At 34.8% G+C, this 144,179-nt stretch overlaps 1 protein-coding gene across 2 annotated transcripts; it reads left to right on the forward strand.

Moving 5' to 3' along the window:
* Nucleotides 1-3,564: 3,564 nt before the first annotated feature.
* LOC148943217 (UBX domain-containing protein 6-like) lies at nucleotides 3,565-75,028 on the forward strand. Of its 2 annotated transcripts, none has more exons than XM_089101479.1 (9): nucleotides 3,565-3,649; nucleotides 30,367-30,611; nucleotides 34,642-34,942; nucleotides 36,895-37,061; nucleotides 42,431-42,561; nucleotides 46,369-46,617; nucleotides 59,813-59,970; nucleotides 65,761-65,890; nucleotides 74,121-75,028. In XM_089101479.1, exons 3-9 carry the CDS (start codon nucleotides 34,725-34,727, stop codon nucleotides 74,364-74,366), a joined length of 1,299 nt encoding a protein of 432 aa, XP_088957605.1. In that variant the 5' UTR covers nucleotides 3,565-3,649; nucleotides 30,367-30,611; nucleotides 34,642-34,724; the 3' UTR covers nucleotides 74,367-75,028. The 2 variants fall into 2 exon arrangements, with proteins under 2 accessions (XP_088957605.1, XP_088957606.1); XM_089101480.1 differs by lacking the exon at nucleotides 3,565-3,649 and adding an exon at nucleotides 28,813-28,888.
* Nucleotides 75,029-144,179: the final 69,151 nt, after the last annotated feature.

Here is a 144,179-nt window from a genome sequence, read left to right on the forward strand (position 1 = left end):
CAGTATTTATTGAAGGTTGGTTAAGGATGCTTGGAAAAAAATTTTCTGGGGTATATATTTTTAAATTTTTGGGATATTTCGGATTTTTGTATGACTATTCCATAGGTGTCACTATGTAGGGGTATGCCAGATTATGGCATGACGCGCTCATTTTGCCTGGGTAATGAAATTTAAACGCCGAAACCCATTTAGGCAACGAGTTTTCATCTGATGAGCCCCGATATGTGGTGATCATCTGGGAAATATAAAGTTTTTGTAGATTTAAGGTGTTATAACTTGGTTTCGGAACATAGACATATACTTATTGATGTTGATTTTGCTCTAATTTGGACTTGATTTTCAGATTATCGGATTGGATATACTGTTTTGTCCTAGGGAACTGGATGGATGAGTGGGGTCTAGACCTTGTTCAAGTGCTCATTTATATGAGTTACTAAAGTAGGAAGACAGTTTTTTTTTTTTTTTTTTTGTTTTTTTTTTTTTTTTTTTTCGGCAAGTAATTACCGTAATACATTATAGTACAGTATCAATTTTCTGTTGCATTTCGCTTGCTTGTTTGCAGTTTTACAACATAATTTCTTCATTATGTTTGCTGGACTGCAGTTAAAAGTTTCTTTTATAGACAGGCATCCCACTTTGGATTAAATGCTTAGGACAAGCTTGTGACACCAATCCGGGCATGATATAGCCCTTTATTTGACCTGCTAATGTGCCTGCCTCCACAAAACTTGGCTGCTACTGACATATAGCTTTCGGTTAGACTTGTTGTTTCAGAGGCAACACTATAGCGTTGCCTATACTAAAGGACATACGGCTCCAATGTTTTATTAAATTTTTTTTTCTTTTCCCAAAGGCACTTCATATGGAAGGGGTCATCGTAGAATTTTCAAAGGGGGCTTATTCGATTGGAAATCGAGAGTTCTAGTGCCCTTATTAATAGTCGAAAATTACTTGTTGTATGTTTTTGCTATGATTGTTTATTTAATTTCTGTTCGCTTTGGGTTTCATTTACTCTTTAATAGTAATTTCTGGTCGTTTTGAGTTTGAATTTCAAAAGGTATTTGTATCTGCTGAGCTCAAGTTTAAAATGACCTTTACTTTTCTTTGAAAAACTTAATTTTCGGCAAGTTTTTTTTAATTAATTACATAACAAAGGAGCAAATCTGCTCTCTTTGGCACATTCTCCACCCCATCTCTCAGATCCTGAAGAAGCTCTACTGGCAAGTTGTACTAAGGATTCTCTATAAAACTATTGGATAGCTGATTTTTTTTTGGGGGGAGGGAGGCAAGTATTATTACACTTTACATGATTTCCAAGGACATGATCTGGATCATGCAGAGCAAACTTTTGAAATTATTGGCCGTACACCCCTCTTGTGTTTTTTTTATCCCTCCTTGAAGGTATTTTGTAAGTTCTTGTATAATCTCTCTTTTTAAAAAGTTTTTATGTGCACCTTTGTACATTTTCATACGATTATATAGATACAATGGGTACTTTTTAGTTACATGGTTTGCATACTGTACAATCAACAATTATTCTTCAAAGATAACTCTTTTAGGTGTTTTTAAAGGAACCAAAGGTATGAGAAACCCAAACCCCAACAGGAATAGAGGCCCAGGCATGCTCAGGCATGGCACGACCAAAGTCTGAACGCACTTAGGGGGTGGAAGGAACTAGCAGGGGCGTCGCGGAGGGCTGTGGCGTCTCGAGGGGGAGACGGGGGAGGGGCGTGCCCCCCCCCCACTTTTTTGGCATTAGGTCAAAATTTTGCCGAAGGCGAAAATTTGGGTAGAAATTTTGCAAAATCGGCCGAAATTTGGCAAAATTCTTGATTTCTGCGGAAAATTTTGCATAAACCAGGTAGCGATTCAGTAAAATTTACAAAGATCACCCCGCGAATAAAACGAGCCTCGGGATGCCCCTGGGAACGAGTATATCATCCTGATTTCAAACTGCATATGGGTTGACTTCACTTACTCGTTGGAACATGCCCGGAAAAAATGCTGGAAGATCTCTGCGGAAATACAGGAATGCCATTGAACCCAGCACAAGTATATAAATATCCTTCAGTTTTAAGAGCTAGAAAGGAGTATAAGTGGTGGACTGGAGAACTTTTACTGCTTTCAGCTAGAGATTACGGATGGGCGAAAGTAGAGATGGAAAAAAGTAGACATCCAAGCGCGTGAGGAGTAATATTGATAAGGATAAATAAGAGAGAAGTATAAAAGACATAGAATAGAAAAGGAAAAATTTGTTTAAGTTTTCTTATTATCGACAGTCCTCTTGAATCCTTGACTCTTATCATTTGAATATGCTACTTGAATGTTAGATTTTCACCCAAAAGAAGTACAAGGAATCTCATGTATCGTTCAAGTGGGCGGCATCTATAGGACTTCTTGAAACAGTAAGCTCTATTGCTATAGGACAATTCGTACCTTTACGGGAACAAATAAATAGGCATGACTTTTTTACATTCATAGCTAAAAGATTACTATTAAACCAATGATTAATTTTCTCGGTCATCGTTTGTAACTTTAATATAAAGGAAAATTTATCTGTGGCTGACGCACCTAACGTACTTTTGTCAGTGAATGCACTTAATTCTTCAGGCTTATTGGATACAGCTATTGGTCCGATTTGTGAGTCATATATCTGACATAATCTGTAGCAGAGGTTTGGTCTCGTCGTAGTAAAAAGTCTATAGAGGTCATTGACGAATGAGGAGTTGTAAAGGCCAAGGAATTAAGCCCTTAAGCACTCCATAAGGAACTGAAATTTGGGCATCCGAAGCATCAGTAGCGATAGAACGACTAGTGAAGTAGGAAGAAAACCATGACAGTTATTCACCACCAGCTCTGTGATGAGACAGCTTATCGATAAGGATCTTGTGAGTCAGACTATCTAAAGCTTTAATTACATCAATGAAAATGGCTGCCAGTACGAGACCAGAGTCCAATGACTGTCGTAGGCATTTTCTGTTAAATGTTTTGCACGAAATCCAAATTGATGTTTATAGAAAACTGTTTAGCAGCGAGATAACTCATTAGCCGATTTAGTATTGGTTTTTCAAATATTAAAAAGAAACAGATAGGAGAGAGATTGGCCTGTAATTCTCTGGATCCTCATTGTCACCTTCTTTGAAAAGAGATATCACTCGTACCAACTTGAGGCACTAGGAGAATACTCCTAATTGGAATGACTTATTAAACAAATAAAATAGTGGGTTATAATTGATGGAATAATGAGCTTAATAACTAGCAGGAATTTGGTCGAAACTGGCCGAAGAATTCTTGAGGGATAAAATTATTTTATCTGATTCCTAATCTGTGACTGGCAACCATTGGATTTTTCCCATTTGTATGAAGCAGGCATAAGTGCTGACTCTGCTCAGTGACAGTAGCCATGAAAGTTCAATTAGGCTTTGGGGAAGACACTTGAAGTTATCAGCAGTTCAACTTGTTTCCAAGGTCCGACAGCTCTTTGGTGCTCGTCACCAAATCTTATTATTGCCATCTCTTTTCTAAAAACATAAGATTATAGATGACAATACCAAGAACTGTTTAAAATTATCAATTTTCTATGTGTGTTAGAGTTGAAATTACAACAAATTAAGGATTGTAGCCTAGGTTATGGTCACACATTGAATCAGTAAGTGCTAACTGATTAAGTAAAATATCTAAGTTTTCTGGTTTGTATTAAATTCATCTGTTAAGATCTAGCTAGGAAAATTTTGTTTTGTGCCTAGGCAAGGAAGCTGTTGAGGCAGGTCAATTAAACTGGTCTGGACTCCTCATTATGTATTAAGGCTACATAGCCTGAATCAGAATAAATTAGGCTAAAATTCTACTTAAGATACTTTTGGTGGTCAATATCTACGAAATCATATTATTGAGTTAGGACAAAAGTGAATACACCATTTGATGCCTTTTTTATGCTGATTACGAATATAATAAGTATTTCTATTGGAAATGAGGGTCAATATATACCAAATCATATTATTGAGTTAGGACTAAAGTGAATACACCATTTGATGCCTTTTTATGCTGATTACAAATATAATAAGCATTTTTATCGGAAATGAATTTCAGCCCCTCCCCTAAATATGCCAATTCAGGGTTAGGTTAGGTATAGCCTATATAGGCGGGGGGGATGAAATTCATTTCCGATAGAAATGCTTATTATATTTGTAATCAGCATAAAAAAAGGCATCGAATGGTATATTCACTTTATTTGAAACTCAATAATATGATTTGGTATATATTGACTGAAATGAGTTTCAGCCCCCCCCCTATATAGGCTAATTCAGGGTTAGGGTCGGTATGGCCTATATAGGGGGGGGGGGCTGAAATTCAATTCCGATGGAAATGCTTATCATATTTGTAGTCATCATAAAAAAAATGCATCAATTAGTGTATTCACTTTAGTCCTAACTCAATAATATGATTTGTTTTATATTGACCATTTTGGCTATCTTGGAAAGGGGTTAGGTTAGTAAAATGAAACTTTCAGGGATGGGTCTACAGGCTATATTATGTTCTGGGAAGGTATATTGAAGTACCTACCTCTAGAGGTAGGTACCTCTAGACCTCTACCTACCTCCACTCTTTTTCCCTCTAGAGGGTCCTGAAATTTGCCTATATGACAGGTACTTATTGAAATTTTGACCAAGCAACATTTTAACTTAATTTCCAGTTATCAGTTTCTTTTTTTCAGGCTTTAGTTCTGAAAATGTAGTTCAAGCTATTTGAGTAAATTTTTAAGCCATATAAATGTTTTTTTTTCAAAATCTAGGAAATGTATTTGCATATCTTGAAAACCATATAAATTTGGATTAAGCAAAGTTGTGAAGCTGAAAACAATTGTGGTGTACTTCATTTGGTAAATTTTTACCAAATCATATTATTGACTTACAAATAAAGTGAATATACCACTTGATGCCTTTTTATATGATCTTTCCAAATATAATAATCATTTTTGTTGGAAATGAATTTTACCCCCACCCCTATATATACCAATTCAGGGTATATATTTGCACATTAGGTTGGCAAATTTTATTTCTGGTGCAAATGGGAGGTAAATTTAAAATTTAACCCCATCCTCTTAATGTGCAAATATGTAACATGAATTGGTATATAGGGGGGGGGTTAAAATTCATTTCCGACCAAAATGATTATTATATTTAGAAAGAGCATAAAAAAGGCATTGAGTGGTATATTCACTTTATTTGTAAGTCAATAATATGATTTGGTAAAAAGTTACCCTTCATTTAAGCAGAAGATCTATTTTGCAAGGTTTCACTTTTATAAAACACAGATTTTTAAAGGTCATCAAAGGCCAAGGCCCTCTTTGAGAGAGAAGAAGTAGAGGTAGGTACTTCAAAATACGTTTCTGGGACATACTTTAGCTAGTAGACTCATCCCTGAAAGTTACATTATCCTAACCTAACCCCTTTCCAAGATAGCCAAAAGTAGCTAAAGTAGAATTATGCCTAAATTATATATGATGGTAAAAGTTAGTAATTTTCAGATTAAGGTAAATTTTCAAATTAATGTACTAGGCCTAGGCTTCTGATATAGCTAGGTCTAAGAAATAGACATAGCTGGTAAAGTTGAAACTTACCTCTCATTTACATCAGAAATAAATTTTACCCCTGGAAGGAAGGGATTGTGGAATGGGGTTGTCAAATAAACTTTGGAGGAGGCTCAGCCGATTGGAAATTAAAAGTTTCAGTGCCCTTTTCTAAGATTTAGCCTTCTTTTCAACCAATTGCTACCAAATGTGTTGTTACTGACTACTGTGTCTTTAAGAAATTCTTATTCTAGTTTAATGCCTTTTGTGTTTCAGCAGTTGTTTTGAAAAAATCTTAAGATAAATACAAAATTAGTTCTAAGGGAGGGATGAGAAGAGGTTGGAGGTATAAATTGATATATAATCTTCAGGGTTGTATCCAGGACTTTTTTTGGGGGGAGGGAGCTCCAGAACAGGCACAGTCACCTGAATCAGAATCTGAGTCTGAAGGAGAGGAGCTAGATCTGCCAACAGATCCTATTGAAGACAGTCTTAATGACTGAATGTTCTACTATTATGATCCAGTGCTTATTTAATCAAAGTGTTACAAACCACTTATTTTTACTTGTGTTTTATGCTTTTATAAATAAATGAATAATAACATGTATAGAATATGAGAAATGTGGCTGAATGCAGCTACTTAAATATGCAAGGCTGTTGAGGTAATATTTCTTAGGTATGGATATAGAAAAAAAAAATTACTAATATGATTTTACTCCCAAATAATAGTAAATTTGATTTTTCTTTTTTCTGTTTTTTTTTCTTTTTGCAAAATGAATGTCAAAATCATAAATAGCAACAAAGTCCACACTGCCTTTCCATCATAAACAATAAGTAGCACAACAGGGAAATTTTTATGCAAGACAGTGGAACACAACTTTTAAATGAATATTTCAACCCTATATCCATGGGCCATGCTCAGCAAAACAAACAAAGGAAATAAAAAACAATATAAAGGAAACTTACATTAAAATTCAGTCATTAAAACTGAAAAAAGTTTTTCTTTTTTTATAATTTTCAAAACAGCCCTAATATCATTATTTCAAGGAAGTTCAACCAGGACTTGGACCTAATGATTGAATTTTAATGTAAGTTTCTTTCATATCGTTTTTTATTTTCTTTGTTTGTTTTGCTGAGGATGGCCCTTGGATATAGGGGCAAAATATTCATTTAAAAGTTGTGTTCCACTGTCTTGTATAAAAAATTTCCTTATTTTGCTACTTATTGTTTATGTCAAAATCAGGCACTATCTAAGTGCTGAGGTATTATGCTAGGCACAAGAATACCAAAGTGATAAACTAGACTGTTAATTAAATTGATGAAACTCTAGATTAAGGGGAATTACCTTTTTTAAGGCCAGGAAAATCAGAATCATTAAAAAATCATAGGCAGAGCAATAGTGCTGCCTAAGTAAAGAAAAATGTGGGCACAATGTATTATTTTTTTTTGTGGTCTTAGACCAGGGCACTTCATATCAAAGAAGTTGTCATAGAAACTTTGAAAAGGGCCCATTCGATTGGAAATTGGAATGGTTAGTGTCCTTTTTGATAGTCAAAAGTGATTAGAGGGCAACTAAGCCCCCATGCCCATCATTCCCCCAAACACATCTAATCAAAATTTTGAGACAGCCATTTTGTTCAGGGTAGCTGATTTCCATAAAGAAAATATGTTTTTGAGGAGGATACTCCCCCACAGCCCTCAAGGCAAGGGTTTTAAGTTATGCCCTGGGGGCATATAAGAACCATGTTGGCACAATGTATTATTTTTTTTTTCCTTTAGAGCAGGGCACTTTGTATGAAAGAAGTTGTTGTAGAAACTTTGAAAAGGGCTCATTCAATTGGAAATTGGAGTGGCTTGGGCCCTTTTTAATAGTCAAAAGTAATTGCAAGGCAACAAACACCCCTTCCACGCCCACCATTTCCAAAAACACATCCAATCAAAATTTTGAGATAGCCATTTTGTTCAGCATAATTGATTTCCAGATAAAAATTATGTTTTTGAGTAGGACACACCCCACAGCCTTCAGGGCAGGGGCTGTGTTATGCCCTGGGTGCATATAAGGTTTTTATAGAAGGCACTGTTGTAGAGATTTCAAAAAAGGCTCATTCAATTGGAAATTCAAAGGGCTAGTGCCCTTTTTAATAGTCAAAATTGATTGGAGGGCAAGTAACCCCTCTCTCACCCCCACATTTTCCCCAAACACATCCAATCAAAATTCTGAGATTGCCATATTATTCAACATAGTTTTAAGTTGTGGAAATTAGGTCTTTGAGGATGACAGCCCTCAGGGCAAGGGTTTTAAGTTATGCCCTGGGGACATATAAGGTTTTTGTAGAATGCATTGTCATAGAAACTTCAAAAAGGGCTCATTTGATTAGAAATTGAAATGGCTAGTTCCCTTTTGAATAGTCGAAAGTGATTGGAGAGCACCTACCCCCCTTTTACGCCCACCATATCAACACAAACACATCCAATCAAAATTTTGAGATAGTCATTTTGTTCCAGGCAGTTTAAAATTAAGGAAATTATACCTTTGAGCATGATACTCCCCCACACAGTCTTCAGGGCAAGGGTTGTAAGTTATGCCCTGGAGGCATGTAAGGTTTTTATTGAAATCTTTGTCATAGAAACTTGAAAAACGGCTCATTTGATTGGAAATTCAAAGGGCTAGTGCCCTGTTCAATAGTCAACAGTGATTTGAGGGCAACTAACCCCCATCTCCTGTCCACCTTTTCCCCAAACACTTCCACTCAAAATTTTTAGATAGCCATTTTGTTCAGCATAGTTGATTTCCAGATAAAAAATATGTTTTTGAGGAGGACACACCCCACAGCCTTCAGGGTAAGGGTTGTAAGTTATGCCCTGGGGGAACATAAGGTTTTTATAGAAGGCGCTGTTGTAGAAACTTCAAAAAAGGCTCATTCAATTGGAAATTCAAAGGGCTAGTGCCCTTTTTAATAGTCAAAAGTGATTAGAGGGCAAGTAACCCCCCTCTCACACCCACCTTTTCCCCAAACACATCCAATCAAAATTCTGAGATAGCCATATTATTCAACATAGTTTTAAGTAGGTCTTTGAGGATGACAACCCCCCACAGCCCTCAGGGCAAGGGTTGTAAGTTATGCCCTGGGGACATATAAGGTTTTTGTAGAGTGCATTGTCATAGAAACTTCAAAAAGGGCTCATTTGATTGGAAATTGAAATGGCTAGTTCCCTTTTTAATAGTCAAAAGTGATTGGAAGGCAAGTAACAACCCTTCCGCGCCCACCATTTCAACACAAACACATCCAATCAAAACTTTTACATATCCATTTTGTTCCAGGCAGTTTAAAGTTCAGGAAATTACAGCTTTGAGCATGATACTCCCCCACACAGTCTTCAGGGCAAGGATTGTAAGTTATGCCCTGGAGGCATGTAAGGTTTTTATTGAAATCTTTGTCATAGAAACTTGAAAAACGGCTCATTCGATTGGAAATTCAAAGGGCTAGTGCCATGTTCAATAGTCAAAAGTGATTTGAGGGCAACTAACCCCCATCTCCTGTCCACCTTTCCCCCAAACACATCCACTCAAAATTTTGAGATAGCCATTTTGTTAAGTGTAGTTTATTTCCAGATAGAAATTATGTTTTTGAGGAGGACAATCCCCCACAGCTCTTAGGGCAAGGGTTGTAAGTTATGCCCTGGGGGCATATAAGGTTTTTTTTATAGAAAGTGTTGTCATAGAAACTTCGGAAAAGGCTCATTTGATTGGAAATTCAAAGGGCTAGTGCCGTTTTTAATAGTTGAAAAGTGATTGGAGGGTAACTAACCCCCCTCTCACGCCCACCTTTTCCCCAAACACATCCAATCAAATTTTTAAGATAGCCATTTTGTTAAACATAGTTGAAAGTTCTGGAGATTAGGTCTCTGAGTATGACAACCCCCCCCCCATAGCCCTTAGGGCAGGGGTTGTAAGTTATGCCCTGGAGGCATATAAGGCTTTTATTGAATGTGTTGTTCTAGAAACTTGAAAAAGGGCTCATTCAATTGAAAATTGAAATGGCTAGTTCCCTTTTTAATAGTCAAAAGTGATTTGAGGGAAACTAACCCCCCTCTCATGCCCACCTTTTCCACAAACACATCCAATCAAAATTTTTAGATAGTCATTTTATTCAACGTAGTTGAAAGTTTTGGAAATTAGGTCTTTAAGGATGACAACTCCTCCCCCCACAGCCCTCAGGGCAAGGGTTGTAAGTTATGCCCTGGGGGCATGCAAGGTTTTTATAGAAAGCAATGTTGTAAAAACATCAAAAGGGCTCATTCAATTGGAAATTGGAAGGGCTAGTGCCCTTTTAATAGTAAAATAGTTGTAATAGTAATAGAAACTCAAAAAGGGCTGATTTGATTGGAAATCGAAAGGCCTCCTGCCCTTTTTAATAGTTGAAAGGGATTGGAAGGCTTGAAATTTTTATAATAAAGATCAATGTGGGTATAATGTATTATTTTTTGTTGTTATTGTTGTTTAGACCAGGGCACTTTGTATTGAAGGAGTAATTGTAGGGACTTCTAGGAACTTCTATGTAGTTGTAGGGCTCATTCAATTGAAAACAGAAAGGGCTGATGCCCTTTTTAATAGTCAAAAGTGATTGGAGGGGAACTAATCCTGCTCCCATGCCCACCCTCCCTCCCATTTGTCTTTATGTTTAAAAACTAAATGTTACCTTAAGATTAAATCAAAATGCACTGTGTTAATGCTAATTCTCAATAAGGCATCTCAGCAGTATCCCAAGGACAACTGAGTCTGAGGGTATTATGTTCAAACTTTCAGGGCTACTTCTGCTCTTAAAATATAACCAAGTCAAAAAAGCGTTAGTGTATCCAAGCTATCAAAGAAAGTAAGCAGATTTTTTTGCAAATGGTATCAAGTTTTCCATTTCAGGTCAACTAGAGGAGGTATGAAACAAAATAAAACACTACTATTTGTGTCCAGATTTTTAAAAGGGTGTATGCTGTTAAAAATTGCTGAAAGTTTTTTCCAGCATACAAATAGCAGGCCAAACTATAAGTCTTAAAAAAACGAAAAGAGTTAAAGTATTATTTTCTTTTTCCTAAAAAGACTGTGTCAATATAGAGCAAACAGAAATTAATTAAACAAACTTTTCCCACAAAATACGTTTTTCAAAGAAAAGTAAAGAACTCCATTAAACAAAAATGAGCAAAAATAAAATCGAATTCCTTCAAATAACAAGTGTGAAACTACCACAAATCAGCATCGATAAATAAATGAAACCTAAAACGAACTGAAATTACAATAAATAACCGAGTCAAACTCAAAACAAGCAGAAATTAATATAAGTTGGGCTCAAAACCCCTATGCCTTCCCAAGGCCAGAACATAATTTACACACTACTTAAAATAATACAAATGAATGTGCATTGTCAGTTTAATATACATATATCGATATTTAGTAATCAAGATGTTAATATTATTTGATTTATTAAAGTTATAACATTTATATATTTTCTGTAAAGTGCAAATTATGTTCTGGCCTTGGGCAGGCATAGGGGTTTTGAGCCCAACTTATGTTAATTTCTGCTCGTTTTGAATTTGACTTGGTTATTTATTGTAATTTTTGTTCGTTTTGGGTTCCATTTATTTTTCGATGTTGATTTGTGGTAGTTTCATGCTTGGTAGATTCTTTGATTTTATTTTTGCTCATTTTTTGTTTAATGGAGCTCTTTACTTTTCTTTGGAAAACTTATTTTGTAGAAAAAGTTTTTTTAATTAATTTCATTAAAACTTTAAAGTGATGCTTAAAAAGAAACGCTAAACTGGTCTTGTAGTTACAGGGCAACTCTAAAACACCAATTTTATCCTATATTTCCTAGGGAGTACCATATTTTTACCAATTTTAGCTTATTTTACTAATTTTATCTTATTTTACCAATTTTACTTATCAGGTTTTTATTTTACAGTAATGTTTACAACACTATTACTGTTATAATCTAATTATTGGTAATTAATCAGCTTTAAAAGATAATTACAAACCCATAAAATCAGTAAACTTTTGTATAATGCCCAGGATATGCCCGGTTAAGTAGATGGTAAATGATAATATGCATAAGGCTGTCTATATTAACTTTTACTTTAACAATGGCTTTGCCACTTAAAATTGGCTGCAAGTAAATTGTCTAATGTGATCTTCTTTAATAGTTATTGCATTAGCAGTGTCTAATTTTGTAATGCAATGTTTCCTCCCCCAAAAATTGTATATGTGGGAACCCAGGGTAATGTGATACCTTTTTCCTCTAGTTATGGCTATAGAGCCTAGAAAAGGGTAACATATTGGTTTAAATCTTATTAATTGATTATATATTCATTTTATTAAAGTTATTTAATCTACTGGATAAGCAATTTTGAAATTAACTTTGCCATCTTTACACTGTTTTGTTCTTTATTAGGACAAATTGCCTAACAGAAGAAGAAGAAGACTCACAGTAAACATGGTAAAATTAATGAACAACTGAACTGAAATTAAACTGAACAACAACAGCAACCTTATAAGAAAATTAAAATATATTTTCTTGGGAATTATTATCGCTTCTAATCAGTACTTGTACCAAACCAATCCTGCTCAACGCATCCTCAGGGCTATACTGTGGTGTTTCTCCTCCCCATAGTGTAGTGCAGACGGTTTGATATCATTCTATTTTCCCTTCTTGTTTTAGTTTTTTGTTTTTTTTTATGTTTAAAGCTTTTTCCAATAGGCAATGTTTAGAAGTCCTCCAAAAAAAAAGTCCCACCAGATCCCAAATCCAGTTCCAGTGAAAGTGCCATAGTGAAAGATACCCATGTTGGCAGGTCAAGCACACTATCTCGAAGTTCAAATGATAGCTCCACTTTAGAGAATAGGACACTGATAAGTGTAGGGGCTAATGTAACCCTAAATGATGATAATGGGTTTCAAGAGGTCCTCTCTAGAAGCTCTAAAAAAAGGAAAAAAATCTCCCCAATCAAAGGCATTTTGCCTCTCCCTGCCCAAGATCCTCCCTCTAAAAACTTAGGAATTTACCTTAAAATTACTCCTACTACCCCCTTTGAAATAAAAGTGATCACTGCAATAAGAGTTGCACTTTTTAAATTGCTAAAATCAATGTTCTCTCTTAATATTAACCGTGATGGATCTCTGCTAATAGCTTTAGAAGATCAGAAATCAGCAGATACAATAATTAACCTAAAATCCCTTCTGAATACCCCAATTATTGCATCTAATTGGAACCCAAAACAATCACCAACAAAAATAGTAGTTTATAATGTTCCCCCAGAGATATCCACTCAGGAGTTAAAAGAAGGGCTCTCAGATAGGGCTGGAAACACAATCCCAGTTGAAGATGTTACCCAACTTGGCAAACTTAACTCTAATGGCCTAAAAACTAGTAGATCCTTCTTATTCACACTGAAGGAAAAAATTAATATCCCAGAAAAATTATTCCTATTTCGGCAAATTAAACCACACAAGGAATACAAACCTAAGCCTATCCAATGTCAGAAATGTCTCAAACTTGGACACACGACAAACAAATGCAATGAAATTCTCCGAGAGTGTAGTAATTGTAAAGCTTTCCATCCAAAAGAGCTGACAACTTGCAACAACACTCAGCCTACATGCATCAATTGCAAAGGCCTACATGAATCTACAAATAAATCATTATGCCCTGTATACAAGAAAAGAGCTCTAACCCTCCAAATAGCAACAGAAAATGCCATCCCATACCCCTTTTCAGCAATGAAAGCAAATACTGTCCAACAATACCAAATCAAGCCTGTAATGAAACCAACCATACCCCCCCAGTCAAATGCCCCCCCTGCAGCAAACACCCCAGAGCAAACCCCATCTTCCAAGCCCCCTCGCTCACATCTCGCTCCGAAGGAATCACCAAGTCACCAAGCCTCCTTGTCTGGTGAGAGGAGGTCATCCTGCCCCCCCCCTCCCATGAAGAAACAAACCAGAAACACTACCAGGAATAATTCCCTTAACCGACAAAAAGTATGCACAACCAAACATGCAATCCCCAAATAAATGAATATTCATTCCAAACTGTAATGAAGTTCCAGCAATGAACTAACATTAATTACCGAACACAAAAATCTTTGCAAAATTAGCAAAAATCTCCATCCCTTATGAGAAGCTCATTCAAGCAAAAAAAGATCTTGCTTTACTTTTAACAAAGCTGAACATTGATACAGAGCCATATGAAGAATAAATCAACAACACAACATATGTCAATACTCCAATGGAATGTAAGATCACTCACATAAAATAAGCTAAATGAACTAATATCTTTTATGAATAATAATTCCATTAATATTGCTTGCCTCCAGGAAACTCATTTAACCCAAATCAACAAATTAAGTCTCTGGGATATACTATCCTCAGAAAGGTTAGATCTTCAGAGAGGAAAGGAGGCGGGGTAGCTTTATTAGTTAAAAATAATATAAAATTTTGTGGCATCAATTTTCCAGATTTTGTAAATGACGTTGATGTAATTGGTATCAGTGTTTGGCTGAATAATTTAAAAACCTACATAATAAGCTTTTATAACCCTAATGGCCAAACTACAGATGGCATGGATTTCTTTAATTATGTAAATAATCCTAGTATGTTAAAAAATATCATTATTTGTGGAGATTTCAATGCCCACAGCCTTTTGTGGGGGAATAAACCAGCAAATAAAACTGGTAAATTCATTGAGCATATGACTTCAAATAATAATGAATTAGCTGTTGCTACCCCTCCAAACCTCAATACATATTTCAACCCCAAAAGTGGCAGATTCTCCACAATTGACCTACAAATTGTGTCATTAAATTTTTTGAACAAAATTTACATAAATAAAATTGATAGTCTATGTACTGACCACTTTGCTATAGTTTGTTCCCTAAATGAGCCTGCTGAAACTTTATCTCATACCTCCAAATATATCAACACTAAAGCAAATTAGTCTATGTTCCAAAATAAGCTAAATGATGAAATTACAAGCTTCACCCAAAGTTCATGCATTTCTAACACAGCAGTTGACACACATGCTGAAGCCTTGACATCTTTACTGATAAATACAGCTAATCATGCTATCCCTAGGACAACACCTAAGAAAACATTCCCAAAACAAATTCCTAAAGCATGGTGGACAAATGAGTGCCTAAATAAATGGAGGATAAAAAAGGCAGCTAGGACAGAATTCATAAAAAAAACCATCACCTACTACATATTTAAAAAAATTACAAGCAGAATCTAATCTAAAAAGGACTATATATAGATGCTAAATATAAATAGTGGAATAATTTTGCAAATAATTTCTCCAGAGAAACGCATGAGCCAATTATACATAAAGTCATAAGCCACATCTGTGGGAAAAAGACTTCCCCCAACCCACTTCTGTATGAGCTTATACACAATAATACCCATTATGACAATGATAATGAAAAAGCTAACCTATTTGCAACTCTTTTTGTTAATAAGCTAACATCAAATAATCAAAGCAAACTGTCCACAATTCCTATGAACCCAAGTTACCAACCACGCCCAGGATCCGAGTACATAACAAATCCAATTTCAATCCAGGAATTGAATAATGCAATACATCATATTAGGACCAAAACTAGTGGCAGCTATGACAATATACACCGTACATGGATAAAGAATCTCACACCTCCATACAAACAAGAACTGCTTAATTGTTATAATTACGCTCGGGGATCTTCTAGGTTCCCCAATATATGGAAATGTTCATCGCTCATACCAATCCAAAAGAAAAATAAACCCAATCAAAAATCAGAGTACGATAGTACCATAAAGATAACTCCTGTGATGGAAAAAGTAATGGAGAAATCGACCTATGCCAGACTATTCTGGGTTGTTGAAAAGAATAATATGATCCCTCAAACTGGATTCAGTAAACACCATTCCTCAACAGATGCTTTCATTTTGCTAACAAATGCAATAAATGAATCTTTCTCAAAAAATAATGTCCTAGTTGCAGCTTACCTAGATTTTGAAGGGGCATATGACAATGTGAACCACCAAATCCTTTTAAACAAACTTGCAAACCTTGGAGTACCCTCTAAGCTAGTATCTTTTATTAAATCCTTCATACAAGTGCGAAGTTTCATCGTTTGTGTTGGTTCAGCCTCTTCACCCCAAAAGACAATAACCAAAGGTCTACCTCAGGGAGCAGTCCTCAGTTGCTCCTATTTGCCCTATATCTCTGGGACATGAACCTACCCCACACGAATCTACAATATGCTGATGATCTGGTGCTATGGTCATCTGGCAACACCTTTCAGATAGCACAGTCAAATCTGCAAAAGTCACTTTTCCAGTTTGAAAAATTCAGATTTATCTCAACATTCAGATTTACCCATTGCACCCACCAAGTCAAAAATAATCCAATTTCACCGGAAGCAAAACCATGTTAATGCAAAACTAACTCTAAATATAACAACTATTCCAGAAGATAATCATATTAATTACCTAGGTCTCATGCTCGACCAAAAACTCAATTTTCACCTCCACATTTCAAACACAATAAGAAAATGCTATAGAAAAACAAATATACTAAAAAAACTTTTTTCCATACACTTGGTCTCAAAGGAGAAAAACTTACTCCAGACTTACAAGTCACATATAAGACCCCATTTTGACTATGGGCTCATTGTTTATGGTGCATGTGCAAAGACCGAGATGCAAAAAATTGAAACAACACAAAATGATATAGTACCTCTCAAATTTGGTCTTAGGAAACCCACAAGCACCAAGTTTCTGCTTATGGAGAGTGGATTAACAACAATAAGGGAGAGAAGTAGGTTTCTCTTGACAAAACATCATACAAAAATTGAATCAAATAGCTCACACACATTACATAATTGGTTAAGAAATCCGGCCATGTATAGAGGCATTGCAGATGAGTATGCCAATATTCAGAAGAAGTTCCCCATACCAGCAAAGTCTATTGCACCCACTTTCCCTGAATCCCCTCCATGGAATTGGTCAAGTCCCATAATAAATAATGAATTCTCAAAGTGGAATGAAGATTTAACCCCCATTGCTTTTGTTCAGAAAAAATTTGCAGAACTTAATACAATTACCTATAAAAATCACTTCCAAATATTTGTTGAAGGATCAAAAATGAATGAGAAGGTTGTAAGTGGTGTTTTCCTTCCTCACCTGAAAATTGCAATGGGTGAGAGATTATATAATAATTTATCTATAATGTCTGCTGAGATAAATGCCATAATCAAGGCATTAGAACATCTTAAGGAAAACCAACCTTTGAATGTAAAATATAAAATATTATCATATATTACGACCCTCTATCAAGCCATGAGGTGATAACGTCAGTTCCTCAGTATAAGTTGGACATTGACACTTATCATTGTCTCAGTATTATTGATAATCTTACTTCAAGTGGCATAAAGACTTATTTTCAGTACATTCTTAGCCACTCTGGCATAAGTGGTAATCATCAGGTTGATGAAATAGCAAACAATGCTATAAACATTGACCAGCCAAGTTGGAGACCAATCCCAATTAGAGATATTTACCGATGGAGGCTATCAGAAATTAATTTTAATAATATTAATCCTAACCTTTCCCCCTTTCTCAATAAGTATCTTTCTAAAATTTATCATAGAATTCGTTCAGGAACAAATGGACTAAATTTCCTTGCATTCTCATATAAGTTTTCTAATTCAAGTGGTTCAATTCCCCTGTCCCCTCTTTGCAGGCATTGTAATATGAATAATGAAACAATTGACCATTGCCAATTCGAATGTAATATGCTGACGTCTGCACAACATGCCTTGCTTTGTAAACTGTTAAAATGCTTCAAACACCACAAAATCTCACTATCAGCCAAGAGCCTAGCCAACTATACCTGCACACAGAGCACAGAAATTGATATCTATCATCTTATATTTGAACTCCTTGAGTCAAAAGATCTACTGAAAGATATCTGAGAATATCTAATAAATAAGAGACAACCAAGACAGTAGCTCTTTAGCCCACAGAGTGAAGCAAAAAGAAGAGGGCTAAATAGTACCAACTGAATAGCCCGCTTGCTGTGAATTAGAAGAAGAAGAAAGATTAATTTAAAAATTATTTGTCCAATCGGATCATGAAAAATCAATGGCTTTGCGTTATACATTTCTAACAAAATGGATTTATAGAAAGTTTTAAACCAATATTTGAACCCTTTTCTATAGCCAAAAATTAGAGAACAATGTATATGGTAATCTTTAAAAGTCTATAAAGGGCTTAAATTGAATTCCCAAGTAAAAGTTATTATTCTATTCAGAAAGAACATATAGAAAGGCATCAAGTGATATGTTCACCTAATTCATAACTCAGTATTGGAAAGGTCCCCATATTTACTGGAAACACTATAAAATTAGGAAAACAACCTTTAACAAATCCAAGAATACTCACTTGTATCATTCCTAAAAGCCCATCAATTTAACCCCCCCATAATAAGCAAAGAAACAGCCAAAGTTATATATTTCTTGGGCATTTTACCATACATCACTCTTGTTTCAACTTAATACCGATAAATTGAATCAACATTGATTAAATCAAGAATTGGAAAAATGTATGGTAAATATATAATTTAGGCTGTATATTTGCACTTTTGAGAGGTTAGGGGTAAAATAAAGGGAAGTACTTTTAGGAATGATATAAGTAATTATCTTAGAATTTTTAGTGATTTCCTCTCAATATTGAAATTTTTAAAGCTTCCCTCCTTATAATTTTATAATGCATCCCTCTCAATAGCCCCAATTGTGCATTGATACCCCAAAGAGGTTCATCCTGAATCCAAATATAGCATTCATTTGTGCCTGAATTACATATGCAATCAACTTTCCAATATTTTGAAAAACAGTTGAACCAGTTATGGTATATATTTACTTGTTAGGGTGCGGGAGTAAAGTTATTTTCCAATGCAAATTAATGTTATATATGGACTCAACAACCCTAACTAGTGAGTATCAGACCTTGATATCACAGTCTACCACATAGATTTAATGGAAAGTAAAACAAAGATCTCCAGACAAAACAATATATAAAGAATGAAACAAAAAGGTAGGAAAAGTAAATCAAAGAAATCTATTTGCCAACTCAGTTTGTCAAAAACAAAGTGTACCACAACATAACAATTGCATTAAAAAGTTTTTCTTCAGGAATGTTAAAGGTCTGAGAGAAGGTTTGTCTTCTGATATATGGATTTTTATTATTTTAATTTTTTTGCATTCTATTTATATTGATATTTTTCTATATATTTTTGATGTTCTTCGTTTTTTCTATTTATTGTTTCTTTATTATTTTTGCTGTTAGCCCCTTGTCTTTTTTTTGAATTGGTAAAATGAATTGCATTGGATGATATCTAGCCAGTCATGATTTTGAGCATTTAAGTGTTTTCTTTCGGTTTTTCTCAACTTAATATCAGAATGTGTTTCTTTTTGTTATGGTAATAAAATTGTCTGAATGAAATAAAATTTAATTGATGAAAGTGAAGGAATTAGAGAATGGTTCACACATGCAACATCCAGCAGTAACAGCACATAGTTGCACATTACCCAGGTAGTGTGGTAAGATGGATACAGTTTCCTTTTGGCAGGGAGTACAACTTTGGCAGCTCTGTTTACTGTGTATCTAAGCTGGAATATGCTTCTGGTGGTTGAGTTTGATGAGTGGCAACTGTTCTTATTAATTAGGACAGAGTTTTGTTAAGTTGTCTGACCTCTCTTAGGTGTTGCTGTAGATGTACCATCCATTTTGAACTGCAACTTGCTAATAGGTTTTGTCCAGTAGGAAGACACTTGTGAAACAGGATCCACCCATTCACAATGGAAAGGTCAAATAAGAAAAAAAAATTCTCATGGACCACTCTTTCTGAGTATATAAGTCAATCCTCTTTCAGCATATTGGCAAGATTAACATAGCTTATAAAGTGATTGTATTCCTTTACTAAGTGTGGTCTCTTTGCTTATGCTCTTTTTGCTTTCCATTCAACCTCTCATGGCATGGGTGTTTTTTTTTTTGGGGGGGGGAGGAGGTATCTGGTCTAATCGGCACTTCCAATGCGGTATAATAGAAATCTCAAAACAAAATATAAAAATATGAGGCAGTGCCATTCAGCCAGAGGGGCTGCTGTCCCCCCCTTATGGGTGCCCATGTCTCACAGGTGTTGTCTGAATCCATAGCTGCATAGATTTATATCAAGTGAGTTATTTTGTTATTATACCACTGCAACAGTCGACTGTGTTTCCACCTTTGACTTATGCAAGCCTCTCTCTTGTGCCTTCATTTTCTATCTGGTTTCAAAGCCTTTAAACTGTGTAGCCTACCTAGCCAGTGTAAGCATACCCTGGTTATTTAAAGTCTTGGCCAGTGATGAGAATTAGCTAATGTAAAAGAGCTTGCAGTTGATACGTTTTGGAATTCTCCTTGCAAGCTGATGGACAAAATCAGCATCAACCCCTAAATTACTTGTCAACTGTTCCCTTGCCAGTGCTCATTTCTAAGTCATTTAAAAGACTAATTTTTCCAGTGCTGGAGACAAACTTGTATCCCCACTTATGTTTTATTGGATTGTATTGTTTGAGTGACATTTTCTACTTTGTTGGACTTATTTGCCCATCAATTTTCAGTTTCTATCAATTTCAGTCTTCAGTCAGGCATTGACCAGTTCAGAGCTAGATAATCTGGATTTGTTTTACCATTATCTCAAAACCAACGAAATTCATATATCCAGAGTGCAGACTTGGTGCCAGTAGTGGCACTGTTCAGTGCAGATGGTGTCACCAATGGTTTTAATCCTAAGTGTGATGGCACACCAATTGAGAAGAAAAAACAAGGTGGTGATTGAGTATGTTTAAACCGCCAATCTTCCCTTCCTCTGAATGATGGTTCCAAACCACCTATAACATCACATTTTCAACCCCCTGGCTGTGAAAACCTGCATTGTACACCCAAGTGTGCTGCATAATCAACTACCCATAAATCACTTTTGAAAGCCAAGCTTCCCAATTCCCCACTTGTGCTGACTATAATAAATATATTAAACAATTTACAGATATCCAAGGAAAGTACAATATACGGTTAAAAAAGAATTCAGCTCAAGAAGCAGCTATAGCGGATTTAAAAAAAAAAAAAAAAAAAAACAAGTTGACGTGTTGCTAAATGATCTATAAAAGGCAAATGACACACTCCATGAACAAGACTGGGAAATAAAAAAAAAACTGAGTGAAGATAATAACTCCCATAATTCCCATGGCCTTGCTATTGATGATAAACCTCTAATTACAAAATGATCAAGTGACCCTTAAGTAAAAAATAACCAAATTACAAGAGGATTTAAAAGCAATGAAGCAATTGTTCTTACACTAGGGGGATCACATATCAGAGTTGAATAACTGTAGTAATAACTGTACCAAATCCCAAGAGAATATAGAAATACCTACTGTTTCTATGGCAATGGATAAAACTCTTAAATACCAAAAGTGCACAATGACTTCATTTTATACATGAATTATATCAGCAAATAATGACACAAATGTTATAAGGACTAACAAAGCAATTACCTTAAATTATCTTAAATCACATCGTCCAGCGTTTAAGGTATTATCCTGTAGGTGCTGGTTAGTATAAGATGTTGAGCCAACGCGTCGACTTCATCCCATTCTTGAAGCCATGGCCTGGATGACCAATCTTTGTCCACAGCTCCCTTGAAGGCCTCCACACTAGGGGCTGATACTGCTTCTTCCCTCAGGGATTTCCGGGGCCCCACAACCCTGTTTGGGAAGAAGTTGTTCTCTAGTCTGGTGTTGGCTAGTTTGCAGTAGAGGCTTCATGGTGTGTCCTCTAGTTCTTGTTGACTAGTCAGGTTCAAGCATATTTTGTTGCAAGAACTGAGTGTGCAGTATTTTGTACGCCATGATGACATCCCCACGCTTCTGTCGATAGAAGAGGGTAGGAAGCAGTAACTTCTCAAGGTGGGATTAGTGCCTGGATTCCTAGGGTCTGGAACACTTTGGAGGCAACTGACTGAGCATGTTGGTCATACTTCAATTCTTCATCCATCCACAAGTATCCCCAGATCTCTTTCGGCGTGGGAGGAATCAATCATCTGCCCAACACCATCTATTCCGCACATGTGATACTGACTTCTCACATTCTTTCTGCCAAAATGAATTGTCCTGTATTTCTTAATGTTCAATTCTAATCTTCAGAGTTTTGCCCAATCTGAGAGTTGGTCTGGGCCAGTTTGTAATAAGGCATGCTCTTTGGCTGTTTTTTATTTATTGCTGATGATTTTCGAATCATTGGCATACAGGCTCATTTTATTTTTGACAAATTGTGTGGCATTGTTGATACAGATGTTAAATAATATTGGAGCAAGGATCGTTCCCTGTTGGACTCCACTTTCCACTTCAATACTATCTGACTAAAATGCCTGACCGTTTTCTCCATGCACCCTTACGCTCTGCTTTCTATCTTTCAGGAATGCCATCACCCACTTAACAACCTCCTGGCTTACCCCAATTGCAATTAATTTTGCCTGTAGTCGATGATGACAGACTTTGTCGAATGCTTTTACAAAATCTAGGAGAATGAGATCTACTGGGATTCCTCTATCTAGGAGCTCAGTGACAAAATCGTAAGCATTTATCAGATTTGTATCAATTGACCGTCCTGATCCAAATCCATGCTGACTCTACATAATAAGATTGTTGGAGGTGAGGTGTCTGACAATGGCAGTATTTGCTATTCCTCCCAGAATTTGCTCAACAACAGATGTAATGCTAATAGAGCAGTAATTTGCTGGTTCTAATCGGCTGCCACCTATATAGATAGGGGTGATATTAGCATTCTGCCAGTCCTGAGGTACTATCTTTGTATCTAGGGACTTCTGGAAAAGTGCTACGAGAGGCAAGGCCAATCCTGCATGAGCTTTATGTAATGTCCAAGGGTGTCCTCCGTCAGGCCCCACAAATTTGTTCTGGTTCAGATTTCTCAGTCTAGCCTCAACATCATCTTTACTGACAATAATTGGTAACATTGGTTCATCAAGTGTATACTTGCGTTGATTGGGAAGTAGACCTCTATTGGTTGGGGTAGTGAAGACTTTTCGGAACTGATTGTTCAGTGTCTCAGCTGTGTCTTTAGGGCTGGTAATAGATGTTCCATCAACAGAAAGCTTAGTTACTGAGTGTCTTCCAGTTTTTTGCAGGGAAGTATACCTCCAAAATTTCTTCGAATTTGATTTGAAGGCATCTACAATTGCTTCTTCATACTGTCTTGTAAGTTTTATTGAAAGCTGTTGAGCCTTATTATGGAGTTACTTAAATTTATCATAATTTAACTGTGCTGGCATATTTTTATATTTCCTCCATTTCTTTTTCTGGATTGCCAGTTCATTATCATGGGTGAGAAAAGAAAGAGTTCTTGGTTTTGCATATCCACGTAGCTGTAGTATGCTTGTCCCAAGGTGATACAAGAATCTCTTTCACTTTACTCCATGATTCAGGAGCACCTGTATTCTCAATGAATGACCAATCTTGTCTTGATAATTCTTGCCTAACTTGGTTGTAATTTGTATACACATGTCTTACATGCTGATTTTTCTTAGGAAACAACCTAAGCCGGCAAGCAAGTGCAGTATGATCACTTGCTCCAAATGGCGGCTCAGGCTTCATACTAACAATCGTTTCTGGGTCTCTTACTAATGTAAGGGCAAGAACTGCCTGGTACAATGATTGATCTTGTAAGCATGCGAGAAATGGGTTAATATGACCAGCTTCTTCTTCTAAAGCATAACCCTCTGTCCATTGCACCTGGGGTAGATTAAAGTCTCCTGTTATGATTACGTTTTCATTAGTAATCCTTATAACCTGGTCAACAGAGCTGGTTAGTGCTTTTATTGATCTCACTTGGCAGGGGGCTCTATGGCTCCTATACAGACATCCTATTACAAGTTTGCTGTAATGCAACTTAATTGTTAGCCATACATGTTCTACCCAGGGTTCATACTCACTGCTTATCAAAGGTACCTACCTGAAAGGATGTTCTTGCATAAAAGGCAACGCCTCTACCTTCCTGTTTTGCAACGTTTGGGAAAAGTTTGCAACCGGGTACCTGTATTTGCGTATCTGTCAGAGGAGTTGATGTCTGCTTGGGCTCTACTTCAGTAAAGGAAAATACACACACTTCAGGTTTTAGGACCATCACTGCCTTAATTTCATCAATCTTGTTAGTTACACAATCCACATTGCTGTACATAACTTCTAATCCACCGATGGTGTTGGCAATATCGCATGACTGATAGGTGGCAGTGTCTGTACTAGTCCGACTGGAATTAGAATGTGAATCAGCACTGAAGAAGGAATTGTCCATACTTCACTTTATTTAACTGTTCACGTTCACTTTATTTATATTTTGCTGACTAACATTGGTACTGTTTGCAAAACTATTACATACACTACTATATACACGTGTGTTTTCGTAACTGTCGCTTGCTGAATGTTCATGCCTTGCGGTGGCATCACAGCCGGATTCTGCAGGTTTTTTTGCACGATCTTGTTGCCTCGGATGACTGTTTCATTCTCTCCATTGTCGCATCTCCTCTGCAGCTCAGTATATAACTTTCGCCTCACTTCCCAATCAGCTTTTGAGACATCATTTCTGAATTGCACTGTACCGTTTCTTTCAAAAGACTTTTGAAGGATGGCCTTTTTAGTTTGAAAATTCAGGACTGAAAACATGATCAGGGTGGGTGTTGAGAGTTAAACGAATGGGCTGATGTAGGGTTAGTGAGACGGTGGACATTCAAGACACTGATGTTCCCTATTCCATATTTGACAGCCAGAATGCATATTATTTATAAATCATATGCAGATGATGACATAGTTGTTATTTTTGAGAAACGTGTGAACGATGAAATGAAAGAAAACGTAAGAATAAGCAGAAAAGTAAATGTGATTTGTAACCACTTTAATCATGGTTTTTGCATGTTTTGTAAACAGTGCAAGTTTTTACATATTTGTCATAATTTTATTTAAGGGTATTTGCACATCTGATAAGTGCAGTTTTGATCATTTTGACCTTTGTTCTGTCTTATCATTGTATTAAAACCAGGTAATTTTGCTAATCTATCACCAGTGGCAGAGAGTCAGTTTGAAACCTGACTTTTTTTTAGGGCAATGCAAAAAGAGCCCGAGACCTCTTCCTCCTCTGGGTCGTGTTTCATTCCTCCATCCGTGTATCCCTCAATACCTTATACTGGGCTCTATGCCCCAGGAATTTTCCCCTCAAAACATCCTGCCTCCCCAGGAATCTTCCCCTTGAAGCTTCCCCCTACCCAGGAATTTGCGCTTGTCCAGCCAACGCACCCTCGCAGATCAATTTACTCCTCTGATACCCTTCGCCAGCCCCCTCTCAATTACATTCCCTCCAAACATGCACTCTCTTTAAACTCTTTTGATCCTCTCCGGTGTCCAAGAAGGTGATAGCTGATTTGGGCCTCCATTCTTCATTTGCCAAAATAAACCCTGCCCCTCTCCCAAAAACTCCCCATCCTATTTCTGTTTTCCAGCACCATCTTGCCCCCTCTTATCATCTCCTGTGGCTACCTTATCAATGTGACTAGGGTTTTAGAGTTCTTTCATGGGAAATTTTCCTGTAATAAATTGTAATTGTACTCCCTTGCTGTCTCCTGGTCGCATTTCATCTATATCCTTGTCCCTTTCCCCACCTCTCAATTCCCAAGATAATTCTACCCCTTACCCTGCTTCTCTGAGGTCCCATAGTACAAAATTAAAACCCCATCCAAGAATTACTCAAACTCATTGACTTTTGCGTTTCCCAAATCGTTTAACATTTCTTAAATTTTAATCAGTAATTTACAAAGTCTTAATTTTGACAAGCTCGATGTGCTGAACTCGATGTGCTTTCATAATTAAATCTTATTGATGTTACAGCTGTTTCAAAAGTACAGTCCTATGACCTGGTATCCCTTTGTCTATCAAATTATTCAGAGCTGGTTAAACTCTGTCCTTTAAATCACCCACTCGGAAAAAAGGGAGGCGGTGTCTTATTTTTTTTTACTAATAGCAACTTTTACTCCAAAATCATTCCAGTTCGTAGTTTATCTGAGTATGATGAAATCCTTTGGCTAAATATGATGCCAAAAGTACTCTCCCTTCCCTTTAATATTATTGCAAAAGCGGTCTTCTGTTATTTTCCAAACCAAAATATTGACGGGAAGCGCAACTTTATCCAGCAGCTTCAGACTAGTGTTGATTTTGTTATTGCTTAGTGTCCAAATGCAGTACTTTTTTTTAGCAGGTGACGCTAATGACCTTAATATGGATTAAATTTGCTCCTTTTTTAAAGTGAAGCAACTAGTTAAAATACCAACTACTAGGAGAAATACCTCTCTTGATCCTATTCTTACTAATACGAAGAACTGTCACAGTCCCCCCTCAGCTTTGCCTACCATTGGATGGGAGTTACCATATTTCCCTCAATAACTTATAAGCAATAACTTCTGGCTCTAACCACCCTCGTCAAAATTCTGGCCTTCTTTCTTTTGGTATGTAGCTGGATACTGAAGATTGGTCTAATATATAAAGAATTTACGAAATCTCAATGAAGAAATTGCTACTTTCCACTAAAAGCCAAATGATAAATGTCTAATTTATTCCCCCCCCCCCCCGAAAAAAAGATTTAAAAAGTGCTACAGTGATAAAACATTTGTTAATCAACCCATTAAAACACTAACTAGAAGCAAATTGAATCTTTTCAGGCATTGTAAACTGGATGAAGCTAAAAAATAAGGTCGAAGAACTTTACTAATCAACAAAAATTAGCATTCTGAGGTTAAAAAGTTGTATGGAGTCTGGACCAGCTTAACTTCAACCTACCTGAACCCTCTGAAATTACCGCCAATAATCTTGACAGATTCCTTGCTTCCATTATCCAAAGCCTTCCAGCATTATCTTATCAATTACCAACAGATGATCTTTCCCTTTCTCTTCCCTCTATTTCTCCATCTGAGATTGAAAAGAGAATTGGGAAACTAAGAAAAAATCGTTTGCATTTTGAAATCCCATTTCCTCTTATTAGATATTTCAGTGACTTCCTTTCAAAGATCTTATCTTTCCTTTTCAAAAAGATTGGTGAGTCTGAACCCTTTCCATAAATATGGAAACAGGGTTTCTTAGCCCACTTAGAAAGACAGACAGAAAGCATGGTTTTGAAGGCGTTTGTCCTATTCCTCTCACTCCTATATTCTCGAAACTAAAAAAAGGATTCCTTGCAGATTGACTAAAAGAAAAAAAATCTGCCTCCCACTACCTTGTTTTTCTTATAAACTTCATCGGGTTAATCTTCGAAAAGCTGAATTCCTGGTATTTATTCCTTAAAGTCTTAATAACTTCTGATTTATTAAAAGTAAAAACATTTAAAATGTTTTTTTTTTCAGTAAAGTGCAAATTATGTTCTGGTCTTGAGAAGGTATGAGGTTGTCAGCCCTACTCATGTTAATTGCTGACTCTTTTGACTTCACCTTCAGAAAGTATTTGTCATTGAACTCTATATTAATCCTTTCCTGGCAAAATTGGTTGCCTCCTTCTTATCAAATAGTTCACGGGCAGTCAATATCAGAACAATTATTCCAATCTCTTCCCTGTCCACAGTGGACTAGTCTAATGTACTCGCCTATATCCCCTTCTTTTTTCAGTTATGATTAATAATAGCCTTCCTAAGGAATTTTTGACAGAGGAAAATTTTTCAATGACCTAACGATGGTTGAGACTTGCTATAGAAATTATAATAAGTAACCCTATGAGTATCCTCAATGACTCCGAAATTGGGGCTTGGCCATTCGGGGCTTGTAATAGTAATTTTTTGAAATTAATATCCTATCTTGTCTTAATAACCTGACATTTCTCTAGGTGTACCTTCATAAAGTTGTCTCGAACTTTCTATTTCAAGGGACGAATTTTATCGATATTGACGTAACCAGGGTCTTGCTGAGGTTTCTGTAATACATTATCATTGAAAGGCGAAAAATTTCTTATCAGTTCAAATCTGTCACGTGACACAACATCAAATATCACAGGGTAACGAGTTTCACTTGATTAGTAGCTATGACAGGAGAACATTTTCACTATTTTTGTGAACAAACGGACTCAAATAGCAACAAAGAACACACTGCCTTTCCATCGTAAGCAACAGGTTGAACAATAGGGATTTTTTTATATTTTTTTATAAAACAGTGGAATGCAACCTCAAATGAATATTTCGACCCTACATCCAATGGCCGTCCCCAGCAAAACAAATGAAAAAATAATATAAAAGAACTCAACTTAAAATACAATCTTTAACACTAAAATCTTTTCAAAACAGTCCTAGCATCATTACTTCAAGGAAGTTCAACCAGGACTGGTACATCAAGTGAAGTGTAAAAAGGGAATCCATTCAAGTGGAATAATAACATTTAAAAACAAGCTCTCAAAGCTAATCTTGCCTTTTTGGCAGCCAGTCTAGAAGGTCTATTCATAACAGGTTGAGTTGTATTGTTTACTGTTTATTAATATAATTTGTTAAATCATTTTTAATTAAATTTGTGCTTAAGGCATTAAGTGAGTATTCGCCCAAATCCCTATTTAAAGAAATAATTCTATTTAGTTTGATTCTAATTTCAGCTGCCTCTCAAACAACCTGTTTTATGGCTAAATCATTGCTAATAAGGAAGTTTCTTCAAAAAGAATTTTATGGCAAGGGTTATCAAAAATATGGTTGCTTAAAGCAGAGTCAAAAAAATATTTGTACTTTTAGAATTTAAAGCTTTAGTTAAATCATCTTTGTGCTGTTGTAGGCGTTTTTCTAAATTTTGATGGGCTCTACCAATATTGTATTTGCCACAGTCACATGGTATTTAATAAACCCCTGTTTGCGACTAACTGGGGTTTTATTGGGTTTAATTGGGGTATGTATATGACAGGAAAAGATTTGACTCTGATGTGCCAGTTAATGATTGGAATCAACTGTCCAGAAATACTATCAATGCAAAGTCATATGACCTATTTAAGAGTCATTTCAGCAAAAGATGGAAAGATAAGACAAGGAAATTCCTGTAGGACGCTCTGATAACATTATATTTATATCTGACATTATGTCTGATAACTCTGATTAGTTGTGAACAGGGCGTGTCTGCAAAATCTTAGTAACGGCTAAGGGATACACACTGTGTTCATTAATTTTTTGAAAAGGACGTATCTAAGGTACGTATACTTCAGGAATAGCTAAAGATATTGAGTTGAAACTTTCAGGATATACTGAGATGGTCAGTTTTATAGAGGGTGTACCTTCTTCCTCCCCATTTTGTGCAGGTAAGAATTTTTGCTTAAAATATTTTTGCAGTAAAAAAGAAGCTGTAATCCTTCAGCTGGGTTAGTCTAAAATATTTTCCAGAATAAAGTAAGGTTAGGGGCTAAATTACCCCCTAAATTTTTATGTAAATTTTTATCAATATGAAGCAAAATAGTTCCACTGAGAAAAAATCTCCTTTGCGTACTGATTAAGGCAATTAATTATTGTTGACTAAAAGTACAAGTTGTAATACAAGCCTCTCTAAATGCTCTAGCCCTTTTTATTGCTTTCTATTGACCCATTGAAAAAGAATCTGAGCTCCTTTCCAGAACCATATTTAGCCTGTCTGCTTGTAAGGTGCAAGCTAACCTTTTCACTCTCTCGGTTCCAATTTTTTGGTTCTGGAATTGTTCAATATGTAAATAGCTATATGTAATTTATTTTTGTGGGCTATATGGGCTAATGTAATTTATAAATTAACGTCTATAGTAGGCATAAAGCCTGCAAAGATGTTATCAACTGCTGTAAGTCATCTTCAATACCTGCACATTAGTGCAGGTATTGTATATTTTAAAGGCAATGGGGCTTTACGTGGATAGGTGTGCAACTTGTTCAGTCCATTATTTTAAGGAACATTATGTTTGGTAATAGTTGCTTACACCCAGTATTGATGGGAACTAGGTTATATGCATTGATTTGAAAATAAGTGCTTAGTTTTACCTTCACTGGGGCTTAGCTAGTGCTAATGTGAGCCAATTAGATTTAATTTGAGCCAACGAGATCATGAAATTATCTCATTGGCTGAAAAAATCTATGAAAATTTTCATTGGCTAAAATTAGTGGCAGATAAATCTCATTATTAGTCAAATTTCATGGTTTAAGGGTTTTTGTTCAAAATTCTTTTATACTTTTACTCCTTCCTAAATAAGTTTTGAGGGGGGGGGGCTTAGGGAAATTTAAAGGAATAATTATCAAAGTCTCTGGGCTTTCAATTGGAGTCCTTGCATACTTGCACTCCTTCCTAATTGGAATTTTAGGAGCTATGAATATGCAAATTTAACTAAGGCTCATGGAAAAATGTTTAGTTTGGGCTCGAAAATGGACAGTGTTTGAATTAAAAGTCTATAAGTAAGTTTTATGAAACTAGTTTAGTTGTGACTACTAGTAGGAGCTGTATTTTGAATTTTCATATAGTTTGTAATTAAAACATTGTGGTCAAATTGTTTGTGATGAAATTTACTGAATCTTTGGGATGATTGCGGGGGAGTGGCTAGAATTTCAACTTAAAAGTCCGTTAAACCGTAAATGTTCTGAATTTAGTGTATAGTAATTTTTGTAGCTCTCCCCTCTCTGAATCCATCCTTGCTTTAAACATCTATGTTTATTTTAGGATCAAAGTTATGATCAACCTTCTCCTGGAGCTTGCCAATTCAAGTTACCTGCATATCACTGAATATATATCAGTTGAGTTCCAAGATCTGGTTGACCTTGTAGACACCTATATTTCATTGACTAGTGTTCAAAAGAAGCTTGTATATTCATTTATTGGAATATCTGCTACCAACATATTTTTGACTTGTTTGGCTTGGCAATACTACGGTAGTCGAATTCACGAAAAGTTTTTGAATAAGGGAGGTGAGTGGATTTTTGCAACGATAAATAACAGTTCAAATAGGGATAAATCTTTCTAATTTACAGTGAAAAAAAATGTCAAAAAATATGTTGGATATTTCAGTCAAATGTACAATAATCGTCATCAGCAGAAATACTAAAATAAAATGATTAAAACCAATGATATATATACAAAATAAAATAATTACATATTATTTATTGCTCTTAGTTTTTCAATGCAATGCCGGAAGCAACTCTTCTTGACCTCCCAGGCTCTAGTTCATTAGCTTTATTTGAACTAGCAGGTGGGCAGAGGTCAAACGCATTGGGAGAAATGAACCTTACTTTATCTTACTTCTGTAAATAATCATAAATAGAATTTAAGCCAATTTCACCTGCGATTCTATTCAAAACTAGGTTCTTGAATCAAATTTTCTTAATTTCAATCCTTTCCCTGAAAGTTTACTTTAAACTCAGGTCCCTAGAAATCAAAGAGATACTATCAAACAAGATGTTCTGGAAAATCAAAATGTGTTCCAATAGAGATGACGTGGAATCCTCACGTTTTGAATTTTGCTTTAAGGCCGACGAAATAAGGCTATTCAAACTGTTATTTATCTTCATGGAAATGCAGTGTAGTCTTCGAAATTGCCTAGATTTTGGCAAATTTCTTTTTTCGTTTCGTTTGATGTGGAATTATTTATTCATATTTACAAATAGGGTGGAGCATCAGTGTCTGTTGCTCAGAAAAGTAAAAACATTTGAGATAACATGTCAAGAGCAAATAAAGCACCAAATTAAGTTAAAGAAAAAAAAGCAATGAGAAAAATTACACACAGATTTTACAGAGGTTTGACTGATTTTTAGAGAAGTTTGATTTTTATATTTTTTTAACAATTAACATATTGACTATGTTATGATTGAATTAGTAAAATCCATCAATTCAACTACTGCTGCTGGCTGACTATTCTACTGTTTAAGTACCCTATAATTAAATCAATCCTGGCCAATTTTTATTTTATTTTTTAAGTAATTTTTTTTTAATGTTCCTATGTTGCAAGGTATTGGCTAAATTATTTGCATTAATTTTTACATTTTTGATTAAATATTTTCAGGTGTTTATGCAGGACAGAGACTTTTAGCTTCCGAGAAGTAAAAATTTAGTTTCCAAGCAGGGGAGTATTTAGGATCTCGGGGTGGAGGGGGTCCACCACCTAAAATCCACCACAAATTCAAAAAGTTTATTACTGAGCTTATTTATTTCTATGCTATAAAAGAGCCCTAATTGCTCTTTATATAGTCCCTGATTTGCTAAACTTTGGATCAGATTCTACGTTACAGGAACACTGTTTATTTTTCTTATGTTCTGATATGTTTTTATTTAATTTCGAAGTTGCTTATAATATCATCAGCATCCACCATAAAATTCCAAATTTTAGAGACATATTCAAGCCTGTTTCAACTGGACTCTCCTGTCTAATTCTTGAGGTATGATTTTAGCATCTTTAAGGTGGTTAAAAATCCTGCTCCAAACGTCTTATGATCATGCTGACAAGCACACCAACCTTTGAGAAGCTCTTGCTAACAAGATCATTATCTAAAACACTCATTAAGTATCCTAGGCATCTGGGTGATTTTGGATCGCTTAAGTGGAATTTTGCTGTGTTGCCAGACTCTTTATGTATGCTTTTTATTGCCACATTTGGCCCATTTTGGCAAGTTTGTCATTTTCTTTCGGTCTGCCTTTCACTTACTTACTAATTAAAAATTTTTTTAGGAAGAAAAATTAAGCAGGACTTTTTTCACTTATAACTAAATTGAAATTTTAACTAAAAAAACAAAAAAACTATTTGCAAGATCAAGGACTAATGGGTATAATTTTGAACGACTAATTGGAGAGTAAAAAGTATGATTTCTATTTATAATCAGGTGGATGATACAAATTTATTTTTTGTATGAATATTTGGTAAATGCTACTCATACGGATTAGGTTGGGAAGGAAAGAGTATTGAGCCAAGGAAAATACTTTCTCGAAATGTCAAAGTTCTTACAAACATTATTTTTTGTCCAAGATATGTTTTAAATGGTAACCTTTCATCTTGAAGTATATAAAAAAACATATAATATTATGATCTCTTGGTTGACTGATAGAACCACTTGGAAAATGAATTTCTGAAAACTGTGAATAAGCCTGAGACATGACTTGAAAACTTCAGTTCAAGATACTTCAGAAACTTCGGAAACTTCAAAAATATCAGACCATGATAGTGCCCTTTCATACATGTCTAAGAGAATTGAACGAGCCTGAACCTCTGTTCTTCCAGAAATTCTGAGGATGCTTTCATCAGAAAAAGCTGTTGTCGACTTAATCGTCTCTTATCAACCTCCTTTGGAGGATTGGTGACATAAATTTTATTTTTCTTGAATTATGTAGAAATGAATAGCTCCGAAGGTTCATCTGGATTAACCCTGTTAGCAGAGGAACAGTAAAAATAAACAGTCCTAGATTCTGGCAACTAGTCCTACGATTGTTGGAAATCTTCTACTTAGGGTTTTGTTGTTCTTGTGTTTTATTTATTTTAATAAAACCCTTTTTTCTCTTAAAAAAAAAACTCACTGCAGCACCAAGATGCCTAAGGCAAACACAGCTACGTATGCTCCTCCTCCATCCCAACCTATTCAAAGTCTCTCAGTTTACACCCTCCAAAGAAGTTCCAATTACCCTTAAATCTTTCCCTGCGACATCCTTCCACCCCATTTGGAGGCGACCTGCTTATTGTTAAGCCCTAGCTGCTGGGACTTGTAGTCCCAGTAATTGAAGGAGTAATTGATTGATTACTCCAGTTAGCGTCTCTACTTGGTAGCGGTAAGCTGTTTTGCGTACACATGATAATCTTTTTAATTATATTTTTCAACCAGTGTTATGATTGAGCTCACACTTCAAATGTGAGGTCATTGCAAGTTGTGTTTTTTTCTTTTCATTCTATTTGTATTTGTATAGAGCCGTTCTGGCTAAGTGGACGCGCGCTGGGCTGAGAATTCGGGTTCGATCCCTGGTGTGGTCAGTTTCTTAGTTTGGGACGCGGGTCAGTGGTGTGACCCTGTAAGCTTAGCCAGAGTCAACCCAGCTCTAAATGGGTACCTGAAGAAATATGGGGAAGATAAACAGGAAGGGTGTGCGAAAGCAAGGATGACTGGCCCCCAACCCCCCATTGCACTTCCTGGCTGAAGGGCCACGAAACGGAGATCAGCACCGCCGGTTTGGACCTTAAGGGTCTAGTGCCGCATCCTTTACCTTTTTTTTACCTTTATTTGTATTTTAAAGTTATTGTGTGTATTTTTAAGTTAGTATTAATGCACGAGTCTCTCGGAAACCTATCTCACCAAGTCTGTTATTTAGTTTTTTTTTTTTTTTATAAATAAGTATGAAAGAACTTTACTGATAATGTCGCTGTTTACTCTTATCCGAATTTAGGATTATCCTTATCTAAGATATTAAAAAAAAAGGATTAAGAAAGAAACAAAACAAATTTGCTATCAGATGCTAAATAATTTCTTTTTAGAAGCCAACTTTCACTTACGTCACTATAATATGCTTGAAGAATTTCTTCAGATTCAATCACATAAGCAAATACAAAATGATCCTGGACTTTATTTGTCAGTATTCATTTAATGAATTTGCAAAATTTAAAAGAGAAAAAAATGCTATGGTTTAAATAAAACAGTGGAGAAAAAAAACAAAACAAAAAAAAAACAAACCTTAAATAGTAAAAATCCGAATACTTCGATCCCACGTCCAGGAGCCTTTATCAAGGGGAAGAAAAGTCAAAGCTAAAATAAACGCAATATATAATGAAAATGACAAAACAAAAAAACACACACACACACAAACTTACGTATTAATAATCAATCATTCATTCATTTAATCAATCAATCAATCATTTATTAATGCTATCCTGGACATGTTATTTCCACTAAATGATTAGTGCATCAAAATTCGAAAGCAGCTGTTCCTTTTTTTAAGTATTATGTCAGTAAAAATACTTTTTTTCAGTGGCCTCTGCTGTGCGGGAAGAGCTCCAGAGTGGGATATCCGATCTGAAGTTGCCACAAGAACACACTCCAAGAATTTGAAATATGCCTTCAATCAAAGAATTTTTCAAGAAGAAAGCTGCAGATATCAGATTTAAATCTGCTGGTGCAGCTCATAAGCTCACTGAAGCTAGGTCGAGGCCTGTTCCAGCTAGGACAGAACCAGTTAAGCGTGAAGCAAGTGGGCCATCAGATGCTCAGATAGCAGCTGGCAGTGCTGCACTTGCTAGACTTGAAAAGCTGAACAAACAGGACTATAATAGGTGGGTATTATATTATAATTATTTGTTGTTTTTTTAGTGTTAACCCCGTTCTTTAAGTTATATTTGTGTACTTTATAAACATTCGAGGGTGATTTTACATGCCATGGCTGCCTTATGCTTTCATTTTCAAGTCTTAAAGTTTCTAATTTTTCCAGGTGGCAGGGATTTCATTAAATTTTGTACTTTTTAATACATTTAGTGCGCTGATAAAAAATCACATTGCTTTGATTTTTAAGCACTGCATTTTTTAGTTAAAAATTTCATTTCCGTAACAAAAGGGTAGCTGTCACCCCATTGACACCCATGTTGAACACTTAAATCGAACAAACTCATCCAAACGAAGGGAGACTAGGGGTATTAAATTGTACTTGAAAGCTGAATGAACAAATAAGTTCGGCTACTTTGGTCTTAAAATTATTTGTATGTTAATTGAAGTAAGTCCATGAACAACAAAAGTTGAACAGTCCAGATATAACTTTTGTCAAATATTTGTTGAGAAATTTTGTTGTAGGACATATTCTGCGGATGAAAGACGACAGATGGCCAAACATCGTCCTTTTCGGCCAACCTTCTTGGGCCAAACGGCAGGCAGGTCGTCCCAAAATCGGGTAGGAGGAGGCAGTAAGGAAGGATTTAATTGAAGTCGGAGCTCCTTGAGAGGTTACAAAGAGGGATACTTTAAATAGATTGGAATGGATTAGGAGGGTGCGTAACTGGTTTGGCCGCCTGAGGCTAACACACCTACATAAAATGTGGAAATTTAAAAATGTGCCGTGAAATGTAGAAAAAAAGCTCATTTTGAGTTTGAAAAATTTGCTATAAAATGTTTCTTCTTTCTAGTCTTCTTAGTAGCACAAAGAAGAAAAATAGTAAGTATATATATATATATATATATATATATATATATATATATATATATATATATATATATATATATATATATATATATATATATATATATATATATATATATATATATATACATATATATATATATATATATATATATATATATATATATATATATATATATATATATATATATATATATATATATATATATATATATATATATATATATATATATATATATATATATATATATATATATATATATATATATATATATATATATATATATATATATATATATAGATTTGTTGCCCATCATAATATGAAAACACAACACTAATGGAATAATCAATTGAAAAAAAAGGAGAAATATGAAACAATTACAATCAATCTTACGAATATATATAAAAAACCAATACAACTAGTAAAGAACTGCTTCAAGGGGCTTTCACCATTAAAGTGCTTCCGGCACCTTTTATTACTTCTTTGCACCAGGATCACAGGATTAGCAAATCGAAATAGTTTTGACAAATAATTATTACTTTTCCAAGGAGGCAACCGATGCAAATATTCCGCATACTTATTCCACAAATATTCCGCTATTCCGCATATAGAAGCAACTTCGAATGTCTTTAATAGCAGTAGGTGAAAAAAGGCACCAAAATGACGCAAGAGCGAGGAAATGTGGACCAAGTGCGTTATACACCCTAGCTATGATAAGAGGATTACAGTTTAGCTTTAGTGCAACTAATAGACCATACGCTTTTTAGATTTACGAAAAAATGAATGCTTTAAAATTAGCCACGGAGAACGAAGACTTAATTAAAAAGAAGCAAAAATGAAAACAAATCAAAAATCCAAACTTAATTTCCCAGAGATTGCATATGTCAGAATAAAAAATAAAATTTTAATTTTCAATTTTATTGAATAAACAATAAAGTTAGAAATTCAATTTCAGGAATTTCAATTTTATTGAATTCTAAATAAAATTACAATTCAATAAAATTAGAACCGTATTTACAGCTTTATTGTTTGTTATGCAGTTGTATCAAAACTATTCATTGTCTTTTTATGAGATATTATTCTAATTTGCTTTTTAGATCACTGAATGCTATTCGAGCTCAAGCAAGAAAAGAAATCGAAGAAGAACAGAAACAATTGAATGAGCCTTCTAGTGAAGGCGCTGTAGGCAACCTGCAATCTGTTAAGGCTGCTCTTCCATCCCAGCTTGCAACATCTGGAGTTTTTTACACATGCCCTATGATTGGTAAGGCACTGATTGTTTTCAAATTTAAAAGGGTGTGGTTGAGGTCTATATTTTTCTGAATTATTGTATTGTGGGTTCTTTTTTGTTTCCTATTTTAGTTTTAGCACCCATTTTAGTTTACTGTAAGAAATTGGTAATGTTCTCATCCATTAGTTCCCAAACTTACTTTGTCTACTGCCCCATTTCAAGAAAAGGTATTACTCTGTGCCCCATGAAAATTGTTTCTTTTAAAATATTAATAACAATTCTGTAAGTCCTGAGGTTTTTCGTGACTATTTTAGTGACAAATATGTACTATGTACTAACATGTACTAACATAACTATGTAGTGGCCACTACATAGTTATGGAACTCCTCATGCTGATAAATGTGTTGTGCCATATATAAGTGGAACCAGGGCTGGTTTTCCTACTGGATTTTCAGGGCTCCGTTTGTGGAACTCCATTCCGGAGAGCATTCGGGCGGCTGAGCACCTCGGATTATTTAAAAGTAATTTTATTATTATTGTTGTTTATTTTTCCCAATTATTATTGTTATTATGCTAGGATTGTTGATGAGAGATTGGTTATAGTTTATACCTTGGCCATGTAATTTATTTATTCTTTATTTATTTTATTTAATTTTTTGTTATTTTACTTTAGTTATGTTATTTTTATTCTTTACATCTTTTTTTAGTTTGATTAATTATTTATTTAAAAAAAATGCAAGTAGCGCCGCCCCTTTTCAATTACTTTTTTGTATTTGTTTTCTTGGGGCGGTTATTATTAATTTAATTGTTATGTTTTTGTTTATAAGTAAAAAAATCGAAAATTGAGATTAAATAGAAAGAATATCTACTAATGTTTCTACATTTTTCGTAAAGAAAGATACAAATTAGAAGCATTGTTGTTTAAAATTGTTAAACTACCAGAATAGAAAGGTTCATAAAGTTCAACAAAAAAAAATTCTTATTGAGAATGATGAACTTGCGGTGCTATTGACAATTTAGGGGCCTTACATTTGACCCTCCATGGTCTTATTTTTGTCAGCATAATCTAAATTACCGCAATTCATTTTTTGCTATGCATGTATAATGTGCTGTTTCCAATCACAATAATAATCTTGTTGCCATAATCGCCCTCCTGAGTCGCACCAGCGCCTACTAGGCGGTGGTACTGCCCCCTTTGGGAATCACTGATATCACCTTTACGGTTTTACGGAAAGTATGGACTTCATGCCCGATTAATGAATATGATGCTGTATTTTCAAAAGTTACGTCTAATCGCTATAATGATAATAAATATTTTTTTTTTTACTCTCTTTATAATCATTAAAATGCTGATAGAGGAGTAAATAAAAAAAAGAAAAAGAAAATACACACCAAAATACAAGATAAGAAGTAAAAAACAACGAAGAATGAGTTTACTTATCAGTCAAACAAAACTACACCATAGGAAATTAAAAAAGGAGACACCTCTGATGAATACCAACACAATTAAAACAGGATGTAATTCAAAGCAAAATCAACGATATATTTTTTCTACACTTTTAGAATCTTAACGAAACTTCCTCGATTTTCACAAAAGTATCAAAAACTCTGTATTTCTTTGTGATATAAGTGTTACTGATTCATAGGGGAAGGCCAAGAAAAAACTTACAATATCTGAAGAACTGTCTGAGGCGGAAAAGGATTGTTTTCATCTGTCTTAAAGCCAGTGCCCATAGTATGTGAGCTGAATTGGAGTAATATATTCTATGTCAAAGATGACAGACTGAGGTTGTACTGGCAATCTTTTGGCTGTTCGGTCCATGTTTCTAGCTTTCTAGTATAGATAAGATAAGATTTTTTGCAAAAAGCCTGCGGGCCATAGTAACACAGAATACAATCTTCAAACAAAGATCAGGAACAAAATGTAACTTTAGATAATATAAATAAAACAAAATCCATTGCAGGAGGAAGGCATCAGTCTCAATTTGAAGCTGGAATTAAGTTCGAAAGTAATTAATATTCCGGATCAATCTCTGGCTCCATCGTTATTTCTAAGTATATTCGTTATTTCTCGTTATTTCTATCGTTATTTCTAAGTTATTTCTAAGTATATTCTAATTAGAATATCTAATTAGAAGCATTTAGAGAGCTAATAATGGATCATTTCTGAATGGAGCACCATCTACTCTTATTATCCCTTCTGCTTGGGATTTTAATTGAGTTTGTTATTTTGTTTTCTTTGTTTGGGACTAAGGCAGAGGAATATCCTAGAATTTAAGAGTTCTCTCAGTGTTAAAGAAATTCGGACTTGCCCTTTGCTCCTTCTTAGTGACATTAGAAAGCTGATGCAAGACAACAAAATGAACTTTCGAACCAGAACAAGTGCTTTTTTCAACACTGATTAATAATCTTTGATCAGCTTTCCGAGTATATAATTAAGTTTTTTTCGTGCTCAAATTTGTCCTTAAAATGACAATTTTCTCCCTTGTCTCAAAATTCATATACAATTCATAGCTAAATATGTAACCCAACACTTGAATTTGTCAACCCGTCAAAATTTTCACAGCGTTGCATCTTTTGAAGGAATTTCTGAACAAGAAAACTCATACTATTGACTTCGAACAGCTCATCAAGGAATAAAGTCCGGTTTTGGAAATTTTGTTTATCAGTCTTGGTTCAAAAGTTAATTTGGGAATGACAATTCTAGTGTCGCTGATCGCTATCGCTGGTCTTCTTTGTTTGGGATTGAGACTGGAAATTGAAATTACACGCAGTGTTTCCTTGTTAAAATTATGATTTGTACGTAACAACACTTGCCCGGGGCTGTCGTAACGTAGGTTCGAATCTTCTCTAAGACAAATATTTTTCTTAGAGAAGACTAAAGACTTTTTAGTCTTAGAGAAGAGACTAAGTAGTTGAAAATAGTAAATATAAAATATTAAAAAAAAAAAAAATGGATTAGGCTTTACATAACTTGATCCTTTTAACTCGTTTTCATCAGCTCACTGACTTTTTACATTGATGCAGTCATTTATAGTATCCCAAATTTAAAAGAATTCAACTTGGTAAGACTAGGTAAGGCAAGATTGGTAAGAGTACCTTATGAAAGGCTCATATCTGAGGGGACAAGAGTTAAGTTTTTCTCCTAGATCAAAGAGTATTTTATTTTCAATTTTATTTGCATGCGGAGTAGCAGGGGCAAATTGCTGTAATTATGGCAAAGGGAGTAAGCAAAAATATTTACAAGATTAAGAAAAATTGTCTTATATTGGTAAGCTGTAAGACCTTCCGATGCAAATAATCAGTAAAGTATGATATGATTTTAGTCTTTTGGCTAACAAGATTATTAATGGATTTTTTTAGGTGTAAAAACAAGCAAAAAATATTTGATTTTACGGTGCCTCGGCAATATCAAGCATTGGTCGGTTTTGCCAAGTGTAGCAGGAGCAACACTTTGATTTTGTTTCTGTTTTATCACTTAAACTGTATATTGTGTATCCCATGAAACTTTTAAAATCGACGGATAGTCTATTAAAACAAAATGATGGCACCTTACTTCAAAGTGATTTTACCAATAATACGTACTTAGCAAAAGTATCCAACCACTCTCCTCTGTTTTGGAAGAATGTTGAATAATTCTTGCTTACCATTCAATGTTTGTGATAGAGACAAAAATGAATATTTATTAGCTTTAAATGCAAGCAGAAACGAACAATAGATACAGTGACCAGAAAAGGTGGCAACCCTTCATCGCTAGACATGACCGATTGATGCTTACATGTCTCTCCAATGTCTGAAGTTTTGTAGAATTTTTTTTTTTTTTGAAGTTGTCAGCCCCTTGAAATTTTTTAAATGGTTTATCTCATGAATCAATTTGTTTGCACAATTAGCAGTATATGTTCTACCCCTCTTGATAACCATTGTCTAACAATCGATTCATACCTTATTCTCCAGGTAAAATTCTCCAAATTCTTTTGATCAAATAAAACCTGTACTAAATTCAACAAGTTTTAACCCCTTGCCTCAGAATTTACCCGTGCTCAATCAATATATTCTTGGATGAGCGCTCATGACGGATAATGACCCAAAGTTTTCTTACCCTCAAACGTGTTGGACAAAATTATATGCAAATTCGCTAGTTTAAGAAGTCAATTCCTCATGAATATGACAGCTTATTGCTAATTACAATTCCCTCCCTTGTCTGAAAATCGTAGATAATTCTTTGTTGAATATTTACTCCAACACTGAAATTGTCAACACCTCAAAATATTGACAGCTGTGCATATCTTGAAAGAATTTTTGTACAAGATACCTTATTTTATTTATTTTGGATCTCATCAAGGACTAAAGCCCGGTGTTGAAAATTTTGTTTATCTGTTTTGGTTCAAAAGCTGATTTTTTAGCAGCAAGTTAACTTTTTAATATCACTGCCCATGGGGAAGCTAACGATAAGCTGAATTTTTTTTAGCTGGGAGAGAACGTTTAATATTAAAGAGATACATTTGATACGTGTTGGGATGGGGCGCCAAATTTAAAAGAAAGAAACGTGGGTAAGGATTTGGCAAAAAAATTTAACGCACCGAATATCTTAAGGAGGTGTAACTTTACTTTGAAAATGTAGTTGTCTTTGAGAATCAACAGAACGTTCTAGTTGGAGTTTTTCGGACAGAAAGCGTTTTCAAATTTAACTAACTAACCATGTGTGTCTCAAAAACGTAGGATAAACCTAAAAACCAAAAAATTTAGGATAGTGTGCTGTCATGCAGTTTTTGGTAGTAGAGGGTGCCAAATTAAAAGAAAGAAACGTAGGTGAGGAATCAGCAAAAATATATGGCACCAAATAGCTTAAGAACGCTTAACTTTAATAGCTTAAGAATAGCTTAACTTTACTTAAAAAAAAAACATTATAAAACGCATTAGAAATTTGTTTATATACATTTTTCTTGCGTTTTTACGAGTCGGATAAAAATTTCGGGGGAGGGGTTCAAACCACCTAGCTCCCCACCTGGACACCACCTAGTCGTAGATCTCCAAAATTTTGGCCATTACGGAATAGAATAATTTTGTTCGCCAGTTCTTAATGTCGTATGAGCTGAAAACGAAAGAAAACCTGTTTTGCAATCTTTACACTTGAAAACCTTTTGAAATTTGAAAATCTTTACACCGTTTTGTACAATTTTTTTGGACGCTTCATGCTCGCATCTACTCGGTGAATATAAATTTATCCAATAGTAAATCTACACTGCGAATATTTAAGACTTCAAGCACTGTCAGGGAAAGAAATTGATCAACTTATTAGAGATTAGCTCATTGTTTACTACCCATGCATTTGAACCGGGTAGCAAATTTACTCGATGAATTTGAACCCATTCGGTAGTAAACCCGTGCTCTGAATCTTTTAGGACCTCAAGTGCTGCCCAGAAAAGAAATTGATCAACTCATCAGAGACTATCTTCGTGAGCAACTGCAGGGTGAAGATGCTGGACTTACCGCTTGTGTGGTTATTCAGACTTTAAACAAAAACAGAGAAAAGGTATTAACTCTGTTTGTTTTCCTCCTGAGTATCGATTGATTTGTAGCCGAGACAGGTGCTACTGATCTCCTCTCACAGGGTTTATCAAAAACAATTGTATTAATGAGTCAGTGATGATAGCTCTAATACATCTGGTATGTTCAGTAATCTATTTTAGTATATTTCTATAATCTGGATCTTGTAAGCCTTTTAGAAATCTGTTCGTGTTCTATTCTTTTTAGGGGAGGGGTATACTATTGCAGGGTTTACATATATCTGACGTATATACGTATATATATAAATATATATATATATATATATATATATATATATATATATATATATATATATATATATATATATATATATATTTTTTTTTTTTTTTTTTTTTCACATAATATTTTTCTAGGGTGTTGTAAAATTTTTAAAGATAGTTAGCAAAATAGAAGGTTGTAAATTACCTTCAAAACTGGATAAGGAAGTCAACCACGTAGCAAACAATATCACATGGATCAGGCAATTTGTTTCCACCTGAATAGATGGCAGTTAAGATCAATGGCTCACTATGCAGTACGGAACTGTGCAGAAGTGTTACAAATACGATCATCTAGATCTTTCCGCTTAAAGTTTGAAACTAGAGAACACCTACAAAAAGTGATAGACAGTACTCCTAAGATTGGCTATGAGCGGCTTCCTGTTGCAGAATACAAGTTCCTGCTCCCTCAGTGCTATAGATGCCAAGCATTTGGTAACACTTCCGCTAACTGTCTCAAGTAAGGTTAGCGGATTAAAAAAGATAAACAAAGGAAATTACTGTAGGACGCTCTGATAACAATATATTTATATCTGACATTATATCTGATAACTCTGATTAGTTGTGAACAGGCCGTGTCTGCAAAATCTTAGTAACGTGCTTAGGGATACACACTGTGTTCATTAATTTTTTGAAAAGGTCGTATCTAAGGTACGTATACTTCAGGAATAGCTAAAGATATTGAGTTGAAACTTTCAGTGACACACTGAGATGGTCAGGTTTTTTTATAGAGGGTGTACCTTCTTCCTCCCCGTTTTGTGCAGGTAAGAATTTTTGCTTGAAATATTTTTGCAGTAAAAAAAAGAAGCTGTAATCAGCTTCAGCTGGGTTGGTCTAATCTCTTTTCCAGGGCAAAGTAAGGTTAGGGGCTAAATTACCCCCTAAATTTTCATGTAAATTTTTATCAATATGAAGCAAAATAGTTCCACTGAGAAAAAAAATCTCCTTTGCGTACTGATTAAGGCAATTAATCATTGTTGACTAAAAGTACAAGTTGTAATACAAGCCTCCTCTAAATACTCTAGCCCTTTTTATTGACTCTATTGATCCATTGAAAATATATATATATTGATCCATTGTATATATATATATACATATATATATATATATATACACACACACACACACACACACACACACACACACACACACACACACACACACACACACACACACACACACACACACACACACACACACACACACACACACACACACACACACACACACACACACACACACACACACACACACACACACACACACACACACACACACACACACACACACACACACACACACACACACACACACACACACACACACACACACACACACACACACACACACACACACACACACACACACACACACACACACACACACACACACACACACACACACACACACACACACACACACACACACACACACACACACACACACACACACACACACACACACACACACACACACACACACACACACACACACACACACACACACACACACACACACACACACACACACTATATATATATATATATATATATATATATATATATATATATATATATATATATATATATATATATATATATATATATATATATATATATATATATATATATATATATATATATATATATATATATATATATATATATATATATATATATATATATATATATATATATATATATATATATATATATATATATATATATATATATATATATATATATATATATATATATATATATATATATATATATATATATATATATATATATATATATATATATATATATATATATATATATATATATATATATATATATATATATATATATATATATATATATATATATATATATATATATATATATATATATATATATATATATATATATATATATATATATATATATATATATATATATATATATGTATGTGTATGTATATATATATATCCAGAACATGTATCTGATAAAATGAAGGCTAGGGGCCCAACACGGTGTAAATAAGATCTCTTGTGTTTCAACAATTGAGCGCCTTAATTTACTGTGAGAAAGACCTTTATAGACATTATCCATAACAAATTTTCATTATATTAGAATATGAGCTATCTTGTATTCATTTGTTTTAGCACAATATTTCTTGTAAGCGTAAATGAACATAAGGAGTCAAATGTTTCAATTCATTTGTACAATTCTGCGTTAAGGTGGCCCAAAAATACTTTTAGAAGTTTTAGGTTATTTTGATAGAACACAGAATATGAAATACATCTTGTAGAGTATTCAGATAATGTCTAGCTGGGCTTGAATAGCCATTTCCCAATGACAAATGTTGCAAAATGAAAGGATAATAAATTAATTCGTAATCACAATAAAGTTACTGCCCTAGCCAGCGAAGCGCAGAGCTCGATGTGTCAGCTTAATACACATGGAATCAATGGAAAGCTAGGCCAAGTAAGACAAAGATCTTGAAAATCAAACAAAGAAACAAAAGGAAAAAAGGAGAGGAACAAAAAAAGAAAAAGACGTAATTTTCATTCTATCCAAAATTAAAGCTAAATCGAACCTACACAAGTCCCCACATCATGTTTGCAGCGGTAGCCGCAAACTAGTAAGGTAGCCTACTGATAAAGGACAATCTTCAAGATACATCTTTTGATTGAAGACCAGTTCTTTAAATCAAGGGTTATTTGAGCCAAATCGATTTATTTGCAACCTGAGTTCGCTTTATGAGATGAAGATAGATATTTTTGGAACACAGAAAACGGGATTCCCAGCAATAGCCATATCAGGGAAATAATTCACTGGAGACTGATATTGATGCTACCATATTGCTGTAGTTCAAGTGAGCTGTTTGACATCAAGTTTTTCAAGAAATAGAATTTTGCTCCTTCATTTTTATCGTCAGTTTTATCTATACATAAATTATCTTTCAATTGCAGGCCCAAAGCTGTTTTAAGAGGGTTAATTTTGAAGAAAAAATCTTAGCAATGTTTTATGTGTAATAAAACCTCATTTTCAGGTCCAACACTGTATTAATACCATAAACCTCATTTTAGAAAGTGTAATTCAACATTCAACTTGGGTGTGGAGAAAATACAGCAACAAAGATATGTCCCTCATTTTCTTTTATATACTATTGACATCTGTATTCCATGTATATTATCATAAAATGGAAATAACTTGGGAATAATTTATTAGATTTGAGGTGTTTCTACTTTTTGTAAAAAAGAAAACACCTTTTTGGTTGATTGTGTTTTGCTCTACTGTTTGTCCCAGGCGAAAGAAGGGATGAGTAAGGTGAGGGTCTCCTTCAAGTGCTTATCTGTTCAAAATATTGAAGCAGGCAGACAATTTTTTCCACCAAATAATCACCTCTAATACATTATTTATTATTATTCTAACAGCTGCTGTCCCAAATTTGGATTCAGGGGGACCAAAATATGCATTTGTATGACATTATTAATAGAATTTTGTACATAAAACCTTCTATTGCAGGTTCAAAACTGTGTTGACACAATAAATCGCATTTTAGAAAATGTCATTCAACATCCAACTGAAGAAAAATACCGCAAAATTCGTGTTATGAATAAAACATTTCATGAGAAGGTGTACTACATGGAAGGGAGCAAAGAGTTCCTCATGGCTGCCGGATTTCAGTTAGTCCAACTTCCTGGACCGGACGGAAATGAAGAAGATTATTATGTTCTGATGGACTTTGACGAAGGGAAACAAGAAAATATTAAGGTAATCATATAGCAAAATCCAGGACATCATTCAAAATATAAATGCTACTAGCGATTACATTACTTCTTTTTGTCTTTTTCTTCCTTTTTTCATGTGACAGTGGCATCAAGAGTGGAGACATAGACATATTTACTGACACACTCGACATAGCACTAAGAAGTACTAAAACCCAGCTGTTTCCAAGGTGCATAAAACAAACTACAATTGCTTTGTGCTGTTAGACAGACCAATGAAAAGGGTAACAAAAGAATGCTGATACTGCCACAGTTTTACTGCCACACGTTGTGTGGCAGTAAACTGGTTCAACTTGTTCTGTCTTCTGGTGAGTGTGTTCGGGGGTGCGTTCGGGGAGAGGCTATACCTGTGTTTTGAGCTTCTTAGAATTTTCTTGTCCAAATTTGATTATAAGCTTTTGGCGGCGGTTGTGGAGTGACTCAAGGGCCTTTTCGTAGGAAGTCTAATACTACAAAAAAAATAACCCTGCTTGTTTTTAAGTTAGCTAAAGAAAAAATAACGAAAAGGAAAATTACGCTTAATACTCAGTAGGTGTTTGTGGATGGATTTTGACGAAGGAGAATATTTTTTCCACTCCTTCTCTAGACAGAGTGGTCTTATGAATGGAGGAGGATTATTAAAAGAATGCTGTTTGTTAATTCACACAAAGTAAGAGTAAATGAATATAGCGCTGTGTATTGCAATTTTTTAAAATTGATTTTAACAAAGGAAAACAATCTGTTCTTATTTGTATGCTATCTTTGAAAATATCCTGAAGTTCACTCAATACCATCCATTACTACATTTTATGTTGGGTATTTTACTTGTAATATGCTACTGAAAATGATAGTTCTACCAGCAATTAATGTTTTCAGTGTCACAAAGACGGTAATTTACAAGAAACAAAAAATATATGGAAAAAAAAATGGCGCTTACTTAATTCCAGATCTTGAACTTATTTAATAACTTATTTAGTTTGAACGTATTTAATATAAACTTCTTAGTCTATATTTCTCCTAACTTTGATGACCTGTGATCTACTGTTGCGTTTATATCACTTGTAAAAAGGTTTAAATAGGAGTCGTCTTTACTGAAGTTGACTCCTAGATTTACTCTTCTCACTGTAATTAATACGCGGTATAAGTAGTTAGCTGTATAGTAGCTAGCTCTAGCAGTATAAGTATAAGTAGCTGCATAAGCTGTGTAAGTATAAGTTGTATAAGCTGTAGAGCTGTATAGTAGTTGGCTGTATAAGTAGCTGTGTAGTAGTTGGCTGGTATAATAGACAAGAATCCTCGAGAGACATCGTTGCTTTATAAGATGTTCATGTGTATATGTTTCTGAATGTCACTTTTTTTACTTTTTTTTTTTTTTAATGGCAAGAATAATGGACAAATGAGCTTGTTGGCACAATTTCTTCTTTTTTTTCAGAATGGAATTTTTTGAATATTTTGCCGTTAATAAAGACCGATGGGCTTACCTAACATTTTCTGAACATTAGTTTTTATTCTTCTGAAAATTGTTTTTGGTCCATGGAGCACATTTACTTAGTTCTTTTTGTATAATCGAACTGATGTATAACACCAAGGTTTGATTTTCTATTTGTTACTAGAATTTGATTCCTGTGTGATATAAGCTCTGAATTCAGGTTTCTGTTATAACACTGACCACTGTTAAAGTACTTACAATTTTTCGTTTATTAAGTAGGTTTCGTGGTAGTATAATGGGTTGTTAAACCTTGGCCTTGGAGGGGGTATGGGTACGGCCCTAAGGTGATTAGAACTCGGGTTGCGTTCCCTTAGGTTTGGCCTGACTATTTATGTTGGCGTCCTACTGGTATAGTTGAGAAGGTTAAATAACGTTGTAAAGAGGTTGGGTATGATACGGATTACTTTTTTTTAACTTCACAACGATACAGAGTCTGGCTATATATATGCCACTGGGACTAGTTGTCCCACAAAATGAACAAATACAGTACTACAATTATCAACTATAAGACAGAGGTCAGACCGACAATAGATCAGTAAAAAGATACCCGATCCCAATCGATCCCATTAAATGTAGTTTTTTACCATAAGTTAATCACATCAATCCGGCCAACTGACGTACATAGCAAGGAAAGCGGTAATTTCTCAGTTTTCTTTCTAAGCCTCACATACAAGGATGTTTGCTTTTATCTTAATAAAAAGTGGTATTTCAAAACTTTGCCTTTTGTATTTTGCGTCTTAATATTTTTACTAAAATCAAAATCTGACTTAATTAGTCAGCTTCACTACATTCGGAAGAAACACTCAAATAATATAAAATGAGTTCTTCTTACTTTTAATTATACTTTTTAATAGCAAAGCAGATGTTATTGGGCGGGAGGGGGTTGCAGTGTCTATTGGGGTAATATTTAGGTATATTTAGTGAAACATAGGTCCAATTACATGATTAGGCCCAGCAAGTATGGAGTCACGGGAAGGACAACGTGATTGTTATTGTTAAGAAATTGTTAAGGCTCCTTTCTAAATTATAATATCAAGTGCTATGATTTATTTTCGAGAAATAAGAACTAAAATATCCACCAACAAATTTCATCACACACTATAAAATTATTCATGCACAGTCAGTGTTACGAATGCAAGACTGGAACGTTTCTGTGGAGTGAGAAAAACCCAGTGGAGGGTAAACAATGTGCAAGGAGGTTGGACAGTGACGGTGACAGCGTTGTGGCCAGAGTTGCCACTCCTAGTGATTTATCACTATTTCTAGTGATTTTTTATATTGCCTAAACATAAAATTTACTGAATCAGCACAAAAAATCACTGGGTTATTAAAGGAAATTACTAAATCAACCAACAAATCACTAAAATCAGGTGTTTTTTTCCTTACCGGGGGGGGGGCAAACCTGGTTGTGGCTCATTATGAGAATGCAAATGTTGGTATCACTTGCGATTTTGGGTTTAGCCTTAAGCAAGTAAACACTCATATCTCCAAACATAGTAAGTGTGAGGCTGCGTGGAATCGGGTTGCGGTCATCACTAAAACATCTGGATGGAAGGCCTTTGCTATCAGCTCCATCCTTTGCTCAACACCAAATCGATGTTGTTCATCAATGATGACATAACCTAAATTTTTAAACTCAACTGATTCTTGAAACAAAGCATGAGTACCAATCAAAACATCAACACTTCCATTTTCTAATAACGCGCTAATGTCTAGAAATCTTACCATGTTAAGTTACATTATATGTATAGTTATAAAGAATGAAGCGTAGTTATCTATATATTTTCTACTTGATTCAGAAGAAGGAATAGCAGAGAGGACGAATGATGCTGGTTTCACATTAGCTAAATAGGTCTTTCCCACTTTCTAACTTGAAGTTCACAAGCCCCATATGGTCCGTAGCGTAACCTACTTAAGCTCCATAACGTAAGCCAATTACAAATTTGAAAAATTTCAACTTAGCATGCGTAACGTAACCAACTTAGTGGAAAAGTGGTTTGAATTGGCCATGGATGAATTAGACTATTGGATAATAGACTTTGTTTAGGCACTGCCCTTTTTTGTACCATCTAAGGGACACAAATTATATTCGTTTCCTCAGTACCTTCCATGTCTTTAGATCTAAATATTGACTATCATTAAATTATAATTTATAAATTATGATATTATAATTTATGCCATGGTTTATAATCAGAAAAAACTAAGATAACATTTTGTCAATGTTGTATTGCTCAATAAACAGAAAAAGGCTGGAAGGTAAATCGGCCGAGATCAAAAGGTGATCAAAGACTTACCCGGCTAAACTTACCCGGGTTTTACCTGACCACTAAGTTGTGTACGCTAAGTGGCTTACGCTGCGGAGCTTAAGTAAATTAGTTTCACAATCAAATTTTACCTGTGACACTTTCACTTCCATAAGCTCCCTAACGTAAGCTTCTCTACATTATTTAACTTTCAAAATGGAGATGAAGAAACGGTTGCTCTTACAAGGACCTCTTACTCTTGTAGAAACCTTAGAAGGTTTCTAAAGCTTCGGGGTCCTTCTTCTTATCTATAAACTATTTGTTGCGAATTGGGAGAGACGAAACTGAAAAAAAAAAAAAAATCATTTTCAGCTTTATCAACAGGAGAACCTATGTTTCAAGTAATAATATTGAATTCAGCCATTTAATTGGAGTAAATAAGGAGCCGGAGTAGGAAAAAATATTGTTTTAAGGAAGGAGCATATTTTAAAAGCAACATGGCTAACTTAAGCTGCCGGGGCCCAGGCCGGCCAACTTGACGCATCTCGACTTGTGCCTACCATTATCTCTTCCTCTTTCTCCTTTATTTTGCTAATTGTTTTAAATAACAGTTGTTAGCATCATTTACCTGATTCTTGCTGTAAAAAATAGTTGTAAAAAATAGGTTCAAATATAAATTGTACGCGTTATTTAACTGGTTCATGTTGACATAAACAAGTTTCATCCACTTTTGCTAATAAATAACGAAGTTGAGATATTTTTTCTCCTTTAATCCCATAGCTCAAAACATAAATTTTGGCCTAATAAAAAAAAATTCTTTCTCTCGTCAACCCCAGTGTTTTCCACTCCTGGCTTTAAAAATGGTTCTGTAAAAAAATTGTTCAAACATAAGTTTTAGATGTTTTAATAAATGTTTTAATAGGTTTTTTTTAAAAAAAAAAAAAGCCCTATTAAAACCTTTTTGGTCCATGGCCCTATTAAGGGCTTTTCTTAAATGTTTTAATAAATTTAAATGGATGGTGTATCCCTTGTATTAGGGAGCAATAGCGGATTTTCTGCTTCTGAAAAAGCCCTTCCTATTTTTACCACCTTAGTCCGATTTTAGTCATTAACGAACTCGATAAAGATTATTTTCCTTCAGATTTCTAGGCATTTTAGCAAAATCCACACGAAATAACACCACTATCGTGTTCAAAAGATGTTGGAATCTATTTATGCAATATATTGTATTATGTAAGCTTTGCAATTTATGAAGGGCTTTTAGATGCAGGGACAAAGGGTGAAGAGACTCCAGGCATTTTTTTTTCTAAAGTTGCACCATAATATATAATTATTTCTGTATATACTATCTCTTTAAGTTATCTGAAAATAAACACTAAAACCGTTTCTTCTGATAAGGTGTTTTGTAACTATGGTGTATACAGATCGAAAACATGGTGTTACACCTTTTTAACTTAGAAGCTTTCCTGAGTACCTACTGAGTTATCTTCTCATCAGGGGTTTCCCCCAGGCCAGTCAGCGCATCCCCAGGTGGCAGATAGGGGAATGTTCTACATATATGTAGGATGTCTCCAGGGAGAGAGGAGGCGCGGGCCCCGGGGGGACCCAGTTTCTGGAAGCCTTGAAATATAACTGGAACACCCTTATCTGGGGGACATAAATTCAGGTGGAGAAGAAGGATGACCCCTCTGATGTGCATGGGACTGGGCCCACCGGCAAGTGGAAAAGTCCCGCTAGTAACAATACACTTTCCAATCACTGGGTAAATTGTTGGTGATGCAGGATGCCATAAGGACGCATTATCAGTAGGAGACATAGTCGGCCCCTGCTAGGGACAGACAGGAGTGGCTTGCCGCTGTCCTGACGCCAGCCAAGAAACCCCTTTTTTCACTTTTATGATGATAATGAGCAAACAAATGAATGTGAGAACCAGTGCTACCGTGTCCGGGAAACCGACGAAGGCCATGCGTTTAGATCTACCGCGTCCGGGGCAGCCGCCGATACGACGACCGCTAATCGCGCTAATACCTCAACTTGGACAACTCCATCCCTGGTGGCCATTATATCACTTAAATTGACTTTATCAATTTGTACCCTTAATATCAGAACGCTTGCAAAACAAGGAAAAAGGGAACTCCTCCTGAGAGAGATAAACCGTTACAATTGGGACGTAGTCGGCCTATCTGAAACCCACCTCCCAGTCACCGGCGAAGAAAAACTTGATGAAGCTACTCTTGTACTATCAGGACGTACTGATGGGAAACACCGGCAGGGAGTAGGCTTCTTACTCTCCAGTAAGGCTAGGAGATGACTAATCACAGCAACACCCATCTCAGAACGTTTCATCATGATCCGCCTAAAAGGCTCACCAGCGAACTATAAAATCATCCAATCATATGCACCCGGCTCAATCAGAGATGATGAAGAATCCGAAAAATTTTATCTCCATCATCAGTGTCTAGTGGAATCCGTACCAAAAAAAAATATAGTCTTTGTCATCAGGGACTTCAACGCCATTGTCGGTGATGACCCATCTGGCAACGAGGACGTGATGGGCAAATTTGGCCATGGCCAGCTGAACAAAAGAGGTGAGCGCCTAATGAAATTTTGCCGAGATAGTGATCTTGTTATCACTATCACATTCTTCAAACACAGAGCCCGACGCAAAAGAATCCGGACATCCCCAGATACAAGGACTCAGAATCTAATAGATTTTATCCTCGTATCTAGACCCTGGAAATCTTCCATAACAAACGCAGTCACTTTGGCTGGCGGCGACTTCGATAGCGACCACTCGCTTGTTATTACTTCTTTTAAAATGTGTCTAAAAGTGGCCGCGAAACTTTCCAGAAAGCCTCCCAGATTCAGAGTAGACCTCTTAAAAGACCAAACTACTCGACAAAATTACACCGCTACTCTTTCCGAAAGAATTTCTGAACTCCTCTCTGCATCCCCGCTAACCCTATCAAAAGATGACATCGATAATCTTGTGAAGAGTAGCTTGCAGGTTATATGCGATGTCACCCAGTCGACCCTGGGATTCCAAAAGGCGGACCAAAAACCTTGGATCACGGATGAGAGAATCTCACTATGTGAGGAAAAACGCAGCCACACTATAAAACTAGATAGAGAAAGTCGGGATATGTACAAACGATTGAAACGTATGGTAGAGAAAGCCATTCGCCGTGCTCACCGCTTCTATGTAAGGGAACAATGTGAGTAATGCAAAATGGCATTCAAGAAAGGTGACTCTCACTTCATGTACAGGCGAGTGAGGGAACTAGCCAAAAAAAAGGGACTGAAAGTCTGTACCCTCCTTGATGAAGATGGTAACCAGATCCAAACTACAGACGGGATCTGAACCAGATGGAAAGAGCACTTTGAGAGCAAATTAAACTCAACGATCCTCCCAGACCCATCGGTGCTTAACAGCTTCCCCGCAATCGCCGCAGACCCAAGCCCACACCCACTTCGATCTGAGATAGAGTCGGCTATCAAGGGTTTAAGGACAAACAATCCAACCGGCTATCAAGGGTTTAAGCCCAGATGGAATCCAACCGGAATTACTAACAGTAAATTGCGATCCCCTTGTTGACCTATACCTAAAAATTGCTACTGCTGCTTGGGAAGAATGTCACTTCCCCTCCTCATGGTGTGAAGCCACAATAGTTCCACTCCATAAGAAAGGCTCGAAAGCAATCTGTGATAACTACCGGCCTATAAGCCTTACGAGCCACGCCGCTAAAATACTCACTAGAGTAATGCTGGAGCGTATAAGAGCTATAGCTTCAAATGTGATTCCAGAATATCAGGCCGGTTTCCGCCCAAACAGGTCAACGATTGATCAGACATTTACGGTACGTCAGATTATGGAAAAATATCTTGAACTCGGACGTAGTATTTTCCACCTATTCATTGACTTTAAGCAGGCTTTCGACCTCATATGGAGAGAAGGTCTATGGCAAATTCTTCTCCATTTTGGTATACCACAGAACTTAGCATCATTGATCAGAGATATGCACTCAAAATCCAGAAGCCGCATCATGACGGGAGAAGGCCTTTCCGATAGCTTTGAAACATCGACTGGTGTGCTGCAGGGTTGCTTGCTTTCACCGGAACTGTTTAACCTGTTCCTTACCGCTGTCTTCTCAATCCTTAACAACTCTTCAGGTGTCCACATTTGGGGAGTATCGATTGATAAATTAGCTTATGCAGATGACATAGACCAAGTAGCTGAGAATCTTGGGGATCTTCAGTCCCAGGCCAACAACATCCAGTCAACCACCAGCTCCTATAGAATGACCATCAATTTCTCAAAGACGCAAGCCTTGCTCTGCTCGCGAAAGTCGGAAAACCAAGAAACCTTAAGCCTCCAGCTCGGTGGTGACAACATAGAATGGGTCGAAGATTTCACATATCTTGGTAGCCTTATAACGTCCGATAACAACCACTCGAAAGATATTAAGAGGCGCCTGGCGCTTACATACTCTAGCTTTAAAGCCTTGATGCCGGTCTGGAGGAACAAGAATTTGTCGACACTGCTGAAAACAAGTGTCTTTAACACACTGATTATACCCATTGCCATGTACGCCTGTGAATCATGGACCCTCAAAACAGATGACCAACGTCGCCTAGCCGCATTCGAAACAAAGTCACTCCGCCGTATTGCTGGCATTACGTACCTGGACAGGATCTCTAATATTAGGTTCTTTAAAAGCCTCAAAATCAAACACACCATACTTGATAAAATAAAACTGCAACAACTTAGGTGGCTAGGCCACATCCAGCGTATGGAAAATTCTCGTCTGTCGAAAATAGTCTTCGATGGTCGCGTGCATGGTTCTCGCCCCAGCGGTCGGCCACCTAAGAGATGGAAAGACTTCTCTACACTCATCCTGCCGCAACTTCTACGCCTGACTGAAGATAGATGCTCATACAGACGCCACATCAATAACATAGTGAATGAAGAGGCCCCAAAACGACCTTCGAGGACGGATGGGACTTAAGTCAAGTAAGTCAAGATGTTATTACATATAAATATATAAAAAGTAATTACTGCACGATATAATCACTATTTATTTAATTAGTGTTTTTGATTATATCGGTGGTATCACAACGGGCCTTACTTTGGCCTATGTGCTCTCTCCCAAGAGAGACCACTAGGACCTAACTGCCTAAGTTTGATAACACCGCGCCATGATAAATTTTTTTTAATGTATTTTACATTGCGTGAAATATTAAGGTTGGTAAAATTTTTGAAAATGAAAAAGCATGGCAAGTTGAAACAAAATAGGCTTTTTCACAGATGATGGACTCCCAACTAGCATCCCATCATTTGCAAAAACTTTACAACGCTTGGTTTTAATTTTCCCTTGCGCCACGTTACGTCGATTGTAAACCCGACCTTAACACACCTATTTTGAACAAAATTTGGGTGTGATGTCCTACTTGTCCCTCCTAATACGGCCGCCGCTCCCAAATGAAGGCTCTGGAGTTGTGCCTGAGACCCAGTTATTCGTTGTTTTTCGTGTCATTGTTTTCAGGAAACCTCTTGCGGATAAAGCAGTGTGACAGTTTTTTTCAATATTCTTACTGGTCAGTATTTTGAGACTTTGAAAGTTACTCGGGTTTTTGAGTCTGGGTAGACTGACAGGTAAACTGCCATTGCATGTGTGCACCAACAAAGCCCAAGTTTAACTTATTAAAACTCAAACTCCCAAAAATGGTATAACATGCCAAACCCAGCTGCACGCAGCTAATACTTTTTATAATATTTTTATTAAACCGAACAAAATAACTAAGTTTATGGTTCCTTCTTTTTTTTAGCAACCCCCTTCCTTGTCAAAATGAATTTTCTACATTTTAAAAATAGCTAAATTTGAAAATAATCAAAAGAATTAAAGGTGTGTTTTTTTATTTTTCTCAGCAAACCCCATCTCTCGTACAAAGCAAATTTATTGCATTAAAAAAAATAAAAAGTTTTGCATTAGTAGTGAAAAAATAAAAGTGTTTTAAGAATTAAAGATAGGGCTAGGTGCCAAGTGAAAAAAAAATAAATATGAGCAAGTAGTTGTAGTTTATTCTCGTGTCAATTAGGTTGGACAGATTATAATCTTATGTTCCCGTGTTGTAAAATGTGCTTCAATACTATTGGTTTATTTTTGTGACGTACTATTGTAAATCAATCACATTCTTTAAGCTTACGTTATTTAAAGAAGTCAGATAAGTGCACGTTGCTGATTTGTTTGAACTATTGAACTAGTTCAATTGAACTATCGAATATTGATACGCAAACCTAAAAATGTTTGCTCAGTTTTGCAAGGGAATGCAAAGCTCATACTTTAATTTCAATTTTGTTATTATTTATTTCCCTCAGAATCGATGAGTTTATAAAATATATAAATGAAAGTGCAAAAGGAAAACGAAATACTTCAACAAATGAAACAAAGCATTGATTTAAAATTTGCTTAATAACATGACTGAATAGAAAAATAAAAATACAAATAAAAAACAAAATTACAAATATATCAGAAAAATAAAATATCAAATACTATATAAATTCTGGAAAAAAAGGGAAAAGATTGTGCATAAAGGGAAAATTTTCAGACTTGTGATAAAAGGTATCGAGATAGATGAGGATAAGTTGTAACCTCCCTGTGAGTATGGGGAGGCTACGGTTGAACAAATTCCCACGTAATATCTGACTTTCAAATGCCAGATGCCAGGGTGAAACACCTGATCCTGCTAAAATATCAACAAGAAGAGATAGATAGGTATTTATTACAAAAAAATCCTCAGGGTAATGACAAAATACAAAAAAAGCTCAAAATAAAAATTAACAACGCTTACATAATAAAATAGGCGACCAAAAATAACAAAAACAGATACCAACGACTTTTCTTTAAGTACTCGCACATCTCTCTTTCCCTGCCTGTCAGAATTTTTCTCTATATTTCATTCCCAATTTAGTATATTTTGGAATGTTTTAATAGTCCCAAAATTATTTCAATCCATTATTGAAAACAACCACTCACTTGACCCTACAGTACCTGAAAATAAAGATTTTCTTAAATCTAGCGGGCCATAAAATGAAGCAGATCCTCACTAACTTCTCCTCAAATAGGGCAAGAAGGGGAAGATGCCTGAAGGGGCTCCTCAGTAATTACTAATACTACCACTAACAACTCACCCCAGCACCAAGCCGCTTTAGGCCAACACAGCTACGCAAGCCCCTCCTCCATCCCGACCAAACCCAGAAGAATTATCCATCAATGAGAATCCAGTACAAATGTTGTGTCGTTTACTAGGCTAAAATTACTTCGAAGGGTGCCACTCCTAAAGACCACCCTGAAGCGCTGTCAGAACTCGTGAAAGGTCCACCATGATGCCACTATGAGCCCACGTAAGCAGGATATTCCTGTCAGGGATAGGGACGGAGAATGGAGCTTACGACGGAGCGGAAACCTCAAACAGTGTCACAGCACCAGAACATTCCCAATCTTTTATAACCAGCCTATTTTCGTCGGTAACGCCCATTCAATGTCCTATGAATTGAGTGGTTAAGACCTAAAATAACATGACTGAAGGTTTTCTGCAATTACATATTTAAATAATTTAAAAGAAAATAGAATTTACATAATTTAATTTCAACTCTGCTGCTGGCATCCAACTCGATACCAGAGTTGTAGAGGAACTGCATACAAGAGAGGAAAGATCCCATCTCCTTAATAATTTTTTGTTAAAAAAAAAAAAAAACCGGTGTTACATCAAGCAGAAAATTAGACAGTTCGTAAACACATAAAAAGTTGAACCTATAGCACTTACAGCTAGACTAGTAGTGGGAGGAGCTTAATAGAGCAACCAATTAAGTTTAAGAAACCCTTTTTTTATATTTGTTGCTTGGCCCTGTATCTTGACACGAGTTTATTGGACCTTTAACTGATTCCTCACTTTTCTGGCGCCTCACTTTGATTGGGACTGCTCTAGTACTGAATATGAGACGATTTTTTAAAGAAACTGTTTTAGCGCTATTGGAAAATGTGTGAATTGTTTATTGTTCTCATCCTTTGTTTCTCAAACTGGGGATCGTAGTGTGTTAGAAAACAAATAAATTATAGTGTATAAAGGACCTTTTATTTATCGTTTAATGTATTTCGATAGAATATACATACAAATGTCAAAATAAAACTTAAGGAAAATGAAGAGTTACATATAAATCAATATGTAAAGAGGAACTAATAATACGGGTAATAATGCTGAGATTACTCTTTCACACGAGGGGGGTCGCGAGGTATTGTAGGGAGGGTGGGACAAAAGCTGAGGATTGAGGATCTAGTCTGTTGATTCCCAACGTGGGGTGCAGACCCCACTGGTGGGGCAGAGCAATATATTGATCGGTCATAGGCTGGTCATGTACCTTTTAGCTGACTATACTTTAGAGCCTTAATTAAAAAAAAAACATTTTTCATGTGAACGATGTCACATTCATCTACATTTAAAGAGTGAAACAGATACCATGATAGCGTTGTAATAACGTCATATATTGAATGAAAGGTGTTTTATATAAACAGTGTTTTTCATTAGCATAAAATATGCCAAGAAGACGAGCCGAATAAAAAACAAAGTTAATGGCCTTTTAAGCTTTCTTCAGCTGAATACCTAAATTTTTGAAGGACAGAATTTAAAAATCAAGAGGAGGGCATCAGAATTTCAGAAATGCTTAGGCGGGGCATGGCTAGAAATTGGTTGTGAACCACTGATCTAGTCTATTGTGTCCAAAAACTTTAGAATACTATCTACTTCAAATAACACTATACCAAACAATCACCTTGTGTCTTTTCTTTTATGGGCAGAATACCTCTTATGTATGAGTTTGTCTTCTATAAAAAAAAAATAGTATAATTAGAATTTACTCATATTTAAGAATAATTTAGTCTAGAAAAAATTGCTATAATTTGCATTACAATTCTAATTATTATTTGTAGATTTTTTTTTATAATTTTCTTTTTATAATTGTATATATTGTATTTATAATAAAAATATTTGTATCATAAAAAAAACTTAACATTAAGTTATATAAATTATCAATTTGAGTATAAATATTAATTACATTACAAATATTTGATTCGATGTGAAATATAAATTTGTAACTTTATTTATTATAATTATTATATTTGATTAATACTTTTATTATAATAATCTAAACTAATAAGTTTAGTGTATAAATTTATGTTTGTATTATTGAAATTATGCTATTAAGTTGTATAAATTATTAGTTATAAAATAAATATTAATTATAATACAAATATTTTATGTGATATCAAATATAAATTTGTAACTTTTATAATTCAATTATTATATTTAAATTACTAGTTTTGTCATTATGATCTAAACTAATAAATTTAATGTAATTTATATTAAATCCCAATAAATTCAATATAGTACACCCTGTAAAACTCATTTCGTTTTAGATGCTACGGGAAGCTTTGAATGATGCTGAGGCCATTCGACCTGAGTTAGACAGGAGCTTACGAGTACTTTTCCCTGCAGAAGCTCGTCGGAAAACTGAACTGCCAGGTGAATTCTATAACTTGACAGCCGAAGAATTGAAAAAAGAGCAGGAACTGAGGTAATGATCAATAATTGCTCGTACTCCTCTGCCAAGTCTCCTGTGTACTTCCAAAGAACAATGGTCTCCTATGAACAACGGTCTCCTATGTACTTCAAGGCAATATGTACTTCCAAAGAACATGGGCGACTTATGAGAATGGAAATAGACGCTAATGTTGAAAAATAGTAACGTCGTGTATTTAATGTTTTTGTACGCTTTTGTACGCTCCTCCTCTTCGGAGGAGGAGTACGCTCCTCCTCCTCTTCGGCATTTTTGTACGCTCCTCCTCTTCGCCAATCTGTTCAAAGACTCATTCGTCAAAAAGCTTGAATCAACGGCATGCTGTGAATTTGTTTAGATATTACTGCTAGAATGTTTTGGTATAGAATTACCTTTGAATGTCATACTTTGTTGTACTCTGTACGAAAGAGGTATATAACTTAAAAGAGTGGAAACTAGTACTAGTATCAACAAACAAAGAAGCATCGACGCCATCTAACGTTTGGCTTCCTTTGCATTTTTTTGCAAAATAATAATAAGACTAATCAGTTTAATTGATTTAATTGGTAAAATTAGTGTATTGTAGTAATAAGTGTTCTTGACAGAAAAATAATTACAAAGCTTGAAAAAAAATACTAAGAGATACCAAATGCTAGATGGCGTTGATGTTTTTTTTTTTTTGAGTGTAGCGCCAGTTTCCGCTCTTGTAATTTACCCATACTTATTGCTCTGTATCAAGATTCATACACTTTGAAAGCCAATTGTGAAATCGATAACTCCCATGGTTCTCATAGGTTGTTAAAATAGCCAATTTCGCCAAGTATCGTAACTCCATGGTTCTCATTGGTTGTTAAAATAGCCAATTTCGCCAAGTATCGTAACTCCATGGTTCTCATTGGTTGTTAAAATAGCCAATTTCACCAAGTATCGTAACTCCCATGGTTCTCATTGGTTGTTAAAATAGCCAATTTCGCTCTAGTAGACCTTATCATCTCAGGTTTATCAATGTAATCATCTCGAATCCTTATGCCTCGTAATATATGGTCTTTGTCTCAAAGCAAAGACCTTAAAATTCTGTACAGTAAATAATATAAAACGCTATATTATAATCTCTCCAGTTGTTGTTTCTTTGAGGACAGAATATTCATTAAGGTTTATGTTCTCTCAGAAATGTGCGATTTTGCGGTTGCGATTGCGATTTTACGGCAAAGAGCTGTAACTTTCACCTAAATAACATGATACTTGTCCTTAACTGAAAATAATAGTTATTGGAATCATTAGTTTCAGATCTGTCCATTCACTGAAACAAAATTATGATATAATTTTAAGTTTTACTTTGGGAGGGATTTGAACTTGCTTAAAAGAAAAATGTTCCTTTTTTCAACGATTTTTTACGCATTTTTGAATTTAAAAGGATGGATAGTAAGTTTCAAAAATATTATTTTGTAGATGGATAAAACTCGTCTCAGCTATCGAATGATTACGAGTTGTTTTTCTTATGTTGAAAAACTAAACCACAACTCTGCGAAAAACAACAGAATTCAACGTAAGAATTTTTCTTAAACATAAGAAAAATTTAAACCACAGATAACAACATACCAAAAACTTGCAGAAGCCCCTGCGTGACAATTTTCAACAAAACTCGCCAACGGAGCTCAAAAGTTGGGAGACTGAATAATTCTGTCCATGGTAAATGTAAATCACCTAAGGGTCTCTCAGAGTAATTTTGCTGCCATCAGGTGTTAGGTAATGCACGGTCTTTATTTGAAATTAACGACTTTAAAATACCTTACAATAGATACTAAAAACGCTATATTAAGATATATGTGTATACCATTCCTTCGTGGGTCCACCATATTCGTAACAGTTCTCAACACTCACGATAGTTTGCGACGCATTCACATTCATGACAATTTGATTTCCTGGGTGGACAGGAAATTTCCTGGATGACATTATGTTGATTAGTCGTACTAAATCTGCTCTTTCTGTGATGGTTTCCTTAGTTTCTCAGTCTTTCCTAAATATTTGTCTATCCCTGAATCTTGACAAGTGTGAATTCTTATCTTATAATCTGTCTTCGTCTGCTCCTCTGGTATGTAATGAATTTTCTGTACTTTCTGTCTCTTCCTTTCGGTGGCTTGGTATTACTGTTTCTAATTCTCTAGCTCTTTTTCGTAAACAGATTGTTGCTGATTCAGTAAGAAAAATTCAGTTCAGCTATACAAAAATTGTATCAAACCATGGAAAATATAACAGAAGAGCTCTTGGGCGCTTATTCTCGACTTTCTCTGATCATTCTGTGCTTTATTTTTCGGGTGTTCATTCTGTTCTTAAGCTAAAGGATTTAAAAAAGATTATAGTTACATATTTCAAATTTTGCAAATTTCTTCTTTCTCTGCCGCCTTGGACTAGAAATCGGTATCTAGTTAAAAATTTTTATGTTACGGATATAACTCAAAAGCTCGGTGACCTACTCAAAAAGCTTTCTGCAGATTCATTTTTTAAATTTGGCCCTGACCACGGTCTTTAACAGTTCTTTTCGTAGTTTAATTTAATTGCTAGTGTTTGTTGAGTTTTTTTTCTGTTTTTCTTTTTTTATTATTATGTACTCCACTTGTACTACTTTTTGTTAGTTGTGGGTAATAAATGATTGATTGATATGTCAAAAAAGTCAAAAATGTTTTCCGGGTAAAACTTCTGACGTAAATTATGAGTATGAATTTTCCCTTCTTTCTTTTTCGTCTTTACGGAAGGCATGGAACTCACGAAAGCCCAGGCTGTATGTAATCTATCGTCAAAGTAATGGAAAATCCTGGTATTTTTATTTGAATAATTCCTCCTTAATGTTACACATCAAAATCTTGTAGCTTTTGATGAGTATTATTAGACTTAGTAAATTTAGGGGCTAGGCGTTTACCCCCCCCTGCGGCTGGTTGGTTTCCATTCACTCTCGACTTACAAAAAGAGGACCAGAACTCTCAATTTCTGATTGAATGAGCATCCCCCGAAGTTTCTACGACTCTGAGGTGGACGTGGGGATGAGGAAGGGGCAGTCCCACTCCTATACGGAATGTTTTTAAGGTCTAAACACGTTTCACTGTCTTTGGTAAATTCCCTGTTGTTTTACAATTTCAAACATTTGCATATAAGGGCTTTAAACCTCTACAATGGGGTTCTCTGAATGTTTTGTAGTTAGGTAGGGAAGGAGATGACTCAAAGGGTGCATTTTAACTGCGCCTTCTGAGCCTTCAGATAAATACAGAATCAGTTCTAAGGGAAAGACGAGGGGAGAGTGAAGGTAGAAATTGATATGTAATCCTCAGGGTGGTATCCAGGACCTTTGTTTGAAGGTTGTTTTTTTTTTTTTGGGGGGGGGGGTGCAAAAAAAACTTAAAAAAAAATACATCAAAATGTGAAATTGATATTCAATCCCTCTTAATTTCTGGGAATATTTCTGGTCTCCGCTGTTTTATGAAAGGAAAGAGTGACATTAAACCCCAAAAGAGCAAAATTTATTCCGTATATGAGGGGGACTATCCTTCCTCATCCCCACCTCCCCCTCATGGTCGCAGAAACTTAGGAGAGTGCTCACTACGTCATAAATTGAGAGTTAGTCCTTTTTTTATAAGTCGAAAGTGATTGGAGACCTACCAGCTGCGGGGGTACTTTCTGGGGGGGGGGAGCCGGCTCCCGTAAATTTCATATATTTGGAAGTAGCATCAAAAAGCGAATTCTTTGAGGCATCTATTGTTGTCAACATATTATTTTTTACAGTTTCGGTTACTATTGGGCCGAGTTGCTCCTTACTTACAGTTTGTTACCAAGAACTGTTTGACTGAACTAACAAGTTATTGTTGATGCAGGCTTTTAGACCAGTTTCTTACCATCTTAGTTTCCGATATCTGTAGTGGAGGTGTGACGTTAAAATGGAACTGTGACAGAAAACATAAGCCGTTCATAAATCACGATTTATATATATATATATATATATATATATATATATATATATATATATTATATATATATATATATATATATATATATATATATATATATATATATATATATATATATATATATATATATATTATTTTTTTGGTTAAAAGGTGGCACTATGTTGTGGCTTAAGCATAAGACAGAAATTGTGAGGTTACTCCTGGTGCTGTAAAAAAATTATCTTTAAAAGTTAAACATATTTCTAATTCTGCCGTTTTCTCTACTTTGTGCTATGCTTCTTTCCTGTTTTTTTTTTCTATAAGAATTGCTTGACTATTTTACGTATTTTCTTTCATTTGCTTCCTCTATCAAAAAGGCTTTCCAGTTTTTTTTATTTATTTTTACTAAAGTAGTTTTCTTATTTATGTGTACTTATCTAACTGTTGGTTTTTGAATCGGACCATAGCCAGAATAGCTTATGGCCTATTCTGGCCGGAATATGCCATATAGACAAATAGGCTATGGCCTATTTCTTCTTAGCCAGCTTTGAGAATCAGACAATCCGAAAATAGGATGAATGCAGTGAGACTGATTGAACTCTAAAGTTATCTCATGTAGCCTATTGGAGCCATGATTGGGGTCCAATGGGGCACTGTCATCAATGGGAAAATTCTGGTAATACTTGCGCAGTAGCGTATGCTAGTGGGGAAACAGGGGTGACCCCTGTCTGTTTGACCTTTTTTACTTTTGTCGTCCACTAAGAAATAGGCTTCTAGATTGATCTTTTCCCTCCTCTAAGTAGTAGGCTTCTAAATTAACTATCTGATGTATCAATAACTAACTATATTAGCAATGAATGTATTGCCGTATATTTCATACCTCCCCTGCTAGCTACACATTCTCTTAGAGCAAAATATTTTTGATGAACAACTAGACTACTTTTAACCACCCATAACCTTTGACGTTAAAATTGATGAAATCGATTCACACAAGTCCTCTTTTAATTGGCTGTCTAGGAATCTCATTCTCTATGTTTTCGTCTTAATTTTTCTTTACGTTTTCATCAGCAAATACATAGCCAAAAGGGTTAAAGCTCCACCATTTTCGACCTCATTTTGTTTCACTATGAATCGAAAGGTATTTTGACCCGCCTCCCCACACTCCCATTGACGTGCATGATGAAAACTATAAAAAAGTGTGCGATTTATAAGGTTAAAAAAAATATTCTTCTCTGGAAAACCAGATTCTTTTTTAAGAAGAAAAAAGAATTTTTAAGCGATTTCCCTCAACCGTGAACGATATTGAGTTTTGAAAGGATATTGTAGCATAGATATGAGGCATAGGGACAGGGGATTTGGATTTTTTTAAGAGGGGGAAGGAACATTTTCGGTCAATGTTTTTCAATTTTTAAGTTTAAATCGATCTGGGGGTGACCCCTCTCCCTTCCTCTCAAGCCTGATTAAGGCACGTACTCTGGATTTTCGGGAGGGGGCAAGATTAAAGAAAATAATCATATGAATTAAACATGGGCGTAAATCTGGATTTTTTTTGGACTCCAGAGGGGGCTCTAAGCCCCCTTCCTGCTTATCTGTTTTGTTCAGGTATATCTTTTTTTCTGAGGGGAGTAAAACAATGACAGAACCCGGCCTGACCTATAACACCTGAACAGCCTGAACTATAAACATGTATTGAATGATAATGGTGAAAATGAAAGGTAAGTTGAAAATACAGATCATATGAGGACTGAAGAAGTTGGACTGACAACAAAATGACGTTGTTTATTTGTTTGAATGGCAGATAGCTCATTCTACATATTTATCTTCTCGCCTCGTTGTGTTATATTACCTTATATATAAACATTTATTACCGTAGGAAACATGTAGTGGAGCAAGAACTAATGCTGAGAACGAAAGCAATGAGGGAAAGAGAAGCACAGAGGGAAAAGCGAAAATATCGATATACACTTATTCGCATTCGTTTTCCTGATGAAATTATTTTGCAGGTAATTTTCCTCCTAATCAGTTATTTGTATAACTTCTAAACTTTTCTCTGTGTTTGTTTGTTGTTGTTTTTTCAATAGTAGTGTCTGTAGTGCCATCAGTTAAGCTATGTAGTGACTGAAGTCACGTTTTGCTCCCGTTCTGAACCTGGGTTTCACGCCAAATGGTTGCGAAAGTGGAGCAAATATTTTGGGTTTGTCGGGTCTGAGTTCTGCTTGGACAGTTGGGTTTCATGAAGACGCAAACTGGGCGAAAATTTGGTTTGCTTGTGTATTGAACTAGGATTCTGCTTTAACAATAGTTTTGTTTCGCAATGACAAAGAAAGAGGGTGTGGGGCAAATATTTGGTTTTATTATGAGCTTTAGATCAGAGTTTTGCTTCTCTAGTTGGGATTAAACTGGATAAAAATGGGAGATAATTTTCGGGTCACTTTTGCATCAAGTTTGCTTCCCCAGCCAGCTAAATTATGCTGAAAATCAGCTTCATCCTTACGTGCTGATGACAGCTTTCATGGCATTTTTTTTTAAATTAGCATGTAAAGGAATCTTCTTTTTTTTTTGGGGGGGGGGTTGTTCCAGAATGACTTTAGTTTTTTTCTTCTTTTTTTTATCAGCCCAGAGTAGATACTTTTCCCAATTCCGAATAGCTCTATAGCCCATGTAATGGACTTTGTGAAAAAATACAAATATGATTCTCCTTAAAGAACATAGAATGTCCACAGTTCAAATTGATTGCACTTGTGAATAAAGAAATTCAGAATGAAAGATCTAAAGCCGGACTGGCCAGCCGTGAAAAAAAAAACAAAGAGAAAGAGAAATCTTAAGATGGAGAAAAAAATAGACTAGGGCCAGTTGAAGCAAAAGACTAACTAAAACAACAAGGATATTTCACCTGTATAAAACAAGGAGTCTTCACCAATAAGATAAAAAATAACCTGAAATCAAATAAAACGTAAAACCATGAACTAAAACAATATCTAAATATACAACTGTTGCTACTGCGATTGAGCAGCACAGAAGCTGAATTAAGTTGCTTCACTGAGAACACTGAGAGAGTTGCTTCAATCGCTTCAGTGTTCTCATTGAAGTAACTCAATTTAGCATCTGTGGTGCCCAATTACAGTAGCAACAGTTGTATATTTAGATATTGTTATTTTTACTTTTTGGTTTTACATTTTATTTGATTTTGTGTTTTGAAGGTAATTTTAGATTTTATTCTTGTTTCTCATTGCTGAAGACATGTTGTTTTATACGGGCGAAATGTCCGCGTCGTTTTATTTTTTCTTTTCCTTGTACTGGCTGTAATCCCGTTTGTGTTCTTCAATTCAATTAAATTTATTCGAATAAAAAAATAACACAAACAACAATAAAAATAAAGATACTATAAGAGAACTTGTTTAGTACCCAAGAAAAAATAAATTAAAGTGACACTGAAAAAAACAAAGAAGAATAAAACATTTGTAATTAGAGGAAATTGGTTAAAAATTGAAAGATTAAATTATATTGTCAAGCTTGGTCATAATTTAGTGCAGCGTGAAGAAAATTGCGGCTAGTTTAACACTGGAGGGTGTTTTGTCCCCTTGAATAATTAGTTTGTAGACGGGAGATTGCTGGGCAGCACTAGAAAGGCATTTAGGAATAATAAAGGCTCTATTGTGTGAACGGAGACAGTGGGCTTCCGAATTATTAATGTTATAATAGGTTAGTAGTTGAGGTGGAAGATTATTGTGGAAAGCAGAGTAAGCAAGCGATAAGTTTAGTTTTTGTATGATTTGATCAAGTGGAGCTATGCCAAAATCTGAATACAAATCACGGGTTGGATATAGATGGGGAAGCCGAAAAACTGCTTTAATTGAACGGCTTTGGGCAAATTTGAGTTTTTTAGTGAAAGACTGGTTTGTATTTCCCCAAACTGATCCGCAATAAGAAAGGTAAGGAAAAATAAAGGAATAATAGAGGGTAACCAGGATGTCAGGAGGAAGAAAATAATTCACACGGTTAATCATAGCTACTTGTATCAAAATTATTGCTGTGATGTAAGAAATATGATTAGAGAAGGACAAGCATGAGTCAATAAATACACCAAGAAACTTGGCAACCTCCACTTGTGGGAGGATGTCGGAGGAGTACTTGAGACCAAGAGCAGGTTGAAATACGTCTTTGTTGTATGGGGTTCTGAATAATACTATTTGACTTTTTTTGCTATTAATGGTCATGTTATTCGTAAGGCAACACGCCTGGACTCTGTTCAGAAGGACTTGGGCAGAGGTTATTGCCGAAGGTAAATTGGTGCCAATGATGAAGAAGTTGCTATCATCAGCAAATAGTTCAGGATACACTGAAGGGCCCAGGTCCATAACAAGATCATTGATATATAGGAGAAATAAAATAGGGCCTAGAACGGAGCTTTGCGGGACACCCCTCCGAACGGATAAGGGCTGAGAGGATACTCCACCTAAGCTCACACTCTGTATCCTTCCAGATAGATAAGAATCAAACCAAGAGAGGGGAATACCACGAATACCGTAACTATTTAATTTACTTATTAAAATACTATGATCGACCGTGTCAAAGGCCTTAGAAAAATCCAAAAACAAACCCAATACAGTTTTTTTAAGGTCGAGTTGTGAGTATATGAATTGTGTGGCGTCAATTAGAGCATGATAAGTTGAAAATTTCGGCCTAAAGCCATATTGGTGAGGAGAAATCAAGGAAACCATTTGTGGCACAATTTGCCTCTTGACAATTTAAGACATCGAACCAGTCAGTGGTTCTTAGGCAATCGATAAAATGGGTTGTATTTGCAGAGCTGTAATTTCTAGTAGGTGTTGGGAAATTAATTCTAGAGTGTAGGGTTAGGAGTTGCGAAGTTACTGACAAGTAAACCGGACAATGGTCTGACAGATCCGAAAATATTATATTTGAGGACAGGTCATTTCCCAGGTACGTGGATACAAAAATGTTATCAATTAATGTTAAAGTTGATCTCACAGGATCGACTCTACTGGGGAAAAAAATTGTGGGTAGAAGACCACTCGCGGTTACCGATTCAAAAAAAGTGTCAGATTGAAGATTTTTATCAACATTGAGTAGGTTACAGTTAAAGTCTCCAAAAACTATTGCCTTTTTACGTGGTAGATTAATAAAATCAAAGAACTCATCAAACAGATTAAGAAAACATGAGGTCAGAAATGGAGGAGATTTGTAAAACAAGTAAAGTATCTAGAAATTTTGGCCGATAGCTATGTTAACAACTGTTGAATAAATACAGCTGAGACTTATTTGTGCAGAGGATATAGTCTCACACTCTGATAGCCCGGTAAAATTTAAATCCAAACGGATGTCCAGTGAGATACCCCCAGTACACTTAGTCAACCTTCTGGGTATATGGATTATTCTGTAACCAGGGTCTAAAAAATCACTATTGTCGTCATTATCGGAAAGCCATGTCTCTGTTAATCCTATTACGTCAAAAGGGCAGACACCATTGAATGAAATTAAATCTTTAAACTTGAGCCACTTATCCGGGATGCTTCTGATGTTGAAACAAAGAATATTAAGGGAATTATTATTTACTAGTTTTGGCTTCATATTGGTAGCAAAATCGAGAATATCAAGGTAATTACAACTAGCATGAGTTAGGGTACCATTGGGGCTGCTTATAGGGTTGGCGTACTGGTTACTTTCTATATCGGAATAATTAAAAGCAATGTTATTAGAAAGGGATAAATTAGTTAAAAACGAAAAGTCACACATTAATTAGTCGTCAGGCATTTTCGTTGGGTATCTTCTCACTTGGGTTTTGCTTTGAACATTATCCTCGCCCAAAGAGACTTCGTGAGGGGTCGTCGATTTCTGTGTTACTGTGTTGGTTGGCCTTTTCTTGTTTTTTTTTTTGTTTTTTTTTTGCTTTGGCTTGGTGCTACTAACATCGTTTCAGGTGCGGGTGATTCTTTAAAATTTATAGGGGACCTGGTAACAGTTGGGATCGTAGAAAATGTTGAGTTGGAATGGCATTCCATGCCTTCTTTGAAGGATAAAAGTTGGCCCGTAGCTTTTTGCCAGATTTCCTCTCCTAGGAACGTAGTAATGGCCTTTTTTTTAAGGATATTTTTTAGTTCAACTGGTTCACTGCCAACCTTGATAAGATGGGAAACTGCGAGGTATGTGGCTAACCTTTGCCATTCTTGATTGTGATGATGAATAACTTGTGGATGTGATAAAACTGGAAGTTGGGAAGAGGAAGGCTGCGATTTGGCCTCAATTTGAGGAAATTGAGTGGACCATTGGGTAAATGAGAAGTCTTTATCTATTGGGGGTGGGGCGTTTTTCCTCTGGTTCTTTAAAACTTCAGTTTGGCTATTTAAGGGTCGACTTGGAGTTGGTTGTCTAGGGATTGTAGCGGCTACGACGGAGTAGGGCAAGTTGAATATCACAGAGGGTCGGAGGATTTCGGCACTTTTGTCGTTTGTTAAAAAGAGTTGCTTCTCAAGTCCCAGGTGCCACTTATATTTGAAATTTTTAATGCAGGCGTCTTTTGCAGTGCAGTTTTTTATAACGTGGCTAGTTTCTCCAAATTTTTGACAAGATTCGAGTGACTATTTACTATTATTGTTACTATGATTGTGCGCTAGGATAATTGTACAGTGTAGATACTTAGTTTTATAGGACTTATGGTAAAGGGTCATACCATACAGAAAAACTTCTTCTTTGCAACTCATTTTTGCATACACTGAGCAACTGGGTACAAGATTACCATCATTTTCAAGCTGAGTCTTGTGGCTGTTGGTAGTTGGACCAGATGACCTGAAGAATCAATTAATTCAGTTTTAAATTCCTCTATTGGTATACTAGTGTCAACACAATAAACCACGTATTTATACGACTTTTCCACTTCTTTAGAAGTGGCAAAGATTTTAGAACCCTCAACGATTAATTCCTTGGACCTTGAAAGGACTGACTCCGCGGCCTTGTGAGAGGTAAAATAAACATCTATCAGACCGTCTTTTAGGAAAACTACTTCAAAAGTTGAGTTAGCTAGTAAAAATATAGGCTTTCTAATATCCATTAACCAATCTCTAGTAAAGGAATGACCATTGGTTTTCTTGATGGTCACAATGTAATAGTATGGCTGATCTAAAGGGCTAGGAAGCGATTCAATTGGTTGGGAATCATCAGGGAGTGATATCATCTTGGGGTGGAGTTCTTCTAGGGGTGATTTAAGGGCATCATTTTTTCTTTTTTTGCCAGGAGTGTCACTGGGCCGTTTTTTTGGAACAAAGCGGAGGACTCGTGCCCCTTTAAGATGGGTGGTTCTTTTCGACGTAGGCGTCGGGGGGGGGGGGGGGTTCTAGGTAATTTTCTTTTGGTATGCAGGAAAGATAATAAAAAAATGTATTTTTCAGGAGTTTCCTTTTTGGCAGACATGAGCTATTTGGAACTAAAAATCTCATCTCATTTCTTTCACTGTTCTGAACTATAATTAAAATCCTATTATCCAATTAACAAGAACCAAGGTCACTAATATCACTTAGGAAAGTCCAGGGACATGCACGGTCATGTTCAAGATATATGGGGAATTTCGACTGGCAAATACCAAGAGTGAAAACACCAATTAGATGTTAACACAGCGGAAGCAAGTTCATAACTGGGAAGTTCATAACTTCATCTTGAGGATTTTCTTTCTATTTGTTTAAAGAAATTCTGATGTTGGAATCCTTCGATTTAGAGAAATTTGCAGTTTTCTGTCTTAACTTGAAGCATCGGTGATATGCATCAAGTCAAGATTTCGTCCAAGGTACAATGAGCAAATATTTTGAATTAAGAGAAGGGTCTATTCACACAGCGACGTTGCTTAACTAAATTTACCGTTTTCTGTTATACACTCCAATTCTTAGTTCCTTCCCAAGTTAGGGTGCGGAAAACATTTATGTTTTTACCGTTTTCTGTTATACACTTTACCGTTTTCCGTTTACAAATTTACCGTTTTCTGTTATACACTCCAATTCTTAGTTCCTTCCCAAGTTGGGTGCGGAAAACATTTGAGCTTGGAAAACGTCTACTCACATACTGACGCTTCGTTATTGTCCCGCAACACAAGACTTAGGGTCCAGCTACTTAGGTAATATCTTACGACTGGAATAAAAAGGTCAAAATATAACCTGAAATTCAACCTTTTGAGAAAAGACCTGAATGTAATAAAATGGCAAACGTGTAAAAACAAAACAACTGCCATCTATGGTTGTTCGTTGGTAGACTAGTAAACGACCCTGTAGAAAACATAGTAGACTAACAGAGAAAATGAACGAATTAAGTGAAAGTATGGTGAATTAAGGTTTATATTCTCCACAGTTTATAGAATTAGCAGTATGATCATACCCTATCTCACCCATTTTAACAACCCAGACCAAGGTGCGAGTGCTCCAGATAACGTTTTGGCAGATAGAAACATAAGCGGCATTATGTCTTTTCACGGGTAGACAAGTCATATTTCTCTTGGACACGAAACAAGTGGACACCCACTATTACGAATAATGCAGTTTGTGACCATTTCTCATTGATTGACGGAAACAGACTAACCCGCTAATGCAGAAAGAAGTGGGAGGAGCTTTTTGTTCGTACCGAGAATGAAGACCTGAAATGATCTGCGATAAACTTACTGGATAATTCTATAAACTGTGATATTCACTTTACAATTTTTGAAATGTTTCTTTTCTGTTCTCCTGTTGTTTTGGTATATTGACGAAAGACAACAATTTTGATATCACTCCATAGCTGGGATTTAGCTCTATCCATATACCGAATTCAATTTTTGAAATGTTTGCACGGTTCTTTATATTGAAAAGACTATCAGTTTGAAAATTGTTAAAAAGAGGAAAATCTTCCCATTTTTAAGGTAATTAAAATATCACAATTCAGGCTCGATGAATTCTGGCTCGGATCTGAAACTCAGGGGTTAGCCTAATGGGGGGTCAACTACATTTCTTTTATATTTTCAAATTAAATCAATTTCGCCTCCTCTTCGCTCAGTAGCAAAATAATCAGTCGACTTAAATTTACATTAACACTTATGTCCTAAATTCAGATCTTCAACTAACTTTTTCTCCAATTTTGGCTAGCCCAGCAAAGTTGATTAAAACAAGGTATGCTAATACAAATTATCAATCTGCAAAACTGACCATCCCGGTTTGGCAAGGTGCCCTTTCGTCATTGGACGCCCCTTCCACCTAGAGCCGGATTCAAAGCTTTGACGCTTCTAGGCCCAAGCGTTTTTGCCGCTCCGTTTTTGTGAGATTTAGGGAAAATCCCAAAAATTTCAGGGGTAGAGGAAGCACTGAACAGACTGCAACTGATGAGCCAAAAGCGAGGTGCTACTGATGAAAAAGCGAGGTGTTACTGAACTCTTAGCTGCCATTCTGGGGAGACATCTGACAGTTATTAAGTTGCCACGGAATTCCTGTGTTGTTTTAAAATCACTTTTCTGTGAATAGGCAGCACGGCGGCGGAGTGCACCTGGCAATTTGACGATAAATCACGTCAGTCCAGTTTTTATAAAGAAAAAAAATCCCTCAGTGACAATTTATTGTGCCCCTTGGCATTTTGGGCCCCTTGGCTCGGGCCTAGTGAGCCTGTTGGTAAATCTGGGCCTGCTGAGACTAATGAAACAAAAGATGTAAGCCTCCTGATCTTTCGGAGCAACACAGCTACAAACTTGTCGCAAAATCGCTTGTTTCAGAGGAACATAAACCTTAAAGGATATATATACATTTCTGCATTCTCTTTTTCCTATTTACCATTAAAGCCTCATTCCTGAGTTTGCATATATAGATATTTGACAATTTACCGCCTTTATCAAAACTTGACGGTTTCTTCAGGTATGGGTTTCTTCCATAGTTATGTTGAAAATTTGTCTTAAAAAGAACATTTGAATATCCTCTATAAGGCCTGGTGTGTTTAACTACAATATTTAGTAATGCTTCAGGAGTTAGTCCCTATTATTTGCCTTTTCTCTGTGCTCAATGAAACGCGTGTGGGACCACGGAGCACAACCCTTCTATGAAGAGTATTTGACCCATTTCCCCACCCTCCCCTCCAAAAGAGTGTGTGATTTATAAGGTAAAAAAAACACAATATCCTTTTCTGAAAAACCTGCTTCTAAATCTCCTCCCCCTCTAACCGTGCTTTTGATGTGTATTGCGATAAATTTGATTTTTTTTTTTTTTTATGTTCTAGGGCACCTTCAAAGTTAATGAGAAACTGAGGGATGTCACTGCGTTCATTCAGGAGGCTTTGGAAGAGCCCTTGAGACCTTTTGTCCTTTTGTTTTCAGGAAAGAAGTTAGTGGACCAAGATGTGAGTCTCCTCGACCTTGAACTCATCCCCAGCGTGACCCTTCACTTTAATTGGGACCAACCTTGTGCTGAATCTGAAACAAGTTTTTTGAAAGAGACTATTTTAGCGTTATTGGAAAATGTTTAACTTATTTATTAGCCTTGTTCATTATTTTTCAATATCGCTTTGCAGTGGGTGAGAAGAAAACTGAATTCTTACGTATGGACAACCTTTTATTTATTAATTAGCATATTTACATCAAATATACATACAGATACAAAAATAAAATTTTGAAAAACGAAGTAAAGACTAATTAAAAATTATTTAATAATTATCAAATTAAAAATTATCTAAAAATAATTGGGTTTAGGTTGTTATTAAATAAAAGAGGGTTGTAAGATATTTTGGGGTTCGGGACACAAAAACGTTAAGAATGAGGGTCTAGTTTATTGTATCCAAAAAGTATAGAATACAATAGACGTTATATAACGATTTTATCATCGATCTCCATGCGTCTTTTCGTTGTGGGTAGAACACTCCTTATATTGATGAATCTTAGTAGCGAAAAAGCAACGAATTATCGTCGTTTATATAGCCTACGGATTAATATCCTATTATTGTCTACAGGAAATATAAAACCGCATAATAGCCTACGGGAAATATAATTACGATTTTGAAAATATTCTTTCCACAGTTAGAGTCTTATTATGTAAAGAATTTCGCTGTATTACGTTTCTTATGTCTTGAAAGTAAAGTCGTACCCACGATTTTTTTTTCTGGGGGGGGGGGTATAAAAACTTAAAAACACATCAAAAATTTGTTTATATTTTATTTTGTTGCGTTTTTTCAAGTCCGACAAACATATCTGAGCAGGGGATTCAAGCCCCCTAACTCCCCCAGGATAGAGTCTTGCCTGATAGCATTATACGTTCCAGTATTCTCCAAAATCCACTGTTAATAAGAAGTACAGCTTTTTTGTGTTGCTTATGAAAATATATAAGTCAGAAAAAACTGTTTTTATTTGTTATTCGTATACGTAATTTCAAGTTATTAATTGCTCTCCTAGTCTAAAAGCATGGATGAGTAATATAAGGTTAGCAGCACGATATACAAAGTCAGGTACGTAAATAGGAGTTTTTGCGGTAGAGGGGGGCACATAAAAAGTGTCTAGGAATTCGGGACAATTTAGGATTTCGGGGGGGGGGGGGTTATGGAGGGCAAAGCCCCCTCCTCTAGGGACGCACCTGTACACACTGTCTTTAGTCCCTTTAAAATCAAACCAATGTCTTATAAAGGTAGTTTTCAAAATACTGTCGTTAGAATTATTGAACATGCAGTAAATTATTATAAAAATATTTTGCAAGCAGTTTTTCAATAACAGCCCATTTGATAAGTGAATTGTAAAGGAACTTCATGGACAGTATGTATTTCAAAATAAGAAAATTCTACATTCGAGAGAGTTTCCTGTGTTTTTTTTTTTTTTAGCGCTATTTTTAAGCGTGCGAATCAATTATATGCTAGTATATTGTCTCATTCTGTTTTAGCCTAGTAAAATTTAATGTTGCAGTTTTTTTTCAAAATTAACTGTTAATCAAAAATGTGGTTTTTTGTGTTATATGATAATATATGTGTTATAGAATATGTCTTTCTTTCATAATTATGTATGAAAATCCCAGATCTGAATTGCTCCCTCGATCAGAAAATGTTTAAGTCGAAAAATAAATTTTATTCCTGTTTCCAAGGAAAGTAATTTAGAATTCCTCATCAAAGAAAAAGTTTAGAAAACGACAGTTTTGTACCTATACAGAGGAAGAAGACATCGAGAATTGACTGCAAATGAAGTCTTCGCCACGTTTTGATGAGGTTAGATCTGCAACTACTGCTGATGACTCATCGTAGCACTGCGCCACCTGAAGTCAACGCAGCTGCACTAACTTCCACCCTCATCATTTCAGAGCTTCATCCCTATATAATTTTGAATCCTTTCTTATGTCTTCTGTCTTGCCTAGGGAGTGTAACCATAACCATAAGGATGGTATATGAATGGCATATAGCCATAAGGATGCTAGAAATATAAAAATTGTAGATAAACGAGCACAAGCACCAAATTGATTGGTACCATAAAATATTTCAGTTTTTCTGTGATTATTCTGGAAAGTACTTTTTGAAAATTTGAATAGATGGCAGTTCTTGCGTTTAAGAGCAATGCATTTAAAACTGGGATACGTGGATCAGAATATGTCTGGAATATGTTCAAAAATATTTTTTGATCATGCCTGGCCTGAGTCAGCCGAATGTATAACTTTACGACGCCCTGCTTTTCATTTGACTTTTTATGAATTGGCCAAAAAGCATATCTTGGAAAACCTATAATTTCCAAAGCGTATTAGACTTTCTACTAGAAAGTGGGATCGAAAAGCGTTTTACCCTATAATCCTAGAAAGTGGGATAGAAAAGAGTTTTTGTGGTGCCGATTGTTTTGTGATGCGATGTAAGGTAATGCAAATGAGAATTTAGAATCATCCTTAGCCGATTCCTCTTGAATACACCTCGCATATCTTCTTCAACCTGTCAAAGTCTCCACGTTTCAAGGTCATAATTAATCGCTCTGACTATAGTGGCCTCTTGTATTCTAGTTTATTTCAATCAATCAATCATTTTATTCATGCTAAAACACTATATTACAAACGTATTTGGCCCAAGAAATTTGACTTGTTGCGGGCCAATTAAAGATTTATGTTTCTGTTATTCCAAACTTTTTCTCAACTGGAAACAAATACATTATGCCTTAACTGTCCTACTTATCACATCATTACTTTTTTCAACTTTCCTTCTTTCTTCGCTAACTGCCTGAGTGAAGTATTCCACTCAGTAGATATCCTCGCTACCAAACATCACCAATGCAACTTATTTGCTTTTAAATTATGTGACTTAGACTTTGCAAAATTACTTTACCAATGTAAGCTTGCACCCTGAACTCTCAAGACCTCTAAAATCAATTCAATTCATTGACGCTTTGTAAAGGACACTTGAATCTATCTGCATAATCCAAGTTGAGGAGTTTTTCCTTCTCATTTTATATCATGTTCTCTCATAACCTTTACTATGCTCCTTAGCACAGAGTATCAAAATAATCTCTATAAACCGGGACAAGACACCACACTTTAATTCCTGATCCCACTTCGAACTTGCTTCTAACGTCGCTTCCTACATTAACTACACCAACAATATTCTCACGCTTAGGAATAATCACTTCAACATACTTATATGGTATACTAAACATGGATAGGATTTTTTTTTTTTCTAACAGCTGAATCAAATCCCCGTTCATAATCTATAAAACTCGAGACTAAAGGGTCTCTGATGATTAATCTAAGCATAAAAATTCGGTCAACGCCCCCTTCCTCTCTCCCCTTCCTAAAACCGATCAATTCTTTTCTTGAAATTACAAGTACGTCATCTCTCTGTCCGATAAGTAGTACTCTGCTAAGAAATTAACTTCTAATCAATGCCTCGATAATTACTTCACCCATTCTTGTCACCTTTTTTTAAAAAGGGGTTTAATTAAAACTTTCTTAAAATCCTATATGCTTCTTTTTTATCAAAAGTCGGTATTTCAGTATTTTATCCATAACTTGATAACTATATTTATTTTTATTTATTAATTTTATTCAGTACAGGAGAAAGTCATAGGCTTATTGCCATATTAATATACTATTACATAAAACCATTTATCATGCTATCCCTAGCTTATGACTTTTAATTTGCAATCCTTTTAGAACAATCTGCAACTCTTCCTTACTAAACGGTTTGTCTGCCACTTCTAAGTTATCAAAAATATTATCGTTATTATCTATAAATCATAACCCCATTGGTGAGTGATATTTGGCGCATGGGGGACAGGAGGGATGGAAGGATCACTCACGACGTATGGTACTGGATACCCCATGGTTTTCAAAACTCATAAAGACCCAAAATAATCCTCAGTAGGTTGCTAGAGAGGGAAGCAAAGTTGGTAAGTACTTCAATGGGGGGGAATTCTAGTCGAAAGTTGAGGACAGTTGAAGTTACAATTAGCTCTAATAAGTTTGTCATTCTCTTTGGTACCTGCTTTATGACGTCACCTGATCGTTTTCATAGCTGAAGATTAGTGATTGGCTGGAAGCTATCGATACTACCAATTACATAGGTAAGTTGTCCTAATTTAGACAGTGATTTTTTTTTTATCTACAGTATGGTTCTCTGATACGCTGAACCTGTTGGTGTGATTTCCATTAAAATTATATGACTTTTAGGGGGTGTTTCCCCCTTTTTTAGAAATTAAGGCTATTTTTCTCAGGCTCTTAACTTTTGATGGATGTGAGTAAAATTGATGAAACTTATATATTTAAAATCAGCATAAAAATCCATTTTTTTATGTGTATTGATATTAAAATTCTGTTTTTTAGAGTTTCGGTTTCTATTGAGACGAGTCGCTCTTACTGTACAGTTCGTTCCCATGAAATGTTGGAAACCCTAAAAAACTTCGGTTATTTCTTTAATAGGTTAAAGCTCTGATTGTTCCGAACAGTTCAAGACTTTATTATCAAAGTCGATCAACTGCAGAAGATAGTAATAGCAGAGAAACATCCCCAAAATTTCAAGTGGTCTTTATGAAAATCACACCATTAAATCCAGCATATCTAAGAACCCACTGCAGAGGCTCAGGGATGTTGAGGGGAATATTGAAATAACCAAAAGACACTATGTACTTACTGCTGTTACTACTGCTACTACTGATGCTAAGGTTATTAAGGTGAAATTTTCAGGGAATATTCAAGGGGATGTTGAACTAAACACACCACTCTATGTGCATGCAGCTTGTCAAAAGGATCCATGAGCAATATCTCAGGATCGACTTAGAGTATTAGATTAAAAGTTTCAGGTTATCCTCATGGGAGGGTTGAACTAACCAAAAGGCACTATGTACATACTGTTACTATTACTGCGACTATTGCTACTGATGAGGCTCATGGTATTAAGATAATATCTTCAAGAATTGTTTAGAGGACTGTTGAACTGAATCAAAATACAATTTAGATATGCATGTTGTCAAAATGGGGGCATCAGCAATATCTAGGGAATTGCGTAGAGTAGTTGTTCTCAAACTTATTTAGATACTGTACCCCTTTTTACCCACAAAACATTTCAGGTACCCTTACTCAGTTACCAGTACTAAGTAAACTATAGCTAAAATATAAATAAAATTACCAGTCTTAGAGTTAAGGGGTTGTTTTTTTTTGTTTTTTTTTGTTGGCCCGCGGAGTACTCCCTAAAAAATTTTGCGTACACACAAGGGGCAAGCGGGCCACAGTTTGAGAACTGCTGCCGTAGAGTATTAGGTTAAAACTTTCAGGAGATGCTGAGTGGGGTGTAAAACTAAAGAAAAGACCTTTGTTAGTACTGCTATGGCTATGAGTATTTAGCGAAAATTTTCAGGGCTACCAATTGGTTTCAGGGCTACTACTATTGCTACTATTACTGCAATTAAGATAGATCAAAATAGGTACTGTGCACCCAGGTTGTCCCAAATGGTATAGGTGGGATATCTCTGGAATAGAAAATGGTATTGAATTGAAACTGCCAGGAAAAGTTGATGGAAATGTCAATTCAAAACACCTTATATGCATGCATGTTGTCAAAATGGTGTATCAAAAATATTGCGGGAGCTGCAGATAGTATTAAGTTGAAACTCTTTGGGCTACTACCGCTACTACTAGTACTACTACTACCACTGCTATTGAACTAAATCAAAAGAGTTGAAGTGCACCCAGGTTGTCAAAATGGTAAAGATGAAATATATCAAGCACTGAATAGGATATTAAGTTGAAACTGTCAGGGAAACTTGGGGGTTTGTAAAACTTTAAAAATGTATTAGGTGTATGTAGGATGACGAAAGAGTGTATCACCAATATCTCAAGAAAGGCTGAGAGTATGAATTTTAAAATTCCATGACTAGTACTGCTACTATTGCTACTACGGAACTAATTTAAAAGGGTTTAAAAAATGTTATCAAAAAGGAACAGGTGCAATACTTCAGGAACGGAATAGGGTATTAAGCTGAAACGTCCAGGGAAAGTTTGTGTTGATATAAAACTAAATTAAAAGGAACTATGTGCAAGCAGTTTTCCAAAAAGGAGCATCAGTTCAACTGAGAAACTCTTGAAACTCGTTGAGCTACTACTATTTCTACTGCTACTACTGTTGAAATAACTGAAATGGGTTTAAGCATCCAGGTCGTCAAAATGGCACAGATACCATATAAGGAACACAATAGGACACTAAATTGTAACTTTCAGGGAAAAATGGGGTGGCTTAAAACTAAATCAAAAGGTACTATGTGCATCTAGATTGTCAAAAAAGTGTACCTGCACTATCTCCGAACAGTTAAGGGTATTATATTGGAACTTTCAGAGCATGTTTTGGGGAATGAAGATACTATTTGCATCAAAGATTATCAAGAAGGCGTATTTGTAATATCTCAGGAATGGTTAAGTGTATCAAGCTAAAACTTTAAGGGCATGCTGGGAGAGATTTGAACTAAATAGGATTGTTAAAGAGGATATCTGCAATATCCCTGGAATAGCTTTTGAGTATAAAGTTAAAACTGCAGGGAATATCGAGACGTTTGCTGAACTAAATCAAAACACATCATAGGCATATACGTTGTCAAAATGGCGCATTTGCAATATCTCAGGAACGGCTCAGGTTATTAAATTGAAACTTTCAGGACTACTTTAATTTACTGCTACTCCTCTACTACTACTGTGACTGGAACTTCTTTCAACTGCTACTATGACTACTCTACTTTGTTGCTGCTTGCGACTGCGAGCGAGACTTCTTGCAACTGCGGTTAACTCCGACTGCAAAATTTTTTATGACTGTGACTAATTTATCTGTCAACAGGCTACATAAATCAATTAAAAACAAACTTGTCCAAAAACTAAGTTTCCCAAAGTAAATAATTTTATTAGTCATATTACAGCGGCGATGTATGACATTAAAATTAATTAAAACCGTCAGGTTAAAGCAATGATGGACATCATTAAACTCATACAATAATTCAAAGTGAAAACGAACAGAAATTACTATCAAAAAATAAATGAGACCTGAAGCGAACAGAAAACAAATTGATTAATCGAATCACGCCTAAAACCAGTAGAAATTACTTCAAACTTTGTGTAGGGTTTGTCACGTTGAGCCTTCTAAAGGCTTGAGCCTCATTTGCGCTTTAAGGAAAACATTTTCTTGCGCTAACTCAAAACCAAATGGATTCTAAACATTTTCTCAAATATAAAGATGACGTCATCAAAATGAAAATAGTCAAGGAGATTTTGACATTAGAGAGAATGACGTCATCAACAAGGTGACGTCAGCGTATGATTTTATCTTGAGTATATAAGAAACCATTTTCAAAGACAACTTATAATATAGTTACACATATCAAAACGAACAAGCTGTAAAATGTATCATCCTAAAAATCTTTGCCAGGAAAAATGCAGTGCTCTTAAACGAGAGGATGTCAGACTTAAACGAGAGGATGTCAGTGACCAGGTTCAGTGGTCTTCATTTAGAGATTGTATGACCGAGAGGATGCATCAAAAGCGTCACATTTTTATAACTGGTCGGATCGATGCACATGTTTCCCAGCTGGTGGTTGCCCAGCTAACCGACTTGAAATCCCGAATTCTTCACCCATTTCGTGTTTGAAATAACTGCCCTGGAGAGGAAGTAGTTTCAGGGTTTAGTATTTATGATTTTACTGAATATGTTAAAAAAGAGATAGTAGTCGACACAATATCTTACGGAGAAGATTTGAGCATGGCGAGTCTTATTGTAGCTGTGGGTACTCCCGGCCGTCGATTCGCATTCCGAAATTCCCGTTTGATGATTCATCAACCATGGAGTGGAGAAATACAGGGAAAAGTGTCAGACATAGTTATACAAGCAAAAGAGATGCAAAATCAAAAGGATATACTTATAGGATTATATGCTATTAATGTTAACCGCCCAGTAAACGAAATTGCAAACAACTTCGAGCACGATTATTACATGAATCCGGAACAAGCGTTAAATTTTGGATTGATTGATAAAATACTTTAACAATTGATTTATACTTTAACAATTTGCAATTAACATGTCAACTAAGCTTATTCTGCCATATATGAATATCTGCCAAGCTTATTTGTTTAAAAAACCGCTATTTTTTTTAGAAACTAGTCTTTTTCGTTCGAAGTGCAATGTTTTTTTTTTATCTGTTCCTATTTTAGCTTCATTTAAGTTGTGTTATTGCAGAAGACGGAAATTTTACTCTCTTACATGAATATCACTCTCTTCACTCTCCGCGAATTTCCAAAAAGTACAAATTTGGTTAAAAAGTGCTCTTTCGGAAAGCTCATTATCTTATTTAGGGATGTCTATAATAGCTGTTTATATATATATATATATATCCATCAACCAAGGTGATTGATCTAGAACGGAGAGCCTCAAGACGATCCCTCAGTAAACTCTACGACTCACCGCTGACTCAACTGTTTCAGTGAATGAAATACCTGTATTTAATTTTTAGTGTTGAACATGTTTTTCTTCTTTTTTTGTTTCATTTTGTACTCCGCTTTTTTTTTTCTCCATTTCTCCATTGTAAGCGGGCATAAATAAATATATATATATAACTTTAATAAATACAAAACTTTTGGAACTTTCAGGAGTGAAAGTCAATAAATATTAAACAGTCCATCCACATTCCTTTGTTCTTTTCAGTAATCTTCGTTAGTATGGTGATTTTTGTATATGTGCTTTAAGTAATTTTGCAAATTAGTAAGGTGAAGGTCTAGATTAGGGGCTATTGAAAAGGATTCAAATTTTAAGTACTTAAAGAAATTAGTCACTGTTGAGATAAAATTACATGTTGTCTGAAGAGATGGGGAATAAAAAGTAGAGGTGACCCTATAACTCCGACGAGAACACCCTGCTGCCACCTATAACTTTTTTTTACATAGTTTATGGATGGTTATGTGTGTAGGTCGATTTATTTGATGGTTTTATGGATTTTGTCAGTGAGAATGAAAAAACAGGAACTTTGTCACATTTATGTCTGTTTTCATGGATGGTTATGTGTGTTGGTCAATTTATTTGATGGTTTTATGGATTTTGTCAGTGAGAATGGAAAAACAGGAACTTTGTCACTTTCATGGACTATAGAGTCATTAGGGAGAACACGTGGTTAATGGGGTCAATGTTGTTGTTGTTGTTTTGGGCACGCGATAGAGTCATGAGAGTGAACACGTGGTTAATGGGGTCAATGTTGCTGTTTTTGTTTTCGGCACGCGATAAAGTCATTAGTGAGAACACGTGGTTACTTGGGTTAATTTTATTGTGGTTGTATTGTGCACGCGATAGAGTCATTAGGGAGAACACGTGGTTAATGGGGTCAATGTTATTGTTGTTGTTTTGAGCATGCGATAGAGTCATTAGGGAGAACACGTGGTTAATGGGGTCAATGTTGTTGTTGTTGTTTTGGGCACGCTCACAGCTAATGCCAAGGTCAATGTGGTTGTTGTTGTTTTGGGCGCGCGATAGAGTCATAAGGGAGAACACATGGTTACTGGGGTCAATGTTGTTGTTATTGTTTTGTGCAAGCGAGAGAGTCATTAGCGAGAACACGTGGTTAATGGGGTCAATGTTGTTGTTGTTGTTTTGCACACTCAATAGAGTCATTAGGGAGAACACGTGGTTAATGGGTTCAATGTTGTTGTTGTTGTTTAGGGCACACTCTCAGCGAATGCCAAGGTCAATGTTGTTGTTGTTTCCGGGCAAAGTTAATGACACTTCCTTCCAGTTGTTGTTCGAGGCAAATGATATGAGTTTCCGGGAAACAGTATTTGTTGTTGTCGCTCAAGGCAAATGTCTCTGTGGTCGTTATAATACACAAGTTCCATTTGAACAGTGTTGTGAGGTCATCTACCCCAACCCCAAAGGGTTCCAATCCCCCTACCCCTACCCCAACCCCGAAGGAAGTCCCAGGTCCTCAAAGGTCCATCAGGCTCCCAAAGGGCCACCCGGCCCTCAAGGGTCCCCCAGACCCCCCCCCCGGGCCCCAAAGGGCCCCTCCTCCCTTTCGCCCCCAAAGGGCCCCTCTCCCTCCATCACCCCTCCCCACCTTCCCCTCCCCCTCCTCCTCCCCCTCCCCTCCCCTCCTCCCCTCCCCTCCTCCCCTCCCCTCCCCTCCCTTACTCCCCTTCCCTCCCCCATTTTTTAATATTTTTTTTGTGCGTTGAGACACAGAACGACCCCCTCCCCCGGCCCCTCCCCCTCCCAAAGGGCCCCTTGAACCCCAAAGGCCTGATTTTTCAAAGTTCATTTTGAATTTCTTTCGTTGAAATGCAAGAGTTGGAATATTTCACTAGTGTTTTGTTGTGGTTTACCTTGTCACAGTTACATTTTCTTGATTTTTAAAAGTTCATTTAGTTTTTCTTTCATTGAAGTGAAAGAGTTGGAATATTTCAGTAGTGTTTTGTCATGGTTTACCTTGTCACAGTTACATTCTCTTGATTTTTCAAAGTTCATTTTGAATTTCTTTTATTGAAATGCAAGAGTTGGAATATTTAAGTAGTGTTTTGTTGTGGTTTACCTTATCACAGTTACATTCTCTTGATTTTTCAAAGTACATTTTGAATTTCTTTCATTGAAATGCAAGAGTTGAATTATTTCAGTAGTGTTTGGTCATGGTTTACCTTGTCACAATTACATTTTCTTGATTTTTCAAAGTTCATTTTGAATTTCTTTCATTGAAATGCAAGAGTTGGAATATTTCAGTAGTGTTTTGTCGTGGTTTACCTTGTCACAGTTACATTCTCTTGATTTTTCAAAGTTCATTTTGAATTTCTTTTATTGAAATGCAAGAGTTGGAATATTTCAGTAGTGTTTTGTCATGGTTTACCTTGTTAGATTTACATTTTCATGATTTTTCAAAGTTCATTTTGAATTTCTTTCATTGAAATGCAAGAGTGGGATTATTTCACTAGTGTTTTGTCGTGGTTTACCATGTCACAGTTACATTCCCTTGATTTTTCAAAGTTCATTTTGAGTTTCTTTCATTGAAATGCAAGAGTTGGAATATTGCAGTAGTGTTTTGGTGGGGTTTACCTTATCACAGTTAAATTCTCTTGATTTTCATAGTTCATTTTGAATTTCTATCGTTGAAATGCAAGAGCTGGAATATTTCAGTACTGTTTTGTTGTTGGTTTACCTTGTCACAGTTACATTCTCTTGATTTTTCAAAGCTCATTTGAATTTCTTTTTTTAAAATGCAAGAGTTGGAATATTTCAGTAGTGTTTTGTTGTGGTTTACCTTGTCACAGTTACATTTTCTTGATTTTTCAAAGTTAATTTTGGATTTCTTTCATTGAAATGCAAGAGTTGGAATATTTCAGTAGTGTTTCGTCGTGGTTTACCATGTCACAGTTACATTCCCTTGATTTTTCAAAGTTCTTTTTGAGTTTCTTTCATTGAAATGCAAGAGTTGGAATATTGCAGTAGTGTTTTGGTGGGGTTTACCTTATCACAGTTACATTCTCTTGATTTTCATAGTTCATTTTGAATTTCTATCGTTGAAATGCAAGAGCTGGAATATTTCATTAGTGTTTTGTTGTTGGTTTACCTTGTCACAGTTACATTCTCTTGATTTTTCAAAGCTCATTTGAATTCCTTTCGTTGAAATGCAAGAGCTGGAATATTTCAGTAGTGTTTTGTTGTTGGTTCACCTTGTCACAGTTAAATTTTTTTGATTTTTCAAAGTTCATTTTGGATTTGTTTCATTGAAATGCAAGAGTTGGAATATTTCAGTAGTGTTTTTTCGTGGTTTACCATGTCACAGTTATATTACCTTGATCTTTCAAAGTTAATTTTGTATTTATCACGTTGAAATGCAAGAGTTGGAATATTTCAGTAGTGTTTTGTCGTGGTTTACCATGTTAGAGTTACATTCCCTTAATTTTTCAAAATTCATTTTGAATTTCTTATGTTGAAAAACAAGAGTTGGAATATTTCAGTAGTGTTTTGTTATGGTTTACCTTATCAAAGTTACATTTTCTTGATTTATCAAAGTTCATTTTGAATTTCTTTTATTGAAATGCAAGAGTTGGAATATTTCAGTAGTGTTTTGTCATGGTTTACCTTGTCACAGTTACATTCTCATAATTTTTCATACTTCATTTTGGATTTCTTTCATTGAAATGCAAGAGTTGGAATGTTTCAGTAGTGTTTTGTCATGGTTTACCCTGTCACAGTTACATTCTCTTGATTTTTAAAATTTCATTTTTGATTTCTTTCATTGAAATGCAAGAGTGGGATTATTTCAGTAGTGTTTTATCGTGGTTTACCATGTAACAGTTACATTCCCTTGATTTTTCAAAGTTCATTTTGAATTTCTTTTATTGAAATGCAAGAGTTGGAATATTTCAGTAGTGTTTTGGTAGCGTTTACCTTGTCACACTTACATTCTCTTGATTTTTCAAAGTTCATTTTGAATTTCTTTCGTTGAAATGCAAGAGCTGGAATATTTCAGTAGTGTTTTGTTGTTGGTTTACCTTGTCACAGTTACATTCTCTTGATTTTTCAAATCTAATTTGTATTTATTTCGTTGAAATGCAAGAGATGGAATATTTCAGTAGTGTTTTGTTGTGGTTTACCTTGTCACAGTTACATTTTCTTGATTTTTCAAAGTTAATTTTGGATTTATTTAATTGAAATGCAAGAGTTGGAATATTTCAGTAGTGTTTCGTTGTGGTTTACCATGTCACAGTTACATTCCCTTGACTTTTCAAAGTTCATTTTGAGTTTCTTTCATTGAAATGCAAGAGTTGGAATATTGCAGTAGTGTTTTGGTGGGGTTTACCTTATCACAGTTACATTCTCTTGATTTTCATAGTTCATTTTGAATTTCTATCGTTGAAATGCAAGAGCTGGAATATTTCATTAGTGTTTTGTTGTTGGTTTACTTTGTCACAGTTACATTCTATTGATTTTTCAAAGCTCATTTGAATTTCTTTCGTTGAAATGCAAGAGTTGGAATATTTCAGTAGTGTTTTGTTGTGGTTTACCTTGTCACAGTTACATTTTCTTGATTTTTCAAAGTTCATTTTGGATTTGTTTCATTGAAATGCAAGAGTTGGAATATTTCAGTAGTGTTTCGTCGTGGTTTACCATGTCACAGTTACATTCTCTTGATTTTTCAAAGTTCATTTTGGATTTATCACGTTGAAATGCAAGAGTTGGAATATTGCAGTAGCGTTTTGTCATGGTTTACCTTGTCACAGTTACATTCCCTTGATTTTTCCAAATTCATTTTGAATTTTTTATGTTTAAAAGCAAGAGTTGGAATATTTCAGTAGTGTTTTGTTGTGGTTTACCCTATCACAGTTACATTTTATTGATTTATCAAAGTTCATTTTGAAGTTCTTTTATTAAAATGCAACAGTTAGAATATTTCAGTAGTGTTTTGTCATGGTTTACCTTGTCACAGTTACATTCTCTTGATTTTTCAAAGTTCATTTTGGATTTCTTTCATTGAAATGCAAGAGTTGGAATATTTCAGTAGTGTTTTGTCATGATTTACCTTGTCACAGTTACATTTTCATAATTTTTCATAGTTCATTTTGGATTTCTTTCATTGAAATGCAAGAGTTGGAATATTTTAGTAGTGTTTTATCGTGGTTTACCATGTAACAGTTACATTCCCATGATTTTTCAAAGTTCGTTTTGAGTTTCTCTCATTGAAATGCAAAAGTTGGAATATTTCAGTAGTGTTTTGTTAGGGTTTACCTTATCACAGTTACATTCTCTTGATTTTAATATTTAATTTTGAATTTCTATCGTTGAAATGCAAGAGATGGAATATTTCAGTAGTGTTTTGTTGTTGGTTTACCTTGTCACAGTTACATTCTCATTATTTTTCAAAACTCATTTGAATTTCTTTCATTGAAATGCAAGAGTTGGAATATTTCAGTAGTGTTTTGTTGTGGTTTACCTTGTCACACTTACATTTTCTTGATTTTTCAAAGTTCATTTTGGATTTCTTTCTTTGAAATGCAAGAGTTGGAATATTTCAGTACTGTTTTGTCGGGGTTTACCTTGTCACAGTTACATTCTCTTGATTTTTCAAAGTTCATTTTGGATTTATCACGTTGAAATGTAAGAGTTGGAATATTTCAGTAGTTTTATGTCATGGTTTACCTTGTCACAGTTACATTTTCATGATTTTTCAAATCTTCAGTTTGAATTTCTATCGTTGAAATGCAAGAGTGGGAATATTTCAGTAGTGTTTTGTTGTGGTTTACTATATCACAGTTACATTCTCTTGATTTATCAAAGTTCATTTTGAACTTCTTTTATTGAAATGCAAGAGTTGGAATACTTCAGTAGTGTTTTATCGTGGTTTACCTTGTTAGAGTTACATTTTCATGATTTTTCAAAGTTCATTTTGGATTTCTTTCATTGAAATGTAAGAGTTGGAATATTTTGGTAGTGTTTTGTTGTGGTTTATCTTATCAAAGTTACATTTTCTTGATTTATCAAAGTCAATTTTGAATTTATTTTATTGAAATGCAAGAGTTGGAATATTTCAGTAGTGTTTTGTCGTGGTTTACCCTGTTAGAGTTACATTTTCATGATTTTTCAAAGTTCATTTTGAATTTCTTTCGTTGAAATGTAAGAGTTGGAATATTTCACTAGTGTTTTGTTGTGGTTTACCTTGTCACAGTTACATTTTCTTGATTTTTAAAAGTTCATTTCGGTTTTCTTTCGTTGAAATGCAAGAGATGGAATATTTCAGTAGTTTTTTTGACATGGTTTTCCTTGTCACAGTTATATTTTCTTGATTTTTCAAAGTTCGTTTTGGATTTCTTTCATTGAAATGCAAGAGTAGGAATATTTCAGCAGTGTTTTGTTGTGCTTTACCTTGTCACAGTTATATTCTCTTGATTTATCAAAGTTCATTTAGAATTTCTTTTATTGAAATGCAAGAGTTGGAATATTTCAGTAGTGTTTTGTAATTGTTTACCTTGTCACAGTCACATTCTTATGATTTTTCAAAGTTCATTTTGTATTTCTTTCGTTGAAATGCAAGAGTTGGAATATTTCAGTAGTGTTTTGTCGTGGTTTACCTTGTCACAGTTACATTTTCTTGATTTTTAAAAGTTCATTTCGGTTTTCTTTCGTTGAAATGCAAAACATGGAACACTTCAGTAGTGTTTTGCCATGGTTTACCTTGTTAGAGTTGTATTTTCATGATTTTTCAAAGTTCATTTTGAATTTCTTTCATTGAAATGCAAGAGTTGGGATATTTTAGTAGTGTTTTTTGGTGGTTTGCCTTGTAACACTTACATTTTCTTGATTTTTCAAAGTTCATTTTGGATTTCTTTCATTGAAATGCAAGAGTTGGAATATTTCATTAGTGTTTTGCTATGGTTTACCTTGTCACACTTACATTTTCTTGATTTTTCAAATTTCATTTTGGATTTCTTTCATTGAAATGAAAGAGTTGGAATATTTCAGTTTATTGAAATGCAAGAGTTGGAATATTTCAGTAGTGTTTTGTCGTGGTTTACCTTGTTAGAGTTACATTTTCATGATTTTTCAAAGTTCATTTTGAATTTCTTTCGTTGAAATGAAATAGTTGGAATATTTCACTAGTGTTCTGTTGTGGTTTACCTTGCCACAGTTACATTTTCTTGATTTTTAAAAGTTCATTTCTGTTTTCTTTCATTGAAGTGCAAGAGTTGGAATATTTCAGTAGTATTTTGTCATGGTTTTCCTTGTCACAGTTACATTATCGTGATTTTTCAAAGTTCATTTTGGATTTCTTTCATTAAAATGAAAGAGTTGGAATATTTTAGTAGTGTTTTGTTGTGGTTTAACTTATCACAGTTACATTTTCATGATTTTTCAAAGTTCATTTTGAATTTCATTCATTGAAATGAAAGAGTTGGAATATTTCAGTAGTGTTTTGCCGTGGTTTACCTTGTAAGAGTTACATTATCATGACTTTTCAAAGTTCATTTTGAATATCTTTTGCTGAAATGCAAGAGTTGGAATATTTCACTAATGTTTTGTTGTGGTTTACCTTGTCACAGTTACATTCTCTTGATTGTTAAAAGTTCATTTCGGTTTTCTTTAGTTGAAATGCAAGAGTTGGAATACTTCAGTAGTGTTTTGTCATGGTTTACCTTGTCACAGTTATATTCTCTTGATTTTTCAAAGTTCATTTTGGATTTCATTCCTTGAAATGCAATAGTTGGAATATTTCAGCAGCGTTTTGCCATTGTTTACCATGTCACAGTTACATTCTCTTGATTTTTCAAAGTTCATTTTGGATTTCTTTCGTTGAAATGCAAGAGTGCGATTATTTCAGTAGTGTTTTGCTATGGTTTACCATGTCACAGTTACATTCTGATGATTTTCCAAAGTTCATTTTGGATTTCTTTCATTGAAATGCAAGAGTTGGGATATTTTAGTAGTGTTTTCTCGTGGTTTACCTTGTCACACTTATATTCTATAGATTTTTCAAAGTTCATTTTAGATTTCTTTCATTGAAATGCAAGAGTTGGAATATTTCAGTAGTGTTTTGTTATGGTTTACCTTGTCACACTTACATTTTCTTGATTTTTCAAAGTTCATTTTTGATTTCTTTCATTGAAATGCAAGAGTTGGAATATTTCAGTAGTTTTTTGTTATGGTTTACCTTGTCACACTTACATTTTCTTGATTTTTCGAAGTTCATTTTTAATTTCTTTCATTGAAAAGCAAGAGTTGGAATATTTCAGTACAGTTTTATCGTGGTTTACATTGTCACAGTTACATTTTCTTGATTTTTCAAAGTTCATTTTGGATTTATCTCTTTGAAACGCAAGAGTTGACTTATTTCAGTAGTATTTTGTCGTGCTTTACCTTGTCACAGTTACATTTTCTTGATTTTTCAAAGTTCATTTTGGATTTTTTTCGTTGAAATGCAAGAGTTGGAATATTTCAGTAGTGTTTTGTCATGGTTTACCTTGTCACAGTTACATTCTATTGATTTTTCAAAGTTCATTTTGAATTTCTTTCATTGAAATGCAAGAGTTGGATTATTTCAGTAGTATTTTGTCGTGCTTTACCTTGTCACAGTTACATTTTCTTGATTTTTCAAAGTTCATTTTGGATTTTTTTCGTTGAAATGCAAGAGTTGGAATATTTCAGTAGTGTTTTGCCATGGTTTACCTTCCTTGTCACAGTTACATTCTATTGATTTTTCAAAGTTCATTTTGAATTTCTTTCATTGAAATGCAAGAGTTGGATTATTTCAGTAGTGGTTTTTCGTGGTTTACCTTGTCAAAGTTACATTCTCTTGATTTTTCAAAGTTCATTTTGAGTTTCTTTCGTTGAAATGCAAGAGTTGGAATATTTCAGTAGTGTTTTGTCGTGGTTTACCTTGTCGCAGTTACATTTTCTTGATTTTTCAAAGTTCATTTTGACTTTCTTTCATTGAAATGCAAGAGTTGGATTATTTCAGTAGTGTTTTGTAGTGGTTTACCTTGTCACAGTTACATTTTCTTGATTTTTCAAAGTTCATTTTGGTTTTCTTTCATTGAAATGTAAGAGTTGGAATATTTCAGTAGTGTTTTGTCATGGTTTACCTTGTCACATTTACCTTCCCTTGATTTTTCAAAGTTCATTTTGGATTTCTCTAGTTGAAATGCAAGAGTTGGAATATTTCAGAAGCGTTTTGTGGTGGCTTACCTTGTCACAGTTATATTCTATTGATTTTTCAAAGTACATATTGGATTTCTTTTATTGAAATGAAAGAGTGGGATTATTTCAGTAGTATTTTGTCTTAGTTTTCCATGTCACAGTTACATTCCCTTGATTTTTCAAAGTTCTTTTGGATTTCTTTCATTGAACTGCAAGAGTTGGAATATTTCAGTAGAGTTTTGTTTTGGTTTACTTTGTCACACTTACATTCTCACGATTTTTCAAAGTTCATTTTGGTTATCTTTCATTGAAATGCAAGAGTCTGAATATTTCAGTAGTGTTTTGTCGTGGTTTACCTTGTGAAAGTTACATTCTCTTAATTTTTCAAAGTACATCTTGGATTTCTTTTGTTGAAATTCAAGAGTTGGATTATTTCAGCAGTGTTTTGTCGAGGTTTACTTCGTCACAGTTACTTTCTCTTGATTTTTCAAAGTTCATTATGGATTTCTTTCGTCGAAATATTTTTTGTCATGCTTTACCTTGACACAATTAAATTTCTTGATTTTTGTTAGGCTAGGTTAGGTTAGGTTAGATCAAGTTAGGTTAGGTTAAGTTAGGTTAGGTTAGGTTAGCCTAAATACGCGCGCGTACGTAGGCTAACCTAACCTAACCTAACTGTATCTAACCTAGCCTAACTTGATCTAACCTAACCTAACCTAGCCTAACAAAAATCAAGAAATTTAACTGTGTCAAGGTAAAGCATGACAAAACATATTTCAACGAAAGAAATCCATAATGAACTTTGAAAAATCAAGAGAAAGTAACTGTGACGAAGTAAACCACGACAAAACACTGCTGAAATATTCCAACTCTTGCATTTCAACGAAAAAATCCAAGATGAACTTTGAAAAATCAAGAAAATGTAACTGTAACAAGGTAAACCACGACAAAACACTACTGAAATATTCCGACTCTTGCATTTCAATGAAAGATAATCAAAATGAACTTTGAAAAATCATGAGAATGTAAGTGTGACAAAGTAAACCACAACAAAACACTACTGAAATATTCCAACTCTTGCAGTTCAATGAAAGAAATCCAAATGAACTTTGAAAAATCAAGGGAATGTAACTGTGACATGGTAAACCACGACAAAACACTACTGAAATAATCCCACTCTTGCATTTCAATGAAAGAAATCCAAAATGAAGTTTGAAAAATCAAGAGAATGTAACTGTGACAAGGTAAACCATGACAAAACGCTGCTGAAATATTCCAACTCTTGCATTTCAACTAGAATGAAATCCAAAATGAACTTTGAAAAATCAAGAGAATGTAACTGAGACAAGGTAAACCATGACAAAACACTACTGAAATATTCCAACTCTTGCATTTCAATGAAAGAAAAACACAAGGAACTTTGAAAAATCAAGAAAATGTAACTGCGACAAGGTTAATCATAACAAAACACTTCTGAAATATTCCAGTTCTTGCATTCCAAGGAACTAAATCCAAAATGAACTTTGAAAAATCAAAAGAGAGTAACTCTGACAAGGTAAATCACAACAAAACATTACTGAAATATTCCAACTCTCGCATTTCAATGAAAGAAATTCAAAATGAACTTTGAAAAATCAATAGAATGTAACTGTGACAAGGTAAACCATGGCAAAACACTACTGAAATATTCCAACTCTTGCATTTCAACGACAGAAATCCAAAATGAACTTTGAAAAATCAAGAGAATGTAACTGTGACAAGGCAAACCATGACAAAACACTACTGAAATAATTCCAACTCTTGCATTTCAATGAAAGAAAACCAAAATGAACTTTGAAAAATCAAGAGAATGTAACTGTGACAAGGTAAACCACAACAGAACACTACTGAAATATTCCAACTCATGCATTTCAACGAGCGAAATTCAAAATAAGCTATGGAAAGTCAAGAGAATGTAACTGTGACAAGGAAAACCACGACAAAACAGTACTGAAATATTCCAACTCTTACATTTTAATGAAAGAAATCCAATATGAACTTTGAAAAATCTAGAAAATGTAAGTGTGACAAGGTAAACCATATCAAAAAACTATTGAAATATTCCAACTCTTGCATTTCAATAATAGAAATCTAAAACGTACTTTGAAAAATCTCCAGAATGTAAGTGTGACAAGGTAAACCACGACAAAACACTACTAAAATATCCCAACTCTTGCATTTCAATGAAAGAAATCCAAAATGAACTTTGTAAAATCATGAGAATGTAACTGTGACATGGTAAACCATGGCAAAACACTACTGAAATAATCCCACTCTTGCATTTCAACGAAAGAAATCCAAAATGAACTTTGAAAAATCAAGAGAATGTAACTGTGACATGGTAAACCATGGCAAAACGCTACTGAAATATTCCAACTGTTGCATTTCAAGGAGTGAAATCCAAAATGAACTTTGAAAAATCAAGAGAATATAACTGTGACAAGGTAAACCATGACAAAACACTACAGAAATATTCCAACTCTTGCATTTCAACAAAAGAAAACCGAAATGATCTTTTAAAAATCAAGAAAATGTAACTGTGACAAGGTAAACCACAACAAAACACTAGTGAAATATTCCAACTCTTGCATTTCAACGAAAGAAATTCAAAATGAACTTTGAAAAATCATGAAAATGTAACTCTAACAAGGTAAACCACGACAAAACACTACTGAAATATTCCAACTCTTTCATTTAAATAAAAGAAATTAAAAATTGACATTGATAAATCAAGAAAATGTAACTGTGATAAGATAAACCACAAAAAAACACTACTAAAATATTCCAACTCTTACATTTCAATGAAAGAAATCCAAAATCAACTTTGAAAAATAATGAAAATGTAACTCTATCAAGGTAAACCACGACGAAACACTACTGAAATATTCCAACTCTTGCATTTCAATAAAAGAAGTTCAAAATGAACTTTGATAAATCAAGAAAATGTAACTGTGATATAGCAAACCACAACAAAACACTACTGAAATATTCCCACTCTTGCATTTCAACGATAGAAATTCAAACTGAAGATTTGAAAAATCAAGAGAATGTAACTGTGACCAGGTAAACCATGACATAACACTACTGAAATATTCCAACTCTTGCATTTCAACGTGATAAATCCAAAATGAACTTTGAAAAATCAAGAGAATGTAACTGTGATAAGGTAAACCCCGACAAAACACTACTGAAATACTCCAACTCTTGCATTTCAATGAAAGAAATCCAAAATGAAGTTTGAAAAATCTATAGAATGTAAGTGTGACAAGGTAAACCACAACAAAACACTACTGAAATATTCCAACTCTTGCATTTCAATGATAGAAATTCAAATGAGTTTTGAAAAATCAAGAGAATGTAACAGTGACAAGGTAAACCAACAACAAAACACTACTGAAATATTCCAACTCTTGCATTTCAACGATATAAACACAAATGAACAATTAAAATAAAGATCCTGAAACTTTGATAAGGTAAACCCTAACAAAACACAACTGAAATATTCCAGCTTTTTCATTTCAATGAAAGAAAGTCAAAATGAACTTTGAAAAATCAAGGGAATGTAACTGTTACATGGTAAACCACGATAAAACACTACTTAAATAATCCCACTCTTGCATTTCAATAAAAGAAATTCAAAATGAACTTTGAAAAATCAAGAGAATGTAACTGTGACAAGGTAAACCATGACAAAACACTACTGAAATATTTCAACTCTTTCATTTCAATGAAAGAAAACCAAAAGGAACTTTGAAAAATCACGAAAATGTAACTGTGACAAGGTAAACCACAACAAAACAAACACTAGTGAAATATTCCAACTCTTGCATTTCAACGAAAGAAATTCAAAATGAACTTTGAAAGATCGTGAAAATGTAACTCTAACAAGGTAAACCACGACAAAACACTACTGAAATATTCCAACTCTTGCATTTCAATAAAAGAAATTCAAAATGAACTTTGATAAATCAAGAAAATGTTAACTGTGATAAGGTAAACCAGAACAAAACACTACTGAAATATTCCAACTCTTGCTTTTCAACATAAGAAATTCAAAATGAATTTTGAAAAATCAAGAGAATCTAACTGTGACAAGGTAAACCAAGACAAAACACTACTGCAATATTCCAACTCTTGCATTTCAACGTGATAAATCCAAAATGAACTTTGAAAAATCAAGAGAATGTAACTGTGACATGGTAAACCACGACAAAACACTACTGAAATATTCCAACTCTTGCATTTCAATGAAAGAAACCCAAAATGAACTTTGAAAAATCAAGAAAATGTAACTGTGACAAGGTAAACCACAACAAAACACTACTGAAATATTCCAAATCTTGCATTTCAAGGAAAGAAATTCAAATGAGCTTTGAAAAATCAAGAGAATGTAACTGTGACAAGGTAAACCAACAACAAAACACTACTGAAATATTCCAGCTCTTGCATTTCAACGATAGAAATTCAAAATGAACTATGAAAATCAAGAGAATGTAACTGTGATAAGGTAAACCCCACCAAAACACTACTGCAATATTCCAACTCTTGCATTTCAATGAAAGATACTCAAAATGAACTTTGAAAAATCAAGGGAATGTAACTGTGACAAGATAAACCACGATAAAACACTTCTAAAATAATCCAACTCTTGCATTTCAATGAAATGAAACCAAAATGAACTTCTAAAAATCAACAGAATGTAACTTTGACAAGTTAAACCACAACGAAACAATTCTTAAATATTTAAACTCTTGAATTTCAATGATTTAAATTCAAATGAGCTTTGAAAAATCAAGGGAGCGTAACTGTTATAAGGTAAACCAACAACAAAACACTACTGAAATATTCCAGCTCTTGCATTTCAACGAAAGAAATTCAAAATGAACTATAAAAATCAAGATAATGTAACTGTGATAAGGTAAACCCCACCAAAACACTACTGCAATATTCCAACTCTTGCATTTCAATGAAAGAAACTCAAAATGAACTTTGAAAAATCATGAAAATGTAACTCTAACAAGGTAAACCACGACAAAACACTACTGAAATATTCCAACTCTTGCATTTCAATAAAAGAAATTAAAAATGAACTTTGAAAAATCAATATAATTTAACTGTGACAAGGTAAACCACGACAAAACACTACTGAAATATTCCAACTCTTTCATTTCAATGAAAGAAATTCAAAATGAACTTTGAAAAATCAAGAAAATGTAACTGTGACAAGGTAAACCATGACCAAACACTTTGTCGTGGTAACCAAGGTAAACCAAGGCAAAACACTACTGAAATATTCCATCTCTTGCATTTCAATGAAAGAAATCCTAAAACCGATCAATTCTTTTCTTGAAATTACAAGTACGTCATCTCTCTGTCCGATAAGTAGTACTGTGCTAAGAAATTAACTTCTAATCAATGCCTCGATAATTACTTCACCCATTCTTGTCACCTTTTTTTAAAAAGGGGTTTAATTAAAACTTTCTTAAAATCTTATATGCTTCTTCTTTATCAAAAGTCGGTATTTCAGTATTTTATCCATAACTTGATAACTATATTTATTTTTATTTATTAATTTTATTCAGTACAGGAGAAAGTCATAGGCTTATTGCCATATTAATATACTATTACATAAAACCATTTATCATGCTATCCCTAGCTTATGACTTTTAATTTGCAATCCTTTTAGAACAATCTGCAACTCTTCCTTACTAAACGGTTTGTCTGCCACTTCTAAGTTATCAAAAATATTATCGTTATTATCTATAAATCATAACCCCATTGGTGAGTGATATTTGGCGCATGGGGGACAGGAGGGATGGAAGGATCACTCACGACGTATGGTACTGGATACCCCATGGTTTTCAAAACTCATAAAGACCCAAAATAATCCTCAGTAGGTTGCTAGAGAGGGAAGCAAAGTTGGTAAGTACTTCAATGGGGGAATTCTAGTCGAAAGTTGAGGACAGTTGAAGTTACAATTAGCTCTAATAAGTTTGTCATTCTCTTTGGTACCTGCTTTATGACGTCACCTGATCGTTTTCAGAGCTGAAGATTAGTGATTGGCTGGCAGCTATCGATACTACCAATTACATAGGTAAGTTGTCCTAATTTAGACAGTGATTTTTTTTATCTACAGTATGGTTCTCTGATACGCTGAATCTGATAATGTGATTTCCATTAAAATTCTATGACTTTTAGGGGGTGTTTTCCCCTTTTTTTGAAAATAAGGCAAATTTTCTCAGGTTCGTAACTTTTGATGGATGTGAGTAAAATTGATGAAACTTATATATTTAAAATCAGCATAAAAATCCATTTTTTCTATGTGTATTGATATTAAAATTCTGTTTTTTAGAGTTTCGGTTTCTATTGAGACGAGTCGCTCTTACTGTACAGTTCGGTCCCATGAAATGTTGGAAACCCTAAAAAATTTAGGTTATTTCTTTAATAGGTTAAAGCTCTGATTGTTCCGAACAGTTCTAGACTTTATTATCAAAGTCGATCAACTGCAGAAGATAGTAATAGCAGAGAAACATCCCCAAAATTTCAAGTGGTCTTTATGAAAATCACACCATTAAATCCAGCATATCTAAGAACCCACTGCAGAGGCTCAGGGATGTTGAGGGGAATATTGAAATAACCAAAAGACACTATGTACTTACTGCTGTTACTACTGATGCTAAGGTTATTAAGGTGAAATTTTCAGGGAATATTCAAGGGGATGTTGAACTAAACACACCACTCTATGTGCATGCAGCTTGTCAAAAGGATCCATGAGCAATATCTCAGGATCGACTTAGAGTATTAGATTAAAAGTTTCAGGTTATCCTCATGGGAGGGTTGAACTAACCAAAAGGCACTATGTACATACTGTTACTATTACTGCGACTATTGCTACTGATGAGGCTCATGGTATTAAGATAATATCTTCAAGAATTGTTTAGAGGACTGTTGAACTGAATCAAAATACAATTTAGATATGCATGTTGTCAAAATGGGGGCATCAGCAATATCTAGGGAATTGCGTAGAGTAGTTGTTCTCAAACTTATTTAGATACTGTACCCCTTTTTACCCACAAAACATTTCAGGTACCCTTACTCAGTTACCAGTACTAATTAAACTATAGCTAAAATATAAATAAAATTACCATTCTTAGATTTAAGGGGTTGTTTTTTTTTTTTTTTTTTTTTTTGGCCCGCGGAGTACTCCCTAAAAAATTTTTCGTACACACAAGGGGCACGCGGGCCACAGTTTGAGAACTGCTGCCGTAGAGTATTAGGTTAAAACTTTCAGGAGATGCTGAGTGGGGTGTAAAACTAAAGAAAAGACCTTTGTTAGTACTGCTATGGCTATGAGTATTTAGCGAAAATTTTCAGGGCTACCAATTGGTTTCAGGGCTACTACTATTGCTACTATTACTGCAATTAAGATAGATCAAAATAGGTAATGTGCACCCAGGTTGTCCCAAATGGTATAGGTGGGATATCTCTGGAATAGAAAATGGTATTGAATTGAAACTGCCAGGAAAAGTTGATGGAAATGTCAATTCAAAACACCTTATATGCATGCATGTTGTCAAAATGGTGTATCAAAAATATTGCGGGAGCTGCAGATAGTATTAAGTTGAAACTCTTTGGGCTACTACCGCTACTACTAGTACTACTACTACCACTGCTATTGAACTAAATCAAAAGAGTTTAGGTGCATCCAGGTTGTCAAAATGGCATAGATGCAATATATCAGGCACTGAATAGGGTATTAAGTTGAAACTGTCAGGGAAACTTGGGGGTTTGTAAAACTTTAAAAATGTATTAGGTGTATGTAGGATGACGAAAGAGTGTATCACCAATATCTCAAGAAAGGCTGAGAGTATGAATTTTAAAATTCCATGACTAGTACTGCTACTATTGCTACTACGGAACTAATTTAAAAGGGTTTAAAAAATGTTATCAAAAAGGAACAGGTGCAATACTTCAGGAACGGAATAGGGTATTAAGCTGAAACGTCCAGGGAAAGTTTGTGTTGATATAAAACTAAATTAAAAGGAACTATGTGCAAGCAGTTTTCCAAAAAGGAGCATCAGTTCAACTGAGAAACTCTTGAAACTCGTTGAGCTACTACTATTTCTACTGCTACTACTGTTGAAATAACTGAAATGTGTTTAAGCATCCAGGTCGTCAAAATGTCACAGATACCATATAAGGAACACAATAGGACACTAAATTGTAACTTTCAGGGAAAAATGGGGTGGCTTAAAACTAAATCAAAAGGTACTATGTGCATCTAGATTGTCAAAAAAGTGTACCTGCACTATCTCCGAACAGTTAAGGGTATTATATTGGAACTTTCAGAGCATGTTTTGGGGAATGAAGATACTATTTGCATCAAAGATTATCAAGAAGGCGTATTTGTAATATCTCAGGAATGGTTAAGTGTATCAAGCTAAAACTTTAAGGGCATGCTGGGAGAGATTTGAACTAAATAGGATTGTTAAAGAGGATATCTGCAATATCCCTGGAATAGCTTTTGAGTATAAAGTTAAAACTGCAGGGAATATCGAGACGTTTGCTGAACTAAATCAAAACACATCATAGGCATATACGTTGTCAAAATGGCACATTTGCAATATCTCAGGAACGGCTCAGGTTATTAAATTGAAACTTTCAGGACTACTTTAATTTACTGCTACTCCTCTACTACTACTGTGACTGGAACTTCTTTCAACTGCTACTATGACTACTCTACTTTGTTGCTGCTTGCGACTGCGAGCGAGACTTCTTGCAACTGCGGTTAACTCCGACTGCAAAATTTTTTATGACTGTGACTAATTTATCTGTCAACAGGCTACATAAATCAATTAAAAACAAACTTGTCCAAAAACTAAGTTTCCCAAAGTAAATAATTTTATTAGTCATATTACAGCGGCGATGTATGACATTAAAATTAATTAAAACCGTCAGGTTAAAGCAATGATGGACATCATTAAACTCATACAATAATTCAAAGTGAAAACGAACAGAAATTACTATCAAAAAATAAATGAGACCTGAAGCGAACAGAAAACAAATTGATTAATCGAATCACGCCTAAAACCAGTAGAAATTACTTCAAACTTTGTGTAGGGTTTGTCACGTTGAGCCTTCTAAAGGCTTGAGCCTCATTTGCGCTTTAAGGAAAACATTTTCTTGCGCTAACTCAAAACCAAATGGATTCTAAACATTTTCTCAAATATAAAGATGACGTCATCAAAATGAAAATAGTCAAGGAGATTTTGACATTAGAGAGAATGACGTCATCAACAAGGTGACGTCAGCGTATGATTTTATCTTGAGTATATAAGAAACCATTTTCAAAGACAACTTATAATATAGTTACACATATCAAAACGAACAAGCTGTAAAATGTATCATCCTAAAAATCTTTGCCAGGAAAAATGCAGTGCTCTTAAACGAGAGGATGTCAGACTTAAACGAGAGGATGTCAGTGACCAGGTTCAGTGGTCTTCATTTAGAGATTTTATGACCGAAAGGATGCATCAAAAGCGTCACATTTTTATAAGTGGTCGGATCGATGCACATGTTTCCCAGCTGGTGGTTGCCCAGCTAACCGACTTGAAATCCCGAATTCTTGACCCATTTCGTGTTTAAAATAACTGCCCTGGAGAGGAAGTAGCTTCAGGGTGTAGTATTTATGATTTTACTGAATATGTTAAAAAGAGATAGTAGTCGACACAATATCTTACGGAGAAGATTTGAGCATGGCGAGCCTTATTGTAGCTATGGGTACTCCCGGCCGTCGATTCGCACTCCGAAATTCCCGTTTGATGATTCATCAACCATGGAGTGGAGAAATACAGGGAAAAGTGTCAGACATAGTTATACAAGCAAAAGAGATGCAAAATCAAAAGGATATACTTATAGGATTATATGCTATTAATGTTAACCGCCCAGTAAACGAAATTGCAAACAACTTCGAGCACGATTATTACATGAATCCGGAACAAGCGTTAAATTTTGGATTGATTGATAAAATACTTTAACAATTGATTTATACTTTAAAAATTTGCAATTAACATGTCAACTAAGCTTATTCTGCAATATATGAATATCTGCCAAGCTTATTTGTTTAAAAAACCGCTATTTTTTTTAGAAACTAGTCTTTATCGTTCTAAGTGCAATGTTTTTTTTTCTATCTGTTCCTATTTTAGCTTCATTTAAGTTGTGTTATTGCAGAAGACGGAAATTTTACTCTCTTACATGAATATCACTCTCTTCACTCTCCGCGAATTTCCAAAAAGTACAAATTTGGTTAAAAAGTGCTCTTTCGGAAAGCTCATTATCTTATTTAGGGATGTCTATAATAGCTGTTTATATATATATATATATATATATATATATATATATATATATATATATATATATATATATATATATATATATATATATATATATATATATATATATATATATATATATATATATATATATATATATATATATATATATATATATATATATATATATATATATATATTGTTTTAAGCCATGTATATGTTAATGCTACCTCGCTATGAATATCCTATGTTGTTTAAAGCCTATTTGTTTAAAAACTATGTTATTTTTTTTGAGAAACTAGTCTTTTTCGTTCGAACTACAATGTTCAAAAGGTGATGGGAAGTCCGGCTGCTGAAGCTAAATTCGATTCCCTTTAAAAGCGGACAACTGATTTGAAGGTAACTAACATCCCTTCCACGCCCACCATTTCTCCTAACACATCCAATCAAAATTTTGAGATAGCCGTATATGTTAAGCGTAGATGAATTCAAGATAGAAATTATGTTTTTTTGGAGGACACTCCCCCGCAACCCTTAGGGCAAGGGTTTTAAGTTATGCCCTGGGGGCATATAAGAACAAAGTTGGCACAATATATTATTTGTAATTTTTTCCTTTAGACCAGGGCACTTCATATCGAAGAAATTGTCGTAGAAACTTCGAAAAGGGTTCATTCAATTGGAAACTGTACTATCTTGTGCCCTTTTTAATAGTCGAAACTGATTGGGAGGCAACTAACACCCCTTCCACGCCCACCATGTCCCGAAACACATCCAACCAAAATTTTGAGGTACCCGTTTTGTTCAGCGTAGTTAATTTCTAGATAGAAATTATCTTTTTGAGGAGGACACTCCCCCACAACCCTCAGGGCAAGGGTTGTAAGTTATGCCCTGGGGGCATCTAAGGTTTTTAAAGAAAGCGTTGTCGTACAAACTTCAAAAAAGGCTCATTTGAATGGAAATTCCAAGGGCTAGTGCCTTTTTAATAGTCGAAATTGATTGGCAGGCAACTAACCCCACTCTCAAGCCCACCTTTTCCCCAAACACACGCAATCAAAATTTTGAGATAGCCATTTTGTTGTAGCTGAAAGTTCTTGAATTCAAGTCTTTTAGGATGACAACCCCTTCAGAGCCCTCAGGGTAAGGGTTGTAAGTTATACCCTGGGGGCATATAAGGTTTTTTATAGAAAGGGTTGTCTTAGAAACTTCGAAAGTGGCTAATTCGATTGGAAATTGAAAGGGCTAGTGCCCTTTTTAATAGTCTTAAGTGATTGGAAAGCAATTAACACCCCTTCCACGCCCACCATTTCCCCAAACATATCCAATCAAAATTTTCAGACAGCCATTATGTTCTACGCAGTTGAAAGTTCTGGAAACTATACCTTTGAGCAGGACACTCCTCCCACAGTCTTCAGGGTAAGGGTTATAAGTTATGCCCAGGTGGCATATGAGGTTTTTATTGAAATATTTGTCGTAGAAACTTAAAAACAGGGCTCATTCGACTTGAAATTCAAAGGGCTAGTGCCCTTTTTAATCGTCCGAAGTGATTTGAGGGCAAATAATGCCCACCTTATCCCCCACCTTATCTCACACCCACCTTATCCCCAAACACATCCAATCAAAATTTGTTGATAACCATTTTATTCAACGTTTTTAAAAAATTTGTAAATTAGATATTTAAGGATGACAACCCCCCCCCCCCACACTTCTCAGGGCAAGGGTTGTAAGTTATGCCCTAGGGACAAGTAAGGTTTTTTATGGCAAGCGAGGTTGTAGAAACTTCAAAAAAAGCTCATTCAATTCGAAATTGAAAGAGCTAATGCCCTTTTTAATAGTCGAAAGTGATTTAAGGGCAACTAACCCCCCTCTTACGCCCACCATTTCCCCGAACACGTCCAATCAAAATTGTGAGACCTATTTCGTTCAACGTAGTTGAAAGTTCTGAAAATTAGGTCTTTTACGATGAAAACCCCCTCAGAGCCCTCAGTGCAAAGATTGTAAGTTATGCATAACTTACAAGTATATTTTTTTCATAAAAACAAACTATTTTTTTTAAACTTCGAAATTATTCAAACAGGGCCGACGCTGATGTGCAAAGTCCCATTCCCGATGAAAGTTGGGTAAACCATTACAAGGACGTGTTTGCGCCACCACCCAACGAGCTGGACTCCGTATATAAATCTAAGTTCGATAGGCAATTAATCAGCGCAAAACTCCGCCGCACTGATGTCATTGTTTCTAAATGGCATATTGAGATAATTGTGAGAAAATTGAAAAAGAACAAGTCTCCAGGGCACGATGGGATCACTCCGAGGCACTTACAGCACGGCACAGAACGTCTACATGAGTACTTAGCCTTACTATTCCAAATGAGCATCGAGCAGGGACTCACACCTGCCAACTTTCATGGTTGCCGCACATCCAATATTCTGAAAAAGAATCGAGATCCCTTGCTTTGTAAAAGCTGCAGACCAATCTCAGTTTCATCGGTTATCAGCAAAGTATTTGAGAAGGTACTGTTGCCCCATATTACGTCGCACGCTCTAATGGGAGACAAGCAACTTGGATTCAGAAATGGGTTGGGCTGTGGACACGCCCATTGGCTACTAAGAAGAATAATGAGGTCTACATCTTTAGTTAAAAAGCCACTCTTTGCCTGCAGTGTCGACATTTCCGCTGCGTTCGATTCTTTCGTCCAATCGCAGGCACTGTGGTGCCTCTTAGATTCAGGAGTCGACCCCCGCATTGTCCTTGTTCTCCATGACTGGTACTCCCACACGCATATTCATCTAGTTTTGGGATGGAAAACAATCGCCGGTCACCGCAAGCAAAAGCTTTCTGAACCCATTCAGCTCTTCAAAGGAGTTCGGCAACGATCTGCTCTAAGCCCTATCATCTTAAAGTCTGCGATTTACTCTGTAACTAGATTCGTTCGTGGGACCTTCTTGTTGGAGGGCTTGGATCTAAGTTTCATTTCTTATGCAGATGACTTGTTGCTCCTAAGCAGCACGCTGAGGGGTCTACAAGAGAATCTTCGTCTTTTAGTGACCCTATATAGAAGAATAGGACTACGAGTCAACATAGAGAAAACCGAATTTATCGTTTTTAGCGGCACCAACTCAACCAATTCCAATCTTGTCCTTGACGGTATCGGAATCCAGCAGTCCCAGTCCCTAAATTACCTTGGTATCACGTATGGCCAGACGCCTAGGTCAACTAGAGGCTTGTTGGCTGAATCAGTCTGTAAATCTATCCGCTCAGCATATGGAAAAGCTGTCAAATGTAAGTGGTCATTTAATCGATTTATTAAGTCAAAACTATTCAACGCCGTCGTCTCTCCTGCCATCTGGTATATATCACCCTTGTGGGAAATGTTGTCCCTCACCGAGCGTCGAAAAATACGAACCACGTACTACAGATTTGCAAAATTTTTGCTGGGACTTCCACTATGATTTTCTAACACGGAGATCTCATCCATATATGGAATCCTTGATCCATCAACCAATGTGATTGATCTAGAATGGAGAGCCTCAAGACGATCCCTCAGTAAACTCTACGACTCACCGCTGACTCAACTGTTTCAGTGAATGAAATACCTGTATTTAATTTTTAGTGTTGAACATGTTTTTCTTCTTTTTTTGTTTCATTTTGTACTCCGCTTTTTTTTTCTCCATTTCTCCATTGTAAGCGGGCATAAATAAATATATATATATATAACTTTAATAAATCCAAAACTTTTGGAACTTTCAGGAGTGAAAGTCAATAAATATTAAACAGTCCATCCACATTCCTTTGTTCTTTTAAGTAATCTTCGTTATTATGGTGATTTTTGTATATGTGCTTTAAGTAATTTTGCAAATTAGTAAGGTGAAGGTCTAGATTAGGGGCTATTGAGAAGGATTCAAATTTTAAGTACTTAAAGAAATTAGTCACTGTTGAGATAAAATTACATGTTGTCTGAAGAGATGGGGAATAAAAAGTAGAGGTGACCCTATAACTCCGACGAGAACACCCTGCTGCCACCTACAACTTTTTTTTTACATAATTCATGGATGGTTATGCGTGTAGGTCGATTTATTTGATGGTTTTATGGATTTTGTTAGTGAGAATGAAAAAACAGGAACTTTGTCACATCTATGTCTGGTTTTATGGATGGTTATGTGTGTTGGTCAATTTATTTGATGGTTTTATGGATTTTGTCAGTGAGAATGGAAAAACAGAAACTTTGTCACTTTCATGGACTATAGAGTCATTAGGGAGAACACGTGGTTAATGGGGTCATTGTTATTGTTGTTGTTTTGTGCACGCGATAGACTCATTAGAGAGAACACGTGGTTAATGGGGTCAATGTTGTTGTTTTTGTTTTGTGCACGCGATAGAGTCATTAGGGAGAACACGTGGTTAATGGGGTCAATGTTTTTGTTGTTGTTTTGGGCACGCGATAGAGTCATTAGGGAGAACACGTGGTTAATGGGGTCAATGTTATTTATGTTGTTTTGAGCAAGCGATAGAGTCATTAGGGAGAACACGTGGTTAATGGGGTCAATGTTGTTGTTGTTGTTGTGGGCACTCTCACAGCTTATGCCAAGGTCAATGTTGTTGTTGTTGTTTTGGGCACGCGATAGAGTCATAAGGGGAACACGTGGTTAATGGGGTCAATGTTGTTGTTGTTTTGAACAGAGTAATTAGAGAGAACACGTGGTTACTGGGTTCAATGTTGTTGTTGTTGTTTTGGGCACACTCTCAGCGAATGCCAAGGTCAATGTTGTTGTTGTTTCTGGGAAAAGTTAATGACACTTCCTTCCAGTTGTTGTTCGAGGCAAATGATATGAGTTTCCGGGAAAGAGTATTTGTTGTTGTCGCTCAAGGCAAATGTCTCTGTGGTCGTTATAATACACAAGTTCCATTTGAACAGTGTTGTGAGGTCATCTACCCCAACCCCAAAGGGTTCCAATCCCCCTACCCCTACCCCAACCCCGAAGGAAGTCCCAGGTCCTCAAAGGTCCATCAGGCTCCCAAAGGGCCACCCGGACCTCAAGGGTCTCCCAGACCCCCCCCGGGCCCCAAAGGGCCCCTCCCCCCTTTCGCCCCCAATGCAAAGTTGGCATTCTACTTTTTCTCTTCCTCTCCATTCATCCCCTTTCTCCCACCTCTTTTGAATTTCTTATCATTGAAATGCAAGAGTTGAATTATTTCAGTAGTGTTTGGTCATGGTTTACCTTGTCACAATTACATTTTCTTGATTTTTCAAAGTTCATTTTGAATTTCTTTCGTTGAAATGCAAGAGTTGAAATATTTCAGTAGCGTTTTGTCGTGGTTTACCTTGTCACAATTACATTTTCTTGATTTTTCAAAGTTCGTTTTGAATTTCTTTTATTGAAGTGCAAGAGTTGGAATATTTCAGTAGTGTTTTGTTATGGTTTACCTTATCACAGTTACATTTTCTTGATTTGTCAAAGTTCATTTTGAATTTCTTCATTGAAATGCAAGAGTGGGATTATTTCACTAGTGTTTTATCGTGGTTTACCATGTAACAGTTACATTCCCTTGATTTTTCAAAGTTCATTTTGAGTTTCTTTCATTGAAATGCAAGAGTTGGAATATTTCAGTAGTGTTTTGTTGGGGTTTACCTTATCACAGTTACATTCTCTTGATTTTAATAGTTCATTTTGAATTTCTATCGTTGAAATGCAAGAGCTGGAATATTTCAGTACTGTTTTGGTGTTGGTTTACCTTATCACAGTTACATTCTCTTGATTTTTCAAAGAACATTTGAATTTATTTCTTTGAAATTCAAGAGTTGGAATATTTCATTAGTGTTTTGTTGTTGTTTACCTTGACACAGTTACATTTTCTTGATTGTTCAAAGTTCATTTTGAATTTCTTTCTTTGAAATGCAAGAGATGGAATATTTCAGTGGTGTTTCTTCGTGGTTTACCTTGTCACAGTTACATTCCCTTGATTTTTCAAATTTCATTTTGAATTTCTTTCAATGAAAGGCAAGAGTTGGAATATTGCAGTAGTGTTTTGGTGGGGTTTACCTTATCACAGTTACATTCTCTTGATTTTCATAGTTCATTTTGAATTTCTATCGTTGAAATGCAAGAGCTGGAATATTTCATTAGTGTTTTGTTGTTGGTTTACCTTGTCACAGTTACATTCTCTTGATTTTTCAAAGCTCATTTGAATTTCTTTCGTTGAAATGCAAGAGTTGTAATATTTCATTAGTGTTTTGCTGTGGTTTTTCTTGTTAGAGTTAAATTCTCAAGATTTTTCAAAGTTCATTTTGTATTTCTTTCATTGAAATGCAAGAGTTGGAATATTTCAGTGGTGTTTCGTCGTGGTTTACCATTTCACATTTATATTCCCTTGATTTTTAAAAGTTCATTTTGTATTTATAACGTTGAAATGCAAGAGTTGGACTATTTCAGTAGTGTTTTGTCATGGTTTACCTTGTTAGAGTTACATTCACTTGATTTTTCAAAATTCATTTTGAATTTTTTATGTTGAAAATCAAGATTTGGAATATTTCAGTAGTGTTTTGTTGTTGGTTTACCTTGTCACAGTTACATTCTCTTGATTTATCAAAGTTCATTTTGAATTTCTTTTATTGAAATGCAAGAGTTGGAATATTTCAGAAATGTTTGGTCATGGTTTACCTTGTCACAGTTACATTCTCTTGATTTTTCAAAGTTCATTTTGGATTTCTTTCATTGAAGTGCAAGAGTTGGAATATTTCAGTAGTGTTTTTTCATGATTTACCTTTTCACAGTTACATTCTCTTGATTTTTCAAAGTTCATTTTGGATTTCTTCCGTTGAAATGCAAGAGTTGGATTATTTCAGTAGTGTTTTCTTGTGGTTTACCATGTAACAGTTACATTCCCTTGATTTTTCAAAGTTCATTTTGAGTTTCTTTCATTGAAATGCAAGAGTTGGAATATTGCAGTTGTGTTTTGGTAGGGTTTACCTTATCACAGTTTCATTCTCTTGATTTTCATAGTTCATTTTGAATTTCTATCGTTGAAATGCAAGAGCTGGAATATTTCAGTAGTGTTTTGTTGTTGGTTTACCTTGTCACAGTTACATTCTCTTGATTTTTCAAAACTCATTTGAATTTCTTTCCTTGAAATGCAAGAGTTGGAATATTTCAGTAGTGTTTTGTTGTGGTTTACCTTGTCACACTTACATTTTCTTGATTTTTCAAAGTTCATTTTGGATTTCTTTCATTGAAATGCAAGAGTTGGAGTATTTCAGTACTGTTTTGTCGGGGTTTACCTTGTCACAGTTACATTCTCTTGATTTTTCAAAGTTCATTTTGGATTTATCACGTTGAAATGCAAGAGTTGGAATATTTCAGTAGTGTTATGTCATGGTTTACCTTGTCACAGTTACATTCTTTTGATTTTTCAAATCTTCAGTTTGAATTTCTATCGTTGAAATGCAAGAGTGGGAATATTTCAGTAGTGTTTTGTCGTGGTTTACCATATCACAGTTACATTTTCTTGATTTATCAAAGTTAATTTTGGATTTATCACGTTGAAATGCAAGAGTTGGAATATTTCAGTAGTGTTTTGTCGTGGTTTACCTTGTCACAGTTACATTCCCTTGATTTTTCAAAATTCATTTTGAATTTCTTATGTTGAAAAGCAAGAGTTGGAATATTTCAGTAGTGTTTTGTTATGGTTTACCTTATCACACTTACATTTTCTTGATTTATCAAAGTTCATTTTGAATTTATTTTATTGAAATGCAAGAGTTGGAATATTTCAGTAGTGTTTTGTCATGGTTTACCTTGTCACAGTTACATTCTCTTGATTTTTCAAAGTTCATTTTGAATTTCTGTCATTGAAATGCAAGAGTTGGAATATTTCAGTAGTGTTTTGTCGTGGTTTACCTTGTCACAGTTACATTCTCTTGATTTTTCAAAGTTCATTTTGGATTTCTTTCATTGAAATGCAAGAGTGGGATTATTTCAGTAGTGTTTTATCGTGGTTTACCATGTCACAGTTACATTTCCTTGATTATTCAAAGTTCATTTTGAGTTTCTTTCATTGAAATGCAAGAGTTGGAATATTGCAGTTGTGTTTTGGTGGGGTTTACCTTATCACAGTTTCATTCTCTCGATTTTCATAGTTCATTTTGAATTTCTATCGTTGAAATGCAAGAGCTGGAATATTTCCGTAGTGTTTTGTTGCTGGTTTACCTTGTCACAGTTACATTCTCTTGATTTTTCAAAACTCATTCGAATTTCTTTCATTGTATTGAAATAGCTGTAATATTTCAGTAGTTTTTTTTTGTGGTTTACCATATCACAGTTACATTTTCTTGATTTATCAAAGTTCATTTTGGATTTCTTTGTCAGCCGGGGGAGGGGGTCGTTCTGTGTCTCAACGCACAAAAAAAATATTAAAAAATGGGGGAGGGAAGGGGAGTAAGGGAGGGGGAGGAGGAGGAGGAGGAGGAGGGGAGGGGGAGGAGGGGAGGGGGAGGAGGGGGAGGAGGGGAGGGGGAGGGGGAGGTGGGGAGGGGGATGGAGGGAGAGGGGCCCTTTGGGGGCCAAAGGGGGGAGGGGCCCTTTGGGGCCCGGGGGGGGGTCTGGGGGACCCTTGAGGGCCGGGTGGCCCTTTGGGAGCCTGATGGACCTTTGAGGACCTGGGACTTCCTTCGGGGTTGGGGTAGGGGTAGGGGGATTGGAACCCTTTGGGGTTGGGGTAGATGACCTCACAACACTGTTCAAATGGAACTTGTGTATTATAACGACCACAGAGACATTTGCCTTGAGCGACAACAACAAATACTGTTTCCCGGAAACTCATATCATTTGCCTTGAACAACAACTGGAAGGAAGTGTCATTAACTTTGCCCGAAAACAACAACAACATTGAACTTGGCATTCGCTGAGAGTGTGCCCAAAACAACAACAACAACATTGAACCCATTAACCACGTGTTCTCCCTAATGACTCTATCGCGTGTTCAAAACAACAACAACAACATTGACCCCATTAACCACGTGTTCTCCCTAATGACTCTATCGCGTGCCCAAAACAACAACAAAAACATTGACCCCATTAACCACGTGTTCTCCCTTATGACTCTATCGCGCGCCCAAAACCACAACAACAACATTGACCTTGTCAGTAGCTTTGAGAGTGCCCAAAACAACAACAACAACATTGACCCCATTAACCACTTGTTCTCCCTAATGACTCTATCGCATGCTCAAAACAACAAAAATAACATTGACCCCATTAACCACGTATTCTCCCTAATGACTCTATCGCGTGCCCAAAACATCAACAAGAACATTAACCCCATTAACCTCGTGTTCTCCCTAATGACTCTATAGCTTGACCAAAACAATACCAACAACATTGACCCCATGAACCACGTGTTCTCTCTAATGACTCTATCGCATGCCCAAAACAACAACAATAACAATGACCCCATTAACCACGTGTTCTCCCTAATGACTCTATAGTCCATGAAAGTGACAAAGTTTCTGTTTTTCCATTCTCACTGACAAAATCCATAAAACCATCAAATAAATCGACCAACACAAACAACTATCCATAAAACCAGACATAGATGTGACAAACTTCCTGTTTTTTCATTCTCACTGACAAAATCCATAAAACCATCAAATAAATCGACCTACACACATAACCATCCATAAACTATGTAAAAAAAAAGTTATAGGTGGCAGCAGGGTGTTCTCGTCGGAGTTATAGGGTCACCTCTACTTTTTATTCCCCATCTCTTCAGACAACATGTAATTTTATCTCAACAGTGACTAATTTCTTTAAGTACTTAAAATTTGAATCCTTCTCAATAGCCCCTAATCTAGACCTTCACCTTACTAATTTGCAAAATTACTTAAAGCACATATACAAAAATCACCATAATAACGAAGATTACTGAAAAGAACAAAGGAATGTGGATGGACTGTTTAATATTTATTGACTTTCACTCCTGAAAGTCTCAAAAGTTTTGGATTTATTAAAGTTATATATATATATTTATTTATGCCCGCTTACAATGGAGAAATGGAGAAAAAAGAAAGCGGAGTACAAAATGAAACAAAAAAAAGAAGAAAAACATGTTCAACACTAAAAATTAAATACAGGTATTTCATTCACCGAAACAGTTGAGTCATCGGTGAGTCGTAGAGTTTACTGAGGGATCGTCTTGAGGCTCTCCGTTCTAGATCAATCACCTTGGTTGATGGATCAAGGATTCCATATATGGATGAGATCTCCGTGTTAGAAAATCTCAGTGGAAGTCCCAGCAAAAATTTTGCAAATCTGTAGTACGTGGTTCGTATTTTTCGACGCTCAGTGAGGGGCAACATTTCCCACAAGGGTGATATATACCAGATGGCAGGAGAGACGACGGCGTTGAATAGTTTTGACTTAATAAATCGATTAAATGACCACTTACATTTGACAGCTTTTCCATATGCTGAGCGGATAGATTTACAGACTGATTCAGCCAACAAGCCTCTAGTTGACCTAGGCGTCTGGCCATACGTGATACCAGGGTAATTTAGGGACTGGGACTGCTGGATTCCGATACCGTCAAGGACAAGATTGGAATTGGTCGAGTTGGTGCCGCTAAAAACGATAAATTCGGTTTTCTCTATGTTGACTCGTAGTCCTATTCTTCTGTATAGGGTCACTAAAAGACGAAGACTCTCTTGTAGACCCCTCAGCGTGCTGCTTAGGAGCAACAAGTCATCTGCATAAGAAATGAAACTTAGATCCAAGCCCTCCAAAAAGAAGGTCCCACGAACGAATCTAGTTACAGAGTAAATCGCAGAATTAAAGATGATAGGGCTTAGAACATATCGTTGCCGAACTCCTTTGAAGAGCTGAATGGTTTCATAAAGCTTTTGCTTGCGATGACCGGTGATTGTTTCCCATCCCAAAGCTAGACAAACATGCAAGTAGGAGTACCAATCATGGAGAACAAAGACAATGTGGGGGTTGACTCCTGAATCTAAAAGGCACCACAGTGCTTGCGAGTGGACGACAGAATCGAACGCAGCGGAAATGTCGACACTGCAGGCAAAGAGTGGCTCTTTAACTAAAGATGTAGACCTCATTATTCTTCTTAGTAGCCGATGGGCGTGTCCACAGCCCAACCCATTTCTGAATCCAAGTTGCTTGTCTCCCATTAGAGCGTGCGACGTAATATGGGGCAACAGTACCTTCTCAAATACTTTGCTGATAACCGATGAAACTGAGATTGGTCTGTAGCTTTTACAAAGCAAGGGATCTCGATTCTTTTTCAGAATATTGGATGTGCGGCAACCATGAAAGCTGGCAGGTGTGAGTCCCTGCTCGATGCTCATTTGGAATAGTAAGGCTAAGTACTCATGTAGACGTTCTGTGCCGTGCTGTAAGTGCCTCGGAGTGATCCCATCGAGCCCTGGAGACTTGTTCTTTTTCAATTTTCTCACAATTATCTCAAGATACCATTTAAAAACAATGACATCAGTGCGGCGGAGTTTTGCGCTGATTAATTGCCTATCTAACTTAGATTTATATACGGAGTCCAGCTCATAGGGTGGTGGCGCAAACACGTCCTTGTAATGGTTTACACAACTTTCATCGGGAATGGGACTTTGCACATCAGCGTCGGCCCTGTTTGAATAATTTCGAAGTTTAAAAAAAATAGTTTGTTTTTATGAAAAAAATATACTTGTAAGTTATGCATAACTTACAATCTTTGCACTGAGGGCTCTGAGGGGGTTTTCATCGTAAAAGACCTAATTTCCAGAACTTTCAACTACGTTGAACAAAATAGGTCTCACAATTTTGATTGGACGTGTTCGGGGAAATGGTGGGCGTAAGAGGGGGGTTAGTTGCCCTTAAATCACTTTCAACTATTAAAAATGGCATTAGCTCTTTCAATTTCGAATTGAATGAGCTTTTTTTGAAGTTTCTACAACCTCGCTTTCCATAAAAAACCTTACTTGTCCCTAGGGCATAACTTACAACCCTTGACCTGAGAAGTGTGGGGGGGGGGGTGTCATCCTTAAAGATCTAATTTCCAAAATTTTTAACAACGTTGAATAAAATGGTTATCAACAAATTTTGATTGGATGTGTTTGGGGATAAGGTGGGTGTGAGATAAGGTGGGGGATAAGGTGGGCATTATTTGCCCTCAAATCACTTCGGACGATTAAAAAGGGCACTAGCCCTTTGAATTTCAAGTCGAATGAGCCCTGTTTTTAAGTTTCTACGACAAATATTTCAATAAAAACCTCATATGCCACCTGGGCATAACTTATAACCCTTACCCTGAAGACTGTGGGAGGAGTGTCCTGCTCAAAGGTATAGTTTCCAGAACTTTCAACTGCGTAGAACATAATGGCTGTCTGAAAATTTTGATTGGATGTGTTTGGGGAAGTGGTGGGCGTGGAAGGGGTGTTAGTTGCTTTCCAATCACTTTAGACTATTAAACAGGGCACTAGCCATTTCAATTTCCAATCGAATGAGCCCTTTTTGAAGTTTCTAAGACAACCCTTTCTAAAAAACCTAATATGCCCCCAGGGCATAACTTACAACCCTTACCCTGAGGGCTCTGAAGGGGTTGTCATCCTAAAAGACTTGAATTCAAGAACTTTCAGCTACAACAAAATGGCTATCTCAAAATTTTGATTGCGTGTGTTTGGGGAAAAGGTGGGCTTGAGAGTGGGGTTAGTTGCCTGCCAATCAATTTCGACTATTAAAAAGGCACTAGCCCTTGGAATTTCCATTCAAATGAGCCTTTTTTGAAGTTTGTACGACAACGCTTTCTTTAAAAACCTTAGATGCCCCCAGGGCATAACTTACAACCCTTGCCCTGAGGGTTGTGGGGGAGTGTCCTCCTCAAAAAGATAATTTCTATCTAGAAATTAACTACGCTGAACAAATCGGGTACCTCAAAATTTTGGTTGGATGTGTTTCGGGAAATGGTGGGCGTGGAAGGGGTGTTAGTTGCCTCCCAATCAGTTTCGACTATTAAAAAGGGCACAAGATAGTACAGTTTCCAATTGAATGAACCCTTTTCGAAGTTTCTACGACAATTTCTTCGATATGAAGTGCCCTGGTCTAAAGGAAAAAATTACAAATAATATATTGTGCCAACTTTGTTCTTATATGCCCCCAGGGCATAACTTAAAACCCTTGCCCTAAGGGTTGCGGGGGAGTGTCCTCCAAAAAAACATAATTTCTATCTTGAATTCATCTACGCTTAACATATACGGCTATCTCAAAATTTTGATTGGATGTGTTAGGAGAAATGGTGGGCGTGGAAGGGATGTTAGTTACCTTCAAATCAGTTGTCCGCTTTTAAAGGGAATCGAATTTAGCTTCAGCAGCCGGACTTCCCATCACCTTTTGAACATTGTAGTTCGAACGAAAAAGACTAGTTTCTCAAAAAAAAATAACATAGTTTTTAAACAAATAGGCTTTAAACAACATAGGATATTCATAGCGAGGTAGCGTTAACATATACATGGCTTAAAACAATATATATATATATATATATATATATATATATATATATATATATATATATATATATATATATATTTTTTTTATATATATATATATATATATATATATATATATATATATATATATATATATATATATATATATATATATATATATATATATATATATATATATATATATATATATATATATATATATATATATATATATATATATATATATATATATATAAACAGCTATTATATACATCCCTAAATAAGATAATGAGCTTTCCGAAAGAGCACTTTTTAACCAAATTTGTACTTTTTGGAAATTCGCGGAGAGTGAAGAGAGTGATATTCATGTAAGAGAGTAAAATTTCCGTCTTCTGCAATAACACAACTTAAATGAAGCTAAAATAGGAACAGATCAAAAAAAAACATTGCACTTCGAACGAAAAAGACTAGTTTCTAAAAAAATAGCGGTTTTTTAAACAAATAAGCTTGGCAGATATTCATATATGGCAGAATAAGCTTAGTTGACATGTTAATTGCAAATTGTTAAAGTATAAATCAATTGTTAAAGTATTTTATCAATCAATCCAAAATTTAACGCTTGTTCCGGATTCATGTAATAATCGTGCTCGAAGTTGTTTGCAATTTCGTTTACTGGGCGGTTAACATTAATAGCATATAATCCTATAAGTATATCCTTTTGATTTTGCATCTCTTTTGCTTGTATAACTATGTCTGACACTTTTCCCTGTATTTCTCCACTCCATGGTTGATGAATCATCAAACGGGAATTTCGGAGTGCGATTCGATGGCCAGGAGTACCCACAGCTACAATAAGGCTCGCCGTGCCCAAAGCTTCTCCGTAACATATTGTGTCGACTACTATCTCTTTTTTAACATATTCAATAAAATCATAAATACCAAACCCTGAAGCTACTTCCCTCCAGGGCTGTTAATGTAAATACAAATTGGGTCAAGACTTCGAGTTTTCAAGTCGATCAGCTGGGCAACCACCAGCTGGGAAACATGTGCATCGATCCGACCACTTATAAAAATTTGACGCTTTTGATGCATCCTTTCGGTCATACAATCTCTAAATGAAGACCACTGAACCTGGTCACTGACATCCTCTCGTTTAAGTCTGACATCCTCTCGTTTAAGAGCACTGCATTTTTCCTGGCAAAGATTTTTAGGATGATACATTTTACAGCTTGTTCGTTTTGATATGTGTAACTATATTATAAGTTGTCTTTGAAAATGGTTTCTTATATACTCAAGATAAAATCATACGCTGACGTCACCTTGTTGATGACGTCATTCTCTCTAATGTCAAAATCTCCTTGACTATTTTCATTTTGATGACGTCATCTTTATATTTGAGAAAATGTTTAGAATCCATTTGGTTTTGAGTTAGCGCAAGAAAATGTTTTCCTTAAAGCGCAAATGAGGCTCAAGCCTTTAGAAGGCTCAACGTGACAAACCCTACACAAAGTTTGAAGTAATTTCTACTGGTTTTAGGCGTGATTCGATTAATCAATTTGTTTTCTGTTCGCTTCAGGTCTCATTTATTTTTTGATAGTAATTTCTGTTCGTTTTCACTTTGAATTATTGTATGAGTTTAATGATGTCCATCATTGCTTTAACCTGACGGTTTTAATTAATTTTAATGTCATACATCGCCGCTGTAATATGACTAATAAAATTATTTACTTTGGGAAACTTAGTTTTTGGACAAGTTTGTTTTTAATTGATTTATGCAGCCTGTTGACAGATAAATTAGTCACAGTCATAAAAAATTTTGCAGTCGGAGTTAACCGCAGTTGCAAGAAGTCTCGCTCGCAGTCGCAAGCAGCAACAAAGTAGAGTAGTCATAGTAGCAGTTGAAAGAAGTTCCAGTCACAGTAGTAGTAGAGGAGTAGCAGTAAATTAAAGTAGTCCTGAAAGTTTCAATTTAATAACCTGAGCCGTTCCTGAGATATTGCAAATGTGCCATTTTGACAACGTATATGCCTATGATGTGTTTTGATTTAGTTCAGCAAACGTCTCGATATTCCCTGCAGTTTTAACTTTATACTCAAAAGCTATTCCAGGGATATTGCAGATATCCTCTTTAACAATCCTATTTAGTTCAAATCTCTCCCAGCATGCCCTTAAAGTTTTAGCTTGATACACTTAACCATTCCTGAGATATTACAAATACGCCTTCTTGATAATCTTTGATGCAAATAGTATCTTCATTCCCCAAAACATGCTCTGAAAGTTCCAATATAATACCCTTAACTGTTCGGAGATAGTGCAGGTACACTTTTTTGACAATCTAGATGCACATAGTACCTTTTGATTTAGTTTTAAGCCACCCCATTTTTCCCTGAAAGTTACAATTTAGTGTCCTATTGTGTTCCTTATATGGTATCTGTGCCATTTTGACGACCTGGATGCTTAAACCCATTTCAGTTATTTCAACAGTAGTAGCAGTAGAAATAGTAGTAGCTCAACGAGTTTCAAGAGTTTCTCAGTTGAACTGATGCTCCTTTTTGGAAAACTGCTTGCACATAGTTCCTTTTAATTTAGTTTTATATCAACACAAACTTTCCCTGGACGTTTCAGCTTAATACCCTATTCCGTTCCTGAAGTATTGCACCTGTTCCTTTTTGATAACATTTTTTAAACCCTTTTAAATTAGTTCCGTAGTAGCAATAGTAGCAGTACTAGTCATGGAATTTTAAAATTCATACTCTCAGCCTTTCTTGAGATATTGGTGATACACTCTTTCGTCATCCTACATACACCTAATACATTTTTAAAGTTTTACAAACCCCCAAGTTTCCCTGACAGTTTCAACTTAATACCCTATTCAGTGCCTGAGATATTTCATTTTACAATTTTGACAACCTGGGTGCACTTAAACTCTTTTGATTTAGTTCAATAGCAGTGGTAGTAGTAGTACTAGTAGTAGCGGTAGTAGCCCAAAGAGTTTCAACTTAATACTATCTGCAGCTCCCGCAATATTTTTGATACACAATTTTGACAACATGCATGCATATAAGGTGTTTTGAATTGACATTTCCATCAACTTTTCCTGGCAGTTTCAATTCAATACCATTTTCTATTCCAGAGATATCCCACCTATACCATTTGGGACAACCTGGGTGCACATTACCTATTTTGATCTATCTTAATTGCAGTAATAGTAGCAATAGTAGTAGCCCTGAAACCAATTGGTAGCCCTGAAAATTTTCGCTAAATACTCATAGCCATAGCAGTACTAACAAAGGTCTTTTCTTTAGTTTTACACCCCCCTCAGCATCTCCTGAAAGTTTTAACCTAATACTCTAGGGCAGCATTTCTAAAACTGTGGCCCGGTTGCCCCTTTTGTTTACGAAAAATTTTTTAGGGATTACACCGGGGGCAAAAAAAAAAAAAAAAAAAAAAAAACAACCCCTTAACTCTAAGACTGGTAATTTTATTTATATTTTAGCTATAGTTTACTTAGTACTGGTAACTGAGTAAGGGTACCTGAAATGTTTTGTGGGTAAAAAGGGGTACAGTATCTAAATAAGTTTGAGAACAACTACTCTACGCAATTCCCTAGATATTGCTGATGCCCCCATTTTGACAACATGCATATCTAAATTGTATTTTGATTCAGTTCAACAGTCCTCTAAACAATTCTTGAAGATATTATCTTAATACCATGAGCCTCATCAGTAGCAATAGTCGCAGTAATAGTAACAGTATGTACATAGTGCCTTTTGGTTAGTTCAACCCTCCCATGAGGATAACCTGAAACTTTTAATCTAATACTCTAAGTCGATCCTGAGATATTGCTCATGGATCCTTTTGACAAGCTGCATGCACATAGAGTGGTGTGTTTAGTTCAACATCCCCTTGAATATTCCCTGAAAATTTCACCTTAATAACCTTAGCATCAGTAGTAACAGCAGTAAGTACATAGTGTCTTTTGGTTATTTCAATATTCCCCTCAACATCCCTGAGCCTCTGCAGTGGGTTCTTAGATATGCTGGATTTAATGGTGTGATTTTCATAAAGACCACTTGAAATTTTGGGGATGTTTCTCTGCTATTACTATCTTCTGCAGTTGATCGACTTTGATAATAAAGTCTAGAACTGTTCGGAACAATCAGAGCTTTAACCTATTAAAGAAATAACCGAAATTTTTTAGGGTTTCCAACATTTCATGGGAACGAACTGTACAGTAAGAGCGACTCGTCTCAATAGAAACCGAAACTCTAAAAAACAGAATTTTAATATCAATACACATAAAAAAAATGGATTTTTATGCTGATTTTAAATATATAAGTTTCATCAATTTTACTCACATCCATCAAAAGTTACGAACCTGAGAAAATTTGCCTTATTTTCAAAAAAAGGGGAAAACACCCCCTAAAAGTCATAGAATTTTAATGGAAATCACATTATCAGATTCAGCGTATCAGAGAACCATACTGTAGATAAAAAAAATCACTGTCTAAATTAGGACAACTTACCTATGTAATTGGTAGTATCGATAGCTGCCAGCCAATCACTAATCTTCAGCTCTGAAAACGATCAGGTGACGTCATAAAGCAGGTACCAAAGAGAATGACAAACTTATTAGAGCTAATTGTAACTTCAACTGTCCTCAACTTTCGACTAGAATTCCCCCCATTGAAGTACTTACCAACTTTGCTTCCCTCTCTAGCAACCTACTGAGGATTATTTTGGGTCTTTATGAGTTTTGAAAACCATGGGGTATCCAGTACCATACGTCGTGAGTGATCCTTCCATCCCCCCTGTCTCCCATGCACCAAATATCACTCACCAATGGGGTTATGATTTATAGATAATAACGATAATATTTTTGATAACTTAGAAGTGGCAGACAAACCGTTTAGTAAGGAAGAGTTGCAGATTGTTCTAAAAGGATTGCAAATTAAAAGTCATAAGCTAGGGATAGCATGATAAATGGTTTTATGTAATAGTATATTAATATGGCAATAAGCCTATGACTTTCTCCTGTACTGAATAAAATTAATAAATAAAAATAAATATAGTTATCAAGTTATGGATAAAATACTGAAATACCGACTTTTGATAAAGAAGAAGCATATAAGATTTTAAGAAAGTTTTAATTAAACCCCTTTTTAAAAAAAGGTGACAAGAATGGGTGAAGTAATTATCGAGGCATTGATTAGAAGTTAATTTCTTAGCAGAGTACTACTTATCGGACAGAGAGATGATGTACTTGTAATTTCAAGAAAAGAATTGGGGTTAGATTAATCATCAGAAATCATCAGAGACCCTTTAGTCTCGAGTTTTATAGATTATGAACGGGGATTTGATTCAGCTGTTAGAAAAGAAAATTCTATCCATGTTTAGTATACCATATAAGTATGTTCAAGTGATTATTCCTAAGCGTGAGAATATTGTTGGTGTAGTTAATGTAGGAAGCGACGTTAGAAGCAAGTTCGAAGTGGGATCAGGAATTAAAGTGTGGTGTCTTGTCCCGGTTTATAGAGATTATTTTGATACTCTGTGCTAAGGAGCATAGTAAAGGTTATGAGAGTACATAAATAAAATGAGAAGGAAAAACTCCTCAACTTGGATTATGCAGATAATTCAAGTGTCCTTTACAAAATGTCAATGAATTGAATTAATTTTGGAGGTCTTGAGAGTTCAGGGTGCAAGGTTAGATTGGTAAAGTAATTTTGCAAAGTCTAAGTCACATAATTTAAAAGCAAATGAGGTGCATTGGTGATGTTTGGTAGCGAGGATATCTACTGAGCGGAATACTTCACTCAGCCAGTTAGCGAAGGAAGAAGGAAAGTGGAAAAAAGTAATGATGTGATAAGTAGGACAGTTAAGGCATAATGTATATTTTCCCAGTGGAGAAAAAGTTTGGAATAACAGAAAAATAAATCTTTAATTGGCCCGCAACAAGTCAAATTTCTTGGGCCAAATACGAATGTAATAGTGTTTTAGCATGAATAAAATGATTGATTGATTGAAATAACTAAAATACAAGAGGCCACTATAGTCAGAACGATCAATTATGACCCTGAAACGTGGAGGCTTTGACAGGTTGAAGAAGATATGCGAGGTGTATTCAAGAAGAATCGGCTAAGGATGATTCTAAATTCTCATTTGCATTACCTTACATCGCATCACAAAACAATCGGCAGCACAAAAACTCTTTTCTATCCCACTTTCTAGGATTATAGGGTAAAACGCTTTTCGATCCCACTTTCTAGTAGAAAGTCTAAGAAGGTCTAATACGCTTTGGAAATTATGGGTTTTCCAAGATATGCTTTTTGGCCAATTCATCAAAAGTCGAATGAAAAGCAGAGCGTCGGCTGACTCAGGCCAGGCATGATCAAAAAATATTTTTGGACATATTCCAGACATATTCTGATCCACGTATCCCACTTTTAAATGCATTGCTCTTAAACGCAAGAACTGCCATCTATTCAAATTACCAAAAAGTACTTTCCAGAATAATCACAGAAAAACTGAAATATTTTATGGTACCAATCAATTTGGTGCTTGAGCTCGTTTATCTACAATTTTTATATTTCTAGCATCCTTATGGCTATATGCCATTCATATACCATCCTTATGGTTATGGTTACACTCCCTAGGCAAGACAGAAGACATAAGAAAGGATTCAAAATTATATAGGGATGAAGCTCTGAAATGATGAGGGTGGAAGTTAGTGCAGCTGCGTTGACTTCAGGTGGCGCAGTGCTACGATGAGTCGTCAGCAGTAGTTGCAGATCTAACCTCATCAAAACGTGGCGAAGACTTCATTTACAGTCAATTCTCGATGTCTTCTTCCTCTGTATAGGTACAAAACCGTCGTTTTCTAAACTTTTTCTTTGATGAGGAATTCTAAATTACTTTCCTTGGAAACAGGAATAAAATTTATTTTTCGACTTAAACATTTTCTGATCGAGGGAGCAATTCAGATCTGGGATTTTCATACATAATTATGAAAGAAAGACATATTCTATAACACATATATTATCATATAACACAAAAAACCACATTTTTGATTAACAGTTAATTTTGAAAAAAAACTGCAACATTAAATTTTACTAGGCTAAAACAGAATGAGACAATAGACTAGCATATAATTGATTCGCACGCTTAAAAATAGCGCTAAAAAAAAAAAAAAACACAGGAAACTCTCTCGAATGTAGAATTTTATTATTTTGAAATACATACTGTCCATGAAGTTCCTTTACAATTCACTTATCAAATTGGCTGTTATTGAAAAACTGCTTGCAAAATATTTTTATAATAATTTACTGCATGTTCAATAATTCTAACGACAGTATTTTGAAAACTACCTTTATAAGACATTGGTTTGATTTTAAAGGGACTAAAGACAGTGTGTACAGGTGCGTCCCTAGAGGTGGGGGCTTTGCCCTCCATAACCCCCCCCCCCCGAAATCCTAAATTGTCCCGAATTCCTAGACACTTTTTATGTGCCCCCCTCTACCGCAAAAACTCCTATTTACGTACCTGACTTTGTATATCGTGCTGCTAACCTTATATTACTCATCCATGCTTTTAGACTAGGAGAGCAATTAATAACTTGAAATTACGTATACGAATAACAAATAAAAACAGTTTTTTCTGACTTATATATTTTCATAAGCAACACAAAAAAGCTGTACTTCTTATTAACAGTGGATTTTGGAGAATACTGGAACGTATAATGCTATCAGGCAAGACTCTATCCAGGGGGAGTTAGGGGGCTTGAATCCCCTGCTCAGATATGTTTGTCGGACTTGAAAAAACGCAACAAAATAAAATATAAACAAATTTTTGATGTGTTTTTAAGTTTTTATACCCCCCCCCCCAGAAAAAAAAAATCGTGGGTACGACTTTACTTTCAAGACATAAGAAACGTAATACAGCGAAATTCTTTACATAATAAGACTCTAACTGTGGAAAGAATATTTTCAAAATCGTAATTATATTTCCCGTAGGCTATTATGCGGTTTTATATTTCCTGTAGACAATAATAGGATATTAATCCGTAGGCTATATAAACGACGATAATTCGTTGCTTTTTCGCTACTAAGATTCATCAATATAAGGAGTGTTCTACCCACAACGAAAAGACGCATGGAGATCGATGATAAAATCGTTATATAACGTCTATTGTATTCTATACTTTTTGGATACAATAAACTAGACCCTCATTCTTAACGTTTTTGTGTCCCGAACCCCAAAATATCTTACAACCCTCTTTTATTTAATAACAACCTAAACCCAATTATTTTTAGATAATTTTTAATTTGATAGTTATTAAATAATTTTTAATTAGTCTTTACTTCGTTTCTCAAAATTTTATTTTTGTATCTGTATGTATATTTGATGTAAATATGCTAATTAATAAATAAAAGGTTGTCCATACGTAAGAATTCAGTTTTCTTCTCACCCACTGCAAAGCGATATTGAAAAATAATGAACAAGGCTAATAAATAAGTTAAACATTTTCCAATAACGCTAAAATAGTCTCTTTCAAAAAACTTGTTTCAGATTCAGCACAAGGTTGGTCCCAATTAAAGTGAAGGGTCACGCTGGGGATGAGTTCAAGGTCGAGGAGACTCACATCTTGGTCCACTAACTTCTTTCCTGAAAACAAAAGGACAAAAGGTCTCAAGGGCTCTTCCAAAGCCTCCTGAATGAACGCAGTGACATCCCTCAGTTTATAATTAACTTTGAAGGTGCCCTAGAACATAAAAAAAAAAAAAAATCAAATTGATCGCAATACACAGCAAAAGCACGGTTAGAGGGGGAGGAGATTTAGAAGCAGGTTTTTCAGAAAAGGATATTGTGTTTTTTTTACCTTATAAATCACACACTCTTTTGGAGGGGAGGGTGGGGAAATGGGTCAAATACTCTTCATAGAAGGGTTGTGCTCCGTGGTCCCACACGCGTTTCATTGAGCACAGAGAAAAGGCAAATAATAGGGACTAACTCCTGAAGCATTACTAAATATTGTAGTTAAACACACCAGGCCTTATAGAGGATATTCGAATGTTCTTTTTAAGACAAATTTTCAACATAACTATGGAAGAAACCCATACCTGAAGAAACCGTCAAGTTTTGATAAAGGCGGTAAATTGTCAAATATCTATATATGCAAACTCAGGAATGAGGCTTTAATGGTAAATAGGAAAAAGAGAATGCAGAAATGTATATATTTCCTTTAAGGTTTATGTTCCTCTGAAACAAGCGATTTTGCGACAAGTTTGTAGCTGTGTTGCTCCGAAAGATCAGGAGGCTTACATCTTTTGTTTCATTAGTCTCAGCAGGCCCAGATTTACCAACAGGCTCACTAGGCCCGAGCCAAGGGGCCCAAAATGCCAAGGGGCACAATAAATTGTCACTGAGGGATTTTTTTTCTTTATAAAAACTGGACTGACGTGATTTATCGTCAAATTGCCAGGTGCACTCCGCCGCCGTGCTGCCTATTCACAGAAAAGTGATTTTAAAACAACACAGGAATTCCGTGGCAACTTAATAACTGTCAGATGTCTCCCCAGAATGGCAGTTACATTTTTTTGATTTATCAAAGTTCATTTTGAATTTCTTTTATTGAAATGCAAGAGTTGGAATATTTCAGTAGTGTTTCGTCGTGGTTTACCTTGTTAGAGTTACATTTTCATGATTTTTCAAAGTTCATTTTGGATTTCTTTCATTGAAATGTAAGAGTTGGAATATTTTAGTAGTGTTTTTTTGTGGTTTATCTTATCACAGTTACATTTTCTTGATTTATCAAAGTTCATTTTTAATTTCTTTTATTGAAATGAAAGAGTTGGAATATTTCAGTAGTGTTTTGTCGTGGTTTACCTTGTCAGAATTACATTTTCATGATTTTTCAAAGTTCATTTTGAATTTCTTTCGTTGAAATGTAAGAGTTGGAATATTTCACTAGTGTTTTGTTGCGGTTTACCTTTTCACAGTTAAATTTTATTTATTTTTATATTTTAATTTCGGTTTTCTTTCGTTGAAATGCAATAGATGGAATATTTTATGTCATGGTTTACCTTATCACAGTTAAATTCTCTTGATTTTTGAAAGTTATTTTTGGATTTCTTTCCTTGAAATGCAAGAGTTGGAATATTTCAGTAGCGTTTTGCCATGGTTTACCATGTCACAGTTGCATTCTCTTGATTTTTCAAAGTTCATTTTGGATTTCTTTCTTTGAAATGCAAGAGTTGGATTATTTCAGTAGTGTTTTGCCATGGTTTACCATGTCACAGTTACATTCTCATGATTTTTCAAAGTTAATTTTGGATTTCTTTCAATGAAATGCAAGAGTTGGGATATTTTAGTAGTGTTTTGTCGTGGTTTACCTTGTCATACTTACATTCTATAGATTTTTCAAAGTTCATTTTGGATTTCTTTCATAGAAATGCAAAACATGGAACACTTCAGTAGTGTTTTGCAATGGTTTACCTTGTTAGAGTTGTATTTTAATGATTTTTCAAAGTTAATTTTGAATTTCTTTCATTGAAATGAAAGAGTTGGGATATTTTAGTAGTGTTTTGTCATGGTTTGCCTTGTCACACTTACATTCTATAGATTTTTCAAAGTTCATTTTGGATTTATTTCATTGAAATGCAAGAGTTCGAGTATTTCATTAGTGTTTTGCTATGGTTTACCGTGTCACACTTACATTTTCTTGATTTTTCAAAGTTTATTTTGGATTTCTTTCATTGAAATGCAAGAGTTGGAATATTTCAGTTTATTGAAATGTTAGGGTTGGAATATTTCAGTAGTGTTTTGTCGTGGTTTACCTTGTTAGAGTTACATTTTTATGATTTTTCAAAGCTCATTTTGAATTTTTTTCGTTGAAATGCAAGAGTTGGAATATTTCACTAGTGTTCTGTTGTGGTTTACCTTGTCACAGTTACATTTTCTTGATTTTTAAAAATTCATTTCGGTTTTCTTTCATTGAAGTGCAAGAGTTGAAATATTTCAGTAGTGTTTTGTAATTTTTATCCTTGTCACAGTTACATTCTCTTGATTTTTCAAAGTTCATTTTGGATTTCTTTCATTGAAATGAAAGAGTTGGAATATTTTAGTAGTGTTTTGTTGTGGTTTACCTTATCACAGTTACATTTTCTTGATTTTTCAAAGTTCATTTTGAATTTCTTTCATTGAAATGCAAGAGTTGGAATATTTCAGTAGTGTTTTGTCGTGGTTTACCTTGTTAGAGTTTCATTTTCACGATTTTTCAAAGTTCATTTTGAATTTCTTTAATTTAAATGCAATAGTTGGAATATTTCACTAGTGTTCTGTTGTGGTTTACCTTGTCACAGTTACATTTTCTTGATTTTTAAAAGTTCATTTCGGTTTTCTTTCGTTGAAATGCAAGAGTTGGAATATTTCAGTAGTGTTTTGTCATGGTTTACCTTGTCATAGTTACATTCTCTTGATTTTTCAAAGTTCATTTTGGATTTCATTCCTTGAAATGCAATAGTTGGAATATTTCAGCAGCGTTTTGCCATGGTTTACCATGTCACAGTTACATTCTCTTGATTTTTCAAAGTTCATTTTGGATTTCTCTCGTTGAAATGCAAGAGTGGGATTATTTCAGTAGTGTTTTGCCATGGTTTACCATGTCACAGTTACATTCTCTTGATTTTCCAAAGTTCATTTTGGATTTCTTTCATTGAAATGCAAGAGTTGGGATATTTTAGTAGTGTCTTGTCGTGGTTTACCTTGTCACACTTACATTCTATAGATTTTTCAAAGTTCATATTAGATTTCTTTCATTGAAATGCAAGAGTTGGAATATTTCAGTAGTGTTTTGTTATGGTTAACCTTGTCACACTTACATTTTCTTGATTTTTCAAAGTTCATTTTTGATTTCTTTCATTGAAATGCAAGAGTTGGAATATTTCAGTAGTGTTTTTTTATGGTTTACCTTGTCAGACTTACATTTTCATGATTTTCCAAAGTTCATTTTGAATTATTTTCATTGAAATGCAAGAATTGAAATATTTCAGTTGAGCTTTACCGTGGTTTAACTTGTCACATGTACATTCCCTTGATTATTCAAAGTTGATTGTGGATTTAGCTCATTGAAACGCAAAACTTGAATTATTTCAGTAGTATTTTATCGTGCTTTACTTTGTCACACTTACATTCTCTTGATTTATCAAAGTTCATTTTGGATTTTTTTCGTTGAAATGCAAGAGTTGGAATATTTCAGTAGTGTTTTACCATGGTTTACCTTGTCACAGTTACATTCTATTGATTTTTCAAAGTTCATTTTGGATTTCTTTCATTGAAATGCAAAAGTTGGATTATTTCAGTAGTGTTTTTTCGTGGCTTACTTTGTCAAAGTTACATTCTCTTGATTTTTCAAAGTTCATTTTGAGTTTCTTTCGTTGAAATGCAAGAGTTGGAATATTTCAGTAGTGTTTTGTCTTGGTTTACTTTGTCTCAGTTACATTTTCTTGATTTTTCAAAGTTCATTTTGACTTTCTTTCATTGTAATGCAAGAGATGGATTATTTCAGTAGTGTTTTGTAGTGGTTTACCTTGTCACAGTTACATTTTCTTGATTTTTCAAAGTTCATTTTGGTTTTCTTTCATTGAAATGTAAGAGTTGGAATATTTCAGTAGTGTTTTGTCATGGTTTACCTTGTCACATTTACCTTCCCTTGATTTTTCAAAGTTCATTTTGGATTTCTCTAGTTGAAATGCAAGAGTTGGAATATTTCAGAAGCGTTTTGTGGTGGCTTACCTTGTCACAGTTATATTCTATTGATTTTTCAAAGTACATCTTGGATTTCTTTTATTGAAATGAAAGAGTGGGATTATTTCAGTAGTATTTTGTCGTAGTTTTCCATGTCACAGTTACATTCCCTTGATTTTTCAAAGTTACATTCCCTTGATTAGTTTCGTTGAAACATATTTCAACGAAAGATGGATTTCTTTCGTTGAAATATGTTTTGTCATGCTTTACCTTGACACAGTTAAACTTCTTGATTTTTGTTAGGCTAGGTTAGGTTATGTTAGATCAAGTTAGGTTAGGTTAGGTTGGGTTAGCCTACACTCGCGTGCGTACGTAGGCTAACCTAACCTAACCTAACTTAACCTAACCTAATTTGATCTAACCTAACCTAGCCTAACAAAAATCAAGAAATTTAACTGTGTCAAGGTAAAGCATGACAAAACATATTTCAACGAAAGAAATCCATAATGAACTTTGAAAATCAAGAGAATGTAACTGTGACGAAGTAAACCACGACAAAACACTACTGAAATATTCCAACTCTTGCATTTCAACAAAACCAAGATGTACTTTGAAAAATTAGGAGAATGTAACTTTAACAAAGTAAAACATGAGAAAACACTACTGAAATATTGCGACTCTTGCATTTCAATGAAAGATAACCAAAATGAACTTTTAAAAATGGTGAGAATGTAATTGTGACAAAGTAAACCACAAAGAAACACTACTGAAATATTCCAACTCTTGCAGTTCAATGAAAGAAATCCAAATGAACTTTGAAAAATCAAGGGAATGTAACTGTGACATGGAAAACTACGACAAAATACTACTGAAATAATCCCACTCTTTCATTTCAATAAAAGAAATCCAAGATGTACTTTGAAAAATCAATAGAATATAACTGTGACAAAGTAAGCCACCACAAAACGCTTCTAAATTATTCCAACTCTTGCATTTCAACTAGATAAATCCAAAATGAACTTTGAAAAATCAAGGGAATGTAACTGTGACAAGGTAAACCATGACAAAACACTACTGAAATATTCCAACTCTTGCATTTCAATGAAAGAAGGTCAAAATGAACTTTGAAAAATCAAGAAAATGTAACTGCGACAAAGTAAACCACGACAAAACACTACTGAAATATTCCAACTCTTGCATTTCAACGAAAGAAACTCAAAATGAACTTTGAAAAATCAAGAGAATGTAACTTTGAAAAGTTAAACCACGAAAAAACACTACTGAAATAATCCAACTCTTGCATTTCAATGAAAGAAATTCAAAATGAACTTTTAAAAATCAATAGAATGTAACTGTGACAAGGTAAACCATGGCAAAACACTACTGAAATATTCCAACTCTTGCATTTCAACGAAAAAAATCCAAAATGAACTTTGAAAAATCAAGAAAATGTAACTGTGACAAGGTAAAGCACGACAAAATACTACTGAAATAATTCAACTCTTGCATTTCAAAGAGATAAATCCAAAATGAACTTTGAAAAATCAAGAGAATGTAACTTTGACAAGGTAAACCACTACAAAACACTACTGAAATATTCCAACTCTTGCATTTCAATGAAAGAAATCCAAAATGAACTTTGAAAAATCAAGAAAATGTAAGTGTGACAAGGTAAACCATAACAAAACACTACTGAAATATTCCAACTCTTGTATTTCAATGAAAGAAATCAAAAATGAACTTTGAAAAATCAAGAAAATGTAAGTGTGATAAGGTAAACCATAACAAAACACTACTGAAATATTCCAACTCTTGCATTTCAATGAAAAAAATCTAAAATGAACTTTGAAAAATCTAGAGAATGTAACTGTGACAAGGTAAACCACGATAAAACACTACTGAAATAATCCAACTCTTGCATTTCAATGAAAGAAATCCGAAATAAACTTTTAAAAATCAATAAAATTTAACTATGACAAGTTAAACCAAAACAGAACACTAGTGAAATATTCCAACTCTTGCATTTCAACGAAAGATATTCAAAATGAACTTTGAAAAATCATGAAAATGTAACTCTAACAAGGTAAACCACGACAAAACACTACTGAAATATTCCAACTCTTGCATTTCAATAAACTGAAATATTTCAACTCTTTCATTTCAATGAAAGAAATCCAAAATTAACATTGAAAAATCAAGAAATTGTAAGTGTGACAAGGTAAACCATAGCAAAACACTAATGAAATATTCCAACTCTTGCATTTCAATGAAAGAAATTCAAAATGAACTTTGAAAAATCATGAAAATGTAACTCTAACAAGGTAAACCATGGCAAAACACTACTGAAATATTCCAACTCTTGCATTTCAATGAAAGAAATCCAAAATGAACTTTGAAAAATCATGAGAATGTAACTGTGACATGGTAAACCATGGCAAAACGCTGCTGAAATATTCCAACTATTGGATTTCAAGGAATGAAATCCAAAATGAACTTTGAAAAATCATGAGAATGTAACTGTGACATGGTAAACCATGACATAACACTACTGAAATATTCCAACTCTTGCATTTCAACGAAAGAAAACCGAAATGAACTTTTAAAAATCAAGAAAATGTAACTGTGACAAGGTAAACCACAACAAAACACTAGTGAAATATTCCAACTCTTGCATTTCAACGAAAGAAATTCAAAATGAACTTTGAAAAATCATGAAAATGTAACTCTAACATGGTAAACCACGACAAAACACTACTGAAATATTCCAACTGTTGCATTTCAATAAAAGAAATTCAAAATGAACTTTGATAAATCAAGAAAATGTAACTGTGATAGGGTAAACCACAACAAAACACTACTAAAATATTCCAACTCTTTCAATTCAATGAAAGAAATCCAAAATGAACTTTGAAAAATCAAGAGAATGTAAGTGTGACAAGGTAAACCATGACAAAACACTACTGAAATATTCCAACTCTTGCACTTCAATGAAAGAAAACCGAAATGAACTTTTAAAAATCAAGAAAATGTAACTGTGAAAAGGTAAACCACAACAGAACACTAGTGAAATATTCCAACTCTTGCATTTCAACGAAAGAAATTCAAAATGAACTTCGAAAAAGCAAGAAAATGTAACTCTAACAGGGTAAATAAAAACAGAACACTACTGAAATATTCCAACTCTTGCATTTCAATAAACTTAAAAATATCAACTCTTGCATTTCAATGACATAAATAAAAAATGAAATTTGAAAAATCAAGAAAATGTAACTGTGACAAGGTAAACCACTACAAAACACTACTGAAATAATCAAACTCTTGCATTTCAATGGAAGGAAGTCAAAATAAACTTTGAAAAATCAAGAAAATGTAAGTGAGACAAGGCAAACCACGACAAAACACTACTGAAATATTCAAACTCTTGCATTTAAACGAAAGAAACTCAAAATGAACTTTGAAAAATCAAGAGAATGTAACTTTGACAAGGTAAGCCACGAAAAAACACTACTGAAATAATCCAACTCTTGCATTTCAATGAAAGAAATTCAAAATGAACTTTGAAAAATCAATATAAAGTAACTGTGACAAGGTAAACCATGGCAAAACACTACTGAAATATTCCAATTATTGCATTTCAACGAAAAAAATCCAAAATGAACTTTGCAAAATCAAGAGAATGTAACTGTGACAAGGTAAAGCACGACAAAATACTACTGAAATAATTCAACTCTTGCATTTCAACGAGATAAATCCAAAATGAACTTTGAAAAATCAAGAAAATGTAACTGTGACAAGGTAAACCACAATAAAACACTACTGAAATATTCCAACTCTTGCATTTCAATGAAAGAAATTCAAAATGAACTTTGAAAAATCAAGAAAATGTAAGTGTGACAAGGTAAACCATAACAAAACACTACTGAAATATTCCAACTCTTGCATTTCAATGAAAGAAATCAAAAATGAAGTTTGAAAAATCAAGAAAATGTAAGTCTGACAAGGTAAACCATAACAAAACACTACTGAAATATTCCAACTCTTGCATTTCAATGAAAGAAATCTAAAATGAACTTTGAAAAATCTATAGAATGTAAGTGTGACAAGGTAAACCACGACAAAACACTACTAAAATATCCCAACTCTTGCATTTCAATGAAAAAAATCTAAAATGAACTTTGGAAAATCCTGAGAATGTAACTGTGACATGGTAAACCATGTCAAAACACTACTGAAATAATCCCACTCTTGCATTTCAACGAAAGAAATCCAAAATGAACTTTGAAAAATCAAGAGAATGTAACTGTGACATGGTAAACCATGGCAAAACGCTACTCAAGAAATCCAAGAACACTACTGAAATATTCCAACTCTTGCATTTCAATAAAAGAAATTCAAAATGAACTTTGATAAATCAAGAAAATGTAACTGTGATAAGGTAAACCACAACAAAAAACTACTAAAATATTCCAACTCTTTCATTTCAATAAAAGAAATCCAAAATGAACTTTGAAAAATCAAGAGAATGTAACTGTGACAAGGCAAACCATGACAAAACACTACTGAAATATTCCAACTCTTGCCCTTCAATGAAAGAAAACCGAAATGAACTTTTAAAAATCAAGCAAATGTAACTGTGACAAGGTAAACCACAACAGAACACTAGTGAAATATTCCAACTCTTGCATTTCAACGAAAGATATTCAAAATGAACTTTGAAAAATCATGAAAATGTAACTCTAACAAGGTAAACCACGACAGAACACTACTGAAATATTCCAACTCTAGCATTTCAATAAACTGAAATATTCCAACTCTTGCATTTCAATGAAAGAAATCCAAAATGAACTTTGAAAAATCAAGAGTAGGTAAGTGTGACACGGTAAACCATCGCAAAACACTAATTAAATACTCCAACTCTTGCATTTCAATGAAAGAAATCCAAAATTAACTTTGAAAAATCTATATAATGTAACTGTGACAAGGCAAACCATTACAAAACACTACTAAAATATCCCAACTCTTGCATTTCAATGAAAGAAATTCAAAATGAACTTTGACAAATCATGAAAATGTAACTCTAACAAGGTAAACCATGGAAAACACTACTGAAATATTCCAACTCTTGCATTTCAATGAAAGAAATCCAAAATGAACTTTGAAAAATCAAGAGAATGTAACTGTGACATGGTAAAGCACAACAAAACACTACTGAAATATTCCAACTCTTGCATTTCAATTAAAGAAATCCAAAATGAACTTTGAAAAATCATGAGAATGTAACTGTGACAAGGTAAACCATGACATAACACTACTGAAATATTCCAACTCTTGCATTTCAACGAAAGAAACCGAAATGAACTTTTAAAAATCAAGAAAATGTAACTGTGACAAGGTAAACCACAACAAAACACTAGTGAAATATCCCAACTCTTGCATTTCAACGAAAGAAACTCAAAATGAACTTTGAAAAATCATGAAAATGTAACTGTGACAAGGTAAACCACGACAAAACACTACTGAAATATTCCAACTCTTGCATTTCAATGAAAGAAATCCAAAATGAACTTTGAAAAATCATGAGAATGTAACTGTGATAAGGTAAACCACAACAAAACACTACTTAAATATTCCAACTCTTTCATTTCAACGAAATAAATCCAAAATGAACTTTGAAAAATCAAGAGAATGTAACTCTGACAAGGAAAACCATGACAAAACACTACTGAAATATTCCAACTCTTGCATTTCAACGAAAGAAAACCTAAATGAACTTTTAAAAATCAAGAAAATGTAACTGTGACAAGGTAAACCACAACAGAACACTAGTGAAATGTTCCAACTCTTGCATTTCAACGAAAGATATTCAAAATGAACTTTGAAAAATCATAAAAATGTAACTCTAACAAGGTAAACCACGACAAAACACTACTGAAATATTCCAACTCTTGCATTTCAATAAACTGAAATATTCCAACTCTTGCATTTCAATGAAAGAAACCCAATATGAACATTGAAAAATCAAGATAATGTAACTGTGACAAGGTAAACCACTACAAAACACTACTGAAATATTCCAACTCTTGCATTTCAATGGAAGAAAGTCAAAATGAACTTTGAAAAATCAAGAAAATGTAAGTACGACAAGGCAAACCACGACAAAACACTACTGAAATATTCCAACTCTTGCATTTCAATGAAAGAAACTCAAAATGAACTTTGAAAAATCAAGAGAATGTAACTTTGACAAGGTAAACCACGAAAAAACACTACTGAAATAATCCAACTCTTGCATTTCAATGAAAGAAATTCAAAGTGAATTTTGAAAAATCAATAGAATGTAACTGTGTCAAGGTAAACCAGGGCAAAACACTACTGAAATATTCCAATTATTGCATTTCAACGAAAAAAATCCAAAATGAACTTTGCAAAATCAAGAGAATGTAACTGTGACAAGGTAAACCACGACAAAAAACTACTGAAATAATTCAACTCTTTCATTTCAACGAGATAAATCCAAAATGAACTTTGAAAAATCAAGAAAATGTAACTGTGACAATGTAAACCACAACAAAGCACTACTGTAATATTCCAACTATTGCATTTCAATGAAAGAAATCCAAAATTAACTTTAAAAAATCAAGAGAATGTAACTGTGACAAGGTAAACCATAACAAAACACTACTGAAATATTCCAACTCTTGCATTTCAATGAAAGAAATCAAAAATGAAGTTTGAAAAATCAAGAAAATGTAAGTCTGACAAGGTAAACCATAACAAAACACTACTGAAATATTCCAACTCTTGCATTTCAATGAAAGAAATCTAAAATGAACTTTGAAAAATCTATAGAATGTAAGTGTGACAAGGTAAACCACGACAAAACACTACTAAAATATCCCGACTCTTGCATTTCAATGAAAGAAATCCAAAATGAACTTTGGAAAATCATGAGAATGTAACTGTGACATGGTAAACCATGGCAAAACACTACTGAAATAATCCCACTCTTGCATTTCAACGAAAGAAATCCAAAATGAACTTTGAAAAATCAAGAGAATGTAACTGTGACATGGTAAACCATGGCAAAACGCTACTCCAAGAAATCCAAGAACACTACTGAAATATTCCAACTCTTGCATTTCAATAAAAGAAATTCAAAATGAACTTTGATAAATCAAGAAAATGTAACTGTGATAAGGTAAACCACAACAAAACACTACTAAAATATTCCAACTCTTTCATTTCAATGAAAGAAATCCAAAATGAACTTTTAAAAATCAAGAGAATGTAACTGTGACAAGACAAACCATGACAAAACACTACTGAAATATTCCAACTCTTGCACTTCAATGAAAGAAAACCGAAATGAACTTTTAAAAATCAAGAAAATGTAACTGTGACAAGGTAAACCACAACAGAACACTAGTGAAATATTCCAACTCTTGCATTTCAACGAAAGATATTCAAAATGAACTTTGAAAAATCATGAAAATGTAACTCTAACAAGGTAAACCACGACAGAACACTACTGAAATATTCCAACTTTTGCATTTCAATAAACTGAAATATTCCAACTCTTACATTTCAATGAAAGAAATCCAAAATGAACTTTGAAAAATCAAGAAAATGTAAGTGTGACAAGATAAACCATATCAAAACACTAATGAAATATTCCAACTCTTGCACTTCAATGAAAGAAATCCAAAATGAACTTTGAAAAATCTATAGAATGTAAGTTTGACAAGGCAAACCACGACAAAACACTACTAAAATATCCCAACTCTTGCATTTCAATGAAAGAAATTCAAAATGAACTTTTAAAAATCATGAAAATTTAACTCTAACAAGGTAAACCATGGCAAAACACTACTGAAATATTCCAACTCTTGCATTTCAATGAAAGAAGTCCAAAATGAACTTTGAAAAATCTATAGAATGTAAGTGTGACAAGGTAAACCACAACAAAACACTACTAAAATATCCCAACTCTTGCATTTCAATGAAAGAAATCCAAAATTAACTTTGAAAAATCATGAGAATGTAACTGTGACATGGTAAACCATGGCAAAACACTACTGAAATAATCCCACTCTTTCATTTCAAAGAAAGAAATCCAAAATGAACTTTGAAAAATCAAGAGAATGTAACTGTGACAAGGTAAACCATGGCAAAAAACTACTGAAATAATCCAACTCTTGCAGTTCAATGAAAGAAATTCAAAATGAACTTTGAAAAATCAAGAGAATGTAACTGCGACAAGATAAACCACGACAAAACACTACTGAAATATTCCAACTCTTGCATTTCAATGAAAGAAATTCAAAATGAACTTTTAAAAATCAAGACAATGTAACTTTGACAAGATAAACCACTAAAAAACACTACTGAAATAATCTAACTTTTGCCTTTCAATTAATGAAATCCAAAATGAACTTTTAAAAATCTATAGAATATAACTGTGATAAGGTAAACCATTATAAAATACTACTGAAATATTCCAATTCTTGCATTTCAACGAAAAAAATCCAAAATGAACTTTTAAAAATCAAGAGAAAGTAACTGTGACAAAGTAAAGCACGACAAAATACTACTGAAATAAATCAACTCTTGCATTTCAACGAGATAAATCCAAAATGAACTTTGAAAAATAAAGAGAATGTAACTGTGACAAGGTAAACCACGATAAAACACTACTGAAATATTCCAACTCTTGCATTTCAATGAAAGAAATCCAAAATGAACTTTGAAAAATCAAGAAAATGTAAGTGTGACAAGGTAAACCATAACAAAACACTACTGAAATATTCCAACGAAAAAAATCCAAAATGAACTTTGAAAAATCAAGAGAATGTAACTGTGACAAGGTAAAGCACGACAAAATACTACTGAAATAATTCCACTCTTGCATTTCAACGAGATAAATCCAAAATGAACTTTGAAAAATCAAGAGAATGTAACTGTGACAAGGTAAACCACGATAAAACACTACTGAAATATTCCAACTCTTGCATTTCAATGAAAGAAATCAAAAATGAACTTTGAAAAATCAAGAGAATTTAATTCTGACAATGTAAAATATTAAAGAACACTACTGAATTAGTCCAACTCTTGCATTTCAATGAAAGAAATCCAAAATGAACTTTGAAAAAACAAGAGAATGTAACTTTGAGAAGGTTAACCACAAGAAAACACTACTGAAATATTCCAACTCTTTCATTTCAATAATAGAAATCTAAAATGAACTTTGAAAAATCTATAGAATGTAAGTGTGACAAGGTAAACCACGACAAAACACTACTAAAATATCCCAACTCTAGCATTTCAATGAAAGAAATCCAAAATGAACTTTGGAAAATCATGAGAATGTAACTGTGACATGGTAAACCATGGCAAAACACTACTGAAATAATCCCACTCTTGCATTTCAACGAAAGAAATCCAAAATGAACTTTGAAAAATCAAGATAATGTAACTGTGACATGGTAAACCATGGCAAAACGCTACTCCAAGAAATCCAAGAACACTACTGAAATATTCCAACTCTTGCATTTAAATAAAATGAATTCAAAATGAACTTTTAAAAATCAAGAAAATGTAACTGTCAAGTGGTAAATCACAACACACCACTACTAAAATATATCGACTCTTTCAATTCAATGAAAGAAATCCAACATGAACTTTGAAAAATTAAGAGAATGTAACTGTGACAAGGCAAGCCATGACAAAACACCACTGAAATATTCCAACTCTTGCACTTCAATGAAAGAAAACCAAAATGAACTTTTAAAAATCAAGAAAATGTAACTGTGACAAGGTAAACCACAACAAAACACTAGTGAAATATTACAACTCTTGCATTTCAAAGAAAGAAATTCAAAATGAACTTTGAAAAATCATGAAAATGTAACTATCACAAGGTAAATCACGACAAAACACTACTGAAATATTCCAACTCTTGCATTTCAATAAACTGAAATATTCCAACTCTTTCATTTCAATGAAAGAAATCCAAAATGAACTTTGAAAAATCAAGAAAATGTAAGTGTGACACGGTAAACCATAGCAAAACACTAATGAAATATTCCAACTCTTGCATTTCAATGAAAGAAATCCAAAATGAACTTTGAAAAATCTATAGAATGTAAGTGTGACAAGGAAAACCATTACAAAACACTACTAAAATATCCCAACTCTTGCATTTCAATGAAATAAATACAAAATTAACTTTGAAAAATCATGAAAATTTAACTCTAACAAGGTAAACCATGGCAAAACACTACTGAAATATTCCAACTCTTGCATTTCAATGAAAGAAGTCCAAAATGAACTTTGAAAAATCTATAGAATGTAAGTGTGACAAGGTAAACCACAACAAAACACTACTAAAATATCCCAACTCTTGCATTTCAATGAAAGAAATCCAAAATTAACTTTGAAAAATCATGAGAATGTAACTGTGACATGGTAAACCATGGCAAAACACTACTGAAATAATCCCACTCTTTCATTTCGACGAAAGAAATCCAAAATGAACTTTGAAAAATCAAGAGAATGTAACTGTGACATGGTAAACCATGGCAAAACGCTACTGAAATATTCCAACTGTTGCATTTCAAGGAATGAAATCCAAAATGAACTTTGAAAAATCAAGAGAATGTAACTGTGACAAGGTAAACCATGACAAAACACTACTGAAATATTCCAACTCTTGCATTTCAACGAAAGAAAACCGAAATGAACTTTTAAAAATCAAGAAAATGTAACTTTGACAAGGTAAACCACAACAAAACACTAGTGAAATATTCCAACTCTTACATTTCAACGAAAGAAATTCAAAATAAACTTTGAAAAATCATAAAAATGTAACTCTAACAAGGTAAACCACGACAAAACACTACTGAAATATTCCAACTCTTGCATTTCAATAAAAGAAATTCAAAATGAACTTTGATAAATCAAGAAAATGTAACTGTGATAAGATAAACCACAAAAAAACACTACTAAAATATTCCAACTCTTACATTTCAATGAAAGAAATCCAAAATGAACTTTGAAAAATCATGAAAATGTAACTCTAACAAGGTAAACCACGACGAAACACTACTGAAATATTCCAACTCTTGCATTTCAATAAAAGAAATTCAAAATGAACTTTGATAAATCAAGAAAATGTAACTGTGATATGGTAAACCACAACAAAACACTACTGAAATATTCCCACTCTTGCATTTCAACGATAGAACTTCAAACTGAAGATTTGAAAAATCAAGAGAATGTAACTGTGACAAGGTAAACCATGACATAACACTACTGAAATATTCCAACTCTTGCATTTCAACGTGATAAATCCAAAATGAACTTTGAAAAATCAAGAGAATGTAACTGTGACAAGGTAAACCACCACAAAACAGCACTGAAATATTCCAGCTCATGCTTTTAAATGAAAGAAATTCAAAATGAACTTTGAAAAATCAAGAAAATGTAAGTGTGACATGGTAAACCAAACAAAACACTACTGAAATATTCAAGCTCTTACATTTCAATGAAAGAAATTCTAATGAGAATTAAAAAATAAAGAGAATTTAACTTTGACAATGTAAACCAACAACAAAACACTACGGAAATATTCCAACTCTTGCATTTCAACGATAGAAATTCAAAATGAACTATGAAAATCAAGAGAATGTAACTGTGATAAGGTAAACCCTACCAAAACACAACTGCAATATTCCAGCTCTTGCATTTAAATGAAAGAAACTCAAAATGAACTTTGAAAAATCAAGGGAATGTAACTGTTACATGGTAAACCACGATAAAACACTACTGAAATAATCCAACTCTTGCATTTCAACGAAAGAAATCCAAAATGAACTTTGAAAAATCAAGAGAATGTAAATGTGACAAGGTAAATCATGACAAAACACTACTGAAATATTCCAACTCTTTCATTTCAATGAAATAAATCCTAAATGAACTTTGAAAAATCAAGAAAATGTAACTTTGACAAGGTAAACCACAACAAAACACTAGTGAAATATTCCAACTCTTGCATTTCAACAAAAGAAATTCAAAATGAACTTTGAAAAATCTTGAAAATGTAACTCTAACAAGGTAAACCACGACAAAACACTACTGAAATATTCCAACTCTTGCATTTCAATAAAAGAAATTCAAAATGAACTTTGATAAATCAAGAAAAGTTAACTGTGATAAGGTAAACCATAACAAAACACTACTGAAATATTCCAACTCTTGCTTTTCAACATAAGAAATTCAAAATGAATTTTGAAAAATCAAGGGAATGTAACTGTGACAAGGTAAACCATGACAAAACACTACTGCAATATTCCAACTCTTGCATTTCAACGTGATAATTCCAAAATGAACTTTGAAAAATCAAGAGAATGTAACTGTGACATGGTAAACCACGACAAAACACTACTGAAATATTCCAACTCTTGCATTTCAATGAAATAAATCCAAAATGTACTTTGAAAAATTAAGAAAATGTAACTGTGACAAGGTAAACCACAACAAAACACTACTGAAATATTCCAACTCTTACATTTCAACGAAAGAAATTCAAATGAGATTTGAAAAATCAAGAGAGTGTAGCTGTGACAAGGTAAACCAACAACAAAACAGTACTGAAATATTCCAGCTCTTTCATTTCAACTATATAAATTCAAAATGAACTATTAAAATCAAGAGAATGTAACTGTGATAAGGTAAACCCCACCAAAACACTACTGCAATATTCCAACTCTTGCATTTCAATGAAAGAAACTCAAAATGAACTTTGAAAAATCAAGTGAATGTAACTGTGACATGGTAAACCACGACGAAACACCACTGAAATATTCCAACTCTTGCATTTCAACGAAAGAAATCCAAAATGAACTTTGAAAAATCAAGAAAATGTAACTGTGACAAGGTAAACCACAACAAAACACTACTGAAATATTCCAACTCTTGCATTTCAACGAAAGAAATTCAAATGAGCTTTGAAAAATCAAGAGAATGTAACTGTGACAAGGTAAACCAACAACAAAACACTACTGAAATATTCCAGCTCTTGCATTTCAACGATAGAAATTCAAAATGAACTATGAAAATCAAGAGAATGTAACTGTGATAAGGTAAACCCCACCAAAACACTACTGCAATATTCCAACTCTTGCATTTCAATGAAAGAAACTCAAAATGAACTTTGAAAAATCAAGGGAATGTAACTGTTACATGGTAAACCACGATAAAACACTAGTGAAATAATCCCACTCTTGCATTTCAATGAAAGAAATTCAAAATGAACTTTGAAAAATCATGAAAATGTAACTCTAACAAGGTAAACCACGACAAAACACTACTGAATTATTCCAACTCTTGCATTTCAATAAAAGAAATTCAAAATGAACTTTGAAAAATCAAGAGAATGTAACTGTGACAAGGTAAACCACGACAAAACGCTACTGAAATATTTCAACTCTTGCATTTCAATTAAAGAAATTCAAAATGAACTTTGAAAAATCAAGAAAATGTAATTGTGACAAGGTAAACCATGACCAAACACTACTGAAATAATTCAACTCTTGCATTTTAATGAAAGAAAATCAAAATGAACTTTGAAAAATCAGGAGAATGTAACTGTTATAAGGTAAACGACGACAAAACACTTCTGAAATATTCCATCTCTTGCATTTCAATAAAAGAAATTCAAAATGAACTTTAAAAAATCAAGAGAATGTAACTGTGACAAGGTAAACCATGACAAAACACTACTGAAATATTCCAACTCTTTCATTTCAATGAAAGAAAACCTAAATGAACTTTTAAAAATCAAGAATATGTAACTGTGACAAGGTAAACCACAACAAAACACTAGTGAAATATTCCAACTCTTGCATTTCAACGAAAGAAATTGAAAATGAACTTTGAAAAATCAGGCCTTTGGGGTGCCAGGGGCCCTTTGGGAGGGGGGAGGGGCTGGGGGAGGGGGTCGTTCTGTGTCTCAACGCACAAAAAAAATATTAAAAAATGGGGGAGGGAAGGGGAGTAAGGGAGGGGGAGGGGGAGGGAGAGGAGGGGGAGGGGGAGGGGAAGGTGGGGAGGGGCGATGGAGGGAGAGGGGCCCTTTGGGGGCCAAAGGAGGGAGGGGCCCTTTGGGGCCCGGGGGGTCTGGGGGACCCTTGAGGGCCGGGTGGCCCTTTGGGAGCCTGATGGACCTTTGAGGACCTGGGACTTCCTTCGGGGTTGGGGTAGGGGTAGGGGGATTGGAACCCTTTGGGGTTGGGGTAGATGACCTCACAACACTGTTCAAATGAAACTTGTGTATTATAACGACCACAGAGACATTTGCCTTGAGTGACAACAACACATACTGTTTCCCGGAAACTCATATCATTTGCCTCGAACAACAACTGGAAGGAAGTGTCATTAACTTTGCCCGGAAACAACAACAACATTGACCTTGGCATTCGCTGAGTGTGCCCAAAACAACAACAACAACATTGAACCCATTAACCACGTGTTCTCCCTAATGACTCTATCGCGTGTTCAAAACAACAACAACAACATTGACCCCATTAACCACGTGTTCTCCCTAATGACTATCATGTGCCCAAAACAACAACAACATTGACCCCATTAACCACGTGTTCTCCCTAATGACTCTATCGCGTGCACAAAACAACAACAACAACATTGACCTTGGCATTCGCTGTGAGCGTGCCCAAAACAACAACAACAACATTGACCCCATTAACCACGTGTTCTCCCTAATGACTCTATCGCATGCTCAAAACAACAACAATAACATTGACCCCATTAACCACGTGTTCTCCCTAATAACTCAATCGCGTGCCCAAAACAACAACAATAACATTGACCCCATTAACCACGTGTTCTCACTAATGACTATATAGCGTGCCCAATACAATAACAGGAACATTTACACCATTAACAACGTGTTCTCTCTAATTACTCTATCGAATGCCCAAAACAACAACAATAACATTGACCTCATTAACCACGTGTTCTGTCCAATGACTCTATAGTCCATGAAAGTGACAAAGTTCCTGTTTTTCCTTTCTCACTGACAAAATCCCTAAATCAATCAAACAAATCGACCAACACAAACAACCATCCATGAAAACAGACATAAAAGTGACAAACTTCCTGTTTTTTCATTCTCACTGACAAAATCCATAAAACCATCAAATAAATCGACCTACACACATAACCATCCATAAACTATGTAAAAAAAAGTTATAGGTGGCAGCAGGGTGTTCTCGTCGGAGTTATAGGGTCACCTCTACTATAAAATCAAACCATTGTCTTCCAGCCACAAAAGGCGTTATTTTATAGGCGTAGAATTCTGATTTCTTAAGATTGGCTCAACCATGGTATCAATGGAAGCTACATCCTTTAGGTATTTCAAAAATGTTCAGGGCAGAATCCCAAATTCCTTGTGAAGAAAAGCTAAATCCCTAATTAGCTTTGTCCTGGGGGGCCTTTTCCGCTTAGCTATACCATAACCTGCGTTTATGCGTGGTTGTCATGCATTTATTTTTGTTACTAATTGAAAAAGTGTGTGGTATTAAAGTTTTA

Source organism: Artemia sp. Qi Xiang Cuo, chromosome 15, assembly GCF_049724085.1.
Source record: "Artemia sp. Qi Xiang Cuo chromosome 15, ASM4972408v1, whole genome shotgun sequence".
In the NCBI taxonomy this organism is placed as follows: domain Eukaryota; kingdom Metazoa; phylum Arthropoda; class Branchiopoda; order Anostraca; family Artemiidae; genus Artemia; species Artemia sp. Qi Xiang Cuo.

What these genes read in the sequence shown, in the direction of transcription:
- LOC148943217 (XM_089101479.1), top strand. Translation starts at nt 34,725, where the DNA reads ATGCCTTCAATCAAAGAATTTTTCAAGAAGAAAGCTGCAGATATCAGA. An exon ending in TAAACAAAAACAGAGAAAAG is followed by an intron (nt 42,562 to 46,368) that starts GTATTAACTCTG and finishes CTTCTATTGCAG; the next exon opens with GTTCAAAACTGTGTTGACAC. An exon ending in GGAAACAAGAAAATATTAAG is followed by an intron (nt 46,618 to 59,812) that starts GTAATCATATAG and finishes ATTTCGTTTTAG; the next exon opens with ATGCTACGGGAAGCTTTGAA.